This window comes from Ascaphus truei, chromosome 8 (assembly GCF_040206685.1).
Source record: "Ascaphus truei isolate aAscTru1 chromosome 8, aAscTru1.hap1, whole genome shotgun sequence".
In the NCBI taxonomy this organism is placed as follows: domain Eukaryota; kingdom Metazoa; phylum Chordata; class Amphibia; order Anura; family Ascaphidae; genus Ascaphus; species Ascaphus truei.
Window position 1 is genome coordinate 21803136 of NC_134490.1, and position 128125 is coordinate 21931260.

Genomic DNA, 128125 nt, shown 5'->3' on the forward strand with positions numbered 1-128125 from the left:
TGCCGTCCACAACTCCCTTTAGATAAGCATGTCTCCCAGCCCCCAAACATATATCATGAAATGAGCAGATATAAAAAGTCTTATAAAGGAAAGTCTTATCTGTTCCTTGTAGTTGGAGGGAAAAGTCTTCTCTGTTCATGGGTTGCTACCTTTTCCTCAGGTTTTGTCAGCATTCAGGTTTAGAAGTTTCCCCTGTGTCTTGCAAGCAGCTCTGCTACAGTATTTCTTCTGGCAGGCTCAAGACATCTGTCCCCATGGTCAGTCTCAAAAGTTGTGAGACTCAGGCACAATCTCTCTTTCTGTTTCAAGGGCAGGCTTTTCTAAGCAACCTAATCAGACAGGTGGTGTTTGTTAATTGACTACCAGCAGTTAACCACCACACTGCTGAATTAGAGGCATATTTCCTGAACAGGGATAACTCCCCTGTTACATACCTCCCCTGTTTGTGGGAAGCTCGAGCTTGCCACGGCCAAAGCCCATCCTTCCACTCTCATTCTAGATATCTCTGTGACTTGAATGAGAGTGGATGGAGGTAGAGAACCCTCAGTCCCGCTGGGATCAGAGCCCTTTCTCCAGTTCATTCGTGTCTCCTCCCGAAGGTGCTTGAGATCAGCACTCCTCAGTCGCTCGAGGAGGACTTTTTCTAAGTATAGTCTTTTTGCTACGTGCGCGGTCATGAGATTTCCCTCATGTCGGGTGCTCATTTTATTGCCAGTAGACTGTATGGCAGCAGTTGCAGAGCGTTTTAAAAACAGCCCTTTGAGTTTTCCGCGCTTGAAGCTGTCTCTCTGCACTTTTTCCACTTAATGGCGTTGCTAGTTCAGCCTCTTTGGGATTAAGTTGCAAATCCATATCCACTTCCAGAGAATGTCCCATCTTTTCAGCTTCATCAGCTAAGGATTCTTCTGGTTTTGATTCAGCACGTGAACCTTTTGTTGCCTGTTGAGTGGCAGAAGGTTTTGCTAGTGCTTGTTTAGGTGGTTCAAATTTTGCAACCTTGTTTTTCAGACGAGCGATATTCCCAACTCTCACTGCACCCTTGTCTTCATGGGATTTTGTGGCTGTGGGATACTGACGCTTAGTCAGGGTCAATACTTGTCCTTGTAGAACTGTAATCTCATCCGCGAGAGATCCCTGTTTTTTGAGTGCGTCTTGCAAGTCTCTTCTCAGGGAATTTATCTGTACACTTTGTTTTTTCTGAGCTTGCTTATACGTTTTCACTGCATTGTGAAGCACTATGAATTTCTTTGCTTGGGCCACAGTTACTTGTTTCAGTTTCTGGACCTTCTTGTGCTCCCTTTTGTGCCGAGTCACCTGGGTTCTAAGCTTGGCCTTTAGCGATGCTTTGGTGATGCTCAGGGTAGCCTTCAGTTTCTCATGCTGCTTTGCGGGGACATACTGGGTAATCAGACGTTCCTGCAGCACTTGTATTTCTTTAACAGCCTGCAGATTGTCTTCCTGCAGAGTTCGCTGCTTCTCCTCGGACATCTGGAGGTGCGTACGCAGACCTTGCAGTTGGTTCTGCAGTTGGTGCTCTGCTTCAAACTTCTCACCTTCCAACAGTCTATTTATTTCCTTAAGCTCATGCAGCTTTTCATTCTTTTCATTGACTTCGTCTGTCAAATAAAAATTTTCTTCTGCCAGTTTTAAGTTTTCTCTTTTTAATCTTAAATTTTCTCCTTTTTCAGTCTCTGTACTATTCAGGGCCTCCTTGCAGTCCTCCTTCCATTTACGCACATCTGCTTTGAGAATGACAGTCTCCTGGCGTGAGACTTCCTTCTCTAGGTTGAGGGTCTGAAGCTCCTTCTGAGAGACTTTGGGATCTGTATTAAGATTGACAATCGTTTCTTTAGAAATGTCCAGCTCCTCAGTGAGACTGTGTAGTTCCTTTCTGGAAACTTCCAAGTCTGTGCGGCAGCTGTTGGTCTCATGATGTGAGGCATCCAGTGCTCTGCGGAGTGTCTGAACCTCTTTCTGAGATACGTCCACCTCTTTCTGAGATACGTCCACCATTGTTGACCTCCTGTTGTGAGGCATTCAGCTCTACGCGAAGAGTTTGAACCTCTTGCTGAAAGACTGTCATCTGCTTTAGTGCCTCCTCATACTTCCGCTTCAGCTTAGTCATCATTTTATCAGATTGGCTTTGCTTTTCATCCATGGCGGAAATAGTAGCATTTGCAGTATCTAGCTCAGTCTTGAGATCATCCAATTCTGTTCCAGATTCAGAGTACATTGCGAGCACCGTCTTCTGTAACTCAGCATTATCTTCTCTCTCAAGTTTCAATTGTTCCCGAAGTAAATCACAGTCACGCCTGGCAATTTTCAGGACGTCTTCAGGGCTGGTCAAGGGATCGCCACTCACTGGTTCCGGCTCCGCTTCCCTGGGATGATTGGTTGAGGGTTCCTCACTGTAAGCACCGGACAGACACTTCTTTGGGGTACACGACTTCTGCCTTGGGCCCTCTGGATATTCGGTTATCCGCGGGACAAATTCTCCATTTTCTCTAGGCTGCAGGGCATCTCGGTTCCCCTTTTTCTCCACAGGATTTGCGGACGTGTCTGTTCCATCCACGGTAAGTGAAGAACCGCTTTTCTTTTTCTTTTTTCGCCTTTTTGTTTTGGATGACACCGTCCCCTCAGGGATACTGGGGTCTCCATCTTCATTTGAAATTTTAGCAGCGTCACTGGATCCACCCGGCTTTTCTTGCAACTGTAATAGCTGATGGAAATATTCGGTGATCCACTGCTCCCGGTCTTTCTCCTGCTGATCATATTTGTCATCATAGGAGCGGTCTTTTCGGTTCGTGCCGAGTTCAGGCACCCCCACCATTCTTGGGGTGTTTTGTGGGTGTGACTCGGTTCGGGTTCCCCGTAAGAGATGTCTTCCTCTTTATTGGACTGGAAGGGCCACTCTTCCGTGGGGTAGGGTTCATTACAGGAACGCTGCATCTTGTCCTCCATTTTGAGGCTATCAGGTGTAATTTTCTTCCTGACCTCAGGAAGCACTATTGCAGCTGTTGCCACTGTATTTGCTAGAACCCCCAATTGTGCTAGTCCTACAGGTGGGCATATTTTGCTTGTAGAGGTCTTAGCTCTCACAGGCATCTCTGTAGACTTTTTATTTCTCTTGGGTAAGTTTTACAATATCAGCAGTACTGTGCACGCATTTTCTCTCATTAGGTATACGGGATGTGCAGTTGCTAGGTAAAACTTATATTTGCTTTACACCATTTACTTGCTAGGTGCAATCTCTCCGCTTCAGCCAAATAATGTGGTTTTCTGCTTGAGTCCAGTCTCAACTTTGGGTATTATGGCATTCACTCTTCACACTTTGGGATACCTTTTACACAGCTCAACAATTCCTTTTCCCCAGTAGGGCAATTTTACACTGGCGACACACTTTATTCGAGCTCGGCTAGTCCCACGAATTCGGGTATACTCGGGTGTATTGAGGTTTGTGACTGTTTTCTGCCCGAGTGCATTGCGTTATTTTCCAGGCAGGGATTGAAGCATTTTATTCCCGCTGGCTGCAATACTGCACAGTATATATATATATATATATATACTGCATTACAATTCATGAATTTATGCCATCTGGTAGACACGCGAAGCATTGCAGCCTATTAAATCCTAATCATTATCATTTAACAGATCAGCCGCCCATCAGCCAGGCATGAACCATGGCTGGGAAGGCAAACGCAACGGGGCTTGTCTGAGGTGAGGAGCGGCGCATTCCAGGTATCTGCCAGGTACATACTGGGTATTTGCTCGAATAAAGTGTGTCGCAGCAGTACCCTCAGCACTAATTTACTGAACATTCCCCTGCTTCAGCACAGTCTTGCATCAATTTTCACACTTTTCTGCATATACTCCATTCACAACTGGTAGTCCTATGCGGTGTGGCAGCCTTTACTTGCAGAATCAGTACCGCTCATGTGTCACCATCTGTATTCACTGCTTCAGCGAAACATTTGAAAACAACAAATGCCTATCCCTTTTAAGGGCTAACTTACTTCTTGAACCCTGACTACAGCTGGAAGGAAAAAACCCTATTTCAATGACCATATTACACTTTATTTGTGATAGGCAAATAAGGGTTACCTGCTTCAGCACCGTCTCTCTCTCTCCTCTTGGAATCGGGGAAAAGAGTCCATCTGTGGTTTTGTAAGTTTCAGTGCAGTGTAGATTTCCTGCCTGGGCATGTATCACTTTCATTCTGGTCTCTGCTGCATGAGATCCTTTAATTATGTTGCTCAGGCTGTTTGTAGGCAAAAAGCACAAAAAAAATTCACAGGCAAACTCCGGGCCCATTTTAATTTCAAGGACCACCTCTCATCCCACTTCTGACGACCATATGTAGGCGGACGCTCACAGAGGTATGCAAGGGAGACTTGTTATGGTGAAATTAAATAAGGCTTTTATTGCGCCTGTTTCCTTAACATCAGGAAACCATCCAAACAAGGGGTAAACAAAGCTTCTATTCACTTGGGAGTATTTGTAGGGAAAACTATGCCGTCCACAACTCCCTTTAGATAAGCATGTCTCCCAGCCCCCAAACATATATCATGAAATGAGCAGATATAAAAAGTCTTATAAAGGAAAGTCTTATCTGTTCCTTGTAGTTGGAGGGAAAAGTCTTCTCTGTTCATGGGTTGGTACCTTTTCCTCAGGTTTTGTCAGCATTCAGGTTTAGAAGTTTCCCCTGTGTCTTGCAAGCAGCTCTGCTACAGTATTTCTTCTGGCAGGCTCAAGACATCTGTCCCCATGGTCAGTCTCACAAGTTGTGAGACTCAGGCGCAATCTCTCTTTCTGTTTCAAGGGCAGGCTTTTCTAAGCAACCTAATCAGGCAGGTGGTGTTTGTTAATTGACTACCAGCAGTTAACCACCACACTGCTGGATTAGAGGCATATGTCCTGAACAGGGATAACTCCCCTGTTACAGCGCCATTAATGTACATAGCGCTTCACAGCAGTAATACATGTGACATAATAATATAAATAACAAATAATACAAATAACACTATGGGATAAAGCGCCTCAGACATAAAAGTGACACTTCGGAAAAGGCTTCCCTGCCCCAAAGAGCTTACAATCTAATTGGTAAGTAAGAAAAATGTACAGAGACAGAAGGAAGGTGTTCTGGTAGTGCAAAGGGACGTATGAGATGTATGCTCTTGCTTTCTACCCATTTGTGATTCTCAATATATTATCCCCCGATAAGTGTGTGGGGGGGGGGGGGCGGAAGGGCAAGAATGTGTTTTTATTGGTCGTTTTCAAACACCAAAGATATTTACATTGTGGGTTAAAAAATATTACAAGAGGGAAAAAAAGAGACTAAAATGAAACAAACTAAATATAACCTGGCATATAATTTTTTTTTAATGCCAAAATGTATTTCTGACATCTTACAGCAGCATTAGAAAGATGATATGGAGGTAATTTTATTCTAATAAAACAAAATGCAACCTGTTTCATTTAAGGGTGGTCACTTTCACTCGTGTTATTGTTGTAAAAAAAAGATTACGCGAAAAATCTCAAAATTAGGAAAATTGTAACAAAAAAATAAAAAGCATGAAAAATTATATTTAAAAAATACGTATTAAAGCTATTTGGAAAATAAAATAGAACTGAAAAACTTAAAGCCATTTAAAAAAAATAAGATGCAAACTTGGTTCTGGTTTTAAATCCTTTTTTGGTTCTATAAATGTTATGGGTTTTGTAATTTATTTTGGAATATAAGGTGCTGGAAGTGTTTCATTTCACACCCCTGGTTTTGCACATGTAATTTATATTCTAAATTGTCTTGAATTTATCAAGGGCAGTGTTCTAATGTTATTACGTACTATCCTTTTTAATATGCAGTTTCATGCACTCCTTGACCCTGCACTGAAGGCTTTTTAAAAATAGGCAAATGAAACGAATGAAAATCTCGCTCTGAAATCCAGGTGAAAATGAGCAAACTGTCATTGACGTATTCATGGAAATATTTTGACCACGTTGCTCAAGGCAGCACTGTAAGAGGCATGATCTACTCAATTCCTCAGAAGTATCACGCAAATCAAGATTATGCAAGAAGTGGGAAATGAATGGGGGGTTATTTTACCAGGAGAATGAGTCCATTGTCCGCCAAGCGTAATAATTATCATCCAGCATTTATTGCAAGGAATTGGAAGGATATTCAAAGATGTGGGTTCTTTTTAGAAATAGTATTTGTGCAAGTACTGTACATCTTACTCACAATGGATGCTCCATGTCTCCGTTTCCATGAAAGTGCTGGGTGCTGTTATCGGCAGATGCTGCAGGCTGCTCGCGTAATCATAGAAACTTGAAGGATCACGCATTCCAGACTGATTTAGTCTTGATGAAGGTGTGGTTATAGCACCGAAACGTTGGCCTCAATAAATTAATTTTTTATTCTAAACCGTATTCAGCCTGGAGTGCACTATCATTCACGTTTCTTTTTAGAAATGCACTTCATGCCCAGTGGCGTAAAGGGCCCCCCGAGCATTTCACTTGCCTGCCGGTCCTCATCCTGTGATGTCATGACATCACTGCGTCACGTGACTGCGTATAGTCAACGGAGGAGGGCTGCTCTTATAGCAATCAGTTTAATTGCTGTGGAGAAGAGAGTGGAGCCTTTGTAACCCCTTGGGGAGCTCATCGCGACTCCCTTCGCCCCCCCCCCATGCTGGGGCCCCTCTGGATGTTCCCAGGGATACCGGGCGGATACACCACTGTTTGGTTTGTATTATTTTTAATTATGGAAAAAGCTAAAAAAAAAAATAAATGCTAAAACACCAGAGAAAGATCCTATAACTTGAACCAAATGCCTAAAAGAAGTATAAAAATATGTAAAAACAATTGGGAAACTAAAATAATATAACTGAAAAACTTAAATAAACAACTGTGTGAAACACCCCAAGTCCCAAATTTTCAACTCTACTAATCAGCAACAAGGAGGGAGTACTTTAAGATAAAAATATCTCCATCGTCATCACTTAAAAGACTAAGCTCACCTCCCTTGACTTGCTATACCCAATACACATACAGGTAACCGAACCGTGTTAACCAACCTTGACGCGACTTGACTGGTACACGGTTAGAGTGTTATGGGGTAGATCCACAGAGGGTCATTCATTCTTTAAACGTTACGTTAGCTCAATTTAACGTATCGATATCCATAACGTGTAACTCCAAAGGTGCTCAGCGCTAAGAAGTCCTGGCATTTTCCTTAAGAATAACGTATCGATTCATTTGAAAGGATGTTAGGCTTACTCATAGGCAAATCATATGGTAATGAGCAGTTTACCTAACAACGCAGATCATCAGACCTCCATTAATGTTAACACATAATAATAACCCGAGGATATTTAGCACCTTCCAAAAGCCGTCCTTACTCACATCCAGACCCTGATCTTTGAGTTATTTCTTGGAATAGCCAAAAAAACAATGTAATGAGTATAGTGCTTAACCCTTTTGTTACACGTTGCATAGAAAGATATATATATTATTAATCATATAAATGTCTGAAACACATCATAAAAATGTTATGGCTTATAGTGATTACAGTGATATGTTTGTGTGAACTAATATAGTATATACTGTAATGCAGACTGTATAAAGTATGGCTGAACTATAATGTATATCCATACCTCAACAATATTAAATACTATTTCATTTTTATTCATGTACAATTAAAGTAAATGAAGGGTGTCCTTTCATTTTAATTGTACATTAATACAAATTATATATTGTTGTGGTATGTATGGATATACATTATTGTACACCCATACTATATACAGTCATTATTACATTATATACCATAAAATTAAGTGAAAGAGTTAATAAGTGTAAAAATGATACATTTCTCAATATTATAACAAGATTTGCATTAGCTTTTGGTAACAAAAGGGAAAATATCCGTTAATAGCACCATCTTAATAACACACCTTAAAGTTTGACTAGGGGGCTAAAACTGTCAAAATCCGTTTCCCGTAATTTGCCGAGCTTTCCATTTAAAATCCGTCCCGTGGTGTAAAATCCATTGACGGATTGTGCCCGTTTCAATCTGTGCGGATGAATCCAAAACCGCCATTGGATACAATCCATATGGATTTTAAAGAATCAAATCCACAGATTGCGGGATCCACAGATTAGATTCTTAAAAATCCGCCGCCGGATTGTGGAACCCGCCATGTGGATAGTCAGTGATACAAGCAAATCTGGAAATGATGAATTTTGGGACTGGTTCGAGGAAATCCGCGGACCAAAGGAACTGGCCAATCCGAGGCGGATTCAAAGCCACAAAAAAAAATGTGCCCATCTCCAAGTTTGACGAATGGGCATGTGCAGTGTATTGGAGAAAGTGTCTCAGACATGACAATCACAGTTAATAGCGCTTCTACTTGGAAGAATAGACGTTATTTTTGCATCTCTTTGAGGATCCCTGTTGATAAGAAAAATAACACCCTTTCCCTATTTCGGGAGCGTAATCTTATTAGGTCAAAATTACTGAAGCTCTGAGGATCTACCCCAAAGACCATCCTGATGGTGGTATGCCAAGGGCTGATTTTACAGTTGAAACCCATGAAGCAGGAACACAAGCTCATGGGAGAAGGAGTGGCTCAGTGAGTAACAACACTGACTGGCACTGAAAGTTTGAAGCAGGGGAGCCTGGTTCGCCTGGTTCAATTCCCGGTGTCGGCTCCTTGTGACCTTGGGCAAGTCACTTTATCTCCCTGTGCCTCAGGCACCAAAAATGTAGATTGTAAGCTCCATGGGGCAGGGACCTGTGCCTGCAAAAATGTCTCTGTAAAGCGCTACGTACAACTAGCAGTGCTATACAAGAACATGCTATTATTATTATTATTATTGCATGGGCTTGTGGCTCGTAAAAAAATCCCAATTTACATAATAGGTCAACAATAGTTTCTCTCCTTTCTCTCTGTCCTCTGTGTGTCTCTCCCTGCCCCTCTGTGTGTGTTTGTCCATTTGTTTCTCTCCCCATGCCCCCTCACACCCCCCTGCCCTTCCCTTGCCGACGCACCATGGCTGTAAAGGGAGAAAATGCCGGCCAGGATGCTTGATCTCGAGGTGTTATCGAGCCGGACTGCAAGGAGAAAATGGTTTGAGCTCAGGCACTCAGGGCTGAGCAGTGTTCCGGACTAATCAGAACTGCGGGAGTTATGGGTGGTTCAGATTTTTCTCCCCCAAATTTGCCCATCACGTATAAAAAAAAGAGAAAAGTTAGAGAGTCTTTGTTCAATTGCTCTTTCATAAGAAAATAGAATTTACTATCTTCATTGTAGTTGGCAAAATGTCCCAGAAGAGTTCAAAGAAAACATTTTAAACTTTTTAAAGTTTAAATATTGTATTTATGGAGTAAAAAAAAGTAAAGGCTACAATGTTTGATATTGTTAAACAAAATATACGTCAAACAGAGTAATTCTTTAAAAATGTAGTATGTTATCAATGAAAAGCAAGTGTATAGAGTTGGGAGGATTTCCTATGTGAAAAGTGACAGATTGTAACCAAATCTCTGTAAATATAAATGTATAACTGAATAAGAGAAAAAGATCCTGTAAAAAAAGAAAGCAGAACTTTGTGTGTAAATAAAAAGCAGTGATACTCCATGTACTGTATGTAAATTAAATATAGCAGTGATACTCTTTGTCCCTCAGTACCATCACAGTTTGGCAGTGAATAACTTCAGTAATGTCCCTTGAAAGAAAGATTCCCATGAACGTACAGTACAAGGGCCGTGTCCTGTTCTAGAGCAGAGGTGGTCAACACCCATCCTCAAAGCCCACCAACAGGTCAGGTTTTAGAGATATCCTGCTTCAGCATAGGTGCCTCAGTGTTTGTCATTAACTGAGCCACTGATTGAGCCCCCTGTGCTGAAGCAGGAATATTCTTAAAACCTGTCCTGTTGTGGCCCTTGAAGACTGGAGTTGGCCACCCCTGTACTAGTGAGATCCCTGCTGTCACTCATTTTCAGACTACAGGTACCTATAATTATATGTATTATTTAAATAAATAAAAAAGTGAAAAGCTATGATTGAAAGGCATAGGACCTATAATCTCATTTCTCCATTTCATTAAATACCTTTTTATAAACCATGAAAGTAAAATTACATTATGCTGAAGGAATAGAGATTTGAGAAGGAACTTTTGCAGCTTTTGAAATAATTCATGCCAGAAATATACATTAAAATGAAAATACCAATGCCCCAGACACTCATCCTAAGGGGGGAGTGTGCAAGGAGAAGCCCCCTGTGAACATGCATTCCTTGAATAAAGGTAATACGGTATAAATGACTGTTAAATGTATACCCCAAAATTAACCCCTTGATGAAAGAACGTCCCTAACAAAGTAAAGAAATATGATGGGGTTAAAAAGCAATTAATTCCGTCCATAAACTTAATTCAAATAAAATTGTCTATGGACTGAATAAATTGATTTTTAACCCCACCATATTTCTTTACTATCCCCTAAGGATAAGTATCTAGGGCATTGGTATATTCATGTTCTTATATCCATCCCCTAGTGCATCCTGAGTTACTGTTACTTTTGGAGGCTGATCGGGTCTCTTCCCCTTTGTTGTTACAGAAAGAAACATCCAAGTAATTACATGCCGGAATGTTTTCATATTCCAGTTATCCAATGAAGGTGGCATCATCTACACTTCTCATTCACTTGTTTATTGATCGTTTTAAATGTGGATCTATCAGTTACATTTTTTTGTTTGAGTACCATTACCTAATCCATATTTTTCATTCATTGATTTGTATATACACATGTACACTGCCACCCACTAAGCATGCTAGGATTTAAAGCTGGTCATTATAGTTCAGAAATATTTAGATGGAATTAAGATTGATATATTTATACACACACACATATATATACACACACACACACACACACACACACACACACACACACACACACACAACAATCAAACAAGAAGGTTTCTTATCTGTTTCTGTTGCTGTAGGGCAGGGGTGGGGAACGTCCGACCCGCAGCCGTATAAGGCTGCGAAATGATTTGGTCCGGCCCCCGTGAGTCAGGGCACACTCGCGCTGTGCCTGCAAGAAAGGAGGGGGGGGGAAAACTCCCCCTTTCCTGATTGGCTGCTTCGTATGGCATACTGCCAAGATTTTTTATTTTTTAAACCACCCCCCCCCCCCTTCGCACGTCCACAGAAGAGCGAGTCTGCGGAGGGAGAAACACTTCAATACCGATTCTCCACACCGGACAGCAGTTGCGGAGGTGGGCACATGCTCCAATCCCCCCCTGCTACGATCCCGAGCTGCTCTGATTCCCCCCCCGCGCATGTCCACGGACCTCCCCCGATCCCACCCCTGCTCAGAATTACCCCCCTGCGCACTTACACAGTCCTCCCCACACCGGGCAGCAGTTGCGGAGGGCAACTGCTCCGATTGCCCCCCCCCCCCCCCCGTGCACTTACACGGTCCTCCTCCACACACCGTGCAGCAGTTGCAGAGGAGGGCACCTGCTCCGATCCCCTCTGCTCTGATTCCTACCCCCCGCACACTTACACGGTCCTCCTCCCCACACACCAAGCAGCAGTTGCGGAGGGCACCTGCTCCGATCCCCCCCCCCCCGATCAGATTCCCCCATGTGTGTTTGAGTGTGTGTGTGTCTGAGAGAGTGTGTGTGTGTGTGTGTCAGAGATTGTGTGTGTGTCAGAGAGAGAGAGTGTGTGTGTGTCAGAGAGAGAGAGAGAGAGTGTGTGTGTGTGTGTGTGTGTGTGTGTGTGTGTGTGTGTGTGTGTGTGTGTGTGTGTGTGTGTGTGTGTGTGTGTGTGTGTGTGTGTGTGTGTGTGTGTGTATCAGAGAGTGTGTGTGTCAGAGAGTGTGTGTGTCAGAGAGAGAGAGTGTGTGTGTGTCAGAGAGAGAGAGTATGTGTGTGTCTGAGAGAGTGTGTGTGCCTGAGAGAGAGAGAGAGAGAGAGAGAGAGTGTGTGTGCCTGAGAGAGAATGTGTGTGCCTGAGAGAGAGTGTGTGTGCCTGAGAGAGTGTGTGATCCTGAGAGAGTGTGTGCGCCTGAGAGAGAGAGTGTGTGTGCGCCTGAGAAAGAGAGTGTGTGTGATAAACAAAAAATAAACCGTGCGCAAATAGTTAACCTCTAAATAAGTGATATGGTGCAGTACCCGTAACCCTTTTATGATCGTATTAAAGCCCAGTATAAAGGCCACAACTAACCACAGTGGAATTATAATCAAACAAATTACATAACCGTGTAATGATGATGGCGTCTGCTGCTATAAAAATAGGGGGTGGCTCAGCACCCCCTAACACACTAAAGAAATGGAGACAAAAAACAGCGCACAACGCAAATAGTGAAGTAGGTATTAAAAGTGTATATTGAATAAAAAATGTGTATATTCTGCTTAGATCAAGTAAGAATATTACTGCATTGAGTGTGTAAACACACTGGTTACCACTAGATGACTGCTGGTGTGGAAGTTGTATACTTGTTCCTCTCAGTGGGCGCTTTCAGCAATAGCTGTAGTCCAGGACTTTCCTAGGAACTCCTTTTCATGTCGTCATCCTCTTCATAGGGAGTAACCCTTAGGATCAGATGGGCTCCGTTCACGATGGTAGCCCCCAGAGGGTACCCCAGGGATTCGGTAGATGTCCGGAGTAGCTGTTGGAGCCGTTGGAACTTCCTAATCGAAACTGCCACACCGGGCTGTATGAAGAGGATGACGGCATGAAAAGGAGTTCCTAGGAAAGTCCTGGACTACAGCTGTTGCTGAAAGCGCCCACTGAGAGGAACAGGTATACAACTTCCACACCAGCAGTCATCTAGTGGTAACCAGTGTGTTTACACACTCAATGCATTAATATTCTTACTTGATGTACGCAGAATATACACATTTTTTATTCAATATACACTTTTAATACCTACTTCACTATTTGCGTTGTGCGCTGTTTTTTGTCTTCATTTCTTTAGAGAGTGTGTGTGCCTGAGAAAAAGAGAGTGTGGGTCTGAGAGTCTGAGAGTGGGTCTGAGAGTCTGAGAGTGGGTCTGAGAGTGAGCCTGAGAGTGAGAGTGAGCCTGAGAGTGGGCCTGAGAGTGATTGGGTCTGAGAGTGAGAGTGGGTTTGAGAGTGAGAGTGGGTTTGAGAGTGAGAGTGGGTCTGAGAGTGAGAGTGGGTCTGAGAGTGAGAGTGGGTCTGAGCGTGTGAGTGGGTCCGAGAGTCTGAGAGTGGGTCTGAGAGTCTGAGAGTGGGTCTGAGAGTCTGAGTGTGGGTCTGAGAATCTGAGTGTGGGTCTGGGAATCTGAGTGTGGGTCTGAGAGTCTCAGTGTGGGTCTGAGAGTCTGAGAGTGGGTCTGAGAGTGGGTCTGAGAGTGGGTCTGAGAGTGGGTCTGAGAGTCTGAGAGTGGGTCTGAGAGTCTGATTTCCCTCCCCCCTGCCCGATTTCTCTGTGTGTGTGTGTATACAGACACCAACCCACAGTCAGTCATAGTCATCCACCACCCAAATGTCAGTCAGTCACCCAAAGAGAAGCAGTTCCAGCCATCACATTAGTGGTGAGTTAATGAAATGTTTGACAAATATAGCAGGCTAATTTTTAAGTTGATAATTTTGTATGGCCCTCGAATGATTTTATAAATATCAAAATGGCCCTTGGCAGAAAAAAGGTTACCCACTCCTGCTGTAGGGGAAGGCCTATCTGTTCTCCTGAGTCAGCATCCTTGTGTGCTGTGACACTCTCTGTGTCCAGGTATAGAGGTCTTTTGTCCCCTTGTCTTGCTGTCAGCATACAGTCCTTCTGTGTGCATCAAGACATCATATTTTCCTCAGGTCAGCCCAGTTGTGGGCTAAGGAAATCTCTGCAGTCCTCTTTCTCCATATGTCAGCCCAAATGTGAGCTAAGGAATCTCTCTCCTGTTTCTCACATCAGCCCTTTTCTAAGAGACCTAATCAGCTAGATGGAGTCTGGTTGATTGCCTGTGTGCAATTAACCAGCACACTGCTGGATTAGAGGCAGTTTCTCTCAAACAGTGATAAGTCCCTGTTACAGAAGTCTTTTAACTTGAGGACTTAACAGTAAACATGAATGGGTCAACTGCAGGATTGATCATACCATCCTCTCTATACTAGGTGCAGAATTACATGTCTGAAAAGCGGACACCACAAATGCATTTTTTTTTCTTCCTACAAAATTTGTATTAAGTTTTCTTGCAGAAATATACAGAAATAAAACATTCAAAGGTGGATGTTAGGGGAGGGGGGGGAGTTGGGTACATACAAAAAGGAGGGTTAGGGGGGGAAAAGCATCAAGAAAAATCACCAAATCTTACTACAATATACATTTTTAGGGCTGAGTGGTGAGCACAGGAGTCGCATAGTGCAGGGGAGTGCAAACTTTCACTGCTGCGCCACCCTGTCTGCCTGCTCCGGAGCTCGCACCCCACCCTCCTACCTGGTAGCTGCGTCAAATGATGCTCCGGGGTCACATGACCCACAGCGTCATTTGACGCCTATGACGTCACGTCACATGACCCTGCGGCATAGGTTTTATTGTTGCAGAGGTCTCACGCGATCTCCTGGCATTTGATTTAAATGCCTTGAGGAAGAGCGCGGGACCTCTGCAACCGCCCGCGCCCCCCCCAGACAAATCTCCCGCCCCCTGGGGGGCGCACCCCCAACTTTGCGCACCGCTAGCATAGTGAATCAACAGTTCTTGCCGCAATATGCAGAAATAAATAATTTTAGGGAAGGAGTTGGGGGTGGGAGTGATGGGGAAGGGGCGGGGACATGAGAGGGTGATAAGAAAGAAGAGGAACTACACAGTGGCGAAACCACAAAACATTCTGCTTAGCATAGTATTAACTTAGCTTGAGAGGTTACTGTGTCTACAATAACACAGATATTGTTGTGGGTAGTGTCCAGGACTCAGACAGTCCAACTATCCAAACTCCCTCCTCTGAGTTTCTCCAGACATTGGGCCTATTGCATAGGTAAGACTAACCAATACTTCTACCAAGGGCATAGACCACACTAGTGAACCGTTAGTAATCTGTTATTAATTTGAACCTGAAAACATTATTCAATATTTACTCTGTTCCGGAACATGAACCCGAAACTCAGCTTAGGGTTTGGACCCATCTTCGGAAATCTATTTCGCTGGAGAGCTCGAGTGGGAGGATCTTCTCGTGGGAATTGTGGACCAGGATGGCTCCAGGGTCGGAGGTTCCTTCCCTCCCAGTGCACGTCCAAGAAGAGGGGAGCTCAAGCCTAAATATTCAAGGAAGGCATCACCATCGTCCGGGTTCCTGAGTGTTAGGGGTCTCCCATTTTTAACAACTTGAAGACCAAAAGGGAATGTCCATCTATATTTGATATTGTGGTCTCTTAGCTTTGTCGTCACCTCTCGGAGATCTCTTCTTTTGGCAAGTGTGGAAGGCGCAAGCTCTGCATATACCTGAAGGGGTACATTTTGAAACTGAGGTCTCTGGAGCCTTTCATCACCATGTTGAAAGCTTCCTTTGTTTTGAAATAGTGGAATCTCAGCACCATATCCCTTGGTCTGTCTCTTGGTTGGGGTCTCGATCTTAAGGCTCGGTGGCATCTGTCCAGGGTAAGCAACTCCTTTGTAGAATCAGGAAGGGCTGATGTTAGCCAATTGCCAATGAATCCTTCAATACAGGATCCCCCGGATCCAAAGGTTATTACGACGGTCTATATTCTCTGCATCCTCCTGTCCATCTTTGATGTCTAGGAGTTGGGACATCATTTCTTTGAGCTCAGCATCCATCAGAGATTTGCGGATGATTGTGGCGTCGACTTTGGATTCCAAAGAGCTAGTGCGTTCTCCCAAGGAAGATATCTCCTCTTAAGATCCTTCACTGCTGCTTGCATTAGAGATTCGATTTTATTAAAGAAGATAAGTAAGTCATTCTTTGTGGAAAGGTTTTCGATCTCCACCCCTGGTTCAGAGTCTTGGTGTTCCACAGAGTGGGTCGCTTCCAACTCCACCTGTTGTGATGCTGGCCGACCCTGGTTTCTAAAATATTCACGGAACTCATTCTGGTTCTTTTCCTTTTTGATGGTTCTAACTGCTTTCGAAGCCATGGTAGATAAGACTTGCTGAAGATAAGAATTATATATTTTTTCTTTTGTTGGTTTTTCTAAGTGTCTCTTCTGCCCTCTTTCATTCTCATACCCAGGGAAACAGGGGAGGGTAGTCAATCCCCTGTGGGAGATAGATATTGGGCTGTAGGCTTAACCTTAGAGACGTTGTTTGGGTTCAGGTGTGCGTGGGCAAGATGACTGTCAGGATGAACATTCTTGGGGACAGGGGCTGACAATTACTTCAGTTTTTTTGCTGCTTTTTAGAGGCCTTCAGTTGTTGTCTTAGGCCTGGGTGGTACTGGGCCATTCTTTTTGGAAGGCTGCCGGTTGTTTACTTCGATGGGGGGGGAGGGGCAAGATGGCTACCCTTCCACTCTTCTAGGGCCTCCCAGCAACAGCACCGCCCAGCAGCCGACAAAAAGGAGCCCTTTGCTGTATCAGAGTGGGGATTCCCGACAGCCAGTCCCCCTCCGTTTCATGACCTGTCCCCAGCACAATATCCCACCTCCCTTCGGGTTCTTCTGGCTTTCCGCCAGCCGCGACTTTGGCACACAGCTCTCCTCCTCGCTCACCTGTTGGACACCAGAGTCGCGTTTGCACCAGAGCACGTCCGCTCCCTGCTGCCCTCTCAGGGTTGTCCGTCTCCGTTAGAGTTCTCCCACTGGTTGGTGGTTGTGCGGCAAAGCTCGTTTCAGGTGGTCCCCGCGCGGTCGGTGGCCATCTTGGGAGCCTAAGGGGATCTCATCCATAGCTCTCGTTGCCTGTCGATCAGCGGTCAGGGCGCGGGTGGACTCGAGTCGAGCTGCTAGTCTGCAGGTTGGTCTTGGTTTTTGGGGGTTTATTTTAGGGATATTTATGCCCAATTCACTCTCTGTGCAACAGAGCTGAGCCGACCTGCTTCTGCTCAGCTCAGAGTCCTAGCCACGCCTCCTGCTTTTTTTTTAAGTGGTCCGAGATATTCCAATCATTTTTGAGACATTTCTGTTTACTAAATTCTATTTTGAATTTATTCTGTGTGCTCATTTGCATGTAATTACCCAGAATCCCTGGCTACAGTGGAAGCATTGTATGCTAAGAGAAGATGAGGAAAGGCAGGGTTACAGCCCTCACTGAGACATGTGAATATGATCAACTGACATTTGTATTTGCGGGTTTGAATGATAAATGAATTCTAAATTCTATATTTGTCACTATTTTGCTTTGTTTCGTGTTACAATTAATGCAAATACATTGTCAGTACTGTAAGTATGATTCAGAAGGCCTGCCTCTGATGAGAAAAGTAAGCATATTAACTGTTCTTCGTACAGTAAATATAACCTTAGCATTGTTTGTTTTTAAACCTACAGTTCTGGAAAGGCATTCAATTGGCCAACAATACACTTCCGATGGTCTAATATCCTTATTCCCAATCCATCTGACATCACAACAGATTTGTTCATGTAAAACGCATTTTTCGCACATTATAATTATTCTCATCGCTAGTTTGAGAGGCAATAGAGATGTGTGAATGTCTTCAAAAGTTATGTCACACATTTCTTGAAAACTTCACGTTTTTTTTACCACATTGCTCAAAGGTTTTCTCCAATGTAACCAGACTCGAACCAGGATTTGGGGGAAATTGCACTACAAACAGTGTAGATGTACTGCAATTTTATTTTAACGTTTACGCAAATCTTTTAATAAAGCAATAAAAAAAATGGGTGCAAATATCACCTGGTTTGTAAACTTAAGCCTGATGAAGGGTTCGTATGGGACCTGAAACAATGTCATTCCACTGTTCTTGGTTGTCACATTAAATGACATCATGAACTTGTGAGTAGAGCTCTGCTTTGTACCTCTGTCTTACAGGAGACCTGCACTTTGAAGATATTTTTTTGTAAACTTAAGCAACATTTTTGCATGTTTCTGTAGCATCCAAGCTCTTTTCCCTTTGCAAAAATACAAAAGCAGTATGTGAAGGGCATAACTGTGTGGGTAACATTGTGGAGTATTACAAATAGGATGCTATCTAAACAATCCAAAGAATTCAGTGACATTTCCACATCCATTGTAATTCTAACACAGCTGATCTAATAGTTCATCCATGCAGCTGCTTTTTGCTTCAAATATACAATTATCATCAATTCCAGCTATTGAAAAGTACGATTGGAGTGATGCTCCCAGGAGGTTACATACAGTATGTTGTAAACTTAGCTACTGTATATATACTAGATGTTTGTGGGGTTCAGCTTGCTGGCAGTGTCAGTTGTCAGAGTATATTTCTCACACTCAGGGGTTTCAAATTAGTCACAATTATGCAATATTAAAAGTACCCATCTTTTGCTACGTGTTTATTTTCTTTGTTGTTACCTCAATCCAAAGTATTTTTGTGTTGTATATTTGGACTCTTTAAGTTTTTTCAACTGATCTTGATTAGAAAAAATGCTTTAATTTAGAACAGAATTGAACTTTTTTTTAAACCCAACTTTAACAATGCTTTTAGTGTATCTATTACAGCAGCAAAACATGTGAAATCTTATGGAGGTTTAAAACATTTTTTTTAAATAAATCAGTTCTGTAGTATTAGATAATACTTACTGGCATTTTTGTAGTACAACCTGCAGTGTACAACCGGTGTACATGTTTTTTAGTACAACCCGGAAGCGCCAGAGAGCCGGAGAAAAGCCGGTTAACATCTTCCTGCCTGAGGGATGGATCGGAGCGTCGCCACTACAGAGTGGTCAAACTGCTTTACCTTTTCTGGGAGCGTGCGCGTTGCCTGTAGCTCACTGCTCATGTTTTTTTAACTACAAAATCGATCTGCACCATGCACATTTCTCTTTTCTCTTTTATACCAATGGATAGTCCAGCCTAATTCTACCACCACCTTCAACCTTTGATCAGATTTATCTGAGACATGCTTGATTTGACCTACAGTACCCCGTGTGAGTAGGCATTTGGAAGGCTGGTGTATTTATGATCTTTGCTTTTAGCACGTCTGCACTATTGTATGTTTGTTCCTTTTTTCACGTACCACTGAGAGTCCCTTACACTGGATTAGCCCTGTGTAATCTATTACTTATGATGTTGGGAAACACCATCTGAACCAGCTACAGCTATCCTGTATGGTGTTTTTTTTTTTTATTTGATTTCTCACTTTTCACTATGTGTTCAATTCACATTTAAGTATTTAAGGTGTTATGTTAGTTTGTGCTGTATACATTTCTGTTGCACTAGGTAAGAATGTAGAATTATACATTGCCACATGCTTTACATATACAAAAAAAAAAGATGGGGAAAAAAGGGGAGAATGTAGTATTGCTGCTTTACCCCTTCAAAGGGGCCAACAACGCATTGCTTTGCAGGGAAAGGGTTAAACTTTCGCCTTTTATCTAAAACAATATGAAAATGAATGCGTTTTTAAAAAAATGTAAATTGACAAATTAGGCAGGCATTGTGTAAGACTGTGCAGACCACATCAGGGGATTTAAAACTGGAAAATAAGTGTATGTTGGCTTGCCAGGCATATAAAAAAAAGTGTGCCAAGTGAGGAGGAGGAATAAATGCAAGACTCAATAAAGGGCAAACTGCCAAAACGATATAAAGTACTGACCAACACTAGGCAGGTGATGGGCTTAACTAATGTACAGTAACTTTCTGCTTACAATGTGAAGCTTAAACTGCAGCAGTTTGCAGAGATGTGTCATCAACATGCATGCGAGGGATGCACTGTAGACAAGGACTTGGTTAGGATGAATCCTTTTCAATATTTTGCATTCTCAATGGGGTTATCATTAATAGGTTAATAACACTTGATACGTGTGGCTCTTGGCGGTGTATTGGTGGTGCCCATAGCAATGGGAGGTGTGTTGTTGGAATCAGCCTGCATACCCCAGTCTATTGCCTGAGATAGCAGGTTCCTCTGCACTGTGTTCCACAATAGGAGATGGATGTTGGTGAGTCAGAGACACTAATGTGAAAAGGGGAAACTCAAACCGACAAACTGACAATGAGAAGAGAAAGAGGTGCCTCTTGCCATCACCACCAGCTCACTCTTCCTAGGAATAGCATACAGAGATCGTACTTCTAGTTCTTTCAAGAGCAACTGATCACCACTGCTGAGGAGTTAGTGCAGGGAGAAAAAAAATCTAACACCTTAAGAATAAAAAAAAAATGGATTTGATATTGACATCGTGTTCAACCTACTATATTTGATGTCCTACTTCATACCAGTATTTTGAAGATTATTCCCCCACTGGAACTAGAAAAGAAAACAACCAATTGATGACTTAACTATATAGACTGACTTATTTCAACCAGATGAATGCAACAAGGAAGGATCTGCATGTTTTCTCTCGTGGAATAGTTGATCCCCAATGTTTTCACAAAGTTTAAAGGACTTGTTCTGATGCAGAAGAAATCAACGATGGTGTTTTGTTCCCCAGTAGGTCCTTTAGTTGTGTAAGAGGCAAAATAATCCAAGCCACATTTTGCTTCTGGGATCCTGACGTCCACTGCAGATACTGTAGAGAACATTGGACATATATAATTTTGCAGCCTGATCTCAATCCAGCGACATAGCACGTTTTTACTCTGGGTGCCAGCAGTAATTGAAGGAAGAGCCAGGGATCATTCAAAGGGGGAATATCTATTCTATTCCCAAAAGACCTGAGAGGAACTGTTCAGCTGCCCCCTGGTGGATTGCACAGCACAATGGAAGGTGAGCAAATAAAACTGATAATATTTATAAATCACATTATTTTTAGTGTGTCTAAACCCGACTGCTGTGTGTATATTCAAAAGCTGCATATGCCTTAAAAGAGCACGCTACACAGGAACCCGATCTGTAAGCAAGATACAGACATAAATATTAAAGGTCATGTAAGTAAAGCTACTTTTTTTGTACATGGTTATGTTGCACAGGCTCTGATGATATTAGATGTTGTTCCTAAATTCTGTCGACATCTGGGCTTCTGCTGACCTGGCATGTGCACAGTATGGTACATGGCAGCAAAGATGTATGTGCAGAATGTCCCAATCTCCTGTGCTCCTGATTTCATGCAGTGTCTTGAGAAGTTAAATGTATTATCTGTGCACGTTTTCCCTTTCACATATCAGACACCACACATCACTCTGTGCTTCATAAATGATGACAGCTTTAAACAATTTCACCAGAACACAGTGACATTTCTTAAATCAATAGCTCGTGTGAAAGAAATCCATGAGTTGAATTTATTAAAACTGGTATTCATGCATCTTGTAAATGTAGCAGGCATAACTGTGTGCATTGCTGGTTCCTCAAATCTGAATTACCGGTATGCATGAAAGCTAGAAAGACAGTTTAGAAAAAGATCGCAATGAATTAACCTTTTAATAAAAAGTTACTAATTCAGGTTCTCCACTAGTCTGTTTATAATACAATATTTCAGCAACATTAACATATATACTATTCAGCAATCAGCAAAGTCCAAAGGGGGTTGGAGTCACTCGGGGTTCTGCGGTCACTGCAGTCTACAATCAGTGCCAACATGACACAAATACCATGAATAAAATCATCATTAATAAATGTAAAAGAAGAGTCCATAAAAATAAGTTTGGGGATAATCCTTGTTAATGGGTACCTTACATTCTATGTATCTTTTTCATTACTATGCCACAATAACTTTATATTGTTATATATTGTATTGCTGTGGATGAAAACATGTCCATAACATGCTATTACAATGTTACCACACTGGCACCATATTTGTGTAATCAAAACGGTTCTATAGGAAGTGGAAAGTTAAAGTATTCTGTAATAGGGCAATACAATGAGTCCATTATTACATGGGATTGTCTGGCTATACATTTGAGTTATGTAGAGGAAGTATTTTTGTGTCTATTATAAATGTGTCCATCATATTTTACAGCTCTGTCGAATAAGGAGCAGTTGCTAAAATGAACACTTAATATAATAGTATTGTGATATTTATAAGTACAAATGACTTGTCTCCTGCACACTTAGACCTTATATTGCATAAAATATTTCATGTCATAGAAGGGGGAAAAAAATCTATTTTTATTTCAAATGTCATGTTTTGGTTTTGAGAACTGGGTACTGTTTGCCTCAATACAGCACAGGCATACCCCGCATTAACGTACGCAATGGGACCGAAGCATGTATGTAAAGCAAAAATGTACCTAAAATGAAGCACTGCCTTTTTCTACTTATCGATGCATGTACTGTACTGCAATCGTCATATACGTGAATAACTGATATAAATAACGCATTTGTAACAGGCTCTATAGTCTCCCCGCTTGCGCACAGCTTCGGTACAGGTAGGGAGCCGGTATTGCTGTTCAGGACGTGCTGACAGGCGCATGCGTGAGCTGCCGTTTGCCTATTGGGCGATATGTCCTTACTCGCAAGTGTACTTAAAGTGAGTGTCCTTAAACCGGGGTATGCCTGTATATATTTTAATTATTTTTTTTGCATCTTAAAGAGACTCACTAAAATGTTGGACATGATGGAAGCAATTTGTCAAAGTTTCCTGACTGCAAACTGCATGTAAAAACTAATGTTTAGAGGAAAACATCCACAGTATTGCCAGAATTTTGCAGCTGACTGAATTGTTTAAACCTCATACTGTGTTGTGAAGCTAAGGTACCATATGTAATTGCTAATTAGCCACAGCTTTGGAGGACTTCATAAGGCTCGGTCCCCACTGCCTGCTGCATCGCGCGCTATGACGTGCGCTGCAGGGGACAAGAACCGCCCCTCAATGGGGCCGGGGCCGGGGCCGCTACCTACCTTCGGCCAGATTTTTCTGAAGATAGAAAAACTGTGTTCAAGACTTGCGATGGAGCACTGGCCACGCCCCCATGCGGTTCAGCCAATGAGGGCGAACCTGCCGGGTGACATCGTAGCCGCGCCCCCCGTCAAAGTTGAACTGCTGCAAAACTGGGACAAAAAACGGAACTCAAATTCCTAAGTAAAAGCCTTTCGATTAAAACCAATAGCAGCTTATCTGGTTAGAAACGTTAACATTAAAATAGAAGAAAAGATCATTTAATAACTTTAAAATGACTCTGTATATTGCTAAAAGAACTGTATAAATGTCTGGATTACAATGTGATTGTGGGTAATATACATTGCTGGTAACGTATATTTCACGTGTTTCGTGTATATATTTTCCTTATTAAAAATATATATTTAAAAAAACGAAGAAAAAAAAAACGAAGAAAAAAAAACCAATAGAGGCTTTGTACAAAAGGGGGGAAAAGGGTAACATCCAAGAAAACGATCCTACGAATCCTAACGTACCCTGTGCAGACGCTGATCTGTATTTGTGACGCTGCTTTTACTGCACTAACTTCTGCGTTTGCGTGCAGTGCGTCAGATAGCGCTCCTACCAAAATCATAGTATATATATTGTGAAAAAGGGGCGTGTTTAGGGGATACCGTTTTGCCCTGCTCCAGCACTTCAGAAAATACGGTAAATGGAAACTTAATTAAAGTTCACACCTATTATTAGCCCGTATTATTGTCCGTCACCTCAGAGATAGCAGTAGAGGTTCAATATTCTCCAATGCATTAGATCAGGGGTGTGCAAACTTTCCCCCCTGCACCCCCCTGCCTGCTCTCCCCCCCTGCCCCCCTCCTTACCTGGTCTTCGGTGTCAAATGACGCCGCGGGGTCACGTGACGTCACATTGCTTTGCAGAAGACAAGGTCGGGGAAGTTGCAGAGGCGTTACGCGTTCCCCCAGCAATTAATTGAAATGCCTTGGGGAAGAGCATGTGGCCTCTGCAACCGCCGACACCCCCCTCCCCTGGAAAATCTTGCGCCCCCCAGTTTGTGCACCCCTGCATTAGATTAACCAAATGCAATCATGGCAACTATTAAAGGTAATTATTGCATTTAAAACGTAAATTAGAGACAAGCGCACTGCTTATGTTATGGAACAAAGAAGCATGCCTCCGCATGTAGGTGGGAACAATAAAGCTGCCTCTAAGTAAATAGCTCCCGATGGGTTTTGATCCCTTTTAAAGTGTTATTTAATTAAGCACTTGCTTAAAAGCTTATTTTGTTCTTGTGCATGAATTGAAGGAAATGTAGTTCACAGTTATATCCGATATAAATACACAATCATAGCAAGCTCAAAGCCCAGTCGCACAGTATTGTATATTTATTATAAATAAATATTATTTATCGCCTCTATGCTGATGACATGTTTACCTTTCAAACCCTGACCTTACACCTGCTGTACAGACCATGTCTGAATGTCTCTCCGCTATATCATCCTAGATAGCTCTCCGCCATCTCAAACTTAACATGTCAAAGCCGGAGCTCCCCATACTTCCTCCCAAGCCTGCCCTACTGCCCCCTTCTCCATTTCTGTTGGCAGCACTATCATACACAAGTATCACAAGCACGCTGTGTAGGTGTCACATATCAATCCTCCCTCACATTCTCCTCTCACATTAACAATGTAGCAAAAGCCTGTTTTTCCTCTGTAACATTGCAAAGATTCGCCCTTTCCTCTGTCGCCCTACTACTAAAACTCTAATGCCAGCCCTCATTCTCTCCCGTCTCGACTATTGTAACCTTCTACTGCCCGGCCTTCTTGCCTCTCACCTGTCTCCCCTACAATTTATCTTAAACGCTGCTGCTTGAATCACTTTACTCTCACTTAAATCTGTCTAAGCATCTCTCCTGCTGAAATCCCTCTCTTGGCTTCTTATTAAACTCTGTATTACGTCCAAAATTCTCCTCTGTTTTAAGGAAATACACTCTTCTGCCCCTCATTACATCTCAGCCCTAATTTCTCACAACACAAAGTCCAAACTCTTGTGTTCTGCTCAAGGATGTTTTCTGTCTACCCGTTTTGTTTCCTCTCCCTCTCCCACCTAAAATCTCTCACTCAGTGCCCCACACCCCTGGAATGCCCTTTTCCATCATATATTTTATTAGCGCCCTCTCTACCCGACCATTCTTAAAACACACCTCTTTAACAAAGCCTATGGGTAGCTCTGTTGGCTGACATTATACGTCCCAGAAGCACTGACCTCGGCCCCTTGCCGATGCACTTACCAGAACACCCTCCTACTGTCTCTGTAAGTTCTCCCCACTTACCACTTTTTACCACCACAGATTGCAAGCTCTTCGGGGCAGGGACTCATTTTCCTATTGTATGTCTGAAGCGCTTATTCCCATTATGTTATAATATTGTGTCATGTATACAGTATTACTGCTGTAAAGCGCTATGTACAGGTGCGCCACCAGTATTAGATCACTTGCCTTGGAAAATCTGGGGCAATCTCACAGTAAATGCCTCAACATTTCTGTGAGATTCCTAATGGCCCATCGGATTAACACAGCGGGGGATCCCTGCAGTCACATTCAAACTGAATGGGATTGGGAATGCATGGAACTGCAGGGACCCCTGCTGTATTTATCCGCTGGGCCATTAGGAATCTCACAGAAATGTTGAGGCATTTACTGTGAGATGCCTTAGCTTTTACCCAGGCAAGTGATCGGATACTGGTGGCTGCATCTGTACCTGGATGGCGCTTTATGAATAGAGATATACATGCATATATTTCATTTCTCCAACTGGTTTGCTACCAGTACCAAGAAGCCCAATGCATTTCCAATATGACAAGTTATTTGATTCATTTTTATATGTTTATTTCTTCTCATCAATATGGGACATTTAGTTCAATCTTTTCACCAAAACATGTTAAACCTGAATCCACATCAAGATGTAGACCCTTCCAAGAGGTTCCTACACTACCAATGTTATACAGTTTCCTTTGAATTTCCTCCACTGCATAGAGAAATGTGGAAGCAAAACAATAATGTAGTCAATAGTATGGGATATGTGACATGGAGGCGGTCCTTATGGGGTTAAAATCTAGCAACACTATATGTGCTATGTGTGAGCTACAGTGCAGTTAAAGTTGGTTAGAAAAAGCAGAGGCGCTCAATGAAATAGTCAAAAGAATCTAATAAAGTGCAAGGAAAAAAATGTATAAATACACTTCCCAAACTTATTGCTGCAGAAAAGGTTATCACCACCTTCCTCCTGGGAAATCTCTCAATGATTACTGCAATCACCTGTGTATGCTTGGACCAGCTGATAAAATAGGGAAGGGATGTGTGAGCCTAAACTTGGAGGGGCCACCTACCGCCCAACAATTTACAATTAGACATACACAATCTTTGCAAGCTCAAAACCCTGACCCCCACAGTATTATCAGTATTATATATTTCATTGTGCCAACTAGTGCTACTGGGAAAGCGATCTCAAATACAGAACAGTAAACAAAGAAGCCCCACACAATTAAATATATTAAATCATAATACTGTTGGACTGGAGTTTGAGCATTAGTGTATATGCTTATATATGTAATTGCTTGCCTCCCTGCCACTTCACCCCCATGACCAATAGCTATCTCCCTATTCCTGTCAATTCATTCTAGCCTCTTGCTTGCCCCCCCCCCTAGTTTACAATCTCTTCCAACCTTTATAAAAATCCTTCCCCCGCCACCGCTTTTTCAGCTATACATTAACCTCTATAAGCTCCAATTGTCTACCTGGGGTAGCGCATGTCACTGGTAGGGTTAGCAGGTGGCTTCACCAAAAATACTGGACACCATGGTGAAAGGTGCGACGTGCTTGAGACACGCGAACCTACCTCTCACCGCTCCATGCTTTTTCCTCCTCTCTTTGGCCCCACCCCCAGGCTCCTGACACCTGCTCTTGATTGGCTGGTGCTGGGTAATGCAGCCAATCAGGATGGAGGAAGCTGCCCAGCGCCCTAGCAACAGACCTGTTCTCTCCCTGCTCGGGGAAAAATACTTGGTATTTTTTAGGTTTCTTAGTAATTCTGGAGTTTCTTCCTTAAGCTTGTGGCCTAGATCCCTGCCTTCTCTCTTCTGCCAGGATTAAGTGTATCTCTTACAGAATATATATATATATATATATATATATATATATATATATATATATATATATATATATATATATATATATATATATATATATATATATATATACACACACACACACCAAAGGATTAGTAGCGCCAAAATGACAAGTGATAACTTTGAAATAAAAACAAATTATATCAAAAATAAAACAGGAAAAGCAGTGAATCATAAAAAATAAAAAGATGATACTAATTCACTCATCAGAATGTCCAGTCAGTTGTTGTCGCTTGAATGGGTGTGGGGCAGCTTTCAGCAGAAGAACCATTTCCACAAAAATCTATTAGACAGAAAGAGTAAGCGCACAACCCATAGCGTAAAAACGTATAAAAAGTTTAATAAAAATATATAGAGAGGGAAACAAGCTCACTCACAAACATAAAATATAATTAGGCATGTATGATAATAATATCACCACCACAGGAACAGCACGGCAAGATCTCCTGCAGCGTCAGATGTAGCAAACGCCGCCCGCTTGTGTCCCACGGTCTCAGACCTCATGGATGGTGTTGAAACCTGTAATCTTAAGAGTCCTGAGTTGTCAGTCTCTCCACACCAGACCGGCTATCAACCGCACCAATTCTGGGGCTGTGTGCAGCACGGCTGGAAGCTTGCCACTGCTTCCGACCCTTGTTGATGACGTAGTGTCGGCGCTGCTTCCTAACGCGTTTCGTCAGACACACTGACTTTTTCAAAGGATGTTGGAATAACAACAGAGACAGAAATATATATACCCAGAAAAGTGGGTGGTGGAAAACAATTAATCAATCACAAAGCTCCCCCAATTAAAACTAAAAGGGCAATAACTTGAATAAACACATATCAGCTGTTAGAGCTACAAGAAAAGAAAACAAATATTAGTATTGCGACATAATAAAACTAAAGGGAAAGAGTATTACCTTCAGTTTAAATAGCCATAACAAGATAATATAACAAATGCAGGAATTACAAACTGAATAGTATAAACAAATGTAACATTGTTTAGTACATATTATTAGTGACAAATGTGGCCAAGCAATAGCCCCAGAGGGAGAGGTATCAATACTAGCACATCAAAAATAATAATGTATATTTCTAATACTTGCACAGGCAATAACATCCATGCCTACTTCTCCAGGTCAGCCTTATTTGTCACTGTAAAATATCAATATAGCAAAAGAGGAGAGAAGCTCCACCAGGGAGCAACAGAGCCAAAAACAAAAAGATATTAACCCATAAGCAGATTGGAAAAGAAACCAATATTAAACAATAGTGCTTGTGTCAATGGACTCATTAAATCCACCAGGCGCTAGTGTCGCGAGCTGGTAGATCCAATAAGTCTCACGTTTACACAACTTTTTGAACCGATCACCCCCTAAAGTTAGAGGAGATATATATTCCAATCCTATAATTTTTAACGTTTTTGGGTCTTTATTGTGAACCATTTCAAAGTGTCTATAGATCCCATGGCTGCTAACTCCGTTAACTATACTTCTTCGATGCTCTAAAAAACGAGCACTCAACGGACGCGTGGTGCGGCCCACATATTGTTTGCCGCACCCACACGTCAGCATGTATATAATGTACATGCTTATACAAGTAATGTATCCTATAACACTATGTGTATTGCCCTTGACAAAGGAGATAAACTGATCAGATGTTGACAGATGACTACAGGTGATGCAGCGTGTTCTGCCACACCTATGGTTACCAGCAGGCCTCAAGTGAGACAAAGCAGACGGATGATTATTGTTGATTTTAGTATGTGCCAGAATATTTTTCATATTTCTGGCTTTCCTAAACACTATTGACACTTTATCGGGTAGATGTGGCCCCAAATGGGGGTCACATTTTAAGATATCCCAATGCTTATTTAAAATTCTGCCAATAGTATTTACGGATTGATTATAACCTGTTATAAATCTCAGGGACATAGATGTATCCGGGGAATGTCTTTTTTTATTGCTTCATATTATCTATCCTCTTATTTCTGGATTGTTCCAGAAGAGAGGATCTGTCTATAGCAGCAACTCTGTCAAAAGATTGTTTGACGAGTTGAGTATCAAATCCCTTGTCCCTGAATTTCAACTCAAGTAGCTGTGATTGGGTCACGAAGTCGCCGTCCTTCGTGCAGTTTCTCTTCATTCGATGAAATTGGCCCAGTGGGATGTTATTTAGCCAACGTGAGGCATGATTGCTCTCCGCATGAACGTAGTTATTAACACTTACAGCCTTGAAGTGTGTTTTTGTTAGTATATTAGCATCTTCATCCACATCCAATACAAGCGGGCGGCGTTTGCTACATCTGACGCTGCAGGAGATCTTGCCGTGCTGTTCCCGTGGTGGTGATATTATTATCATACATGCCTAATTATATTTTATGTTTGTGAGTGAGCTTGTTTCCCTCTCTATATATTTTTATTAAACTTTTTATACGTTTTTACGCTATGGGTTGTGTGCTTTCTCCTTCTGTCTAATATATATATATATATATATATATATATATACAATAAAGAATATCACTTGTGACCACATTCACATGTCTTAGCGCAGGTCTATACTGCCGCAGACCGCGCAAGCAGGAGCGGGGCGTGCGTTGCGCAAGAAATCAGTTGAAACTGATTTCTTGGTGCAACAGGCAGGTCACGTGAGCGGTTCGCCCAATGAGGGTGAACCAGCTCCGTGACGCCCTTAGGCACGCCCCCCACGGCACGTCCAACATGGACACAAAACACACCCGCTTCACGCAGGTGACATCACAGCCTTCACACAACTCCATGGGGGCAAAGGCTGTATGGCCTTAGGCTTACACAGGTCTGAAACCCTGCCTTTCACCATTATCACCTAGCATACATTATGTATGTTAATCCTACCCAGATTGAAAATTACAAAACCAGTACAACTAACCTCACACTGATGAGACCCACAAGGTCGAAACAGCTGTCTGTGAGTGGTTTGACTGGCTTCGTATCTAATCCCATGCTGTGCTTAAAAGCTGTGGAAGTACTGTATCCTAGGTGATAATGGTGAAAGGCAGGGGTGCAGACCCGTCTAAGACATGGGAATGTGCTCACAAGTGATATTCTTTATTGGCTATATGCTAACGGTGGAGGTTTTTTGTCGCCTTTTTCACCCACCATAACTTCAATTATGTATGTATGTATATATATACACACATACAGTATATTTATTTATATATATCATTATATAACCGAAATCTCTTGCATATATTCATCACTTCACACTAAGGATAACAGACACATACCTGATGAAGACTAGAATAACACTTAAATATGGATTTGACAACTTCTGTTCCAGAGTCGTTTTTCCTACAATGGGTGGTGCAATATAATAGATCCCATACATTTTATACCATTCTTTGGTCAGAGAGAATACAAAAAACTAAATTTTAGGGTCTGGTGATAGGTTAGCGCAAATAGCGCTAATGTGACAATACAAAATATATATAGATGTAACGGTATTTCTGGCCCGGCCTGACCCACCCAATCTCACATTGGCCCCTGTGGTTTAACCGGTCCCCATTACATGGTAGTAGTGTCTGGTGGTGCACCTGTTGGCTACAGGACTCCTGAGTCTCCCGCATGATGGTGTGTGGGGAGGACCCGTCCAGACAGGCAGCTGAGGTAGTGTGCTGAGTCTCACCTAGTTCCAGTGCAGCGCCTCCACCTCACCAGGGTCCCTGCGTCCACATGGGGATGATCTTGACGAGGAACTCCTCGGTGGTGCAACCTCCTGTGAAATCATTGGACTCTCACACACAGGGGTTTCTCTGATCAGCTCCATCTTTATTGTCACGGTGGGCATAGCTGCCTTCCACAATGGGGTATATCAGCCGACCATCTCGCCCGTGCTCCCTTTAGATAGGTATATCACCTAGATCAGGGATTCACTATTCCCGCAGGAATCACTGTCCTGTGCCAGGTCCCTGGACACAGTCTCCCATGGAGTTACTATAACATAACTGACAGAACTCCTCCCAGACTCAGACTAGAACTTTCCAGCAACTAGACTAGACTAGACTAGACTTTAGAACACAGTGCTGTGCCTTATGTAATCTTCTGAGGCTGACACACCTCTGACATCACTAACCATGGAGTCAGAGCATGTGACCAGTCCCAGCCATACACAGGGCACCCCACCAGGGTGTGAGGGAAAACCTCCATGATTAATACTGGCATGCCCACACTTACCAGGCCTTTCTGCCAGCAGGAGAGATGACTGTAGGCATTTTACATGACGCTACATTCTCCCCCTGGTGAATCCCATCGTCCTCGCTGGGACCTAAATTTAGATACCTCTTTCCAGGAAGCACTGCAACAGAAACATAATCAACATCACACAAATTTCCACATAATGCAGTACAAATGAATACAGTCATCCGCCAAGCCCGCCCCGACCAGCAGCCGCGGACCCGCGTGATGCCCAGTACCACCTAAAAATAGTGAAACGGGTCAGGTTTTCTCACTTCCCTACCCCCCATATCCAGAACTGTAACCGAATAATGCCTAGGTAATCCCCTCTCAGGTCTATAAGTTACTTTATGCTTATAGATGTTTCTCCCAATGGCCCATATACGGATTAAATGTTCTATCCGTTCCTCGGCCTTCTTTCCCACTACGGCATTCCCTTTGCTGACTAGGTGCATTTCTATATTTTCCTTCAGCCACCTATCCCGGTTGTCCTCTATTTCGTCCATGAGAGGCTCAGGGACGTACGGGTACTCCAACCCGTGGGATGATTTGTACCGAGCCATTATTGCCCGTTCGGCCCTACTAATTCTGGTCAGGTCAGCCTTACCTGCCCTCCCAGGTAGCACCCATGATAGGGGTTCGTCAGGGTCCACGGGGTCTGACAATATACTAGGACCCATAGGCTCTATTTCCAGGTGTTCTATCTGATACCAGCGCTCCTGCAGTTCCCTATCTCTCTGTTCTGGGGTGAATTCTCCCGCAGCCCACCAATAGTCCACCACGTCCCCCCGCCGGATGAGAAACCGAGTACGGTCCATCCAAGCGGAGTACCCTTCGAATAATGGGGCCCACCACCGGGTCTCCTTAAATGGATTTGGCCCTGACTCCCTGTCGTCATCTAGGGAGAATACCCCTGAAGACCGCGCAGATCGCGGTGAAAACCACCTCGAGGACCCCGGGGCCTTTACCACTGGCTGGGGTGCGGTTGTGGCCACACTCAACTCTCCCCCTCCCCGTGAATCGCCCTCTGTAGCGCCACTGCACTGCCTTTCCCCAGTCCGTCTTCCCTCTCCCCCCGGTGAATTGTCCACATACTCCAGGCTAGGCGGTGAACCCGGTGACCGTGTGATGGGGGTAGGGGTATTAGCTAGGGCATGGGGTTGGGCATAGGGGCACGGAACGGGACCCCACGGGGTTACGACCTGCTCCTGGCTGTCCGTAGACTGGTCCAAGGACGATGTCTCACCCTCCTCAGTCCTGAGATCGTCTCTCCAATTTCTGGGCCTTGTAAGTGATCGGGGACCTTCCCCCGATCGCCGAAGCGTCGCTGCTTTTTCTTCATGGGTTCCGCCATCGCCACCGGAAGTGACGTCCTCTCCGGAACCGGAAGCGTCGCCATCTCGCATGGGACCCCCATGCGGGATCTCTTCCTCTATGACGACATCCGGTTGCTCCGCCGTCGCCACCGGAAGTGATGCCGTTCCTCCACGTGCGCTTTGGGCCTGGCACGGCCCTTCCAGCGCTTCGCCGTCTGTTGTGACCAGGTAAGATATAGGGCTGTTTGGCTTACCCGTCCGCAGGGGTGTAGGCGTCTCTCTCCCGTCTCCGCCAGGTCCTGGGATGGCGGGACTCCGTCGGTCGGATCGCCGATCTGCGGGGGACGTCCTGCCACTCACCCCACGGGGTGTCGTTCTCCCGGTCTGCCTTTTCAGCTCCGTTTTTACTACCGCCAGCTCACGGAGGTCCTCGTCGGAGTAATCCCCTCTCCCAGACTTAGGGGTCTCCGGGCGGGGTGATAGTCTCTTTTCCCCGAACGCGGGGGTTGGTTCAGCCGCCTCAATCGCCATTGACCCAGCCGACTTGACCGGCTCCAGTCCCTTGTCTCCGGGACTCGCACGGTTGATCCATAGCGCGCCCGGGGACTCGGCGGAGCGCCTTGTCATGTCCACCGGGGGGTCAGCAGGCTGTATAGGGATAAATGTGGGCATAGGCCACAGGTACAATGTCCCGCAATGAGGGCAACGTGCCGCCGTATTGACAGTGCCTCCGGGCAGCCCGCATTGTAGGCAGAGCCCGACCACCGTCTCAGTATTGGCCACCCTCACTACTAGCACCCCGCCGGGCACTGAGTAGGGCTGGGTGGAGACCATAGTTCCCACAGCGGAGGGGCAGGTCATTCTCTTGGTAGGGACCACTTTCAGTGTAGGTCTCTCCAAGTCAGTGGTTCCTCGCAACTGACTGGTGGAAGTTGCTGGATCCGCCACTCCCTGCTTCGGCTCCTCCCTTCTCTGACAGAGTTGGAACCCGCCCCCAGGGGTTGCAATAATGGGCGGGTCCCACAGGGGAATATCATGCCCCTTAATTAAGGCCGCGCCTTTCTCAGTCCTGGTGGGCGCGGTCTGCGTTTTCGCGCCAGTTTCCTCCTCAGAGCTGGATTCCTTTCCCGCGGCTAGTTCCCGCCTTCTCCTTGCAGCAGCTTTTTGCACAAGGTACCCTTTCTTGCAAATCACCTCCACGGCCGGAACTACTTTTTGTAGTGGCGCCGTCTGAATATCAGTCCCTGGGCCCTGTGGGTGCATCCCCACAGGCCATAGTTGAAAGTCACTCCCCCTGGTAGAAATCAGAGGAGGGTCCCATAGACTTAGCGGTTGACTCAGCACAGGGGCTGAGTTAGTCACTGTCCATCCCGGCGCGGCCATAGCTTTCGCGCCATGCCCCCCATCAGGGCGGGGCTCTGCTGTTCGCGCCATTCCCGGCCAGCTCTTTGCAAGTCCTGCATCAGCCATTTTTTCTGCGCCTGGCCCATGCGGTTTCCCTAGCAAGCATTTTGATTGACTTTTAAGTCCAAAAAGTCCATTTGTTCGCTCTCCTCGCGGGGTTCTCCCCCAATTATTACAATGTCCTCACACTCTTCAAGGGTGGCCCCTCGCTGTCCCATACAGGATAAAAACGGGGCAGCCACGGCCTTCGCTCCGCTCCAGAGCAGATTCGTTAACGATAACTTGGCGACAGTTTGCTCTTCAGTGGGTTGCACGCCACGGGTGCCTCCCCATCAGCCTCTGTCCGCCATTTCATGTTCTCCGCACCACGCGGATCCTCCACTCTCTCGTAACAGTTATCGTACATGGGGCTCCACTCTGCGGGGCAGCCACCACACCGGTACAATAAAGATTAGCTTCAGATACACCACCACATGTGTACCTTATCTAGGTGTGACCCAGTGTTGCACTACCTCAGGCTAGGCTCACTCTCTCAGTGTCTGCTGTGTCTCCTTCCTCCCAGTCTGTGCTCCCTACGGTGAGTGTCTGGAATGGGCTAGGTACTCTGGCTCTGCCATGCAGTACTTGGGGCGTCTACCTGTCTTGGTCAGCCTAGCGCAGACCCTTTCCAGGACTCCTGACCATGTTAACAGGCTATCCCTTTAGGCATCCTACCAACTAGCACTGCCTCAAGGTGACTCGGTCAGCTATAGCCCGGCTCCAAACCCCTCACTCCCTTCAGGCCCCTAGGTTGTCCCTGAGAACTGACAATATCCCGTCAGCCCCCTGACTACCCCTAGGTCCGTCCCTACGCAGCACAGAGTGGCAGCAGACACTCTCCCTGTTTCCCAGTGTGCCTAGTTAGAGCCTGTCCTGATGACAGATCTGATCTCAGCAGCTCGCCTCCAAATGTAACGGTATTTCTGGCCCGGCCTGACCCACCCAATCTCACATTGGCCCCTGTGGTCTAACCGGTCCCCATTACATGGTAGTAGTGTCTGGTGGTGCACCTGTTGGCTACAGGACTCCTGAGTCTCCCGCATGATGGTGTGTGGGGAGGACCCGTCCAGACAGGCAGCTGAGGTAGTCTGCTGAGTCTCACCTAGTTCCAGTGCAGCGCCTCCACCTCACCAGGGTCCCTGCGTCCGCATGGGGATGATCCTGACGAGGAACTCCTCGGTGGTGCAACCTCCTGTGAAATCATTGGACTCTCACACACAGGGGTTTCTCTGATCAGCTCCATCTTTATTGTCACGGTGGGCATAGCTGCCTTCCACAATGGGGTATATCAGCCGACCATCTCGCCCGTGCTCCCTTTAGATAGGTATATCACCTAGATCAGGGATTCACTATTCCCGCAGGAATCACTGTCCTGTGCCAGGTCCCTGGACACAGTCTCCCATGGAGTTACTATAACATAACTGACAGAACTCCTCCCAGACTCAGACTAGAACTTTCCAGCAACTAGACTAGACTAGACTAGACTTTAGAACACAGTGCTGTGCCTTATGTAACCTTCTGAGGCTGACACACCTCTGACATCACTAACCATGGAGTCAGAGCATGTGACCAGTCCCAGCCATACACAGGGCACCCCACCAGGGTGTGAGGGAAAACCTCCATGATTAATACTGGCATGCCCACACTTACCAGGCCTTACTGCCAGCAGGAGAGATGACTGTAGGCATTTTACATGACCGCTACATAGATAAATACAATACTTAAGTAAATGAAGTCCCGTAACTTCAGGTCCAGATGCAGCCTAAAATGTTCTGCTGGCTTTCTACCAACCAGTTAGAATATGTTCTGAAAAGCAGACCTTTATGGCACCTGGAAAATGAGGAGTGGAGATCTTCTTTAGCAACTGGATCTTTTCCGATATAAGCACTTTCAGATGCCGTCTGTATACCTCAGAAAATAGGGGACAAGAAACCAATACATGCCACCATAGTGTATTACCCTTAAAAAGGATATAACTGCAAAGTGATCAGAGTATATAGGAGAGGATGTATGAAGATATAAATATATTAATCCATATGGAAACAATATAAAAAAGAGTGTTACAACAATCTAGACATAACAAATGTGTCCACTTGCACACTAGCACAAAATCTTCTTTCCTCCGCCGAGTAAAAATTGGAATTCTACTAACGGAAAAATACAAGGACTTGAGCCTTAGTACTGTATGTGGATTCCAGTAGCGTTCTGGTCCCGACTTAGTAGCTGGAACTGGATCTCCATCCCTCCGATCAGCTGTGTGGTCCCAACTCCTCCGACTCAGTGCCGCCAGGCCTCTCCTGCTGATGTTGTTTCCAGATGCTTCCAGCTACGGGGTCCTCGCTGTGCCACAAAACCCAACGCGTTTCAAGACACTGGTAATGGGGTACAAACCCCATTGCAAACTACAGGGGTACAAACTAAAGACAGTTGCTCGGCTATTTAAGCCTCACTCATCGCCGATTGATCGTTGTTGGTAAATCATTAGTAAGTTCTGTTATTTTGTTCTATTCAGAGCAGTCCACGGAATGTGTGTCAAACATATAGCTCTTACCATAGACTGCTCGACTTTACATTACATTTTCACATCATAGAAATGGCCTCAATATATACTATTATTAATCATATCTCAATTACCTCTTATCTCAAATTGCATCAAACTAACAGACTTTAACTATACTTCCCAAAGAATCAAAAAGATCATAGATCACATCTTCACAGATGCCATCAGAAGCATGGAAATTAATTAATTACTGGTAATAATACATCACAGATACATAAATCAAAAAAATAAAAAATAAACCAAATGACAGAATGGAATACATATGTAAATATCATATACTATCAACTATATGTGTTACTACTATAAAGAACCCAAAACTACCCTTGGATGTGTGTTGTAATATTTCTACTCTCTATGTGTTGTGTACTAAAGTGTTAATCTCTGCATTTGCCTCTATACTTGTCTGTGCCAGGAGCTAGATCTATATTAGCTCACCTCACCAATACCAAAATATTTGCCTAATAATGTGCATAAAATCTCTGAAGAAATTTAATTTGAGAATTTAAATATTAATCAACCTTTAATCAAGAAGGTAGAAAAAAAAAAACAGGATATTCAGCGCTCGTGCTGTGTGATGGTGTGGATAATCCCTTTGCAGCATGTACATAAAGCGTCTCCCCAGAAACTCTCAAATCAAGGTGAACCCCCCTGCGAAAGGGGGGAAGGCACCCTGAAAAACAAGAAAATAAAAATGCACAAATGCGCACCAGGGATTAGTGAAAGGTAATTTATTAAAAAGTACACAATAACTGAGGGGATCCATCCCCACCTCAGAACAGCTGTGCAGCTGAACGGCTAAGTACCACCAAGGAATACACCTAATAGTGACTAAACCCTAAGCTGCACAGTATACAAATGCAGTAAAATTTATATAAAAAACATGAAAGAAAAACAAACAAACATGAAAACAACCTATCAACAGATTTGTGTAGAAACCGCCATAGTGCTGGTGAATGATGAGACTGTGCACAGTGTTTTGGAGGAGCTCAGAGTCTGTTGCACAGATGTATCTGTGCAACTTGCACACACAGCTATATTTACGGGCACTGGCAAGGGGAAACGGACACTCACACTGAGACAGTCAGCAGACTCGTGGTGTCTGCATAGGATCCGGATCTCGGCACCGCGGAGATGGATAAAACCGCTGCTGTCTCCTGCAGGCTCCGTTTCAGCTTACCAGCAAACACGCGCAGGATGACCTGTCGTGACCTCTACGCGTTTCGCACCACGTGCTTCGTCAGGAGGTCACGTACAGCGTCATCCGCGCGTATTTATGGGCGACAACTGATTGAATAAACCAGCCCCCTCAGAGAAACACCCATACTTTGCCTAATTACTACAATGATTAAAACACCTTGAAATAAGGTTACTGGGCAACAGGGTGTATAGCAACTAATGTGGGGGATGTGTGCAGGTATAAATTAATCATTGCACGCACCCCTATGAAAATAAACAGGAATATGACCTCTAACAACATGAATAATATAATATGTAAACAAATCATGCTGAAACCTGTATATGAATAAAAGAAAAAAGAACAAATGACTAAATAAAAACAAATAAATATAAAAACATACATAAATGTTAATGTAAATAAATGTTAATAAATTCATTATATTAAAAACGGAATACATTATCTTAAGAAAGGAGTCCATTCAATTAATTCATTGAAACCATAGGGATGTCTGGTATGCATTTCATAGATCCAAAATTGCTCCCGTTTCAATAAATGATTATCTCTATTTCCCTGTCTGCTACCTAGTGATACACTTTCAAGTCCCTTAAATTTAATACAACCAGGTTCACTGTTATGCTCTTCTTTAAAGTGTTTCAAAAGCGGAGTTAATGGCATACCTTTTGCTATTATTTTTGGTATGTTTTTAACATTTCTCAGGTGCTCTAACATGCGCATTTTAAACGGTCTTTTTGTCTTACCAATGTACTGTAAATTACAGCTACACTGTAAGGCATAGACCACATGCGTTGTCTGACAATTAATGAAACTTGTAATATTGTAGACTTTGTTAGTAACTCCTGATGTAACTGTTTTCCCTTGACAGATATGGTTACACGCTTTACACTTTCCGCATTTGTACGTACCTTTAATTCCTAGGCGAGTTTTAATATCTCCAGATACGATGGCTTCTCTGGAGACTTGACTTGGAGCCAGAATGTGTTTAAGGTTAGGTGCTCGTTTGAACACTATCCCTGGTTTGGACTTTAGTTGGGGACCCAAAATGGGATCAGCTTTTAATATCCCCCAATGTTTTTCCAGAATTTTTCTAACATTGTAATGGGTATCACTAAATTGAGTAATAAATGCTGGGATTTGATTTTGTCTCTTCTCACTCTTTTTATGATGATATTTCATCAAAGATTTCCTAGGAATCCTTTCTAGTTTTTTGAGCGAAGAGTTTACTAAATCGCTATCATATTCTTTGTCTAGGAATCTTTTCTTTAAAAAGAAAGATTGTTCTTCATAATCCACAGCCTTAGAATCATTTCTCTTCAACCTGAGAAATTGATTAAAGGGAATATTTTGGACCCATCTCTTATCGTGACAACTAAATGGGTGTAAATATGAATTTACATTTGTAGCCTTAAAGTGCGTTTTAGTATGTACAGTATTGGCCTCAATGTAAATCTCTAAATCGAGATAATAAATGCTTACTGAGCTATTTTCACCACTAAATTTTAAATTAAAATTATTATTGTTCAGAAGTGTGACAAACTCAAGGTAGGAATCTTCTGTCCCCTCCCACACAATAATAATATCATCGATGTATCTCCTCCACAGCTTAAGCTGCGGAGGAGTACATCTAAAGATCACCAAAGACTCCCACTGTCCCATATACAAATTGGCCAATGACAATCTATTGGACTTTGGACTCTGGTTCTCTCTCCCTTGGATTTTCAGCTGCATAGATAAGACTGTTTATTCCATACTAGACTTTTATGTATATGTTTATGTGTGTTTTTATTAAGGAGGCTGTTACACCATAGTAGAATCCTTATTCATTCTAATTGGGGTTTTCTTTACATTTACCAATATGACTGAGCTATTAGATTTCACCACTAATTTTTTATCCAGTTTGGACAATAGAAATAACAGAGGTGCTTTATTGGGACAAATGTTTTGTGAGAATATCAATCTAGAAGATATCACGGTAGATTTACCGTCAAAGATTTTTGCTTTGACTAAATTATTAGAGCAGGAAACTAAAGCTTTTTGGGAGCTTGTATCATTTGAGGAATACCTGAAACAAAAAAGGGTTCCTAGAGGCCTAAGATTGCTACTCAAACCCACCTATGGCAATGACAATCCAGCCTTTCTAGCTATTTGGGAGGAGATCCTTGAGATAAGTTCAATTAACCTCATTAAACTCCTTATGGGAGAGAGGAAAAAAGAACTACAGGAACTCTCTGTTAAAATTGACAAAGTCAAATTGGACATTATCGGTTTACCAACACTAGAAGGGTTGCCCAAATTAGTTGAAGATATGGTGGGAAAATTGAGAAAGCATGATAAAGGCATAATGATAAGGAAAAATAAAAAGTTCCTTAGAGATAAGGTTGACTATTTGGAAAATAGGCAAAAGGACTGGAAAGACAAAAAGTCAGATCAAGCTGTCAGAACAGAAAGAACTGTCTGTGAGCAGATTTCACAGAAATCTGCAAGTTCAGAACAATCTAAAAAAGAGGTCCAAAAAAACACTAAAAAGCCTATGTCAGCGGGTGCAATACCTAAAAACCCAAAAAATTTGAAGAAATCTCATTATGTAGAGAATATTCAAAGATCAAACAAAGATCTACATAGACCATTAAATGAAAATATTAAAAGAGATCACTCTAATAATAGACCCTCTAATCAACATAAATATAGAGAGAGGAGTCAAAGTGACAACTGGTCTATGGTGGGCAAAAATGGTAAATCCAAGGATGTAAAACATAAATATAAACATCAAAGGAAAAACCAATATGCCAGTAGAGGGGATAAAAGTATTGCATTTGAATTACCATTTACAAATAAGTTTCATCAACTAAAAGATAGAGCTGACGTGAATGAAAGTGATATAAATGAAGATAATAACGATTGTTTTTTTCAGAAATCGATCAAAAACAAGCCAAACAGACCAAGTTGGGACCTAGACTATCCCCCCTCAAAACCCCTGCAAAAAATGAATCGAAAAAGGGGCTATTCAGACGAGGTAAGAGAGGAGGGAGAAAGCCCGCCCACAAAGAGGGGATCCCTGAGCCATTGACAATAACCAGTAATGGGATCTTTAACTTATCTTCATTGATTATAGATAAAGATCTCTTTCAAGTGCTTAAGAAGGGCTTTACGTTTGCCCCTTCTAGAGAATCAAATGAATTTGATCTCTATATTGATCTTCAAAAATATTTAAGAAAAATGACTTTACAGCGTCATTACAGACACAATATAGAATTATTTGGAAAACTGGTTGAACAGGATTTCAGAGATATCTGTAAGAAAAAACAACTAGGATCATATTCCAATTTAACTTGGGATGAACAAAAAAGTATCAAACAACTAAAGTCCAATCCTGACATTGTATTAAGGTCAGCTGATAAGGGAGGCGGAATAGTACTCTTGAATACAGAGGACTATTTTAAGGAAGCTCATCGCCTTTTACAGGACCCCATCTCATATGTCACATTAAAGAGGGACCCCACAAAGGAATTTTTGAGTCTCATTAAAACGCATTTGTATGGAGCTCTGGAACTTGGTATTATTTCTAAGTTAGAGTATCAATATTTGTTCACGGAGACTCCCACTGTTCCAATATTTTATTACATCCCCAAGATACACAAATCTCTCACTTCCCCACCCGGACGTCCCATTATTTCCGGGATTAATTCCCTCACTTCTAATTTATCCACCTATATTGATTTTTTCTTACAACCAATGGTCACTTCACTACCATCTCACCTTAAAGATACCACTATGGTTTTACAATTGTTTGATGGTTTTGTTTGGAAAGATAATTATAGATTAGCCACATTAGATGTTCAATCACTATACACTAGCATCCCTCACAAAAAAGGGGTAGAAGCAATTAGACACTTTTTATTGACCCCAAAAACACTCCCCATTACACAGGTTGAATTCATTTTATCTTCAATTGAGTTCATCCTCAGTCATAATTACTTTTTGTTTGATTCCCTCTATTTTTTGCAAATCTTGGGGACGGCGATGGGCACAACATTTGCCCCGTCATTCGCCAATTTGTATATGGGACAGTGGGAGTCTTTGGTGATCTTTAGATGTACTCCTCCGCAGCTTAAGCTGTGCAGGAGATACATCGATGATATTATTATTGTGTGGGAGGGGACAGAAGATTCCTACCTTGAGTTTGTCACACTTCTGAACAATAATGATTTTAATTTAAAATTTAGTGGTGAAAATAGCTCAGTAAGCATTCATTATCTCGATTTAGAGATTTACATTGAGGCCAATACTGTACAAACTAAAACGCACTTTAAGGCTACAAATGTAAATTCATATTTAGACCCATTTAGTTGTCACGATAAGAGATGGGTCCAAAATATTCCCTTTAATCAATTTCTCAGGTTGAAGAGAAATGATTCTAAGGCTGTGGATTATGAAGAACAATCTTTCTTTTTAAAGAAAAGATTCCTAGACAAAGAATATGATAGCGATTTAGTAAACTCTTCGCTCAAAAAACTAGAAAGGATTCCTAGGAAATCTTTGATGAAATATCATCATAAAAAGAGTGAGAAGAGACAAAATCAAATCCCAGCATTTATTACTCAATTTAGTGATACCCATTACAATGTTAGAAAAATTCTGGAAAAACATTGGGGGATATTAAAAGCTGATCCCATTTTGGGTCCCCAACTAAAGTCCAAACCAGGGATAGTGTTCAAACGAGCACCTAACCTTAAACACATTCTGGCTCCAAGTCAAGTCTCCAGAGAAGCCATCGTATCTGGAGATATTAAAACTCGCCTAGGAATTAAAGGTACGTACAAATGCGGAAAGTGTAAAGCGTGTAACCATATCTGTCAAGGGAAAACAGTTACATCAGGAGTTACTAACAAAGTCTACAATATTACAAGTTTCATTAATTGTCAGACAACGCATGTGGTCTATGCCTTACAGTGTAGCTGTAATTTACAGTACATTGGTAAGACAAAAAGACCGTTTAAAATGCGCATGTTAGAGCACCTGAGAAATGTTAAAAACATACCAAAAATAATAGCAAAAGGTATGCCATTAACTCCGCTTTTGAAACACTTTAAAGAAGAGCATAACAGTGAACCTGGTTGTATTAAATTTAAGGGACTTGAAAGTGTATCACTAGGTAGTAGACAGGGAAATAGAGATAATCATTTATTGAAACGGGAGCAATTTTGGATCTATGAAATGCATACCAGACATCCCTATGGTTTCAATGAATTAATTGAATGGACTCCTTTCTTAAGATAATGTATTCCGTTTTTAATATAATGAATTTATTAACATTTATTTGCATTAACATTTATGTATGTTTTTATATTTATTTGTTTTTATTTAGTCATTTGTTCTTTTTTCTTTTATTCATATACAGGTTTCAGCATGATTTGTTTACATATGATATTATTCATGTTGTTAGAGGTCATATTCCTGTTTATTTTCATAGGGGTGCGTGCAATGATTAATTTATACCTGCACACATCCCCCACATTAGTTGCTATACACCCTGTTGCCCAGTAACCTTATTTCAAGGTGTTTTAATCATTGTAGTAATTAGGCAAAGTATGGGTGTTTCTCTGAGGGGGCTGGTTTATTCAATCAGTTGCCGCCCATAAATACGCGCGGATGACGCTGTACGTGACCTCCTGACGAAGCACGTGGTGCGAAACGCGTAGAGGTCACGACAGGTCATCCTGCGCGTGTTTGCTGGTAAGCTGAAACGGAGCCTGCAGGAGACAGCAGCGGTTTTATCCATCTCCGCGGTGCCGAGATCCGGATCCTATGCAGACACCGCGAGTCTGCTGACTGTCTCAGTGTGAGTGTCCGTTTCCCCTTGCCAGTGCCCAACACTATGGCGGTTTCTACACAAATCTGTTGATAGGTTGTTTTCATGTTTGTTTTTTTTCTTTCATGTTTTTTATATAAATTTTACTGCATTTGTATACTGTGCAGCTTAGGGTTTAGTCACTATTAGGTGTATTCCTTGGTGGTACTTAGCCGTTCAGCTGCACAGCTGTTCTGAGGTGGGGTTGGATCCCCTCAGTTATTGTGTACTTTTTAATAAATTACCTTCCACTAATCCCTGGTGCGCATTTGTGCATTTTTATTTTCAACCTTTAATCAATTTAGTCACCCTAAGAATTAAATTGTATAACCTGTTTGCCAAATAGCTATACCTGGATGACCTGCTTTATAGTTGTCAGCCTGATAGTTATTTTCAATATAAATATGTTGATGTTTCAACTAGCTATAATTAGTTTATATGGATACCAGAATATCTTATCATTCTTGATCAACGTGTATTTATTAGATCACCTCATGTTAAATTAAATTTAACGATGAAGCACGTAGTGCGAAACGCGTAGAGGTCACGACAGGTCACTCTGCGCATATTCTGACAGGCTGAGACGGCGTTTGCTGGAAGCTCGGGCGGTGTTACGCTGTGCTCACCACGGACAAGGAGGGACCCCGAAACTGAGGTGAGATGGGTAACAACTGCACCCACAGCTACGGGGACACGCCTGGAAAGTGGAAAATAGGCATCTGGAACAGTCTGGGAGTATAAGATAGAGTAAGATACTCGCCAGACGAGAAGGGAGGTTCCAGAAGATAGTTGGTACCGAGAGCCTGGGGGCCAGAGCCGGGAGGTAGGTCGGAATCTGCAAGCCGAGGTAAACGGGTTCGGGGAGTCCAGGAGGTCAGGGTGCAAGCCAAGGGTCGAAGTCCAGAGCGGGTCCACAGCCAAGCCGGTACGGTACACAAGGGATCACTAGAGAAGACAAAGAGACAGGAACTGAGGCAGGCACGACCATGGGTAACACAGGTCACACAAAGCTATGCTCAGCCAAAGAAGGAATGGCTGAGCAAGGTATAAATAGGAGGAGGAACTAATAGGAAGAGGGGGAGTGACGAGGGAGCGGCCCCAGGGAAGATAGGGATTAGTGGGAAGGATATTGCCACAGCTGCGCTAGATGTGAAGCTTGTGGGCGGTGCATGTGCATCAGGCGTGTGCGCAGCGCAGGAGAGACGCGCGCGGCCTGAGCTAGGGGCGGGAACTGCTCCTGAGGGAGGACGTAAAGGTCCTCGGCCGTGCGCGCGCATGCGCGCGTTCAGTAGCCGCCATGGGAAGCGGAGAAGGAAGATCCCGCCCGCGGCGGCGAGGAGGCAGAGCCGGAGCGGAGGCAGGTAAAGTCACGGGAGGAACCCCCTTAGAGAGAGGTGTTCCCCCGGACCTTACAGGCGGTGATAACATCTCTGGCGGTGGCGTGGTCCGGACCCCTAAACGCTCGCCGCGGAACCCGCTCTGGGCTTTAGTGTAAGTCTCCGTCTCCCCCTGTCAGCCTCAGGCAGCTGTTCAGCGATATTTTTAGCCAAATCAGGATTCATTTATCCCGTTTTATTGAACATTGTCTTCCTTTTTATTATTTTATTTACCATTTGTCATGTTTTTATAGATTTAGTTTTATTAGCTATATTTGATTATTTACGTGGTTTTTGTTCATTGTAACCGAACCCGAATCTATGACACATTTGTACTGAGGTGGGGTTGGACCCCCTCGGTTATTTTTTGTTTTGTTTTATTAATAAATAATTTACTATATTTTAATCTCCGGTGCGCATTGTGTGCATTTTTCTTTCTTTCTTTTCAAGGTGTCCCCCTTTTTGGGGGTCACCTTGCTTTAGGAGCTTACTGGGGAGACGCTCCGCACACATGCTGCAAGGGGATTTACGTTTCCAACAAATGATACACCTGCAGCACGAGCGCTGAATCTCCTACATTATCAAAATTAAATTTAGATTTACATTTAAATTTATCATTTTTATCCATTCACCCAAGAAATGGATGAATATCAAGAAATGAAACTTCCTCACATACTTTATCTCAAACAAACCACTCAGATTGTCTCATTCAACTAACTACAGTAACATGGAATTGATTTACAAAAGCTGCTAGGTCGAATTCAACATTGAGCCCCTGGGGAGTCAACGTTTTAAGTTCAAAAATCCAGTAGGACTCCCTCCTGGAGATTTGGTTTAACCTATCACATCCCCTCCAGCTTACTATGGGACATTTAATAGCATGACACTTAAGCGCTTCTGGGCTTTGATCATGCACCAAACTGAAGTGATATAGTGATCACGCTGATGCAAGATTTTAACCTTATCACCTCCCCGGGAGGGTAAGGGAATATGTTCAAGCGCTATACATTTTATGGATCTCACTGTACCCAATGGACAAGTGTTAAAATGTTTTGATACTGGGTGCAGCATATCTTTATTTCGTATTGGCCTCATGTGCTCTAAGATACGAATCTTGAGGACTCTACTAGTGAGGCCGACATATTGTTTGCTGCACCGGCATATCAATAAATATATTACAAACTCAGTCTGACAGGACAAGAATGATTTTATCTTAAATTTACATGTCCCATCGCGGTTGGAGAAATGTGTCGATTTAGTCATCATGGGACATATCTTACATCGTCCACATTTATTGGAACCTTGTAATTTAGGACAAAATGATGACATATATCCATGGGACTTGTTGGGCCGTAACATGCTCGGTGATAAAGAATTCCCTAACATAGCCGCTTTGCAGAATACAATGCGAGGGTCGGTGCTAACCATTTTACAAATATGGGGTCCAGAGATAATGTGCCCCAATGTTTCTTGATAATGGATTTAATTGCAGCTGTCTGCTCACTGTATCCCGTAATAAAATAGGGCGCATCGGCACTCTCAGCAGAGCTACTCTGCCTGGAATGGCTCCTATTCATGGTTATCAAAGAATCCCTATCTGTATTAAGGGCTAATTGAAAGGCCTTATAAAGATCCTCTTGGGCATAGCCCCTAGATAGAAACCATTCCCTCATTTCATCCGCCCTATGAACAAAGTCCTCCAGGGAGGAACAATTCCTGCGTAACCACAGGAATTGGCCCCGTGGGATACCTCTGATCAGAGGGTGGGAATGACAGCTTTTCGCATGTAACAATGAGTTTCTGGCATTATCTTTCCTAAAGATGTCAGACTGTATTTTTTTCTCATTATCCACATACAAGTAAAGATCCAAAAATTGTATGTTGTGCATATGATGATTATGTGTAAATCTGAGATTGAGTTGGTTATCTGCCAGATAATCAAAGAACCTGAAAAGCTCGTCCTCCTCACCACTCCAGACCATCAGGAGGTCATCAATATAGCGCTTATAAAATGCTATATTGTGCCTAAAAGGATTAGAATCTCCAAACACGTGGAACATCTCCCACCAACCCATGAAGAGGTTGGCGTAGGATGGGGCAAAAGAAGTCCCCATCGCGGTCCCACGTGTTTGGAGATAAAACTGCTGATCAAAAAGAAAATAATTGTGAGTGAGTGAAAATCGAATGCTATCCAGTAAAAAAGCAATGTGTGCTGGGGAGAGGGAGGAGTGAGGTTGAGGAAAAACTAAACTGCTGTGATGCCGTGATCGTGATTAATAATATTGTATAGGGAAGCTACATCTAGGGTTACCCAAATGTAGGATGTGTGCCAACTAAAAGTTGCAAGGAGTGATAAAACGTGTTTGGTGTCAATTACATGTGAAGGTAACATGTGTACTAGAGATGGAAGAAAGTGATCAATGTATTGTGAAAGATGTTCGCCCAGGGAACCAATGCTGGAAATAATGGGTCTACCTGGGGGTGCAGTGAGTATTTTGTGAATTTTGGGAAGGTGATGAAAAATGGGTATGATGGGGTCTGGAGTGATGAGGAAATCTCACTCTGAGGGTGTGAGAACTTGTAAAATCTCACTTTCCTCTTGTATCTTTTGACACAGTTCATATAAGATCAAGATATATATATATATATTCACCAAAGTATGATGGTTTAACTTTATTTAAACAGTTAAAAAATTACATTATATGTCAAGGTAGCAGTATTTTTGTCTAATAGCCTTTGGATCTTGCAGCTATGGTTTTTAATTTGTCCCAGTCAAACACTGCACCTTTAGATAGTCTAGGCAACATAGCTACTCATATATATCTTTATACTTTACATAATACAAGTATGATGAATTCAAATATATTTCTTTTGGGTTTTATGAGCACTCTTGTGGACTATTTAACTATGTTTATTTAGTCATATGTGTGCATGTGTATGACGTTGGGTTAATTAGTCCACTTTCGCGGGCTTTTTTATTTAAATGTTTGGGTTCAGACCTCACCTCCCCACTCCAAGACGAGCGCTGTTCCATAGTGTGAAACGCGTTGAGGGGGAGGCTGTGGTGTAGCCCGAGTTCTTATGTGTGTGTTATGAAATAAACCCAGTTCTCTTACACACCGGAAATTGCCTGGATTTTTGCCGCTCACAGTAGCGCCGGATTCTCCTTCACTCCTGGCTGGGACCTCTTACCTTGTCCAGTGCAGCATCTCCTCTTCCAATGACATAACGTCACCATGTGACGTCGCAGAACCATGTGGTGCTGCATTCTCATGGCAACAGAGAGACATGTGATGTCATGTTGTCATGGCAACACGGCCCCATGTGTCGTCCGAGCACCATATGACATCACGCCATGGCAACATGGCGCCATAGGACTTTGCGGCGCATAACAATGTGATGCCGCCGGACAAGGCAAGAGATAATTACAGAGGCCCCGTGCTCAACCCCGGCAATCAGTTTCATTGATGTGGGGAAGAGCGCGGGGCCTCTGTAACCGTGGGGCTCGGGGCGATATCAAGCTGGCCTGGAACTTCTTAACACTAAACCTTATGCATATAAATATATATCCAATCAGATTACAATTGGATTCTTTCAATGAGAATGAATGAATTTGAAGTACGGTAGGTGGCTGTTTTAGTTCATTGCTCTTAGTAGGCCAGTCACAGCACATCTTATTGGCACAACTTCAGCACCATGGACAGCACTGTAGCTCCAGTCTGGTTCTCTCTTTTCAGGAGTCTGCCTTTTGTTTTAAAAGCACCTGCGAAGGATGAATCAAAATGAGTAGTGCACTAGTACTCACTGCCAACTCATGCCTACAGAGTTATGATGACAAATACATAGTTATATTAAGTGAGCAGGGTTATACATTATATACAAGACATTGCATGCACAGTAAGAGATAATATATGTTATAGGCGTATGTAACTTAAGGATCATTTATCAAAGTCTCCCATTTGCAAAACTGGAGCAATAAAACAGCACCACTGAAACCAATTGGATTTTCTCCTTTCGATAATTCAAGTGCACTGTGTTTCCATCAGTGTTGCCCCGTTTTGGTAGGTGGGTGACTTTGATAAATAGTCTCCATTGTTTCTGACATATACTGCAGGCTAATAACTATTTTTTCATCTCAAATTATTCAGACTATCCATTGAAACATTTACACTCTTTCTTGACCTACCTCCTAGCCAAGCTTGTGTTGAATGTAATCACCAACCCTCTTAACAATGCAGTTCTACCTCAAAGATGAAGTACTAGACTTCTTTTTAGTTCCCACAGATACAAATAAAAAGAAGCAGCATCATTCTGTAAGAATAGTAACCATGGAACACATAGAATTTTATGCATTGAAAACTCAGTTAAAAGTTGGGTCAAGATCTAACCATGAAGAGCAGATTTGGATTTTCCTTAACCATTTTTACCAACAATATTATATCTTGGAAACAAGTATTGTCAGAGTAATAAATAAAAAATAGCCCTTTAACATGTGGTCCCTTTGTATGTTCTCAGACTCGGAAAATAATTAGAAATGCCAAGTGTTCCTAGCGACACTTGTAGTGGTTTGGAGTGATATACTAATATGAAACTCTTTACTGCCCTAGCATAAATCGGCAATGCGGTGAGGAGCTCTCTCGCACCTTAATGGTTAACAAGTGATGTCAATTTTCATTGTCGTTCAAAGTTTTTGAACCTTTGCTTGCATGTCAAACATAATTCGCAATGCTGTTCCCTCGTTTTCCAGCGGAATTAATGGGCTCAGCAGGCTCCTGCCCCAGGAGCTGTTGAAATATATGCAAATAACCAGAAGGATGTGATTTATGCAAATTCTCCTGCAGAGCAGAATTTAAATGGAGGTACTTTAGAGGCACATTTTTTATGACTGGGATAGCAGTTTGCCATCATTTTTACTTTTGAATAGGAAATAACAGCAAACAAAGAAGCCCCAATGCACATCCAATATGACAAATAAGTTGAGTCATTTCTAGATGTTTTTTCTTCTCATAAGTATGGGTCTTTAAGTCAATCTTTTGGCCAGACCCTGTAAAGCCTGCAAGCACATGAAGGTATAGACCAGGCCTGCACAACACGCGGCCCGCCTGCACTCATTGTGCGGCCCGTGGCGGCTTGCACCCTCCTCTCCCACCCGCGAGCTGCTCTCTCCCCCTCCTCTCCTGTCCGCGAGCCGCTCTCCCCCTCCTCTTCTGCCCATGAGCCACTATCCCCCTCCTCTGCCACCTGCAAGCCGCTCTCCCCCTCCTCTGCCGCCCGCAAGCCACTCTCCCCCTCCTCTGCCGCCTGCGAGCCGCTCTCCCCCTCCTCTCCCACCCGCGAGCCGCAAGCCTGCCGCAAGCCCGCTCTCCCCCTCCTACTCCTCCTCGAGCCTGCTCTCAGGATTGCACAAGTGTGCTAGTCCTGCCTGCTCTGCTGCTGTGAGGTGCAGGGGGCGGGGGGGGCAGGTGAGGTGCAGGGGAGTGAGTGAGGTGAGGTGCAGGGGTGGAGGTGAGATGCAGGGGGGGAGGTGAGGTGCAGGGGGGGAGGTGAAGTGCAGGGGAGTGAGTGAGGTGCAGGGGAGGAGGTGAGGTGCAGGGGGGGAGGTGAGGTTCAGGGGGGAGGTGAGGTGCAGGGGGGGAGGTGAGGTGCAGGGGAGTGAGGTGAGGTGCAGGGGTGGAAGTGAGGTGCAGGGGGGGAGGTGAGGTGCAGGGGGGGGAGGTGACGTGCAGGGGAGTGATGTGAGGTGAGGTGCAGGGTGGAGGTGAGGTGCAGGGGAGTGAGGTGAGGTGCAGGGGTGGAGGTGAGGTGCAGGGGTGGAGGTGAGGTGCAGGGGAGTGAGTGAGGTGCAGGGGTGGAGGTGAGGTGCAGGGGGGGGAGGTGAGGTGCAGGGGGGGAGGTGAGGTGCAGGGGGGAGATGAGGTGCAGGGGGGGAGGTGAGGTGCAGGAGACTGAGTGAGGTGAGGTGCAGGGGGGGAGGTGAGGTGCAGGGAGGGAGGTGAGGTACAGGGGAGTGATGTGAGGTGCAGGGGGGGAGTGAGGTGCAGGGGAGTGATTGAGGTGAGGTGCGGGGGGGAGGTGCGGGGGGAGGTGAGGTGCAGGGGAGTGAGTGAGGTGCAGGGGTGGAGGTGAGGTGCAGGGGTGGGAGGTGAGGTGCAGGGAGGGAGATGAGGTGCAGGGGGGGAGGTGAGGTGCAGGGGAGTGAGGTGAGGTGCAGTGGGGGGGAGGTGAGGTGTAGGGGGGGAGGTGCGGGGGAGAGGTGAGGTGCAGGGGAGTGAGTGAGGTGAGGTGCAGGGGGGGAGGTGAGGTGCAGGGGGGAGATGAGGTGCAGGGGGAGGTGTAGTGGGGTGATGTGAGGTGCAGGGGAGTGATGTGATATGCAGGGGGAAAGTGATGTGAGGTGCAGGGGGTGGAATGTGTGTGGTCTGCAGGGGGGTATTGTGTGTTATGTGGAGGGGGAGTATTGTGTATGGGTGAGGGGGAGAGATGGGGGTGTGAGATAGAGGGTGAGTCTCGCAAAGGTTGATGATGAGGGGTGCAGGGGGAGATACGAGGATGAGGGGTGCTGGGGAGATATATGAAGATGAGTGCTGGGGGAGATTTGAGGATGATGAGGGGTGCTGGAGGAGATATGAGGATGATGGGGTGCTGGGGCAGATATATGAGGATGATGAGGGGTGCTGGGACAGATTGATGAGGGGTGCTGGAGGAGATATGAGTAGGATGATGATGGTGATGAGAGGTGCTGGGGGAGATATGATGATGATGATGATGATGACGATGACGATGATTTTACCCGTGCTGGCCCAAATCTGTTTTCCTTGGAGCAGTTTGGCCCTTCTCGCTTTACAAGTTGTGCAGGCCTGGTATAGACCCTTTTCGCAGGTACCCACAATAGTAATTTTATACTGTAATATCAGCAGTAACACATGCTGCATCTGTAAGTTCAATAATAGCTAAACCGTTATATTTAATATTCAAGGACTCCATTTCCACAGGCTCAGGTACCACAGAGTGGGGTAAAGGAGACGTGATGCTAACATTTAAAAAGTGAGTTAGATCACACCCAGGGAATTACAGACCTGTAAGCCTGACATCAACAGTGGGTAAGGTACTTAAAAGGTTTATTAAGGGCTAACATTCAGGAATATGATAACAACATTGTTAGTAATAATCAGCATGGATATATGAGGGACAGGTCATGCCAAAGTAACCTTATTGGCTTCTTTGAGGGGGTTGGAATACAGGAAAGAAAGGGGAGCACAGGTTAAGGGATAGTGGAGGATGTTGATATTCTCTATCAGGTGTTCAATTTGGGTGTGTTAATGCCCAAACTGATTATCTGGACTGTGATGAAAGGGAGAGTGATGTGTCAAATAATGTAAAATGACACTTTCATGGCCCTGTGCAAGTTCTATTGCATCAGGGTATCTTTTGTTCTTCCTTTTTCCTGCTGTTGTGGATCTCAATCAGTCTTTCTTGCGTTGTTCCTTCCCTGGTCTCCACAATGTCCTCCCTGCTCTTGCCTCTGTCTCCTCCCGCTCAGAGTTGCAGTGTTCCCCTCAGAACAGGGAACAAAGTTAGATCAAAACAAAGTGTAAATACTTTATAATGGTGGCCGACAAAAGGGAGGGAGAGAAATCGAACAGTTATCATCAAATGAAGCAGAATATACTGCAAACACTCACACGGACCAGTGTGAGTGTGATCCTAAAAAAGGTATCTTCTCTTCCCTCTCAGTGTTGGTAGTTCTGATTTCCTGAGTAAAAGTCTAGATGCCTAATACTCTCTCATATGACATCCACAGAAGTGGGGATGGTGGGTGATAAGACAAATATAGATAATAAATAGATGCTCACACGGGCTAGTGTGAGTGCACACTTATAAAGGTATCTTTGTCTCCTCTTGAAGAACCTTCATGCACTTCAGTGATAGTTCTGTGACGCAGTGCTAAAACACTGCTGGATTGTCTCCTCCGTGTGGTGGTGTGAATAAAAATGGTGATTCACACCGGAGCTACGGTCAGACAGTTCACTTTATTAAAAGACTAAAAACATAAAAATAAAAATGACTTTTACATCAAAATGAAGTAAGGATATAAGAATAACAGCCAGTCTATGAGGTGGTAGTTCGAGACTCATGAGTGTGTAACTCTCTGCTTCCGCGTCCGGGTGCAGTGCTACACCTCCGTTGTCTTGTGTCTGAAATGGTCCAAAATGCTTACACAGTTGAGCAACGTGTTTCGCCCTTTCTTGGGCTTCCTCAGGCTCCGTAGATCAAACAGAGCCTGAGGAAGCCCAAGAAAGGGTGAAACGCGTTGCTCAACTGTGTAAGCATTTTGGACCATTTTAGATAACGTCTAGGAAGAAGACAATGGGTTAAGCACCGGGTGCACCGAGTGTGTCGTGGATCATGGATCCTGACAGTACCCCCCCCCCCCCCCCCCCCACACACACACACACAGGAGCAACCTCCGGGCATCTCATGAAGGGCTTGCGTGGATATTTGACATGGAAGAGCTGGACAAGCCTGGGGGCATGAAGACGGTGGCGAGGAACCCAGGACCATTCCTCAGGTCCAAAGCCCCTCTAGGGTACTAGATACTGGATAGATGGACTGAACATCGTACTCCTGTTGGCCCTGTACGAGGAGAGGAGCCGGAGACGAGGATGAGTCGGGGGAGCAAGGATCCCGGATTGCCAGTTTCAGCAGGGAAACGTGGAACATAGACGGATCCTCAGACGAAGGAAGGCATAGGCTGTAGGCCACTGGGTTGACCTTCTGTAAGGAATCGGGGGCCACGTCCCTTGTTGTGTGACCCCTCCTTACCCACTACCAGTACTGCAGCGGCTGCTGCCCCTGTCCCCCGTCGCCACCCATGCCGCCGCCCAGTGCATACCTTGAACTCTGCCGTCGCCATCTTGGATTCTGGCACTGGTGTTACAGACTCTCAGCTGTGCTCCACTACTTCCTGGTCTCTCAGCCACTCACGAGCAGCTCCTCAACACGCCTCTACCATGCCCCTCGTCCGGATTGGTCACTGTTGCTTTAAATATTCTGCTTTGGCTTCACTTCCTTGCCGAGCATAGATCCTTATGGGATGTTACCTGTGTTTCTGCCACAAGCCTTGTTCTTTCGTTACGTATCTCGGTTTTTGTTCCAGTTCGTTGTACTCGTCCAGTTTCCTCCAGGCCTGCTGCTGCTACGCTGAGTTCCTGAGTTCCTGGTTCTTACAGACCTGCTTCGTTTGCACTGTAACACGGGGTTACTAGTGCTGCCTGGTGGTGTGCCTATTGCGGTCAGTCTTCCCTCTCCTAGACCGGAGCCATGGGTCGTGGACGCCACTCGCGTAAACCTCGTTCCCGACCTGCAGCGATTGCGCTGACGCAAAAGGACCAGCTTGATTTCCTGTTGCCGACTCCCTGCTTGAACTACGACTACCCGGATATCTCCTACCCCGACTCTGGCTTGCCCAACAACTATGCTGTTATCTCCAGTCCTGAACCCGGCCTGTTTGACTATGAACTGCGAACTCCGGACCAGTCTGCGCGGTATAAGGTCGGTGATTTCATAACCCAGCCTCAGCCCCGCGGTCCGGTCCCGGTTTGTGGCGAGCACAATCGTGACAGTATGCTCGGCCCCACAAAACCGGACCGCGCCGTGGCGGGGGTTGGTAAATGTGTAACTGCACCTATGTTCCAGGCTGCGGACCAGTCCCTGTTTGAAGAACAGTATTTGTTTGAAAAACTGCCTCCGCCTAATCTTGCTTGTATGTACGAAGGGTTAACCCCTGCAGAAAGACTGACTCGTAAAGAAATATTGACTAAATCTCAGGAATGTAGAGAGTTAAAGAAGATGTTTCAAGCCCAGTACTCCCAACTGCTCCTTCTTAAGTCCACTCCGGGACTGGAAACTGGGGATTTTGGGGTACTGGTTCAGGCCATAGACACCACCCTTAAATTATTCCTGGAACGTGAACCTCTACTTGCTGCCTACGCACAGACTATTCACAAACCCTTTTCTGTCAGTCCTGTTGTTAAACCTGTGGGGGTACCTCCCTCTCCAAAAAATGTCCAAACCACTCTACTATCACTGCCCCCTAAGGTAGAAGCTGCCATGATTTCTAGCCCTGATTACACCTCCCATTGCTTAAATCCCAAAGATATGTCTGCCTTAACCCATGCCAGTCAGGTCTGTGAGGTTCCCGTGGAGTATACTTGTATTTCCAAAGCTACAGCCCTAGTATCTGAGAATCTACCCTCACTTTCTAACTCAGAATCCCTAACTCCTGCCCTTGAGGTTTTTTCTGCTTTAACCCCTGATAGGCAGCTCTGCGTGCTCCCCATGTCAGAGAAAGAACCCCTTCTGCTTCAACCTTCTAAGTTAGAATCCCTCAGCTCTGTTCCCGAGCTCATTCCTATATTAACCCCTGCAGGTCAGCCCTATGAGCCTCCTTTTGTAATCCCCTGTTCGCCAGCTAAGGCCACATCCTTGGCTTCAGAGGAGGAACTTCTTGTATCCTCAATTTCAGAGGCAAATCTCCCTCTTTTTGACTCTCAGGTACTATCTGCATTGATCCCTGTAAATCCTTGCTGCCCCCAGGCTAATGCATCATTTCTAGCATCAGAGAATGAATCCCCAAGTCTGACAGCAGAGGTTGCACTGAATGACTCCCCTAAGCTTGCTGAGTCCTTGAATTTTGTTTACTACAATCCCCCTGCTTCAGCTCAAGTTTCCGTTGCCGTGTCCCTTGAAACTTCTGCTAAAATCCTGGTTCCAGTTAAAGGTATTCAGGAACCGGGTTTTTATCTAAGCCTGTTCGCAGAATCCCCACTCCCAGGTATTTCGCTGACCCAGTCTGTCACTCAGAATGCTGAGATCCCTGCTTCAGCACATAGTTCCCTTGTCATGGAATCTGTAGTCTTTTCTGATTTCCCAGACACTCCTTCCCAAGCAACCCCTCCAGAGATCCGCGTATCTGCTGTCACCCCCTTAGTACAGTCAGAAACCACCCTGCCTACATTACAAATTCAGGTGTATAAATCTGAGCTATTTTGTCTTCCTTCACTTGCTAAACCTCAGCCCTTTAGCACTGCATCTAAATGTGCTCCAGCAACCATTGGGTTATTTAGGACTAAGATTAAAACCCCTGTGTTAAAGGGTACCTTCTCACACATATCCTGCAAACCTAGAACTTCCGTGATTAGTCCTAAGTCACTTTCCACAGTATCTGATTTTCTTATTAGTGTAACCCAGACACCCACATCACTGGCTAGCAGTTCCGTTATCAGAGTTTTTGCACTAGTAAACATACCTATTTCTGATTTTGTCATGACAAGTACCCCAGTTTGGGCCCTTGCAGTTTTTGATAAAACTCTTTTTCCTACTAAGGTTTCTGCTGTTAAGAGTTTCCCCGGTTCCAACTTACCGCTTATTGACCCTCTAACTTCCCCAGTACCTGTCACTGAATCCCAGGTGTCAGCTTCAGACACTAGTTCTCCTTCTACCAGTGTCCCTGTTACTGATTCTGAACCTCCAGCTCCAGACACTAGCTCCCCTCCCTCCGCTGCCCCTGCACTGCCTGATTGTCAAGTTCCAGATATTAAAGCTCCAGTGCCTATTCCTACTCACACTCCTATGACAAGTACGATGCCCTTGGAGTTCGTTGCAGCACGTAATCCGCCTTATGCGGTTGTTCAAATCTCTGCAAGGCCCTGTATACCTTCCCCGCACTCTGGTGCCATATCCGAAGTAACCCTTGCTGCGCTCCAAATCCCCAGTGCGGGAAGGCAGTTTCTTTTCACGGACCATTCGGTGGCCCCTGAAGTACCTCAGTATGACTTTAACTATGGGGTTTCTCTCCCTGTTGTCTCTGGCTTGGACTCTGGGAAGTGGAGATCACAGACTATATTGTCTCTCTCTGAGCGTTCTACAATATTTGGTAGCTCCACTAATGATTGCTTCTCTGCCTCAGCGAACCCATGGTTATCCCTCACGGAACCTTCTGTTGTGCCTGCGTCCTCTGTGTTGGAAATACTCAGTTCACACCTCAAGATTTCGGTCCCTAAGCCTGGTTTACTGTTCACCTTGTCATCTACTATACCCATACCTGGCAATGCACCCACCCACCCTATACCCTCGCTGACCACTACCCGGAAAACCTCTGGAGGAGAAGACCCTCTCAAATTCCCACGTGATGATGTCAGCAAAGACTTTGTCTGTCCGGAAGGTCGCCCTGATAAGCTCTTTCAACTATTGGTGCCTCTTGTCCTGAATTTTGGTACCATTACTAGGGACTGGGCTCCCAACGGGGGTCCTTCTGCTGTTTCTGCTCCAGAACCCCCTGGTTCTTCACAGCCTTGGATTTCCAAGCCATTTCGCGTGGCGAGCCACGTACCAATAATTTCTCTACCACCACTTTCCTATCCTAAGTTTGTACTCGCCAATGAACTGCTGGTTTACGGATGCCCTGCTCGCCTAAAACAATTTAGGAATAACTCCATGTCTCCAAGACCAATGAGTGCCCACGAGTCTCTGGACCACAACTTTACTCTCCATCCTTGACAATTCCGGAACAATTCCAGGTCCCCCAACTCTAGGAGTGGTTATGATCGCCCTGAGGTCGATCCTGAAGGGGGGGGTACTGTAAGGAATCGGGGGCCACGTCCCTTGTGGTGTGACCCCTCCTTACCCACTACCAGTACTGCAGCGGCTGCTGCCCCTGTCCCCCGTCGCCACCCATGCCGCCGCCCAGTGCATACCTTGAACTCTGCCGTCGCCATCTTGGATTCTGGCACTGGTGTTACAGACTCTCAGCTGTGCTCCACTACTTCCTGGTCTCTCAGCCACTCACGAGCAGCTCCTCGACACACCTCTACCATGCCCCTCGTCCGGATTGGTCACTGTCGCTTTAAATATTCTGCTTTGGCTTCACTTCCTTGCCAAGCATAGATCCTTATGGGATGTTACCTGTGTTTCTGCCACAAGCCTTGTTCTTTCGTTACGTATCTCGGTTTTTGTTCCAGTTCATTGTACTCGTCCAGTTTCCTCCAGGCCTGCTGCTGCTACGCTGAGTTCCTGAGTTCCTGGTTCTTACAGACCTGCTTCGTTTGCGCTGTAACACGGGGTTACTAGTGCTGCCTGGTGGTGTGCCTATTGCGGTCAGTCTTCCCTCTCCTAGACCGGAGCCATGGGTCGTGGACGCCACTCACGTAAACCTCGTTCCCGACCTGCAGCGATTGCGCTGACGCAAAAGGACCAGCTTGATTTCCTGTTGCCGACTCCCTGCTTGAACTACGACTACCCGGATATCTCCTACCCCGACTCTGGCTTGCCCAACAACTATGCTGTTATCTCCAGTCCTGAACCCGGCCTGTTTGACTATGAACTGCGAACTCCGGACCAGTCTGCGCGGTATAAGGTCGGTGATTTCATAACCCAGCCTCAGCCCCGCGGTCCGGTCCCGGTTTGTGGCGAGCACAATCGTGACACCTTCTCTATCATGGTATAAGGTCCAATGAACCTAGGTGCTTAGCGTAGTGACCTTGAGGCGGATATTTTTAGATGACAACCACACCCTGTCTCCCGGGCTGAATTCTTGAACCCTGCGACGGTGACTATCTCCCTGAGTCTTCTGTCTCGAAGTTGCCGTCCTAAGATTCTCTTAGATTCTTTTCTATGTTTTGCTTGAGCATTATGTAACCTTGCTCATCTCTGAATAGGAAGCGGACCCGCAGGGCTGATGTAGGGGTATAAGATCACCGACCAGAGCCAGGGGACAGAGTCCTATTAGAGTAGTCGTGATCCAGGCAGAGGTCAAGGCAGGCGGCAAAGGTGCAAGTCCGGGTACAGGCTGGGGTAAAGGCAGGTGGCACAGGAGCAGTGGTCAGGTAAAAGGCTGAGGTCGGCAACAGGGAATCTAAAAGAACAGGGAGGGCTCAGGAACAGGGCAGGCTCAAGAATCAGAATACAAGGGACCCAGGTACACAGGGAAATGCATACAATGCTCAGGCAGGGGATGGAAATCACTGGCAGCTATTTAAGCCCTGAAACAGGTGCAGCCAATATAGCAGGCTGCCAGTGATCAAAATGTCCACATCAGCCAGGTAAAGGTGGGTTCCAGCCAAAGCCTGGACTGGAACCCTTACACCTCTACAATCTGGCTTCTGCACTGCTTACTCCACTGAAATAGCCCTCACTAAAATAAATAATGACCTCCATGCTGCCAGAGACTGAAGTCATTATACTCTGCTCATATTACTCAACCTCTCTGCAGCATTTGATACTGTCGACCACCCTCTTCTCCTTCACATTCTCCATACTCTTGGTATTCATAACAAAGCTCTATCCTGGATCTCCTCTTACCTCTACCACCGTACTTTCAGTGTCTCTTTTGCCAACACCTCCTCCTCTATCGATCTCTCTGTGGGGGTATCGCAGAGCTCTGTCCTGGGACTTCTTATCTTTTCTCTTTACACACTCTCTCTAGGTGATCTAATCACATCTCTTGGGTTCAAATATCACCTCTTTGCTGATGGCAGACAAATTTACTTTTCAACCCCTGACCAGACTTTTCAACCTGCTGTACAAACTAAAGTTTCTACATGTCTCTCTGCTATATCATCCTGGATGGCCCTCCGCCAACTTAAACTTAACATGGCAAAAACAGAGCTCCTCATAGTTCCTCCTGGCCCTACTACCTCCTTCCACATTACTGTTGAAATTACTATCATTCACCCAGTAGCTCAAGCACGCTGCCTAGGGGTCACATTCAACTCCTCTCTCACATTCTCTTCACAGAAAAACAAACAGGGAGAAAGGGTTTTTGGCACATAAATGTAATTACACCCTTGAAAATATTACCATTACCAAGGATCTACACATTTCAGATAAACTGTAAGATTAAGGCACATCATCGGTTTTGGATCAACACTCAACATATTACAGAAACTGTTAGACAGATAACAGTCATTTTGAATTTAAAGTTATATTTAAGAGCTTTACAAGTATCTTTGAATATAAAATCGGAATTTGTTATGAGCGGTTAGGGGCTTATACATAACTAACAACATAATGTATTTGAGATTCCACAGTGTGCATAACCAGGACTCATTTATTCATCATTTTTACAAATTATCATCTTTTGTCTTTTCTTAAGAGTCCCTGCAGATGTTGTTACATACAGCAAATACTTCTCTAAATTAGAAATGTTGGAAGATGTCACAATGAAGCATGGAATAAGTTAAAGCAATGTGTCTTGCCTCTCTGTCTAGATTGCGGCTCCTCCATGCCTGCCGCCTTCATTACATTGGCTGGACTACAGACCTCCCCTGTGCTAAAGCCCTCTTCTTCCCACCTTTCCTAGATTGTAGGCTATCTTGCACCTGTAGTGCTCCAGATTCTCCCATCCTGAACAATACACAGTAGGGCCCTGTCCCAATTTTCAAACTGTTACAACCTCTAGCACTTAACTTTTCAATCCTTATCCACGCCTTCTTAACTCCATATTCTATTCATGAATATATTCCTCCTCTTCCCTTAACTCATTCCCCAATTCTTTACCAAGTTCCCCATCCCCTTAATCCCTTGCTCTTTTCTCCTTGGTGCTTACCTCATTCCTTGCCCCAACTCCTGCACCCATTACATTTCCCTCTTAATCCCCATATACTTGCCCTATACCTACAACTTCCAACACCATTTCCCTTCCCTCCTCTCCCCCTTATTCACCTTTTTCTTAACATCTCCCCATGTCTTATGCAGCCTTGAACTTGAATTTGCAATGCAAGTGAGACTACCACCATCTAGCCAGCGAATTAACCACATAGTATTCATCTTTTGGGGAAGCCGATCTTCATAGCTGTCCCTGCCCCTACCAGTTATGTTTATGGACTGCTTAAGAAAGCCCCAGTAAGGTTCTTAAAGAGGAGTGTAATATAATTGCACTAAAGCCCATATTTCAAATACTGTAGGTACTCTTCCATAAGACCCATTACAGCCCACTTAAAGCTGCAGTTCAAGCTATATCCTACATGTGTTTTTTTTTAATAAATCAGTTCTGTACTATGAGAAAATGTGTAGCATTTCAAAAAATAGAAACAAAACAATTGTAAAGAGATTTTTAATGCATTCTAATGTAACAAGCATTTTTGTTCCTATAGCAACCATTTACAAAGTCACATCCCCTTCCCCTTCTGAAACAGCATCACCTTTTTGAGCCCTTCCCTCTCTAGCAGTGAACCAATTGAATCTAGTGCCTGCCTGGTCACATGATCTTCCTCACAGAACTTTGGCTATCAGTGCAGTAGAACAGGATCTAGGATGCATTTAGTGAACCAGAGTAGAATCTTCAGCGATTGATTACAGGAGAACGGATCGATCAGTAACTTAGCTAATCGCTTGTCAGTGTGTACAGTAGATTGTATTGGTGCACATATTGAATGAAAACCTTTTTTTTTTTTTTTAAACGACAGATTGAACTACAGCTTTAAGCGTAAAATATCTTCTGATGCTGAATGTTATCTTATATTGTAACAAAGTGAAAAATAGGCGCAAAAAACTTAGTTTGTGATTCTTACTTAATAGTAAAAAATGTATAGATTAATAATCAGTGTATGTCACAATTATGCATACATATAAGTGAATATAAATAAACTAGTGTAGTGCAAATAAAGAAAAATGTGCAATACAAGAAATTAATTCATTTGAACCCCCTGCTCAAAACCCTCTGGTGGGGTTCGTCTTCACTTGTCCCCAAGATGTAGAAATTGGTTCTCAGATTCCAGGAGGAGCATGAAGGGGAAACAAAACACACAGAGATACTCTAACTGTAGAGGTTTTTATATTCAGTAAATGTTATGATGAAGTCTTGGCTCTTTTAAAAGGCCTACTTACAAAACGTAAGATATAATCAATTATATTATACTACTGTGAAGCGCTATGTACATTTATGGCGCTATATAAATAAAGACATACAATACATAAAGACATACAATACAATCAAGCAGTGTGTAGGGGGATTAACCTCTCTCCCCGACAGGTGTGGTATGAGGTAGCAGGTAGTCAGTGGCTATCACTCAAAAGACAGGTGTGGTAGAACTCAGCAGGGTTCACAGTGTTCAACAGGATAAGACCCCCGAGAGAGAGAGAGAGAGAGAGAGAGAGAGAGAGAGAGAGAGAGAGAGAGAGAGAGAGAGAGAGAGAGAGAGAGAGAGAAACTCCATAGCACAGATCAGATAGTACAAAAATGCTTTATGTTTAAAATATAAAGTGTGCACTAACAATAATGCAATTAAAATGGGCTGTTCACACTTATATAGTGTATGGGAGAAATCATCTGCCGCACTGGCTCACCGTCCTGCCCCCTCCTACGTCTGTTAGTCCTGGGTCTGACCGTAGCTCACAGTGTGGCGATCAGATGCCGCAGCTCTGGCACGTCCCAGTGAATGTAACGTCTGACGTCACCTCCGGATAGGGTCTGGCAGTATCTGGGCAGCTGGCGGCTTCTCTCACCTCAGCTCCAAGGTACTTAGGAACTCGCACTCTACGCGTTTCGCCAGAGGAATAGGCTTCATCAGGAGTATCACCTCTACACTTAGAGTATCTCTGTGTTTTTTGTTTCCCCTTTATGCTCCTCCTGGAATCTGAGAACCGAATGTTGTCTTATGGCAGAGTACTGCTTCGTAAATATGTGCCTAAAGGTTACAGGGTTGAACAACTAGCAAATGTTTTAAGAGGAATGACAAACAATGACCCTGCGAAAAAAGTATTTACTTTCCTCCACAAAAAAAAAATCTGTTTACTTTCTCTCTGTACAACAATTACAACTGGGGATAAACGCATTCTTTGATAGTTCTTTCATCAGTTTGAATGTAAAACCAAGGTCCCCCATCTTATATTGGTTTCCTTTAATTTATTTTTTTGCTTAGGTCCCTCTGCCTCGACTTTCAACATCAGCTCCCAAGGCCACGGCAACAAGACTGAAGTCTCCAGAGATAACTTAACTTTCTCATTCTACTATCAGCACTCCACACCCATCGCAGCCATGTTTATCCTGGCTTACACTTTCATCTTTCTCATGTGCATGATTGGCAACATGTTGGTGTGCTTCATCGTGCTGAAGAACAGGCAGATGCGAACGGTGACCAACATGTTCATCCTGAACCTGGCAATCAGCGACTTGCTGGTGGGGATCTTCTGCATGCCGACCACATTGGTGGACAACCTCATCACAGGTGAGCGACCTCAGGTCACAGAACTAAAACACGCTGTAATGAAATGTGTGATTTTTCTCTTTGCCAAGATGACCCGCAATTTTTTCCCAGGTGACATTTGTTCAATGTTCCACAAACTTGTCTAGTAGTAATGTCAGAAGGGACTCAAAACAATCACATATGTTGGAATTAGATTATTTCCATTGGAATCATATTTTCTTCAGTGTCACTTTTTTTTCTCTCTTAAACAACCCTGTGTTAAACAAAGACTCCCTGTAATCCCTCTGCAGAAGTACTACAAGGCAATGTGCTCCCTAAATAAGAATCATTGTAATCTGAATATTTTCATGTACATTAATCACTGTTTAGAAAATCAAAAAACGACTAAAATATTAATAAGGTAATCAAATCTGAAGCATAGCAAGTGGTACGGTTGAAGGATATTCTCAGCATTCATCCATGTTCTGTACAGTATCTCTGCTGTTCAACTGTCAGCTCCTGTGATATCTTTTACAGCACTGCCTGTGAGACAGGCTATACAGTAAATATCAGGTGTGGCCAACTCCAGTCTTCAAGAACCACCAACAGGTCAGGTTTTCAGGATAGCCTTGCTTCAGCCCAGGTGGCTTAATCAGTGGCTGAGCCACTGATTGAGCCACTTGTGCTGAAGCAGGTGTAACGGGTATTCCCTCTATCCCAATCACAGATACCGTGTGTGTGTGGGTGGAAACCTATGTGTTACCAGGTGTGGTGCGTTATACATGTCAGGCTCACAGGAGGCCTGAGCCTCCGCCAGTGAGAGCCTGGGGTGAATCTTCTGGAACGTTCTCAGTTTCAGCGCCTCCACCTGTGTAGGGTTCTAGGGATGTAGAAGGTTGCCTACACAGGACCCGCATATACAATAACCACATACACAGGAATGTATATAACCACTTTACTGTAACGCAGAATAATCACACACTTATAATACTAATACTTCCCTTAGAGGGTAACTCCACAATATAACTCAGTCCCAAGTGTCTTTCACTCCACTAGGAGTGTACCTACCCACCACCGTGTACCCCTACACCGTGTCCACAGCCTAACCCCTTTGTCCCGTGGTCAGCGCTGCCACTATGTGTAATGATAATATGTATATGATACGTTGGTGCACTTAGGAAGGTACCTGCCGAGCGCTCCTGCACTCGGGCCTGCAAGCAACTTCGAAAAGGATCTGGCGCTTGGTGATCCCGTCTGATCCGGTGTTTCCTCGCACTAGGGTCCGCCAGGGGCGATCCCACCCTGGAGATAATCTCTGTCTCTTTGGGACACAGACTTGAGCCCAAGTCTCTTCTCGGAGAACGCAGCGTCCGCTGTGTCCCTATCTAACACTAGTACTACAGTGACAGGGTCCCTAACCTAGGGCCTTTCCCTGTAGCACCACAAGCTGGGGAGTTCAAGACCTATCTGGGGCCTAGGGGGTTACTGGCCTAATGCAGTGGGTCACTGACCCCTGCACTCACCTCCTTCCCCTAGCTCTTCCCGGTCTTGACTGACTAGCGTGGGCTCAGCGCGCGAAATGTATCAAAAGCCCTGCTGCAGGGCAATCCTAAGCCCTATTGGCTCCCTGGCGTCACATGGAGCGCTGCTGAGGCTCATGGGATTTTTAGTCCCTTCCAAGAGCCTTCCCTGGTAGGCTAGCGTTCGCGCGCTGCTGCGCATGCGCCACTATTCAGGGCCGCCCGGGACTCACTGCGCATGCGCGAACTTGCGCAACATAGCGGCGCCCTGCACGGGAGCCGCCGGGGACCGCTGGAGCGCTGCCTGCTCAGCCCCCACCCTCCAGATTGGCCGTCGGGTCTGCCGCTTGGCTCCGGCAGCACCCACCAACGATCCAGGGGGGATTGAGTGTGTGTGTGGGGGGGGGATTGAGTGTGTGTGTGTGTGTGTGGTGATTGATGGAGTGTATTTGGTGAGTGTGAGTGTGTGTGTGTGGGGGGGGGGGTGAGTGTGTGTGTGTGGGGATTGAGTGTGTGGGGATTGAGTGTGTGTGGATTGAGTGTGTGTGGGGAGTGTATGTGTGTGTGTGTGTGGGGAGTGTGTGTGTGGGGAGTGTGTGTGTGTGTGTGTGTGTGTGTGTGTGTGTGTGTGTGTGTGTGTGTGTGTGTGTGTGTGTGTGTGTGTGTGTGTGTGTGTGTGTGTGTGTGTGTGTGTGTGTGTGTGTAGTGTGTGTGTGTGTGGGGAGTGTGTGTGTGTGGGGAGTGTGTGTGTGTGGGGAGTGTGTGTGTGTGTGTGTGTGTGTGTGTGTGTGTGTGTGTGTGTGTGTGTGTGTGTGTGTGTGTGTGTGTGTGTGTGTGTGTGTGTGTGTGTGTGTGTAGTGTGTGTGTGTGTGTGTGGAGTGTGTGGGGGGGATTGAGTGTGTGTGTGGGGGGGGGGATTGAGTGTGTGTGTGTGTGTGTGTGGAGGGGTGTTGAGTGTGTGTGTGTGGGGATTGTGTGTGTGTGGGGGGGATTGAGTGTGTGTGTGGTGATTAATGGAGTGTATGTGGTGAGTGTGAGTGTGTGTGTATGTGGTGATTGATTGATTGAGAGAGAGTGTGTTGTAATGCAGTGGTGCGCAAACTGGGGGGGCAATGAGGCGCAAGATTATTTAGGGGGGCGCAGGCGGCGTGCAGTGAAAACTGGGTGCGCGGGCCGGCAGACGCTGTGCGCGCAAGGACGAAAAAGCTGTGCACAAGGGGCGCCCAAGAAGATGTGCGCGGGCGGGCAGCCGAAGATGTGTGCGGGTGGCTGAACAGGTTAGTGCAGGTGGCGGCCACGTTATAGTGTGTGAGCACACGCGCAGGGGCTTCAGAGATACGGGGAGGAGCACGCCCGAGCTCGGTGAAGTCAAACGCCCTTCCTTCCGGTGTCTGCCCTGCAATAGCGCTGTGTTCCTGCTCTCCTCCGCTGGCAACCTGCTTCACTGCGATAATCTGCAAGTGAAAGGGTCGGCTGCCACTATATCAATCATACTATGAATGCACAGAAATAATGTAAAAAATAAGTGAAAACACAACATTGAAAACGGAAAAAAATAAATAATACTGTAGGTAGGAGTTTGGATGACAATGGGGATAGCAAGACAAAGAGCAGGGAGGGGAAGGAAAAAAAAGGGGGGGGGAGAGGGAAGGGAGGTAGCAAAGAGGTGGATGAATGCCCCCCAAAAGTATTGCTTGGAGCTTAGGGAGACAAACAAAATTGACTTTGAAGTGCGCTCAGCAGCAGTCAATTCACACACACAGCCACACACAAACACACACAGACACACACACAAATAGCCCCGATCCACGCTTGCAAAATTATGCAGGACAGCCTGCGCTCATGCTTGGAGAGTTGGTGATGTCACCGCTCTAAGCGGCAGCGTGGACACAGCCTAATTTTGCAAGCGCGAGATGTTGAAATATGTAAGTATTTAGACATATTTGGATTTATATTGTATACCGTTTAATAAAGGGTTTTTTTGTTTTTTTTTCAATGGGATTTTGATTACATCAAGCAGGGGGGGCCCGAGAAATTTTATGGATGAAAAGGGGGGCTCGGCATAAAAAGTTTGCTCACCCCTGCCCTAGAGGACTGGAGTTTCCCACCCCTGGGCAATATGGTTACAGCAGGATGGTTGTTTGAAAGGAGCAATATGTTAAAGCAGCGATCCCGTCTATTTTACCTAAAGATTTGTTTTTTTACAGAATTAGAACTGGAGTACATTGGGAGCGGAACCCTGCTATATTTCACTCCGGGAGTGTTGCAGCATCCTATTGGCTCACATGATCCTCAGTATATGGTGGCCATTTTGTTTTTCCGGCTTGGTGGGTGCAAAAACACCAACTAAACCGGTATGTCAGAAATGGAGGGATCCACAGGACTAAAAATAGCACAGTTCAGCTCTGAATGAGGAACGATGTAAAAAATATAAAATAAACACTTTAGTTACATTTGTTTCTTCCTGTCACCTACAAAAAGTTGAAGGTTGCAGTATTTTAAATTCAATGGATATCTATCATACCTGGATATTCTGTGCGATAAATAACCAACGTGACAACAAGGCAGCTCAAAAAAATATATATATATATATATATAAAACCGCCGTATAAAACCATTTCTTAATAAAAATATATATTATAATTTATAGCATCAATGAGCATTAAAAAAATAAAAAGAAAAAAATATTTAAAAGAAGAACAAGTAAAGTACTTTATTTTTTAGGACGTAGTCTGCCTTTTATACAGAAAATACTGTATCTGGGAACTTTGATAACAAACAGAATTTTTTATTAAGAAATGGTTTTATGCGGCGGTTATTTTAATGATAAACTAATTTCCATTTTATTAAATGTGCAATTCTTTGTTCTCATTCAACAACTCGTCATCTTCCAATAACCTGCTGTTAGTCGTCGTTATCGTCTGACAGCTATAAATACTAAATCTGCATTTACAATAAGATATTATTCCTGCAGTAAATCGCCTCAATACTGTACTTCACTGGGTCCTTCAGCACTAAAAGAAGTAATGTAGATGCGGTCTGTGAGCAGGGTTACTGGCTATGCATTATACCAACGCTGTGCTGAAAAGCTGTGTAATGCGGCAGGCATAAGTTTATAGGGGTCTGTGTCAAAATGGATATGCAGTAAAAGTTGACATTGTGTGCTCATTTCTCTCTACACACTCTCTCTAGGTGACCTAATCACATCTCTTGGGTTTAAATATCACCTCTATGCTGACTACACACAAATTTACTTTTCAACCCCTGACCTTACACCTGCTGTACAGACCAAAGTTTCTGAATGTCCCTCTGGGATATCATCCTGGTTGGCACTCCGCCGACTGAAACTTAACATGGCAAAAACAGAGCTCTTCATACTTCCTCCCAAACCTGGCCCTCCTACCTCCTTCCACATTACTGTTGGAAGTACTATCATTCACCCAGTAGCCCAAGCACGCTGCCTAGGGGTCACACTCGACTCCTCTCTCATATTTTCATCTAACATTCAAAACGTATCCAAAACCTGTCGCTTTTTCCTCCGCAATATTACAAAGATACGCCCTTTCCTCTGTTACTCGACTGCTAAACCTCTGACTCATGCCCTCATTCTTTCCTGTCTTGATTACTGTAACCTCCTGCTGTCCGGCCTTCCTGCCTCCCTTACAATCTATCCTAAATGCTGCTGCCAGAACCACTCTACTCTTTCCTAAATCTGTCTGTGTATCCCCTGCTGAAATCCCTCTCCTGGATCCTGCATCTCACACTCAATTCTCCTCCTCACTTTTAAATCTTTACACTCTTCTGCCCCTCCTTACATTTTAGCCCTAATTTATCGCTGTACACCATCTCGACTCTTGCGTTCGGCTCAAGGATGTCTTCTCTCTACTCCCTTTGTATCTAAAGCCCTCTCCCGCCTTAAACCTCTCACTGACTGCCCCACACCTCTGAAATACCCTTTCCCTCAATACCCAACTATCACCGTCTCTATCCACCTTTATGACCCACCATAAGACACACATGCTTATAGAAGCATATGAGTAGCACGTGGCTAATACTATACACATGATACATAAAGCTTAGCCCCCTGCTGACGCACTTACCAGAATGTCCTCCTACTGTCCTTGTACATTCTCCCCACCAATTAGATTGTAAGCTCTTCGGAGCAGGGACTCCTCTTCTACAATGTTACTTTTATGTCTGAAGCACTTATTCCCATGATCTGTTATTTGTATTATTTGTTATTTATAGGATTGTCACGTGTATTACTACTGTGAAGCGCTATGTACATTAATGGCGCTATATAAATAAAGACATACATACATGCCATTACCCAGAATCCCTTGCTGCAGTGGAAGCACTGTATGCTAGGAGGTAACGGTGAAAAGCAGGGTTGCAGACCAGTCTGAGACATGTGAATGTGCTCACAAGTAATTCTTTAATTTGCTGTATGCTATACGGTGGAAGGCTTTTGTCACTTTTTTTAACCCGCCATAACTTATTTAAGGTGTGGTAGATGCTGTAGGAATTGGTTAAATATTAGTAGCGTATAGCTGCATAAATATTTCCACATTTTTAGTGTGCTTTGATTCTGCTTAGAAGTACAATAATATAATAAATAATGTGGGGGCAATTACCAGTTATGTTAATTAACCTTCGAAACAACAGCAAGCACTGAGGCCACTTACCATATGTTCACTGAATCCGTGTTGCACTTTACAGGCAAGATTAGGAATGTTAGGGATTGAAAATGATTTGTCAATTGCAAAGTAGAATAATGTCTGCATATATTTAAAAAAACATGTGAATCATAGAGGAAGCTACCCAAAGCTCCAAATATCCATCACCAAAATCACAAAGAGAATCAAATAAGAACCCATCAGATAGAAACTAAACCACCATGTACATCATTAACTGAAATGCCAAGTGTTGCTCTCCATTCTCTGCTACAACATCGGGGAATGTATTTTGCTTCTTACTATTCATTTCATGCATGACTAACCTTTGTAGTTCATTTACTATTTATGGACAGCAAAATTGTTCCAGTATAAGTCAGGTACCCAGGATAATTCTGTCATCTTTAGTAATAGTCTAACCCAGGGGTGCGCAAACTTTTCCCCGTGCGCACCCCTGCCTGCTCTCCTCGGCGCCTCGTGCCCCCCTCCCCACCACTCGACCCCGTCGTGAAATGACGCGTGGGGTCCTGTGACGTCATGTCGCCATGGTAACGTAAAGTGTCATCACATGACCACGCGGCTTCATTTGACGCCGGGTTACTATGCCGTCGCGTCACGGGAAGGTAAGTGAAGGGAAAGTAAGGCCACGCGAGGTCCCCCGGCATTTAATTTAAATGCCTGGGGAGAGCGTGGAACCTCTATAACTGCCGGGCCCCCAGAAAATCTAGCACCCCCCAGTTTGCGTACCGCTGGTCTCACCCCTTCAGAAAATCATTGCAAAGCTCAAGGGTTTAAACTTATCACCATCTGTGCAGAACAGTCTTTAATTACCATATCATTTTTATTGGAAAGTTACATGTTGTAACATATTTTAAAAAATTATTTACGCCTCATTGCTCTTCGCCCCTCTGGAAGCAAAGGGTTTACCCGCAAAACACACAAAATCCACGGGGAGCATGGGGAGGAAACAAAAATAAATTTAAGTGCATCAAAAATGACAATGTGAAAAAAGCCTTCAATTGACTTGGCTCTAATGAATTGACTACTTACAAGATGTAAGAGTCAAAAAGGCAGGCAGGGAAGAAAGCAGTCGCTTTCGAAACGCGTAGAGTGGGAGTCTTATTCAGAGAGGAGCATACAGCAGAGGAGTTGCAGGAGGATCCAGCCCTCACCGAGCGGCGAAACCGGAAGTGACGTCACACGCCAGTCGGAGCAGTCTAAACAGCTGACCGGAGGCTGAGGCGGAGGAGTGGGGGAACGTTGTGGGACGGTGAGCCAGCTGGCTAAAATCTTCCTACACTAATGCAGTGTGATATGCCCGTTTTTTATTGTTAGAATGTGAGTATAATATTTTATTGTTATAAAGCTATTTTTATCTTGAGTGATCTGCGCTATGCCAGTTTTTCTCTCTACATTGGGGTACGTGATCCTGGGGACCTGATCCACCTTGATGACAACTGCATCATCCACTTACCTCTGACCGTTTGAGTCAACCCTGCCTTTTTGACTCTTACATCTTGTAAGTAGTCAATTCATTAGAGCCAAGTCAATTGAAGGCTTTTTTCACATTGTCATTTTTGCTGCACTTAAATTTATTTTTGTTTCCTCCCCATGCTCCCCGTGGATTTTGTGTGTTTTGCTGTTACTGTGGGGGAAGAGTGAAGACTACCCCTTCCAGTGGGTTCCAGAGCAGGGGGTGAAACTGTATTTACTTAAATTTGATCACATTTTTCACTTATTTAAGTTTTTGATTAGTCACTTATTATTAGTGTCCACTTTTTATTTGTTTGCGCCTGTGTTCACTTTACCACTATACAAAAGCAAAGGGTTTACCCAACATATGACTCTGTAAGAATAATTAACTACAGTACTGTATCCTAATTGCCCTTTCAAGATTAAAATAAACTTATGTTTAAAAAAAGAATACTGATTAACTCTATTAAATTGAATATCATGGAATTCAACTACACATCTTTCCAATTCATCTCCGCTCTTATCTTTCATATAACCAACTGAGATCACTAAATTGTTTGCACACTCAAAAAGGCTTATCCCATATAATAATTGGGAATAAGCTCCACAGTTATTTTAGTTTTTTGCTACAGATGATAGAAAAGGGGAAAACCGTAAAATAAATATGTGGGAGCAGAAAATGCATCAATCTTAAATTGTTTGTACCAATATGGTCGTTGGGAGACTTTGGTAATTGAGTATTTGATACATAAGTTCACCCTTACAAATTCACACGTGTCCGTCGGTGCATCAATCTCTGCCAACCTTTGTTATCCAGTCATGTCTTACATCGACGAAAAGTTACTTGTTAAGTAAAAGTTACTCTCCAGGAAAATGGTCATCTACTATTTCAGTTTGAACTCTGCCCCGCCATTCCTGTGGCAAGCAGCAGACACACATGATGCAGGAGAGCAAAACAGGTGGACTGGGGCTACTCAAAACAGGTACCCGGGGCTACTCAAAGTACCGACCGATCGCCCACTGGTAGAGCTATGTTGCACAGACCACCATCTTGCTGTGGGGAGGCATGTGGCATGCGTCATATAGATGTAACCGTCTAAATGTTTCTTTATTTGAGTTATGCCCCGGCATTTGAAATCTGGGGTATGTTGAGGTATCTGGAGAAAATAAAAAAGGAGTCTGGATACATATGTATGTACGAGAGGTGGTGAAGCACCGTATATGCCGGGTCTTCTGTTCTGCCGATTTTCAAGGAGAGATGACAAGAGGATGCCGGGACGAAGAGCCACTCCTGTTGGCTTTGTAGGTGGAGAGCTTCTTGCTTCTCTCCAGAAAATGCACTCAACAATGCTAGCCCGCCAGGAATGTAAAACAAAACCTCCTCGTTTTCTAATTTGATGATATATAGATTTGTACCACAATTATCTCCAGTATTGAAAAATAAGAAATGACATATAAACCTCATAAAAATGTGACAGTCACAAATAATTTGGACTCGCAAACGAGAACAAGCCTTTAAAAATAAAAATAAATAAGATTTACATTTTAGGTGAAAGCCCAACTACAAAGCAGGCACAATACTGGTACAACAATATAGCCAACATGAATAGAATAATTTTTTGGTTTACTTGATCCTTCTGGTGTTTTGTTTTTTTAACTAGTTTGTTGCTGGGAGACTGATGAGCAATGCAGTATTGACCCCTCTGGCAGAAAAGGGGTTACTTTATTTTTTAGTCCTGGATTGGATGACACTTTATTCCCTATAATGATGGTAAATGGTAGCCATGGTAAAAATAAGTGCAAACGTTACACTTGGGCGCTCATTTCTTCAAGTCTCCCAGCTGCAAGAAACCTGGTGCAAAAAAACAGCACCAGATCTACTAAAAGGAAAGGAATCCAATAGAAAGCCAGTGCAATTCCTTTTCAGCAGAGCAACATTAGTAAATAACCCTCCAGATCAGTAGTTCCCAATCTTTTTAAACTGAGCCCCCAATAAGCAATGGTGTTGGCTTTGGCCTTCATGTTCTGTATACAGGGCATAAAGAAAAAATGGCCAAGATCTGGGGGTTGGGATTCCAATCCCTTTCCCAATGATATGGCGAAAGACATAGCAGACAAAGTTTGTGGGTCTCCTAAAGTACTTCTGTGTTACATTTGCTCAGTTAAATTAAGATTTCATGGAGATAAAACAATAACTTCTTCGCTAACCGTCAAGCATGACAGAAATATAGCAAAGGCTTTCGGACTTTAAAGAAACCTTGAACTTCCACTCTCCGAAAATTGAAATCCTTATAAAAAAGAGAATTACAACATGTAAGAATTTCCTTAATTCACCTCCTAAAAAAATAGTCTATGTTTGAATAGATTGTGACAGCTGGTGTGCTAGCGCTCAATGATAGATCTTTGGAGGATAGATCTTTGGAGGATAGATCTTTGGAGTCGAAAGTTGAATTCCTTGTATGTGTAGCCATGTCTTCTTTTTGGCTACTAATCTGCCGTGCCTAACACGTAAGCCCTGGTATCAGAGCAGGCAGTGTTGGGATCAATCCAGGTTTTCCCCTGCAGTAAACAACTCCATTGAGTGACATGGGGGGGTGCTAAGGCCTGTGTACTGCCCCTCAGACCTCAGTACCCACGGGGTACATAAGGGGCTGCACAGCCAAATTCTGAGAGTTCTCTCCCATGAGAGAGAGTGATTGCTGGGAGTGGGAAGTCAGGGTTCTGATTACATTCCATTCCCTCCCTTAGGGGAGTGGGACAGCTACCCCTCATCCCACCAGGTGGTGAGGGAAGAGCAGAGGATAGACTCTGGAGGCCTCAAGCCTCCTAGGTTGATTCCAGGGACCATCCGGAGGAAGGAATAGAGTTGAATCAGTTAATGGCTGTATTTGTTGAGTTGAAATATAAAGAGATCCAGTTCTTTTATATACCCTGCATGAGAGTGCAATTAATCAGGGGGAGTAGCAGAAGAGAGTTCTCCTGCAGGGATTGCCTCCAGCACTCCTGGAGTCTGCAAGAGATGGAGGCGCCGCACCAGTGAAAGAGAACCAACCATGACCCCAAAAGCCTGATCCCTGTCTTCCCCACTAATAACGGCGGAACCTCAGAGCTTCTGTGAACCAGCAGGTAACCAGCACATGACATCCTGTAATAGCGTAACCTCCCAGAGGGTGGGGGAAAACCTGTTACATATGTAGAAAGATATTGCTAGAATGTCAGATAGACAAAAAGATCTTGTTGGGCGCTTGACAAGAAATTCACTTAGAAAATAATATGTTTACTTATGTGATAATTTGTGTATAGTAAATTGGTCAAAGTTACTTTGAATAATAAAAAGCTTCTCTATCTGCGAAAACGTTGAGTGCTGCAATTTATGAATCTCGAAGAGAGATTTAACAAAACCTCAAGACCAGATGAACTCAAAAATGGATCGAGAAGGAATAACGTTTGAATGATCAGAATCCCAGAGTCAATTCAACCCAAAGACCTCCAGCATGGTCACCCTGTGATTTCAGCTGACGAAGGTACTGTAATAGAGGTGGTCGGATACCCTTTCTGGGACAGCGTAGGTACTGTGCAAATCCAGTACTCCCAGTGGATCGATCAGGACATCTGTGGGCTGGAGTCTGGCTGGCTAGATATGCGGACTGTACCTTCTTTCATCACTGACAGGTGTGCCTGCAGCTGTTTGTACAAGTGTAACTTGATCTCACATTCAGGACAGAGAAACTTCTGTCCAGACACACTAATTCTACCTGTGTGTCAGGGATTACAGATACGGACGACCAGCTGGCGGTCCCACTGGCACATTAGCAAGTCATATTACCACTTTTAGGACTCCAGAGGACCTGTAGTGACCAGTGATTTGTCATCTGCTGGCATATGAGAACATCCTACACCCGTCCAGTCAGCGTTACACATCTATGTATTCTGTCATCTCTACCTTGGATTTCAAAGGTCTGTAGGACCTCTAAGAGATCTACCATCAGTCACTAATTAGTGGAAATTCTTGCATCTGTCTTATCTGCCTGTTCACTTCGGACCTGTACCAGTAAGGTATTTCTACCTGTATGCTCCATTTACTATTGTGGCAGTAAGTGTGTACCATAGGCGCACACACACACGGTTTTACTTTCAATATCAGTACAATCTTTGAACTTTACATGTGAATTTTGTGCGCTTTGTTTCTTCTTTTTTTTTTACAAAAATTTATTTTCACACTCACACTGTTCTGCCTGCTAAAAAGAGCGGCATAAGATTCCAGAGGACTGCTTAGAACTTTCACTTGAATTTGACTACATCCCTTTTATATACAGTAGCACTATTTGTTATATATATATATATATTTTGTATTGATACTTTGTATTTTTTACTTTGGCTTTATCTTGTATGTTATTGATTTATTATTGAACACATTCAAGAGTTGCATTTAATAACATTAATATGGTATTAATACATGATATACACTCAGTACTGGATTAAGAGGCAGGCTAGCGGGGCACTTGTCCGGGGTGCCAACCGAAAAGGGGTGCCGTGGGCTCTGACCCCAGTATCGTCTTTAAATGTCCAAGTCCTGAGCAGCCTCGTCAATATACAAGGACATTTAAAGATGGCTTTGGAGTGGCAGGCGGGCGCGGGACTTGGAGCGGTGGCAGCAACAGCAATGGGGGCCATTGACGGAGTGGTGCGGGACAGGGCGGGCAAGGCATGTCCCGCGCCTCCGCTCCATTTATATCCCTTGCTGCTGCTCTGAGTCACATACTTATCACTCCGATGCGTCATCTTTAAATGTCCTTTGACATCCTCCCTAATACACAGATGCCAAAAACTCTGTAGGTAAGAATTGGAACTATTTACGGTGGTGGTAGCGACTCAAGGTATATTGTGACAATGTAGACAGACAGAGAAAATATTCCTCCCTGAATGCACTCAGAAAGGCCTTTCTGAGTGCATTCAGGGAGGAATCTTTTCTCTGTCTGTCTACATATACCCTATCCTCTTTTGCACCAGTATTTGGCATGATTTAATAGTTATTACTATTTCCATTCTTGCTGACGCGGGAGCATCCCCCATCCCCTCCCTTCCCCTTCTCCCATTCCTGGACTTATTAGTATATTGTGACAACTTAGGCGGAGATATTACTCATTTTAGGCAGATAAATAAGTCAGCTGCATAGTTGTATGTGTAACAGTGTTTCCCCCACCCTCTGGGAGATTGCCCTGTTACCAAGTGTATGGTGCATGCTACTTGTTAGCTCACAGGATACTGAGTGGTCCACCGATGGTCGTGGGGACTGCAGGACAGGCTTCTGGGGTATATACCCGACATTTACTCCATGGTACACAGCGCCTCCATCTGCTGTAGGCTCCAGATGTATGGAGGCAATCTCCCACAGTAGAAACGGTTTCCTCTCCCCCCAGAAAGATTACACACCAGGCAGGAGGTATAGATAACTGGAACCGGTTTTATTCTTCTGCAACCACAGTATCAAGGCTGCCCTGCCCAATACAGTCACTGATCTGGTTTCCAAATTTAGGATGGTCCCTGGACCTTCACTATGGGTCAAGGGCCCCCACAGCAGTCCCTAGCCCTCTAGCAGGACCAGGGGAAAAGGTAATCACTCTCTCTCCCCCTTAGGGAAGAGGACCAGGGCCTGCCAGTGCATAGCAGCCCTGCGTGATACCTTGTCTCTCTCAACGGTAGATACACTAATGAATTTGGGGTTGCATCTCCCATAAGTACAGTAGAGGGAAGGCACTACGTCTGAACCCAGGATTGGGCAGAACACAGACCTAGCCCCACCTCCTCCCCTGTCACTAAAGGAAGCTGCCTGTGTGGAAAACCCATGATTGGTACTGGCACTGCCTGCTCTTACCCCGGCTTGCATTCCAGGGAGGCAGACCGGTAGCCAAACCAGGCATGGCTACATATGTATTAACCCTTGTTACATACACAAGTCATGTGCTAGTTCACAAGGACAGGGAACAAAATACCACTCAGCATTCCAAGTTATATTGTTCACAACCTCTTTATTCCTGTGGAATGCCTATGTTGTGTTTTGTTCAATGTTAACTGCTTTGTTTTCGAAGTTTTGTTCACACTTCCAGAATATGTAACATGCGGTAAACCTAATGCAAGTCCTACCTACATGTGGTGAGGCCATCTGCAAAAACATGAGAGAAGAGGTCGGAGGCATTCCAATGCAGTATAAACCGCTCATATTTTATCCTCCATGACGAATGATACTATCAAATGTACCTCCTGGAATGTTGGAGGAATCAATTCCCTTTTCAAGAGGAGGAAAATCTTTACACGTTTAAAGAGATTAAGTGAAGAAATAACATTCATGCAGGAGCCTCATTTAACCAACAACAAAAAGAAGGAAAAAAAACAGAGAATGGGTCCAATCTTGCTATTTCGCCTCTTACAATAGTAAGAAACAGGGGGTTGTAATTTTATTCAATTTATGTAGGCAACCGGAAGACCCAGATGGCATAATATAGAAAAGAATTTGTTTAATATACCGGTAATGTTATAAACGCAATGTTTTTTGCAGTGTGTTTTTCTCTAGTTTAGTTAGTAAAATTGTTTCTTGAAATAATTCCTATCTGATTAATTGGGGGTGATTTTAATGCAGTAGATAATATCTACCTAGACAAAATGATCACTTGTATGTCTGATAAGGAAAAGGTAATACAGTATCAGTCAATGGGCAATCAAAAACATAAGAATAAATAAATACAATGAAAAAATCTGAAAAAAAGACAATTGCATACATTCAATATTTATCTTACCTTTAGAATTCTTCACCCTCCGAATCCCGGCTTATCTGGAAGCTCTCGACCCGCGACGTTATTACCGGCAATCCATCTCCATCCACCTTGAAGATCAGGAACAGAGAACAAAATTCTTCTTTCTTTAATCTTTCTTCACCTTCTAACTTCATCTGTCATTATGATACAATCGGATTGGAGCTGTACCATCTGACCCTAAAATGTGACGTCACAGGCCCTATAAAAGGGCTGTTCCATCTCATTTTAGCTCAAGAAGACGCAGAGGCAACTTCCATTGCTGGATTTACAATGGGGTTCTTTGAATTGACAGATGAAGATAGAAGAAAATAAGAAAATAATGACAGATGAAGATAGAAGGTGAACGAAGATTAAAGAGAGAAGATTTTTGTTACCTGTTCCTGATCTTCAAGGTGGATGAGATGGATTGCTGGTGATGACGTCGCGGGTCGAGAGCTTTCCTGATACGACGGGATTCGGAGGGTGAAGACTTCTAAAGGTAAGATAAATATTGAATGTATGTAATTGTCTTTTTTCATTGTATTTATTTATTTTTATGTTTTTGATTGCTGATTAATACTGTATTAATACTGTATTCATCTGTGCCCCTTTGGGGTTCAGATAAATACAGTGAGCCAATAATTTTTTTGCCAAATGCTTGTTTTCTATTGATTATTTTTTCGATTTCTGTTTAGTGTTTGGATTAAAATGTTTTGAATTTGGATGGCTTAATTTTAGGACATTTCAGGATTGGTTAGCATTTCAAATTAATTAATTGTTTTGTTGGCTAGTGTTTTAAATGAATTAATTGTTTTGTTGGTTAGTGCTTTTATTTCTTTAATTGATTGTTGGCTAGAGCTTTTATTTCATGAATTGCGGTGTTTAGGTGCTTGTTTATTTCTTTTTTTTATTGTGTATTTTTGGCCTTCATGCTTTATTAAGATGACAATTGACTGTTATAGTGGCTTATCATGCCCATATTACATGGGTATGATGTGCCACTATGCCAATCAATGGGTAGAGGGTGGGTATAGTGGTCCCAGGGTGGGTGGTTAGACCTCCTGGGTGGATAGCGGGGGAGGGTGGATTAACCCCTTACCTACTATAACTGTTATTAACCGCTAAGGTGATTAAGGGGTTAGGGGTCATTAGATTGTATTTTTTCTTGTATTCTTGCTGGCATCAGAGGACATGGACCTGGAGTATGCTGCCGAGGACGCCCTTCATGATGTCAGGGGTAAGTTGAACGTTTTTTTACTTTATTTATGCTGGCTGGCTAATGTTTTATTTTATAATGGGCAAATGCACTATTATCCATATGTGGATAATAGTAATTTTGCACATTACTGTATGTGTTGGGGGGGGAGGGGTGGGGGTGGTTATTGGGGGTAGAGGTGGGTATAGTAGGGTTGTTGTGTATATTTTTGTTTATTGTGGGTAGAGGGATTGGATAAAGGGGTTAGTAGCCACAAAGATGGATGTTTAAGCCTACCGGGTGGTAGCAGGAGGGGTTAACCCCTTCAATACCTTAGCGGTATTAACCGCTATGTTAATGAAGGGCTAAACTACACCCGCAACCCCCCGCAAGGCCTAAACACCCATCAAGGGCTAAATACCACCTTCGCCCATCCTCACTACCCACAATAAACATGGCACTGGTTGTTAACCCCTTCATTGCCTTATCGGTTAGCCGCTAAGGTAATGAAGTTGCCTGTAAATGCATTTTTATTGCATGGGATCATGCCGGGGCCTCCGGTGCTGATATTAATGGGTATCAGCTCCGGAGACACCCGGCATCAATCCGATGCAGGAAAAAAAGCATTTTTTCCCTAAGTCCTCTCTCGTCGGCTTCTCTGCAGGTTCTCCCCAGCTTCACGCCAACTTTTCCTGGCGTAAGGATTTTGGGAGAAACTCGCCATTCTAGAGCCGCAATTAGCCTCGATAAGCTAATCGAGGCTACTAAAATTGCACTAGTTTCAGAACCTGCTGATAAGTGGCTTATCGCTGGTCACCCAGCAATTTCTTTTTTGACAGCTGAAAAAATTGGCAATTCATGCCTTTATCGCCCACTTATCGAGGCTTACTGAATAGCAGGAGGCATTTTGATCGATAAGTGCTCGATAAGTGGTTTATCGAGGCTTATAGAATAGGCCTCTTAGTGTGCTTATCTTACAGACACGTGCAGTCCGGTAAGATTCACACAGCAAGAGTCCCATTCAAACCCATAGACCCCCTGCTGTGTTAATCCGATGGGCCATTAAGTCTGCTAGGTGGGACTCTGCGTCTCGGGAGAGGATGACGTGTAGAACCCGCAAAGAGAGAGGGCCTGAACCCAAAGTTACAGCTGTACTTAATATTGCTTAAGGGAGCTGGTACCAATAGGACTAAACTGACATACAAATGAATAGTGTATAAATTTGATTGCTTATTTACATGTCTTTATGATCGTTTCTTTCCATCCCGTGGTTTCCCCGGTTGTGAGTGTACATTCAAAACTGCTTTGGTCTAATTTCTGTGCAAATTAAGATCCTTGAGTGATGTAACACAGCGCACTATGGATGTTAATTGTTTCTAGATGGCCATTCCCAATATAGATGGTGCGGAGGCTATTTCCAAGGCCATAGCTGCTAATGTAGATGTACAAGTTTTTTTTAATCAGATTTCTACAGATGTAGCAGCCGTTACTGCTTCCACTGGTGTGTTGCAGTGAGACACACATCGCACAGGAGCAGCAGCCATTCTAAATGCATTAACCATGTGCAAAAAAGGGCCAAGGCTAACACCTTATTGCACTTCCTGGCGTGCGCCAGCATGTACAGCACCATCTGCAACATGTGTCTTCAGTGCTTACAATGAACTGCTTTCAATTTGGTAGATACTATTTACTAAACTTGCAAATGTTGTGGATGTTACATGGATGTGTTAATCTCACTAACGGACGGCGCTCTGACCACAGATTTAAGAAAGAAAGAAAAAAATCTTTCCATCCTAATTCCCTCAATTTAACTCATGCGGGTACAGAGGATTGTGGATTAGGGTATAGCCCATAAAAAGGAAGCAGCAAAAATGATGACTACATTTTCTAAAAGAGGTTACAAAAGCAGGACCTGTCTTGTATCATTCAATAAATTGATCAAGAGAAAGGACAATCAGCAAACCATCCCGGTTGCTACAACATACACTTTACAATCAGCTACTGCCAAACACATCATTATTCCCAATTGCCATGAATGGCAGGCAGATGACAGATTTATTGGGATCTTGTTATACCGCATTTTAGATGGTAATCTGTCTGCCAGAGCATGCCCGCTGTAGTTTAAGAGGATCAATCTGATCTCTGGCAAATTCCAAGGGATCACACTGGGAGTGTGCAGGGGTCTATTGAATTTACAATTTCATTGCTTTTTAACATTGGCTCAGCTGGCTCAATCTCACATAAAAATGAAACAGTAAATCTTTATTTGTTATCCTGCCATTTTAACAAAATAATCCCTCCATGTATTGTGCTTTACACCAGTGCGTTTCACTTGATCTCTTAAAGCACAAAATCTATTTCAAACTTATGCATTGCAGTCAGGGTTTGTGCGGTATCAGTGTATAGTGCAGTCAGGTTATACACAGTGTTAACGTATAGTGGGGTCAGGTTATATACTCAGTGTCACGATTATGCTTTAAACCTATTCAGTTGTTTTAACAATACAGCAACCAAGTGGTTAACTTTAATTTTTAAAATACCTATTTTTCTATGTCTTCTGTGAGGGTAACCTGGGTCATCACTGTGCCTGCATTTATGTGCCAATGAAACAATGACAAAGAAATAGGTTAATAAGTGAAGTGATTGGTGACGGTATACAGATGTACCAGAGATTTCACCTGATCTGACCATGATATCTTCAAAGGGGGCATCATAAAAATTCCTGGATCCTCAATGGCCAGCAAAAGGGTCACGATATTCCTTTTTAAAGATTCCTCATAATGTACAATAATTACAATCTGGTGCGTTTCACCATTAAAAAAAAAATGTGTATGTGTAAATAGAACAGGGTGTCTGGGTTGTATTTCTCAAATATTTGTTTTCTCCTTCAAAACTAGACGTTGCCTTAGCAAAAATGGTATCTACGCCCGTGGCAAAAAATCATATGAATGCAATGAGGGTAGCATTATTCTAAGGGTTACAGGGAGAGAGTTATGGGGTATTTTATACTCTCTTTAGGTTTTTAAATCATCCTCTCTCCCAGCCTTAAAAGGTCAAGGAAAGATTGAGTAGGAGATTACCATGCCCACGAAAAGGTGAGCCCTTTAATCTGGGTTTTGTCAAAGGACAAGTTATTTCTGTAAACGTTAGGGCCCGATAGTACCAAAATCTGAATTCTATTAAGCGGGGTGTTATAGCAATAACACGCGAGTTCTCATATCTTCAACACCTCTTTCAAGATATCGAATATTGCTCGTTGGTAACATAGGTTCTCAGTTTTATACTTTTATTTTATTAAACTGTCTGCATTTATCTGTTGCATGTTTTTGTAACATTCATTTTCTGTAAACAAGCACTGCACACTTTTCGTATATTCAATCTATTAAATGTAACAAGTACTGTCTTTGGGCTCTGATTGAACCTAGTACCTTATGGAAGAGATTAACTGCATTTTCGGACACATTTTGCTGCATTGAATTTGTGTGTTAATTACATATTTTTTCTAGTATAGTGAACCAAGGACTCCAGAGGGTAAGACCTTAGTCTTGGTGGTGGAAGTGTAATTGAGGTATAGTGTGATGTTTCTGGAAAGATAATGCACATTTTTAGTGCTGCAGGGATGCGCGCCAGCTGGATAGCTGGAGGTTTTAACCCCTTTCACATAATCACACACAGGTGTGGTGTTCGGTACACATATTGTTGGTATCATGCAGTCAGGTTATACTCCTTGCCTCTGTGCAGTCTTGTTATACTTTGTGTCCGTGTATAGTGCAGTCAGGTTATGCTCCGTGTCTGTGTCTAATGCAGTCAAGTTATGCTCTGTGTCAGTGTATAGGGCAATCAGGTTCTATTCTGAGACTGCACTATACACTGAGACTGTACAGACAGAATCGTTTATTTTGTAATTCACTGTTGCTACTGTATCCAGCTCTATTAATCTAAGAAACAATTTTTTAGGTGAATACACCAAGGATTTATTCTGCAGTCATGTCCCTGTATATTTTGTAAGATGATAAATCATGCAGTCATTTTATACATTCCAAATTCAATTGTATTTTTTATAAAGCTAAAATATTACAGAGTTTTTTTTCCCATCTGGCTTTGCAAGTTCTTGCTTTCTTTCTACTCTGTTGTAAAATAAATTAGATTAGATGTGAAAAGATATACTTTATGCATCATAGATTTTTGGCCTTGGGCTTCTTAACAATGATGTTAGCAAATAAAGGAAGAGTGCACGTGTTAGTGAGCAAAACAAATGTCGTTTGTTCACAAAATCAGATCATTTATTGGAAAAAGATTCCACGTTTATTGGTTATCTTTGGTCTTCTCTTTAAGGAAGATATCTGCTCTGAATAGCAGCACTTTCTTAGACTTTCTACCTAAGTATGTACTGTAACTTACCCCAAAATTAGGTCTGGAGGATTAGCTCAGTGTGTAAAGGATTGCAAGTTCAATGGAATCTGGGGATCCAAAATATTCCTAGCAACAAGAGACTGTTGAGGTCTCATTAAACTTAAACATTTCTTATAAAATATATGGCTATAATCCGGCCCATACATATGTACAGTGGTTGACAAATCACCAAAAAATCTACTCGCCACCTAGTACCAAACGTGTGCTGCTTGGGCCAATATTTACTCGCCCGGGGGTTAAATCCACTCGCCCGGGGCGAGCAAATGTATAGGTTTCTCGAACACTGCATATGTATATGGAGTATACGTTCGAGGGTATCCAATAATGGGGAATAAGATAACGCCTACCTCGCCCCACTCATACCAGAGCGTGCAGCATCCAGGGAGATAAATGGCATAGAATATTCTTATATGTCCTTGTCATACTGAGTAAACACTCCCCTAGACACCCATACTGTATGCCTTCTCCAGTAAGGTAAATGACTATAACTGCACAAAGTCAGACGTACTTTATAACTGCTTGAGTTCCGGGCCTGATCGTGTGTCGTCTGTGGAGGTTAATAGACATAAAACGAAGAGACTGCGAAGCACCAACAAAAATGAAGGAGGGTTACTTGGATACAAAAATAACTTTAATGGATCCTTGGCAAATGGACCTTTGACATGTTTCTCGCTTACAGCGCTTTCTCAAGGTCCCTTCTGAGCTAGCCTCCGTCGGGACTTTCAAATACCCTGCTTTCCCGGCAAAAAAAGCCGGTCTCCGTGTCATCACGCATCAGCTGACATGCTGGTACGTCATCACACATGGTATGTAACACATAAAAAAATCTATACCAACTTTATTGACAACGTACATGTAAACAAGGAACCGGAGGTGCCAAATCCTCCACATAACTCCTATTATCTAAAATTCTAAATATTTAAATAAAGTGGGTAGAAAATGGCAACACACTATCCCATGACAATTAAGAACAAAGTATCAAAAAAAAGGCAGAGCTTCTTTAGAAAGATTGCCTTTCAACACACGATACCACAAAAATATAGAAGTCATTAAATATTAATTAACTATTATAAATGAATATATTTCTAGAGAATAATGAATAATTAAATCAATCTATAAATAACACAAAATAATGCTGATATAGGAAGAATTACACATAAGTCATAAATGCAAATATAAAAATCAAATTTTGATATATCACAAACATATTTTAAGTATATTTGCATCCATTTTAAGTCATATCACAAACATCACAAATGTTGAGTGACGTCCATTTCCCAAGGATCCATTAAAGCTATTTTTGTATCCAAGTTACCCTCCTTCATTTTTGGTGGTGCGTCGCAGTCTCTTTGCTTTTGTCAGTGTGTAAAAGCATTGACTGACCATGGCAACACTGACCTTGTAGCAGTGCTTCAAGGTCAGTGTTGTCACGTGCAGTTAGTGCCATTCGCAGCCTATTTCAAAACCCGGTGTCAGCTCCTTGTGATCATGAGCAAGTTAGTTTATCTCTCTCTGCCAAAGACACCAATCATGCATTATAAACTCCTCAGGGCAGGGACTGTGAAAGTCATTTGGTATTTTCAGTCCCTTGGGAAAAGGGCCATTATAAAATAGACCAAAAGTAATACCCGATCCTTTTAAATTTGTATTTGATTAGTTACACTCACTATTGCAGATTAGGGCTATATCGCACAGAAACCCCTAGTGCCTTCCCAATGACTCCACTATGATCGAGTACCTGTTTCAACACCATGGTCAGGGAACGTCACCTTAGAATCTTTGGTGGACTTTGCTTCTGAAACTTGGCAGGTTCCTAGGTATGTAAAATCAGCACCAACAAAAGTTGTCCTGAGAACGTCCTACAGTTTGCCTCCTCCAGTTATCCTAAAATTCCTTCCTTTTCTAATGGTGCAGTTTAACTTTGTCTTTGCATCAAATAAGTCCACTATAGGCAGCACTATGCTCTGCTCCTGGGGGACCGCGCCTGTAGAATTCTATATACTGCGTGTTATTTTGTCATTTTGTATTTTGAGTCCCTTGGGAAAAAAGGCCTATATGAAATAAAGTTCTTAATAAAATAGTCAAAATTGAATACCTGGGTATGTTACAGACTAATAGAATAGAATGGTTTGTAATTGATTCTTTTTAAATGAATGTATTTCAGCAATTACATTTGTTCTGCTATTGCTGTCCAGATGATAATTTGTTACAGCTCACTCTGAAATATTTCATTTTATGTTATATAGCAGCAAAAGAGTAAATCATATTAATACTGCACAGGGGTAAAAATGTATAACACACAGCTGTGCATCGTACATTATGTGGGGCACAAAGACCACATGCAAACCCATTGAGTGATACCTCTGTCCTACGATAAACAGATTTCCCATCCCATGGGAATGACTATATACCCAGGATATATTCTTGATGCAGCAAACACATGAAAACAGACAAGGTCTGCAAAACAGAAGAAAATGCCTGCACCCAACCTTACACAAACAAATTGCACTAAAGCAAATACAGTGCAAGGCAGTGATCGTTACCCTTGGGGGCTACTCATACTAAGTCACTGAATTCTCAATTTAACCCGTCAGTGCCACAAGACATAGCTACTCTATCATGGGATCTGGCACTCCAAGGGCCCATGACAGTAGCAATGTCAAAAAATGGCGGCTCGTTTTGCTAGGAAAGATCGCATTCTGTGCTGTTATGGAGCACAAGACTCGTTCCACTGTTGAGGAATGGAAGGGGGCTGACTGGGTGATCGCAGTGCTGGGGGGGCCGTGCCACTCTCCTGCCAGATTAATGAATGTTAGAAATTCTTTCACAAATATTACATTGTACCAAATTCTGCAAAATAAATCTCATTTGTTGGTGTGGCCCTGTTGAGCATTCAAGGGCCTTATGTTGTCCACAGCACACTTAGGCCGCGTTTATGGTGGGCACGTGCGTGACGGAATGCATGGTGCCTGTTGCTCGAGTGATTTGTGCTCATAGGGTTTGCGCGACGAGGAGCCATGGCCGTGACGTCACATGAGCGGTTCGCCCTCATTGGCTGAACTTGCATGTGACCCAGGCGTCGCGCAAAAAGACAAAATTATTTGTCTTTTCAAAAATCGGTCACACGCACTATGGACGGCCTTAAAGAGAAGAGGACTGTTCACGCCGCGCACACGCGCACCGTCATACCCACTATAAACGCGGACTTAGACTCTTCATTGTTTTTGTCTTACGGCATGTTCAGTATCCTGCTTTTTCCTTTCCCCTTTCCTAGCTGGCTCTGTGGCAGAACGGGGACATGTGTAAATGTCCTTATTTTCTTATAGCGCTGGAAGAAATAAAACAATGACCCCGCATCCCTGCTGTAAATTAAATTCTGGAAGTTTTAAAAATAATTTTAAATGAAAAAAAAAAAAAACGCCTTAATGCACTTGATTTATTTAATGAAAACATCAAATCACCAGGATTTAACTTTAATGCAAATTTAAAGCACTGTTTTTTTTTTATTTGAATGTTTGTGACGTTAATCCTGTTAAATATAAAAGCAGCAGATGTTCCGCAGAAAACATCATTTTACGTCATGCACTTTATCAACTGTATATCAATTTACGCCTTTTTTTTAGTACAAGTCAAGATGTAATGAATTCATGAAATACCCTTTCATTCCCACACTTAGGAAATGTATCAACATCAATCAGGCAATAATAGCTGATATGTTATTACTATACACTCAAGACTGTTAGCTATGATAATACAGGTCTCTTAATTGCTCATTATTCCTCCTTTTCTGGACCCTAAGCAATCATTATAGAAAATGACATGCAGAATAAATATTCCAGGCAAAGCACTTATCTGATGTCTTCATGCCAAATCAGTTTATTAGGAAGAGAGATGAGCAAACTCTCGGCTAAAGTTCGCACACCTGGCAATTTGTGTCGGACTTGGAGAACTCATATTTTCTTTTGTTTTTTTACAATGTTCGCAGGGAGTTCGCCATGTATAATTTCCACAGCCTAAAATAAGAGTGATGGGAAATAACAAATCTGAGGGGTGTGTAATCGGGGGGCTCTAAACAGTTTAAGTGGATACTATTAAGTTGTGACTTATTTAAACGCAAAAAATTACAATGTACGTGCACACAGTGTGAAAAATGATTAAAGAGTGAACAATTGGTAAATAAATCTTAATTGTATTGTATGTCTTTATTTATATAGCACCATTAATGTACATAGCGCTTCATCAGCAATATGTGAAACAAATATATAACACCACCAATGTGAAAAAAATATAATATTGAAGAGCAGCTTAAAAACCCTTGGTAGACTGTTCGAGTCTATTTTCCCTTGTAGATAACCGAAGTCAGGGGAGCGCCAAACGTTCACAGCAATTGCATGTAAAAGATAAGAAAACACGACATAGAGCAACCCATTGTGAAATGATAGAGTGGGGAGCTGTGGATGAATTCAACTCACACTTTATCCATAATGTTAACGCATAACGGAGACTCTGTCTCTCTCTGATGGGAGCAAACGGTGATTGCAGACCTTCAGTATCGATCCCTCAGGTACGGTGAACTCTTCCCCAGGATATAACCATAAAAAGGAGAAGGACTCTTGTGGCGTAGTATTTTCCAAAGGTAAATTCATGAACAGCGGCAAACAAATAAAAATGCACTCACATTTTACACTTAAAAACGGTGAATAGTACAAAATCCCGGGCTTTTCAGCGTTCTCGCTGCCGGTGTGTGTGTATTCGGATCTCCCGCGCGGGTCCCTTCCGGTCGTCACGAAGGGCGAAGTTTTTTCCTACTCCTAAATTTTGCTATTTTGGAAGGAATCGTTGTGAAATCCTTGGACTTAGAGCAGTATCTTTTTAGGGATAGTACATGTCATTTACTTAGATCCTATTTTTTTATATTAGTTTGGTGTGCTCTTCAGTATCTCAGAGCTAGAGGGGAGCAGAAACACAACAGAAAGCCATTTCTGCACTTATTTTAGAAGCAGGAAGTTCTGCACCCACTCTGCCTCCTTCCCCAGGTCCTGCCTGTGGAATATGGGTGCATACTGTAGCTGGTCCCATACCCGCAGGCCCGCCAAGGGGGGGGGGGGACAAAGGGTACTGGCGTCCCGGGCCCCGTGTGTCAGGGGGGCTTGGCCGCTCGGGCCCCCTGCACAGCCGTGCGTCAATTAATAAAAAAAATTAAAAACAACACTCTGTGCCTCGTCTCCCTATTGGCAGCGCTGGAAGTCAGCAGCTGGGCTAAGCTTCCGGCGCACCAGCGTGAGAGGGAAGCATGGCGCATGCGGGCGCAGCCTCGTGGAACAGGTGCCTGCCACCAGGCCCCCGCAGCACCGTCACCACCCCCTCCCTGTGGCCACACCCTCCCTCCCCCCGCAGCGCCGTTTGGCCCCCGCAGTGCCGCCAGGCTGCTCACGCCCTTGCAGCACTGTCACCACCGTGGCGCCCCCCCATCAGGTGCCGCCGGGCCCCCGCAGTGCTGCCAGGCTGCTACTGGGCTCCCCCCCCCCAGCACCGCCATCCCCCGCAGCATCGCGCTCTCCCCCCCGCAGCGCCGCTTGGCCCCCACAGTGCCGCCAGGCTGCTCACGCCCTCGCAGCACTGTCACCACCGTGGCGCTCCCTCCAGCACCGCCAGGCGCCGCCGGGCCCCTGCAGTGCCGCTAGGCTGCTCCCGCCCCCGCAGCACTGTCACCACCGTGGCGCCCCCCCCACCAGGCACCGCCGGGCCCCCGCAGTGCCGCTAGGCTGCTACCGCTGCTACCCCCCCAGCCCCGCCATACATCACCCCACCCCATGTGACAGGATGAGCTCCTTCTAGAATAGCAGGCTAACGTACTCTGGTACATCATTGGCAACAAACATATAAAGGTCACCACTTTGCAACAACTCATCAGACATTAATTAACCCTTTATATTACAACTAGTAACCCAACAGGGGGGGGTTACATACATAAACCGTTACATACAAGTGAGGACAAACATGGTAATGAGGACCCTGCTCATGAGAGTTTACAATCTAGAGGGAATGAGGGACCGTGTTGAAACAAGAAAGTAAGATGGCTGCTCATTGTAGGATAAGGTTAGAATATGGCCAAGTCTGACAGTTGAAGGCATTAAGGTTTGGGAGAGGGGGGGGGGGGAGAAATATTACATAGAGTGGAAATTGGTGCAGCCAGTGAGCTGGCCCCAATGGGGTTGGAGGGGGAGAGGAGTTGGATGTTAGGCTGTGGCCAGGCTGGGAGTGCGCACGCTGGCGCTCGGGCACCATGATGTCATGCGCCCTGCTCGGCGATTTATGTCCAGCTAGTTGCGTGCGCAGGGGCATGTCAGTGGCGAGGCCATGACATCACGGAGCTGGTTCGCCCTCATTGGGCGAACCACTCACGTGACACATCAGCGAGGAGCCAAATCAAATGTGGCGGTCTCGCCAAGCAGCAAGCGCATGGCAAGCACCCTCACCCTGGACGAGTGCATTCAGAGCAATCACTCTGATCACGCCGAGCGTGAGCGCACGCACTCCGTTTCACCCTGGCCGCAGCCTTAGAGGTATGGCGAGAAGGCTTCATTGAAAAAGGGGAGTTTTCAAATGTCTGAAAGCTGGAGAGTTTGATGGTACACGGTACGGAATTGTAGAGAGAGGGGCTGCACGAAGTCTTGCTGTCGGGAGTCAGAGAAGGTAATAAAGTAGGAGGCGAGACGGATGTCATTTGCAGAAGATAGGGGGTGTTTAGGTATGTATTGGAGGATGAGGGCTGAGATGTAAGGGTGGGGGGGCAGTGTCGACGGCTTTGTAAGTCGGATCTAGGGATTTAAATTAGAATCTGGAGGCTATGGGAAGCCAGTGTAGGCATACAGTATGCATGGTGGAGCAGCAGAAGTAAAGCAGTGAGTGAGGTAGACTAGTCTGCCAGCAGCATTTTGGATGGATTAGAGTTGGAATAGCTAGACATGCAAATGAGCACTCAGTGTGTGTGTCACAATTTGCTCCTTGTCCATTTGAATATGCTTATGCCTGCCAGCTTATGACACCAACAATGATATCTACTTTTCCAGTTCATACGGAGACAGAACCACCACAAGACCCATGTACTGTATTTGCAAAGGTTAGGATTGTGAAAATCATGGTCTATAGCCCCCTTATATTTAAAACATATTTGAATTGTTGTAATACATGTTTTACCAATTTGTTATTCCTGATTTGCTTCCTTTTAATTTGCAAATTATGGAGAGGAAAAAAAAAAGGGACAAATGTGTGAATGTTCAATGCTGACCATTGATTTAGGGAGTGACCCCACTTACTGTAGATAGGAAGGATCCCCCCGCCCCCCTGAGACATGGGGAGTTATTCATTAGAGTGATTAGACTGTGATAGTGCCCCAATTGACAGTATTGCACGTTACATATCTCCGAACATCTCACCCAGTTAGAATGTAGACTGCACCAAAAAAGTCTATACACGGTTTTTTTTTTTCCAATCTAAGTCTCCATGTTAATATGGTATCACAGAGGAAGATGCTGGACCCTCCAGCACATGATTAGAAGTAAATAGTAGGAAGATACAGTTTGTCATAGATCGGATCCTAATTTCCCCAAGCCAGTAAAATGCATGAAGATCTGCCTGTAGAGAACATCTTCTGCTAAGAAAAGTAGAATGATCGATGCCACTGCCTCTCCAAAGAACACAGGGACTCACCAGGTAAAAATAAAACTGAAGTTTATTCTAATACATAGTAGACAGACAGAACCCCTGTAAATAGCACTCTGTTTCTGTATGAATTGGTGATTTGTTTAAAATAACTTTATTAGTTGACAATATCATTAAAATATTGGGGTTTAAAACAATGATTAAATAATGCCAAGTGTGGCTAACTCTATGGATAGGTGTATCCAGAGGAGTATACAATGCTGTATTAATGCCCAGTGTTAGGGTAATTCACTGGCCCTAGTGTTCCTCATATGGAGAGAATGGGCTAGAGTTCTTATGGTGGAAGTAGTGGCTGTGTGGACCACATATGTAGTGCCCCAGTATTGAAATACTAGTAGGTGCACTAGTTGATTGGACCTGTACTTAGCTGCTTTTGTACTGCAGCTATTAGTACATTATAGACTTGTGCATACAGATCTAGGTCTATGTGCACCTATTATGAGTGTTTAACACCAGCATGTGTCTATTCTAGCCCTGACATTACACACTTGGGATGTACACGTGTTAAGTATCACACACTTGTATTTAAATACCACCACCCACACATGCTGGTGTTAAACACTCATAATAGGTGCACATAGACCTAGATCTGTATACACAAGTCTATAATGTACTAATAGCTGCAGTACAAAAGCAGCTAAGTACAGGTCCAATCAACTAGTGCACCTACTAGTATTTCAATACTGGGGCACTACATATGTGGTCCACACAGCCACTACTTCCACCATAAGAACTCTAGCCCATTCTCTCCATATGAGGAACACTAGGGCCAGTGAATTACCCTAACACTGGGCATTAATACAGCATTGTATACTCCTCTGGATACACCTATCCATAGAGTTAGCCACACTTGGCATTATTTAATCATTGTTTTAAACCCCAATATTTTAACGATATTGTCAACTAATAAAGTTATTTTAAACAAATCACCAATTCATACAGAAACAGAGTGCTATTTACAGGGGTTCTGTCTGTCTACTATGTATTAAGTTATACGCCCTTTGCAGCACCAGTTTCATTGTTCTATAGCAAAGCTGAAGCGGGGGTAAACATACGTATAAAACTGAAGTTTATTCTAGTAAAATTAAAAAGTGAACACTCAGGACGAACAAAAATAGAGCAACCTCCTCCCACGCGTTTCGGGCATGCACTGCCCTTTCTCAAGGAGTATAAGGTAAGTCATGGGAAGGTAAGTATACTCCTTGAGAAAGGGCAGTGCATGCCCGAAACGCGTGGGAGGAGGTTGCTCTATTTTTGTTCGTCCTGAGTGTTCACTTTTTAATGTTACTAGAATAAACTTCAGTTTTATTTTTACCTGGTGAGTCCCCGTGTTCTTTGGAGAGGCAGCGGCATCGATCAGTCTACTTTTCTCTGATGTTCCGGATCGGGCCAGCGCCGGGGAGTGACGTCATCCGTGTGTGCACACACTGACACCAGGAGAGAGAGAGTGAGAGCTACGGACATACAGAGGACGGCTGTATCGTGAGTAAAGTGTAACTCCAGGCTGATCCTGTCTTTCTGCATTATACTATATGGACACAATTGTCACACAGCAGCAGTTATGCTCTCCATTAATCTCTCCCTTAGAGACTCCTTATCTCCTATTGTTAGCACTGGCAGACGCCTTTGAGCTTCTCAGTCGGTTTTTCCCTTCAACATCTTCTGCTAGTCTGATGCCAGCATTTTAAAAAGTAGAATTGTAATCATTAGAATACAAACTAACACCACATCCATATGTAGCGCTGGTTCCCCGTTCCCCCTCCCCCCCCCCCCCCCCTCTGGGAGATTGGTTGGCTACCAGGTGTGGGTTGGTGCAGGGTACCTGTAAGCTGCAGGAGATTTGAGGGTCCGCGATGTTGTGAGGATAAGAGGACAAGCTTTTGGATGTCTCAGGCTTCATTCCTCTCTTGGTGCAAGCGCCTCCATCCACTGCAGGCTCCAGCCTGGCTGGAGACTCATCAGTCATACTCTACCCCTAATACTGTAGACTGTAGACTTAGGCAGGGAGTATATGTAAAACAGGGCCTTCTTTATTCACATCCACTGCAGATGGTAATACAGCGAATGCATTCTTCAGTCACAGGCCCCCTGCTTCTGGATGTACCTAGGCCAGATATCAACCTTGAGGCCTGGTGTTTCTCTTAAGCCCCCTGAGGCTGACGGCACGTCTCAATCCCAAGAGGGAGAGACTCAGACTCACTATATTTTAGAACTGCCTTTTCCTTAGTGCAGAAGGGGAGGGCACAAGGTCTGCACCCGGATTGGGCAACACACAGACCCTGTCACACCTCCACTCCTGCCACTCAAGGAAGCTGCAAGAGGAGGGGTAAACCGAAGATGGGGGGGGGGGCCTGACACAGCCTGCATCTATCAGGACTTACATGACAGGGAGGGCAGACTGGTAGCCACCAGGCATGGCTACACATACTACAGTATAACAATGAATAATTCCACCACAGTGATTCAGGACCCTGATGCTCCACCCATCAAATAGAATCATAAATGCACTTTTTCCCCCTGCCTTTTCATTAGGAAATAGGGTTAACACGGTTTAAGTACTTTTAGTATCAAATGGAAGCAGTCAGAAAGACAGAATGGAACATTTAGGTACAAAAGAGCTAACAGCAGAAATTGGCTGCGTGGAGATTGCCCCAAGAAAATAACAACAAGGAAATATCTTGTTAGCCCCTGTCTGTGTGAGCACAGATCAGCAACCTGCGGGTTGCCTGGGATTTCACTCCACTTCCCAGCAGAACAAATTGCTTGTGTCAAACGGCTTCTTACAATGGCAATTCTTTCAGCATGCAAGAAAATGTATTTGTAGGAATTTGTTTTAATTTACCAGCAGTATGTAATCGTGCAGTATTATTTGTGTGATACATATTGTCAATGTAAATAAGGTGTGTGTGTGTGTGTGTGTGGCCACCGACAGATTGTCCAGGACTAGAGCCCCCCCCAATAAATACATACACCCCCAAAAAAAAAAAAAAAAAAAAAAAAAACAAACACACCCCACCCTCCCAAATACATAATGCAAACCCGGCCCCCAAATACTTGCTACAAACTATACCCTCCTTCAACTCCCCAAAATACATACTAAAAACCCTGCTCGCCCAAATACATACAACCCCCACCCCAAATACATACAAAAACACACACTTACCTTGGGGATGCCCCGGCTCTGCACCAGCTGCTACGGACCTCCTGTTGAGCCTTCCTCTCTCCCGCCGGGCCTCTCCTGCCACGCGACGATGTCAGAGAGGCCCGGCATGGGACAGTGAGGGAGGACCACAGCTGGGGAGAGCCGGTGCCCAGTGCCCAGACAAATCAGTTGTACCCAACCTCTGGCCGGTTCCAATTTCTATGCCCGGCTGCCGGTCCTCTCGTTGCCGCCGGGCCCGGCTCTCCCCATTTGCCCCCCCCCTGCAAATTCTATTGTGTTTATCATATAATGCAGTCATGCTTAAATCCATCATTGAGCAATTTTTGGCTTGTTTGTAAATTAAATACCCCACCCTGTCTCTGTTATTGGGCCAATAAAAATAAGAAGAAACTTTGCAAACTCTTCTTTTGCCCACAGTGATCACACACAAATAGATTAGCCAAAAGAACTCAAACCCCTCAATGTTTTCAGCTTATCATGTTTGCAAATGACAGATATATCACCCATTAGGCTTAGAACAAGCATATTTTAACATACTTCAGGCAATTTTAATCTAATTTCTAATGCATACAGTAACTGTGATTTCATTTGATTAAAGGAAGCCATGATGCATTCCTCGTTAAAACTTGCATTAGTGATAACCAACGGTACGCGAGTTTAGAATAATGGGTGCTATATCTGGAACTTTTTTGTTGTGGGTTTTTTTAACGAATTGGTTGAACTCTGTAAAAACTAATTAGTAATCAGTTATCATAAAAACATGAAGTTCCTTGAACCTTGTTATATAGTAATATCAACTTTTGTATATAACTGGACGTGGCTTGCTGCCAGCTACTGTACCCATCTTCTAAACACGCAGCATAAGCATAATTACATTGTTTACATCTTGCGGCCACATTAGGATTACATCTGCATTCATCTAAACACTGTTAATTAAGCGCATTGCGCAATTAGCACCACTGACTGCCATGAATAATTTAAACTCTCTGTTTTGTTGAACGGATTAAACGTCAACATTGGAAGAGACACATTTAAGAGCCCTATTTTCTTTAAAATAAACAAGATGTTGCTAAGTAGCTAGCAGAGTATTTTAATACCGGTATATAGTGTATGTGCAAAATGGATCAATGGTGTTCCTTCATCAGAAGAGGCGTGTAGAGAAAATGATTGGACAGAAGCCAAATAGATGCAAACAAATTACTCCTAATTTTTAATAGGATCTATTCTTCTTCGAGCTTGTGTATGAAAGAAATTTGCATTAATTTTACCTGGCTGGTGTTGGCCAACACAATGCTGAGTAAGGGAAAAAGTTATCAAGCATACATACATAATGACAGAGGTGCACGGCTTAAAACAAAAAAATGATAGAATACATTGTGACAAAGTCCTTTGGGGCAGTCAGATGTATTCTTCACACTGACCACAGGAGGCGCTACAGCATTAATTATTCCCAAGTATATAAACGTCTGGCTAAACACAGCCAATTATAATTGACGCGTGCGTGCACTATATTACACGCCTTAGATAGTGAAAATAGTTAGTAATATATCACTGCAGGGAAACCTATAGTTGATGCTTCATTCACAAAAAGGCAGTGCAATGTATTAGCTAAAACTCCCCTCTCAGAGGATATCAGAGGATATCAGGCAGTAAGCCAGCTGACCAGTCCCTGTGGGAAGGGGGCTACCAGATACTGGCAGGCAGAATAGTAAATGGAAAACCTCCTTCACAGACCTTTTAGCTGGCACACCAGTCGATGTATAACCACAGTCAGGGTCCTTGCAGGCCAATCGTTGGTGGTTATACCGTGGGCACCTCTGCTCTTAGTGCCTGTGAAACAGAGGGGTCCGCCGTTATTTGTATGGAACATTTCCTTGGCGCTATCACAATGTATAAAGGGCCAGTGCATTCTACATAAGTGAAAATCAAGAAAGCTTTACTGTGCTATAGGTATGATCAATGTTTTTGGTCCCCAACTCATCTTGAGAAAATAAAACCTTTTTGTTTTTCACGTATATAAAGTGTGCGAGATGATGATAGAGATACACATACTTACAAAGATGAACAATTGGAACATCTACATCAGAACAGGCAGAATACTGGTATGTGCACCATTTTGATCAATAACTGTAAAGAACTTGTACATCACCCAAACCAAAGGTATGGAGAAAGATTGCAGCACAACTGGATACTGGTAAAGCAAACATGGAGGGGTCCTGCCAGAGCAGGCCCACAGAGGGGCCTGTAAGAGGGGTCCTGCCAGTGGCCTGTAAGGGGGGGGGGCGCAGATGTACCTGTAAGAAGGGACCTGCCAGAGGGGGCCCGCAGAGGTGCCTGAAGAAGGGACCTGCCAGAGGGGGCCTGCAGAGGTGCCTGTAAAAAGGGGCCTGCCAGAGGGGGCCCGCAGAGGTGCCTGCAAGAAGGGGCCTGTGGAGGTGTAATGGGGCATTTGGTCACGGCCGTTTCACCATGACCAAATGGCCGCCGGCGTTCAGCCCTCCACCGCAGCCAATCTGCCTGTGGCCGCTTCTAAGGTATGTTTTAGTACTGTTTAGGGTAGGGGTTAATTTAAGGGTCTGAGTACTCAGGATAGGTTAATTTAAGGGGTTTTAGTAGCTGGGGTAGAGAGTAATTTAAGGCATTTTAGTTGTTAGGGTCGGGGGTTTTAGGGTAAGGGCTTGGGGTATGGGGTTTAGGCACTTATTTTTGCAGGGAATTGGCCAGCGGCGGCAGGTTCCGGCGGTGGGGTGTCGCGGCGTAGTGCCTGCTGCAATTTAGTCACAGTGAAACGGCCGTGACTTATTGTCCTTGACTGCCCACAGAAGTGCCTGTCAGAGGGGCCTCCCTCTGACAGGCACCTCTGCCAATCTCACACATTAGGCTCTGCAGCCCGGGCCCCCTGACATTAGTCCTGTCTGTTCGCCCCTGATTACACGTATACTTGAGTATGCAACTAGTAATATGGGTGTATTTTAGCAAAACCTCAGGGTCACAGTTTTTTCTCAAGGTTTTAACACCAAATTAATAATAATTAAAAAAAAAAAAAAAGTATTTCACACTAAAGCAAAAAAAATTAAGTTGATAACAGTAATAATCAATAAAAGGTTTTACTTCTCAGTGAGTGCATTGGAGCAAGGGAGCCAATACTTCCAGCCATAACAAGCCACTAAGAATAATGCAGTATGAAGAATCTGATGATCTTACAGTGAAACCGGACATGGACTCACACTTAGCACTACCTGGATCTGTTGAGACTTGACATCTTGAACATGATAGTAATCAGTGGGTTTTTTTTATATCTCTTCTCCTCTTGATTAAAATGCATGCTGCTTATTTCACAATAATATTGGAGTGCGCAGCAGCTTTGACTTCTGCACTTTAAATTACTTGGGAATATTATATTTGATTAAAATCCCCATAAATCCTTCTACCGCTTTGAATTTTCGATATCATTCTTGCTGGGACTGTTGAGCAGAGTACCTGCCTTGTTAAATATACGTGTTGCCATGACTCATGTTGCAATGTCTTCCAGAGCACAAAATGATGCAGCTGCTGTTTTTAAAGATGCTTTGCAGGTTGTTATATGATGCAGTAATGATCCATCTTGGGAGTTCTTTATAAATGTCGTCGTATTCAAGCTTTTAGTTGACAGCATTCTATTGCGGTTGAAGAGATAATGTTGACGCTGATGTGCACCTAGACAAGGAAATAACAGCTGCAGCAAATCTACTCTTGGTACAACAATTCAGCACTATAACAGTACTGCAACAATTTAATGATGTTTGTTATATACAATGTACCTTTAGCAATAGATGTAACTCCCCATCTATCAGCAAACCATAAGCAAACACATCTCAGCATATTACTTAATGTGATATTGTATGAAAACCTATCCTATTCTGTGTTATTTCTAGGATGGCCGTTTGACAACATCATGTGCAAAATGAGTGGTCTGGTACAAGGGATGTCTGTTTCTGCTTCGGTTTTTACCCTGGTGGCCATTGCAGTGGAAAGGTATGTTATAAATGTATTGTACATTCCTAATTGGTTGGTTTACAATTCCCAATTTACAGCACACCATCTATTATTAAACTTAGAGTGAGATGTTTTCTAAGATTTATGTATGCATAAAGGGTGTGTGTGTATATATATATATATATTTTGGTTGGCCCATCCTTTAGCTTCTTTGCATACCCAGTTAATCAACCCCACACTGATGAGACCCATTAAGGTCGAAACAGCTGTCTGTGGGTGGTTTTCTGGGTATGCACCTTAACCCTGGCTGTGCTCAAAGCTGTGACCATGCAGCAAGCTTAAGCCTATAGGGAACCATGTTAAAAATGGTTTTTGAAGCAAAAAGTGGCATTGTGTGCTCATTTGCATGTCATTTCCCAGAATCCCTTGCTGCAGTGGAAGTGCTGTGTGCTGGGTGATAATGGGGAAAGGCGGGGTTGCAGACCTGCCTAACACATGCAGATGAGCATGCAGTTGTATTTACATTTGTATATATATATATACTGAGCCACATTGCAGGATCTTTGCTCTCACATTAAAGGAAGAATACAGTATGGATCTGTTAGCAGGTAAATTCTTAAAGGCATAAAACATGGCAACAATCAAACACAATGCCTAACTCCTCTCTGAGAGCGCTAACTTACTCTGTTGTTCGTCCCTAACTAGCGGTTGGAGAGCAAAGCCCCTTACCAACTATATCAAACACAGTCATATGCAGGTCAGGTTTGCGGGATATCTTCGACTGAACCACTGATTGAGTCACCTGTGCTTAAGCTGGGATACCCTGAAAACCTGACCTGTTGGGGGGGGCTTGAGGACTGGAGTTGAGCACCACTGGAATAGCAAACGAATAACACCAAATTTTGCATGATTTTTTTTCATTTGCATGAAAGATTTGCACACCACGGATTCACACTGTCGAAACCAAATCCTGACCTAAAAGCTGTTTCCGACATATTTTTGACATGTGAGCTCTCTTTAAAGCAGGCGTCTGTGCCGATTGCCAATGTTTTTTTTTTTTTAACATATTTTTTTTACAAACATTAACGCATCTCCTCTAGCCCTTTCCAACGCTGCGTCTTTTTATTTATTTATTTTTTAATATGATGCTTTGCTCAGGATATATATAATTTTTTTAAATATTGTGTCCGGGAGGTAAAAGCTATGTTTTCCCTAAAGCCCACTGCAGTCTAAGGCTGTGTTTATAGTGGCGTCGTGCTTGCTGATCCGCGCTGAGGCGTGATTAGTATATTATCTGAGACCCATTATTTATTATTGTGCCATTCTGAGTGAAAGCTTCCGCTTGCGTGCTCACGCATGCGGAACCTCGCTCAGCTTTTCGCTACAGGCAAATCTATCTTTCAGCGCTTGCTGGAGAGGAGGTGCACATCCGTCCAATCAGAGCGCAGCTCAGAAATGCGGTCACTATTCCCTCCGCTCCCCGTTCCCTCCGCTCCCTGTTCCCTCCGCGGTCGCGCTAATTAAAAAAATAAAAAAAACAAAAAAAGACCGCCACGCACCCGATCGGGAGGAGGGGGGAGGAGGGAGGTGTCCCCCTTCTGCCCCGATCCCCGTGGCTGCCTGCCCGGGGCGGGATATAGAAGGGGGGGGGAAGTGGGTGAACAGTGTGTCCCCCCTCTGCCCCGTTTCCCATGGCTGCCTGCCTGCCCGGGGTGATGGAGGGGGGGTGGGGGAGTGGGTGATGCGAGCGGTGCCGTGGTGGGAGCCGGGTGGTGTGCGGTTGGCCCCTGGGGCGGGCGATGGAGGCGACAAGCCGGACGCTCTTCTCTCCCCCCCCCCCACTTTGTGTGTGTGTGTGAATGTGTGTGTGTGTGTGTGCTGTGAGGCTGTGCTGTGTGTGCTGTGAGTGTGTGTGCAGTGTGTGTGCATTGTGCAAAAAAATTTTTTTTTTAAATTCAGGGTCTATATATATATCTGATACAGGCTCCTGTCCCCCTGCTCTAGCTCGGACACAGATCCCTGTCCCCCTGCCCTAGCTCGGACACAGATCCCTGTCCCGCCTCCCGACCCGCCTCCACCCCACAAGCCCCGCCTACCAGAGCACACGCTCTGTCTGAGGGGCAAGAACATGAAAAGCAGCCGCTTGGTAAGCGAGAGGTGAGCATCAGCGCTGGAGAGCACGGCCACTCTCCACTATAAACACAGCCTAAAGGTTATCATGGTAACCTCAGAAGTAAGAGATTCTGAAAAACGTTTCTGTGCACATGCTCAGGGGGAATAGTACTGACATTTTATTAGTAAAACTCATATTAGCTTCTGGTGGGAATTACTGCTATAAAGAATACAGCGTGGTCTATTCCCGTGCAAAATTGCCTGTTTTAGCATGGAAAATGCCATTATTGCCGTTTTTATTTATATCTCCCTAAATATATGTAACACCCTTTCCCTCCTCGAGGAGATTTGGCTGATACGGGTGTTATGGTGCTAACCTGTTAGGCTTACAAGAGGCCTAAGCCTCTGCGCTTGGGGAGCCTGGGGTGGCTGGTGCAGCGCCTCCACCATTGAGGATCCCTGCGTTGGAGGGATAGCCACCCACAGGAACTGGTATACCTATATGGTATACCTCCAATAACCACAATCCACACAAAGTACAGTACTGTATATGCAACACTATTTACTATGGTCCCATATCCTCTTCCGCAATAGAGTATACACAAACTATAACAACCAGCAGGTAGCAATGACAGTAATTGTCCCCCAAAGTACTGTGGGTGCCCTGGGCACTTAGAACCCGATGTCCAGCAGTACAATCCCTCCTAGAGATATATGTGAGGGTAGCGATACCTCCCTGTGTCGTGTTGGTGCATGTGGGTACCTTCCTGGGTACTCGAGTACACCAGGGTATATTCAGACAGGCCACATCCGTGATGCCACGATGCAGGGCCTCCGGCTCAATCCCCTTCTCGCCTTAGTCTGGTAGACCTCGCAGCCGTTCCACCAGGCCAGGGGAATCCTCCACCACGGTTCCATCTGCTTCGCTGTATTGTCCGCACACTAAGGGGCAAGTCCTGTACTATTGGCCAGCCGTACAATACTCCACTACGGTGTAGGGGAACTAGCTGGGGCCTACAGGGAATGGGTCTAGTCTGGTCCAGGGGCTTGACAAGCTCCCTTGACACTACCTCTCCCTTCGCCGGCTCCGTCGAGACTGAACACGGCATCTCCAGCTCGCGGAGGAAATCCTGAATGACAGGACCTCCTCTTCCTGCAGCGCCAGCCTCAAGATGGCTGCCGCCTTACACACAGTCCATAAACATGTGGCTGCGCCAACAACAACATGGCCAACACAGCTCACTAAACCCTCCGACGCGACGGAACCACTGTCCGGGAGGAGGCAAGGGAGGGTACCCTGCTACATATATTATGTAAAATACATCATTACTAATTTAACTTCATATCTGCCTTCCAGCCACACACTACATTTAAAGAAATTCACAAAGTGTGTTTATCCCATTAGTGCAGGATAAGTCTGCAACACATTACTCTCCAGTGCATGTCAGGTTCTTCCAACACTGGTGGGAGGAAAGCACTGTATTAACCACCAATTAAAGAAAGGGGAACAGTTACTGATCACTGCTGGTTGACCAATACACTTGACAACATGTTGTTTGCATCTTCTGGTGAGAAACCTTGGAACTAGGGTTGCCAGCTGGCTTCTCCAAAAATACTGGATGCAATAGTGTAAGTTGTGGCATGGTCGAGCCACATACACACCCCTCTCACCTCTCCATGCTGTTTCCTCCTCTCCTTTGCCCCAACCCCAGGTTCCTGACATCTTTTCTTGATTGGCTGCATTACCCTGCCTCGTAGCAACAGCCCTTCTCTCTCCCTGCATGGGGAAATCCCACCGCCCGCCAAGCCGGTCAGGGCACTACAGTATGTCCAGAGAGGTAATACCAGGCACATACATGTCCAATATTACTTCTCATTTTTTACTGGACAGTGTCCAAATACAGGACAGTCGGTTCAATACTAGACACCTGGCAACCCTACCTGGCACCTGCAAGAGGTAGAACATGAAAAGATAAAGACATATTTCTTAACATGTGTATAGCTGGGCCCCGCTTTTCGGCGCTTCGCTTTTCGGCGATCCGCCGATACAGCGGCACTGAGAAGGGGGCCGCCATCTTTGATTCCCATTCGCGCATGGGTAGAATGGGCGGTTGCGCCCGGCGCATGCGCGCATACCGTAGTTTGCGCGCGCAGACCATAGCCGTGCATGCGCAGAACGGCGAAAACGCCATTCTGTGCATGCAAAATCACTGAAAATCGCCGGATCCACTTTCCGGCGATTTTCACAATACGGCGGGCCCCTGGAACGGAACCCGCCGTATACCCGGGGCCCTGCTGTATCAACAACACATTATATAAGTTGTGGTGGGTAAAAAAGAGACAAAAATCTTCCACACGTACAGTAAATAAAAATATCACTTGTGAGCACATGTACATGTCTCAGACAGGTCGGCAACCCTGCTTTTCACCATCATCTCTTTGCATACAGTGCTTCCACTGCAGCCAGGGATTCTGGGAAATTGCATGCAAATGGCATGCAAATGAGCACACAGTGTCAACTTTGGCTGCAATATACATACATACATACATAGCATGTTCTTGTATAGCGCTGCTAATTGTACGCAGCGCTTTACAGAAACATTTTGCAGGCACTGCCCCGTAGAGCTTACAATCTATGTTTTTGGTGCCTGAGGCACAGGGAGATAAAGTGACTTGCCCAAGGAGCAGATACCGGGAATTGAACCAGGCTCCCCTGCAGTAATCTCAGTGTCAGTCAGTGTCTTTACTCACTGAGCCACTCCTTACAACCCAATGCAATGGAAGCATTATCACAAACGATATTAAAATGTGTAGTAATCATATTATATGTTTCTTCTTTTTGAACCTATATTTATGTTACTTAGCCTTTATTCTATTTTTTTAACTACCACAAAATCCTGGTATTGTTTTTAGAGGCACATTACTGTGATGATGATAATAATGAATAGCTAACAACTAGTAACTACTAGTTTGTGTTGGTACCACCCCTATCCCACCCCATTCATGAGGGATAGTGTGCACAGTGAAAAGGGAGTGTTGTTACATAGTCTCTGTGCTCTAAACAGATTGGAACCTGAATAAAGTGATGTCAGTGCTCAGCAGCTAACCTGATGTTGTCAACAGGACAGGTTTTAGGATCCTGTCAGGGCAGCTGGATCCATGCTGGCTTTGTATGAGGAGTAGGAATAATTTGCACAGGCACCAGGAACTCTTCAACTGAATTTATTATAACAGAACATCTTCATATGCATGCATTCATGAAGAAGCACAACTTGAATAGGACAGATTTAGCATAGCAGAAATAGTTAATCCAGCTCCTCGCCCTACAAGTTACGTAGTGGCTCATCCCATTTAAGAGCCTTTTGCCCAGCCTGACACGGACCTAAATCCTTTAGTCTAGGAATTGTCAGCAGCACACCCAGGTCTCTTCCTAGTCCTGCAGATGGAGACTAATGGAGACTACTCCCTCCAGTAGTGTATTCACTTTAGTTCCTATTTATTGGGAGCCCCTAATAATAGGATACTGTCCCTATGCTAAAATATAAGGTGTCCTTTACAGGCTAGAACCTAACCTGGAGACCTCCCTGGAGTCCCTCTGGATGGAAAAGGAACTCCTGATGGTAAATGAGGTCTAAATATAAAATTCTGGATCGCCACCTTTTATACCCAGGGGGTGTGAACAATATTCTACCCTTGTATCTGGGCAGAATATAGCTTGCCAAGAAAGTATTTGTAGGCAAGACAGGAAAGATTAACTTTGCGCCTAGACTCAAGTGATGACCAATTTAGTTCTTTGAGCATTTCGCAGTGATGTGTGTTGTAGTTGCATTGGAGAACAAAACGGCATAGAGAATTGTAGAGGGTGTCAAGTTTGCTAAGGTGGGTTTGGGGTGCCGAGCCGTATACTATGTCTCCATAGTTGATAATTGGCATTAGCATCTGCTGTGCCATACGCTTTCTGACCAGCAGACTTAGGGAGGATTTGTTCCTATAAAGTACACATAGTTTGGCATAGGTTTTGTATGTCAGGGTATCAATGTGCATCCCAAATGTTAAATGGGACTCAAACCATATGCCCAGGTAATTAAAACTAGTGACAGGGGTTAGGGTGGTATTAGCGTTGGTTCTGATCTGGAGCTCAGTCATTGGAAGCTTTAAAAATGTAGCCTTAGTCCCAAATACCAGTTACAGTCTTGTCAGTGTTTAAAACCGTTTGTTTTGGGAAATCCAATTTTCAAGTCTCAAAAAGTCAGATTGAAGTATGTTATTCAAGGTCGGAGAGGCTAGGGCTGTGTGCATATAAGATTGTGTCATCTGCATACATGTGTATTGAAGCTCCCTTACAAGCTGTAGAAAGATCATTGATGAAGACTGAGAAGAGTAGGGGCCCCAGAACAGAGCCTTGCGGGACACCACAGGTGATATCCAAGGGGTTGGAGTTACAGCCTGAGATGGACACATGTTGGGATCTACCTGATAGGTAGGAATGAAACCAGTTTAAAGCATGTGTACCTATTCCAGAGCACTGGAGTTTGTTAAGCAAGATAACATGATCAACAGTATCAAAAGCCTTTGAAAAATCTAGGAATATTACACCAGTGAGTTGTCTCAGTTCCATTCCACACTGGATATCATTGCAAACTTTTAGGAGGGTAGTTACCGTGGAGTGTTTGGGGCGAAAGCTAGATTGGAATTGGCTAGGGAAATTTGTCTTGATATAGTAATCGCTTAATTGGGAGTGAACACATTTTTCCATGACTTTGGATAGAATTGGGAGAAGTGAGATTGGCCTGTAGTTTGAGACAGTGTTTTTGTCCCCACTTTTGAAGATTGGGCCAACTCTGGCAGTTTTCCAGGTCTTAGGGATATGGCCTGCAGCCATGATAGAGTTGACTATGGAAGCAATTGTTTTGGCAATGGCTGGGGCACCAAGTCCTAGGAACTTAGATTGCAGTAAATCAGGTCCACATTGGCTGCTTAGTTTTAATTTGAGGAGCGCTTATGTAATCTCCTCTTCAGATACTGGGACAAATTGAAAATTGTGAGCAGTGTTGGGAGAGGGTGGGGCTATAGGGGTACTCTCAAAATGAGGTTCATATTTGTAGTTTGGGTTGCGTTTCGCTAATAAGTTAGTAGCACACCCCACAAAGTAATCATTGATACATTTGCAATATCAGTGGGATTTGTCAGAGTAATATCCTCCTTAGTGATATTACTTGGTTGTTGATGGCTAGAAGGCTGGAATATATTGTTGATAACCTTCCAGAAGTTAGCTGGGTTTGATGTATTCTGGTGGAGATTGTCAGAGTAATATTGCTTTTGCGTGCCTTGTTTGCCTTGTGCACATGTTCCGCAGGCATCTGTAGTTATTAAGATCCTTGGTAGTGCCAGTTACTTTGTAGCTTTTCCACAAGGCATCCCTGAACTGGTAGAGTGCTATAAGGTCAGTTGTAACCCACAGAAGGTGGGCCCCATTACTCTTATTCTGCATAGTGGGGCATGGGTATTACAGAGTTTTAAGAAGTCGGATTGGAAATAGTCGAGAGCAGAATCGGGGTCGGGAATTAAGTTGATTCTGTACCAAGGGCAATTGGTAAGGTCAGCCAGAAACTGTTGTGGGTTAAAGTTTCTAAATGTTCTAGTGGGAGAACTTTAGGGCTTGATTGGGGTGATTTAATTTTCCTTACACAGTACATTATTACATGGTCACTGAAAATGTCAGGAAGAATGCCAGAGGATTGGATTCTGCTGGGATTTGAGGGGAGAATCCAGTCGTGGTCGTGAGATTTCACGTTTGTCCGTGTGATTTGGGAAATTAGTTGCTTTAGGTTAAGTGACTTGAGTTGTATCTGGATTTTGTAATTGTTCGGGTTGAGCCAATTGTAGTTGAAATCCTCAAGAACTAGCAGCTCACTCTTCTCATTCAGAGAGGAAATGGAGCCAAGAAACTGGGTGATATCAGTCAGGGACTGTAGAGGGGCTTTAGGGGGGGTAGATGTCAGTTATCAGAACGGGCTTAGAAAAGGGGAGGCAGATTTTGCCAACTAGGATTTCAAAAGAGGGTGGGCTTGGGGGGCAATTTAACAGTGTAAATTGTAAGGTGTCTGCAATATAAAATATCACCGCTCCTCCTCTCTTTGATCTATCTTTCCTAGAAATGGAGTATTTGCATCAAGGGGTTTAGGGGTTAGCCATGTTTCTGTGAGAACAATGGCTTTGGGTTTATGCATAAGGTACCATGCTCTTAGTTCATCCAGTTTGGGCAGGAGGCTCAAGATATTTATATTGACCTTTTTGGCATTTGAAGAGGGTATTCTCAGATGTATGGGGCAGAGTTGAAAAGGGAGGGCCTGGGTTAAGTTCAATATCACCTGCTAAAGAGAGTAACAGTATGAGTAGAAATGAGTAGTTGTTTGCAAGTTGTAAATTTGTGATGTTTGCCATTAGAGTGAGCGGTGGTTGGTGTGCTGGTTTTCACAGTTCTCCACCAACATTCAGTAGAAATAGTAGATATATGAAGACAATGCTTTCAATTCAATCCTATCGGTGCAGTCAAAATTCGGGTATGGTCCCGCAGCTCCAGCTCCATTCTTTTTTAGGGCTAGTTCATTTGGCAGATACTTTGTTACACACTCCTTACACCTACATTCCATAAGGGTTCGTGTAGTAAGGCTTCAAACTGCACCTCAGGGTGGGTGCTATAGCTGTCAATTATCACAGGAACTTCCAAAGTCACACCCCACAATGCATTGTGCTTGCCCCTGCATGGCATTATGGGACACAACATATGAGGCTCCTGCAGTGATTGACAGATACACCACCCACATTGCATGCATACACTGAGGTGTGGTTTGAGGCATTACTAAGCACATTGCCTGCCCTCCCCCCTTGCTAACAGCTAGCATTTGGTGACTGATGACCTATCTCTGTATGTATGTTGTTTTCTACCCATTACATAGAATGTCATTTTCTTCATATTAAAGATGAGGCTGGAAGAAGGATGGATTGTGAACTTCTAGAACCAAATCAAGCACTTCCAGAATTAAGGAAGGGAATGTGATATGAAGTCATGGATTTGGTCTTATGTATAGTCTACATTAAGAAAGATTAAATAGTACCATTAAGTGCATTGATGGAATAAATATCATTTTTCCATGTTGATTAAAAATAGTGCGTCCTACCAGAATTGCACAATTCATAAATGGAAATAGTTTCTGAGGGTATTAAAACCTCCCACAAACCAATTATTGACATTGAGTTATTGCACAGTTGTGCTGGACTTTCTACCTTTGTTCACATTTCTACAACAATATGTAACAGTTCAGAAATTGTATCTCTGCCCCTCGATGGTCATTCATCACCTTCACCCCTGAGCACTCCAGGGAGGCGATGGCCATATCACTTTGCAGTAATGGAATTTTATTATACCAGTATCCGGGGACACAAAATGCATTTGCTTCCAGATAGTCCTGCTTGGGAAGAAGCCTTATCTACAATGAAAAGAGTAAAAAAAAAAAATGCATGTACAATATTACACATACGTATGAAAGGCACTTGAAAACGTAATAGCATCAGTAAGTACTATATTACACGTGCAATTATTTAATGTAGATTGTAAGCTCTTCGGGGCAGGGATTTCCTTTCCTATTGTCTGATTTTGCTGCACTTATTGGATTATTATAATTCTCTGTACTGTATTCTTTGTGAAGCGCTGAGTACACTTTTGGCGCTATATAAATAAAGACATACAATACAACGTAATTTGTGTAAAATGGAGGAAATTGTTTCTTACACTTGACGCCATGAGACGTTTACGTTACTTCAGATTTCACAGATGTTTTTGATGCAAATACAAGATAAACAGATGGCGTTCTGAGACGCCCAGTTTGCTACATCTCATTATAACTGTGTGTCATGTAACTACTCCCTAACACTTCCTACTGATATTCCCTAAATCAGCGGTGCGCAAACTCCCTGCGCTGCCCTCCCCCCCTTCTCTCCTCCTCGGTCGCACCCCCCCCCCCCTCGCCTCTAATGTTGCGTCAAATTACGCTGCGGGGTCATGTGACGTCACATGACCCACGGCGTCATTTGACGTCACGTCTCTATGGCAACGGGGCGTAATTTGACGCCGCATGACTTCGCGTGACTGGAGCCGGGTAAGTAAGTTTTCACAGCCCTCACGCTTTCAGTGCGGGGCCTCCGTAAATGCCACGCCCCCCCCTGAAAAATCAGGGGGGCACGCCCCCCAGTTTGCACACCACTGGCCTAAATCACAGGCACACAGCACAAAACATTGGAGCAAAGGCCTTGATACGTTGATGGAAAGGGATGCAATTTGACCCAAATTTGTCTTGATAGATCTCTCCCCATGTTTATATTTATTTTCCAATGTGCAATATTAGTGAATATGGAGGCGCTAACACCCTTAAGTGCTTACTAATGCAATTAACTGTGATAAAAATATTAGAGTAACAAGTGCAAAATCAAGTGATAAAAATAATATAAGGTGTCACCCCCCTGCTTCTACCCTCCGGTGGGGTTGTCTTCACTCTTCCCCAGAAATGTAGATAGTTTTCTCACGATCCAGGGGGAGCATGGGGAATATAAACACACAAAAACAACAATCTAAGTGTAGATGTAACCAATAAAATGGTCCCTAGTGAATCTGGGCCCCTATGAGCAGCCTACTCACTAGAAGGTAGTAGTTTTCAAGCAGAAGTGACTAAGGGTAGGCTGTGGACTTCAGGAAATGCAGAGTTGCCCCTTCACTGGGGAATTGCGACCTCAGCAAGAGAGAAATGAACGCACATAGCACAGATCATATGATTCAAACACTGGAGACACTACGCGTTTCGCCAACCAATGATTCGGCTTCCTCCTGGAAGCCGAATGATTGGTTGGCGAAACGTGTAAAGTGGTACCGCCCATTGTGTGACGCGACTGTGGAGAGAGGAATCCCAGCCTACACCGCAGCAGCGAAACTGAAAGTGACGTCAACATCCGGGAATCGGCGACGGAGCAGTGTCTCCAGTGTCTCCAGCTTACCAACGAGGGGTCCAGCCGGAGTTCCCGTCCGGTTCGGTGAGAGGCGGCGCTTATCTCACAGTGGTCACTTTAAAGCTGAATATAGCTTACATGCTGTTTTAAATTTGCAACACTGTAAGTGTGCACTTTTTAGAGTTTTACAAATTGTTTGAATTATATGATCTGTGCTATGTGCGTTCATTTCTCTCTTGCTGAGGTCGCAATTCCCCAGTGAAGGGGCAACGCTGCATTTCCTGAAGTCCACAGCCTGCCCTTAGTCACCTCTGCTTGAAAACTACTACCTTCTTGTGAGTAGCCTGCTCATAGGGGCCAAGATTCACTAGGGACCATTTTATTGGTTACATCTACACTTAGATTGTTGTTTTTGTGTGTTTATATTCCCCATGCTCCCCCTGGATCGTGAGAAAACTATATTTATTTTCCAACACTTGTTTTTCTGATTTGAAGAAGCAGTTTTCATAGAGTGTCATTAGTCATGTCACTATTTTGCCTCCCTGTGGTAAAAGGCTGTTTAAAATCAGCAGAAGGGTATTTGCAGTGCTACAGGAATATTGGAGGCCAAACGTTTAGCTTTTATGGAGATTGATGAGCAGATCTAAATAGCATAGCTATAATCGCTGCTTCCCAGGTAATTGCCATGCTTTGATTGGACGAAGGGCTGAAAACGTGTCTTAAAACAATCTTAAGTTCATGAATAAAAGGTCCCCAATGTGCATTTTTCAAGATACTGATGAAGTGCAACGATAAGAGAAACACTACAGAAATCAAGTGTGTGTTTAAGTTAATTCTTTATTGTTATCGTCTAAATAGAAATAGCCGTGTTAGTCCAGTAGTGGTAGTGCAGAATAAATGAGTACTTCAGTATTAGGCGATACCTTTTTTGTTTGGACTAACCATTGATATTTTAGGAAAAGCTTTCGAGAGGTTTCCCTTCCTCATGTCAAACAATACTGATTTACAGAGATTCCATGAGTTGAATACGGATGTAAAGAAAAAAAACAGATAATGTAAGACAGGGGATGTTGAGAAATAATTGAGAAGGGGGTGATAAATAAACAGACAGGGCAATAAATGGATGAAAGGGCTGGTGAGAAATGTGTATGTACAGTAGGACCATATATCCATCAGCAGTGGAAAGGGGGTGGGCAGCGAGGGAGAAGGGTTTGAAATTAAAATAAACCAATTGGTAAGGAGAAACATTACAGAAAATTATGATAGTGTGTAAGAAACCCCATATCAGCAGAAAGGCCTCTTGTTTCAATGTCAAATAGCATTGTCATTTTGAGTTGAAATATTTTCCGTTCTTGGGGGGCATATAAACATTCCTTTAAGGATTTTCATTTTTAAATCATTTATGGACTGACCTGGCTGTGAGAAGGGCTGTCCCACTGGAGTGCAAGGTCTCCCTTCTTCATGGTTTGCTATTGTTTGTTCTGATTTACATTTTTGGGCTGGTTTCACCAATGTAGCATCTCATTTGCGGTATTGAATCCTACTGGATGTGCAGCAGGATGATTCTTTAACATTGACTGTTCCATGTTTGTGACTGGTGGTGGGATCTTGGCATATGTTTACAAAGTTGGTTATTGCTCAAAAAATAATATAAAAGTATATTGGTTCTGTGCTTAATTGTAAGGGTGCACAATCTTTTTCCCCTGCGTCCCCCTGCTGGCTGTCCCCCCTCCTCGCGCCCCTCCTCCTTACCTTGGCTCTGGCGTTCTGATGTCACGACGCTGTGGCAACGCAGCGTCACCTGACCCTGCGCTGTTATTTGACACCGCGTTGTCTCCAGAAGCCGCCTGACCCAAGGTAAGTGAAGTTACAGAGGCCTTTGCCGCTCCCCCCGCATTTAATTTTAATGCGCGCGGGGGCCTCTGTAAACCCCACACCCCCCCACACCCCCGATTGCACACCCCTGCTTTATTGCATAAGAGCATCATCCTATTAAACATGGTGACACAACTCTTTAGAAAACTATTTGAAATAGGTGTATTCAACATTTATGTTAAAGGATCTGAAGGGGAAAGTGAATATGTACTGTATTCAATATTCTATTTTAAACAAATAAAGCATATTTACAATATTATAATTATAAAACATATGGAAGTTTAGGTTTGTAAATAAGAAAATGATATAGTACTCACCCAATATCTTTATACTTTGGCCAGTGACTCAAACAGATCTGTTTATGTAAATAAATTAAACTTGATCATCTGTTGAACTATGATGTGCAGCTCGTAGCTCTGTAATAATAATAATATAATTTAACAACATGTTCTTTGCACAAGTACAATTGTTACCTTGCGCCTAAGACCATTTAATACTACCTGCTGTCTAACTTGCATTTCCCTTTAATCTCTCCTGTCTCTTGTAGGTTCCGATGCATTGTATATCCATTTAGGCAAAAGCTCACACTAAAAAAAGCTATTATCACTATCATTGTAATTTGGGTGCTGGCGTTGATCATCATGTGTCCATCCGCTGTTACTCTGACAGTGACCAGGGATGAATATCACTTTATGGTGGACGACTACAATAATTATTACCCACTGTATTCCTGTTGGGAAGCCTGGCCTGACAAGGAAATGCGTAAGATTTATACCACTGTTCTGTTTTCCCACATCTATCTCGCTCCTCTCACTTTGATTGTCATCATGTATGCTCGTATAGCTTTCAAGCTCTTTAAGTCTTCTGCCCCCATTCGAAGATCTGTGTCGGAGGAAAATGAGGGACGCCGGGTTTCCAAGAGAAAAGTCAGAGTAATCAACATGCTAATTATTGTAGCACTGTTCTTTACACTGTCGTGGCTGCCCCTTTGGACATTAATGCTTCTCACGGACTATGGAAAACTCGGTGATCATCAGCTTAACCTGATTGCTGTGTATGTATTTCCCTTTGCGCACTGGTTGGCTTTCTTCAACAGTAGCGTCAACCCAATCATTTATGGGTACTTCAACGAGAACTTTCGTCGTGGTTTCCAGGAGGCTTTCAAAGTCCAGTTCTGCTCAATGAAAAGAGAGCACAATAAAACGTATTCGGAGAGGAAAAACAGTGGCTTCCTGTTTGGGGTTCGCAACAGGATTTTCGTTGAAGTGCAGCCCAGCGACTCACCCCAAGCCTCTGACTCCTGCAATAGCACCACTGCAAAAGATGGTATGTTTTCACTGAGGCGCGGGAGGATTGCTCACCATGGGCTGGTGGTTGAGGACCTAGACAATAAAGGCTCCAGCAACACAGTCAGCATCCCAGCATGGGATATATAAAATAAATGCGCTCTTGGCTTTTGATGTTTGGATGAGTCATGCAAAAGATCAGCAAAGAATACTAAATGGGAAGCATTGCCTGAGTCTGCATACATACTGTCCCATCGCTCTAGCATGTCACCTGGATGCACGGAAGGTTTAAGGAGATGGAGTGACAGCGCTGGATTCATTTCCTTGACATATTGGCGTTAACTGCTATCTGCTGATGACTTTTGACATGATTTTCACGCACAATTTTTTTTTTATTAAATTGAAAGGACGAAGCTATTAAGAAACAATCACCGTTATTGTTCTATGCTGGGGGTCTGTCACAAGGAAATGATAATGTGAATACAATCCTGCCACTAATTCATACAACAGAACTAGCATAACAATATATTTTAATAGAGAAACCGATCGAAAAGATATGGCAGTTTGGTTAGTCCGGGATTTCTTTTGGGGAAGGGGCTATAGAAAATTAACTGAAAGAGTGCATTGCGTCAAAATATCAGTTTCTCACCTAAAATCATTAGTGGCATATGTTGGTATATACAGTACTGTATTATTATTCATGTTCTTGCATGAATACGCACGTTTTCTTATTCTGTGTATGGTGTGTGTCATGTACCTACATATAAATGCATTAAGAATGGTTTGCATTTGCCTTGTACGCCACAACGACGCATTCATTCGCCCCTATTCTTTGTCTCCACAAAATTACTTTTAGCGACTCTTTAAACAAAGGCCCCATTGTCTTTCCACTAAAATGTTTTACCACCAATGTTTTTCCATCTACTGCACCAAATTGAGAGTTCTTCACAGATGTGCTGTTTCAGGAATAGTGGAAATCAGAAAGTTCAATAATGAATTTCCCTGCACTTCAACCTCACGATTAGAGATAATTACATCCGACTCCAGCAAAGAAATAAAGAATACTCCAATCTTTTTTTTTTTAATGTTCCAATTTACATATATTACACATGCACATTTTGGTGACATTTGAAGGTTTAATACGGACTTGGTATCCTACTAATGTATTGCTCCATCCAGCCTGTTCCTGGTGAGTACTGAATGTAAGCCTACTTGGTATCGAATCTGATAACAATAATTGAAAAGCAAAATTACTTTTTGGGTCATTTCATCTGCCTTCTATTTCTTCTCTTCGACCTGTGAACAGTATTAAGAAGTCATCATGTACCGGTACCTCTTGGTCAGTGATAATGCGACTTTGTAATCTCAGGAACAGAGTGCAAATTGCCTGAAAATTATTATGACAGCGTTGACTGATGAGAGCTTTTACTGTGTGGTACATGGAGCAGAAGGGAACATACAAATTGTAGCATTATCCTCGCTGCAAGCTAAGTCATTCTAGACTACACTTTACTATATAGGTCAATAAATCATGAGAAATATAGATAGTGTGTTATTTTTGTACGTTAGCTTTAAATATCTGATATGAAAATGTATAAAGGTTGATATTCTGTAATCAAAGCAAAAAAAACCACAATGTTTTCTATCTATGTTTTATGATGTTTGTGTTTAATGCTTTGTACAATAGCAACAAGTTATTCTGTACATATAGAAATCAATCCAGTTCATCACTAGAGATGTGCGAGCTTTAGCTTTTAACTAGTTTACCAGGGTAAAAAAATTGTTAAGTTTCACCAAAAGAAAAAAAAATTGTATAAAAATGTCAAATACAAATTTGAATGAAAATTTTTAGAAAAAAAGAATCCTACTGAAGATTTATGATTTTTTTTTTAATGTGCACACAAAAAATGACAACATTAAAACATTTCTCAGGAATGTGCGCAAAAATACCTGGACACGCTACATGTTCACACATCTCTGTTCATCACTACTTTTAACGGCATAGAGGCTAATTCTATCTAAAATCGCTACCGTGGTTAGAACCCCTTAAAGAGAAAAGTTCTTCTACATGTAACCTCCTGTGTCTGCTATCAGCACAGGACATGGTCCCTTATACATGTTCTTGTATAGCGCTGCTAGTTTTACTTAGCGCTTTACAGAGACATTTTGCAGGCACAGGTCCCTGCCCCGTGGAGCTTACAATCTATGTTTTTGGTGCCTGAGGCACAAGGAGATAAAGTGACTTGCCCAAGGTCACAAGGAGCCGACACCTTCTCCAGAATCCTCCTTTAAGAATTACATTCCACTGGACCATGTGACTGTGCTTAGCCAGTGGAATGACAGTTGGTGACAGTTGGAAAGGGATTGCTGAGGGGACTGGGGTGGCAGTTTGTTTTGATATGGTGAGGCTGCTGCAGAACACTCTGCAAGGGCCTGACTGATCCATGGAGTTAGGGGACTGGTGCAATTTGCTGGCCAGTACAAAGCACAGTGACACCTCAGGGAGCACTGCAACAGCTAAGAGGAGAAATGTCAGGATTTAACAGCTAGAGGAAAGAAAGAGATCTCCCTGCATTGTAACAGCTAGAGGAAGGAAAGAGATCCCCCTGCATTGGAATACAAGTTATGTGTTCACATGAACTGTAAGAAGCAGCAGCCTGCATCTGTTTGAGTCCAGAGCTCCAACGAAAGGTTATTAAACAAATACCTTGTCTGATCAACATGGTATGTGAACTAATATGCAGTGACCAAGATATACAAACGTGCAGCGCTAGTGATTTTGTTTTAGTAGGATGCCAGAAATACTGTGTGGTTATGTGGTAGCCCTGTGTATGTATTCCTGTACAAAATAATATATTTCTTTATTTAACGTTTGTTATAATTCCTTACAGTTTTGTTGTGTCTAATCACTCCTGCTTCCCACTCTGTGTACCACCCACTGTAAGAGTTAAACCCCAAGTTACAGGACTCAGGCCCCCACATCAGTGACAGGTTCTATAGTCTGAGGTAAAGTAAAGAGGGGGTTACATACATATTATTGGTTCCAACTAACTTTTCTATTTATGTATTTGTTTAAGGTAAGTTCTCAAATGAAAAGCATCTTGCTTTCTGTTACATCCTACATTCTGTATATTTTCTTTGTGATTTGTAACTTTACTTACATGCAAAAATACTTATTTTACACAACATTTTGGTAGAGAAAGGTGATCAAATGGTAGTGGAGTTGTTGTATGGCATCTAGAAGATTCCTGGAACACCAACTGTTATTACAGATTTTAATTGTATTATAGTAAATTAAAATACTCCTTGAGGTGCGTTTGCATGTCTCAGAAAGGTCTGCAACCCTGCCTTTCCCCACTATCACTTCGCAAACAGTGCTTCCACTGCAGCCAAGGATTCTGGGTAATGACATGCAAATGAGCACAGTGTGTCACTCTGTACTTCTCATCCATTTAAAAATGGACCCGTATGAGCTTATGCCTGCGTATTACACATCACTTCAGCACAGCCTGAGTTAAAGAATGATTGCAATATATATATATACTTAGTGACAAAAGGAGTGGTCTGCCATAAGATACATTACAGCCAATTGACGTCAATGTGCCGTAATATATCTTCAAGAACCAGAAGGGGCCCTGTGGCTTAATAAATAAGGAGACCTACATAACTGAAAACTCCTTGCTCAGCGAGTACATATGAGTTAATGAAATAAAAGGTGCATAAACAGGATAAATAGAAGCGATAGTCACTAGAATGGAAAGTCTCTGTATACTGTACTCAATTATGATGTGGGATTAATTAAGCTATATTAAAAAATAACTTTTAATACACAAATTAAAATAATGTCAAATAATAGAGCATAGACTTGACAGTGAATTAATATTTACAGTGAAGCAAACTAAGATAAAAACTGTGTGCCAGAACCAAGGTAAAAGGGTAAACAATAGTGATTAATTAGTGTTCAGAATAGTATAAATACCAAATTAAAGTGGACAGTAAAGGGTCAATAAAGAGACCACTTTATCCGACTTTGGCCCTCTTATGGTAAAGTGAAAAGGGCCTATATATAAATCAGAGTATATAGTTAGCATTGTACCCTATATGTAAATATGAACCTACGCTCTAAAAGTAATAATATAGCTTAAATCCAGTCAAGACGTTGACATGTATATATATAGATATACACATACGTACAGTAGGAAATCCCCCTATTGGAGGGATCAAGTAATATAATAAGTGTATATTAATATAATATAGTAAGCAGTGTAGGAGATACTGCTATAGTAGAATTAACTCAGGATAGAGTATAGCTGTGGAATGACTCTTTTACAGAAAGCAATTGGTGGTCAGCTACACATCTGCAGTCAAATAATTAGATGATATATAGTTGACCCCTATGATATAGCTGAGGGCATAAAAGAGCTGAATCAACAACCAATTTGTAGGTGTAACGAGTGCTCACAACAAACAAGGCAAGAGGTGGAATGTTGGTAGCCACAGAACTTCAACCGAGCAGCCACGTCCGCAGTGCAGAGTGGTAGTCGTGTAGCTGGTCAGAGTAGGAGAAGTCAGATACAACCAGGTAAACAACCATTGAACCGTCGGTCTAACCGCCAGACGGAGCGGTTGTTGCTATGTATCAACCCCTAGGATCAGGCACGCTGACGCATGGACGTCAGAACGGCGACCTGACGTGCGTTTCGCGTCATATGGCGCTTAATCTGAGGTAACCGAAGCCGCACCATTGAACTTCCTTAAATACCCTCCCTGTAGTCATGGAAACCCCAGTCAACAAATAGCATTAACCATTTGTTATACCGAAACGGAGGAAACTCACAGTAATATAGCTATTAAGAATGTGAAATGATAGCAACAGTCGCTTCTATCTAGCACTGCCATTGTATGAAAAATGCCAACAAATATAAACTGTTAATTCTTTCAACACACATGTAATTAATGTAGTTAGCATTAAATCTACTGTGACAAAGTTCACTGGATATGTTCTATTGTTAGAATGCTGACCAAAGTAAGTCCAACTCTAAAATCTTAATGACGTAACATTAGCTGTAGCAATAGTAGTTAATATTAATATTGATAATAATGTTTTACACGCTGAAGTTATTAAGTGTATCATTTTACAAATGTGTATAGTATCACGCACAATACTGCTACTAAGTTAAGCAGTTATTCCTAAAACTAAAAAAAAACTTTGACAATGAATGGATGATGAATTTGAAACACGGATTGGTTGTTGATTCAGCTCTTTTATGCCCCAAATTATACCATAGGGGCTACAAGAGGTCAACTATGTACCATCTAATTATTTGACTGCAGATGTGTAGCTTACTTCTTACTGTAGCTTACTGTAACGAAGATTCGTTCCACAACTATACTCTATCCTGAGTTAATTCTACTATAGCAGTATCTACTACACTGCTTACTATATTATATTAATATACACTTATTATATTACTTGATCCCTTCAATAGGGGGATTTCCTATGTATGTGTATATCTATATATATATTAATGTCAACTTCTTGACTGGATTTAAGCTATATTATTACTATTAGAGCGCAGGTTCATATTTACATATGAACAACATTTACAAAATTCTTATTTACCTCTATAATTAGAGGAAGAATGATCAACATTGGATTTGTCACAACCCAGCTAAATTAACCAGACCTGCTAACATGGAAAGTGGGGAGGGGCGAGCTTAACCCCTGGGGGGAGGAGCCACTAACTTCCAAAAACAGCTGAAACCAGCTCGACAAGGTTAATAAACACACAGATAACCAGCAAGCTCTGAAAAACCCCAACAATTACCACACAATATACAATATGTATTTATGTGTCAAAAGGAGTGCTTCTGAGTGTGGCTAAATGTATACAACAAGAAGCAAAGAAGCCTAAAGCTACACCCAATATGACAAAAATACACAGTGCAATTCAGTAGGGTCTTTTCGATCCTTTGGGGTCAAACTGTTATACAATGTTATTCACCTATACTGCACCATGGTTATAAATTACTAAAAAGTGTATTAGGAGAGCAGAATAGAACATATTTCTGTTTTATATTTAATACACTCTTAATATTCATATTCAGTATACTCAGAATATTCAATGTATTCTATTTTGATCACATGATTACATAGTAGATACATAGCTTGCCTTTAAATTATAACTGGTTTCGTTATTTTGTTAATTTATTACTAGAACTTTTTGAGTACTATAAATCTTAAAGATTTGTGCGGTCAAAACTCATTTACAACATCTGTAAATAAGTGTAATTATGGTCCAAAAAGGGCTCACTACCAGCTACAAAAACTGAAATATTCAAAATGTGTACCATGTTGTATATATTGTGACGGGAGCGGGTAAACGGGCTCTCTAATAAAGGTCAAGCCCGTTTTGGTTACCCCTGATCCGTGTATAAGGGACCCGGAGAGTCCGCTCTTGGACCCAGTAACATTGTATCATTCTAATGTACTGTCTGTAATAAAATTATTTTTTGTGTTTTTTTCCTTTTCCAGGCATGCAATCAGCAGGGATTGCTAGGGTCTGAGTTTCAAGGGGGATTTTGCGGAAGAACAGTTGACAGAATGTGCCTAGGAGGTTGGGGTCTGGAGTTGTCGGTTCCCCCATAAATGTACCCGAGGATCATGCCTGATTCTCGGATACATGTAGGACCATTGTCCCGGCAATACCTCCCCTTGAAAACGCAAGCGCGACTCACCACTAGGGCGCCCTGCTTCAGCACAGCCCAGAAAGAAGAATGAGGCACAGGGATAAAACATGTATTCCTGTAGCTGAGGGAATCCCTAGGGTAAGGGGCGTACCCCAGCTAGTGCCAAGGTGACCCACAACCAGTATAGTGTTTGTAGGTGCCCCAACCATATATAATGTTGAGGGGGGCTCTTAGAGTCCAAATTCAGTCCAAGGGAAAGTGTGTGGGGAATAAGACAGATAGAAATAAAGCAACAATATTTTTCCTTTTCTGTCCCCTGTACCCAGAGACTCAGAAGTGTATTAAAATATACTTTACTATAATCGAATGTGCATTTTACATTCGGAACGGATGTCTAAACAGGCTACCCGAGCTAACCCATAGGTGCCGGTGTCTGCTGGACATCGGAGTTCAAAGCAACCAGAGGATGCCCAGAGGTGTGAATAGCATTTGGTCAGTGGGGAAAGGTGGAGGACCAGTTCCGGAGATCAGTGGGTGTCCTCCGGGATGCCACTTGTTCTGCCAGACCTGGTGGAGCCTGTCCAGTGGGTGGCATTGAGATTGCCAGGGAGAGAGGTGGCAGGCTTGCGCATGTCTTTTGGCTATTTCCACTTTCCCGCTGACCCGGCTTGGCTCTGATTGGTTGCTTGGGAAAGTTCCCACGCGTTGAATTGCTGTTCAGTTTTGTAAATGAAACTGAAAATACTATAAGAATTGATGAGCCAATCAGATTTGAGTCCTCCCTGTAGTAAGAACGCGGGCGGGCTTTTCAAAGTTGCTTCTGTGTGAATAGCAGAGCAACCGGCTTTGATTTTGAGCCTGAAAAGCCTGCCCCTCAGAGTCCAAGTCCCTACTTTTGCGCCCAAGTTCTCAGAAACTATCGTAGCGGACACGGCTGGGATTTTATGCCGATTTGAGTTCCAGGATATTTGGACTAACTCGCGGTCAGGAGGGACCAAGTTCTCAGAAGAGAACGTAGTGGTGGCATTTGGAACTTTATGACGATTTGTGTTCCAGGAGATTCCGGGCTAAGTCCCCTCAGTGTAAAATTCCCCCATAGAGTTCCCTGCACCTAGGAAAGTCTCGTTTTCGACCCCAGTCCCAAAGTAAGTGTGTCTTTTTGTCTGTATTTTGTGTATCATTGTGTGTCAGCAAATTTATGTCGAATAAACTACAATTCATTTCATTACCTTGCTTTGCTCAATGATCCTGGTAAAAAGGTGTAAATAACCCGGTCTCCCGTGACATATATAATAGAGTTATTTGTATTTATTTGGTAAATGTGCTTTTGTATCTCTTATTTGAGCATTCTGTAATTGTTGTTTAGTGCATATTTATTGTATTTTATGAACTCACGTGCTAATGAACTTTTCTTTGTATAAATCTTTAGTGCACAAACAAATGTTCTAACTGTGACTACACCCAATTTTAGTATAAATCCTTCACTGCCACGGGGCGCTGCAAAACATTGCTTTGGCAGCGAAGGGGTTAAGCTAAAAATTATTTTAAAAAAATTAGCATTTTTTTTGTTGAGAATGAAATGATTTGACGTGTATAAGTATTGTCATTATCTTTTTGCAAATTGTTTTTTGTACATATGCTCATTAAAAAAAATGTCAGTCTTGTTCCATCATTGATATACTGACAATATTTCTCAACTATAGATGAGCCAGATTTTCAGGGAGGTGTATATAAATTAGTACAAGGGTGACTTATTCTCAAACATCAAGGTTTTACAAGGGATAAGGTAAACTGCCTGAATGGAACATCATAAAAAAGACATACTAGTCCATATTTACTAATCAGTGCTATTCCATAAACAGGGCTGCTGATGGGGAAAGAGCCGGGACAAGTGTCTCAGGCCTGGGGGTGGAGTGGTGCCGGAAATGGGACATTTGGCCACGACCAAAGCGCCTCCGTCGGTCCGCCGCCACAACCACTCACCGCCAGGCAGGTCGCCACTTGAAAATTCGCCGCGCTCCGATCCCATCATTAAATCTCAATGCGGCCACCATCTGATGTCCCTAATGGCTGCCATCTTTAAAAAGTCCTGCACACCCTCATCAATGTCCCATGCTCCCGCCACGTGGGACAACTAGAGATGGCACGTCGGAGCGGCAGGCACAAGGGACATTGACGAGGGAGGCCATGTGGGACAATAGATGGTGGCCACGCAGGACATTGAGATTTAAAAATGGCGTTGGGGTCAGAGAGCATGCAGCAAAATGTTAAAGCGGCGACCTGCCCGGTTGTGAGTTGTAGTGGCAGAGGACCACCAGCGGCTCTTTGGTCGTGATCAAATGGCTGGCTGATACCGGAAGTGTGGTCCGACATCCATTCAGCCGTCTGGGCTCCTTCCCCTAAAAAGCTCTCTTCTGCCCCGCACAACAATCAGGACGCATGGGGTATAAGATGGGTATAAGATGCTTTATGGCGTATCTCTAAAGTCATCAGAATCCTAGGTATTTTGATAGATCAAGGACTAAAGTCCTGGATTAAGAGGGCTCTTCTTCTTCCCTCCATCTATACATTGTCCTAAATATTCCTGTCATGACAAGTCAGTTGTTACCACTACCTTCCCTTCACCTCCTCCCAACCCTTCGCCCCAAGGGTGACTTTTCTTTCAGGCCCACTACTTGGTCATACAATCCAAAGTTTACATTAATTAATCATTTCTGTCCCACCTCATGTCCATCAATTGTCCGGCAGAGACGCACACACAATGAGTTATGTCCCCATTTGTTAATCATGTACCGTATGAATAAGTTGCAGAAAATCCAAAGAACTAAAAGGTAGACTTCAGGAACAGCAAATGAGCAATTGTAGGCTTCCTGACCAAAGAGGTTGGGACAATTTGTGGTGGGTGTGGAGAATAGGAATGGGGAAGTATGTATCTTTAGGGTTTCACCTCACTAACCAATTTTTTTTTGAAGAACAAACCTTGAAGTACATGGTTTCTAGAGCATGAATTGTTTGGGTCAACTATGCATTTGGCAAAAAATACTGTAGCAAGCATTGTACAAAGAGACACCAACCATTAGTGAACACGGTCATAGCTTCCAGGATCCAGAACATGCCCATCTATCATTAACTTTATCCTCCCTTTTCCCTTTGAATCTGGATTCTTTCCTTTATAGGACTTGTGCCTTGTTACCTAGGAAATGCAGTGAAGACTGAGCCAAGGTTAGACTACCACAAGGGGTGTCCATGCATCAAGACCAATTGCTTCCTAAAATTAAAGTGAAGAGGCACATTTCACCCATTTGCTAGGTTTGTCCCTCTGGCAGACAAGAGTTTATGCATGTGTGTATTAGTTGCCATTTCCCCCCTTACTTTCATTGTGCCTGTCTGTGTTACACTAACGCTTTACTTAGAGTAGTAGGATAGGTTTAGTGAGGATCTAGAGAACACACATACAATATTAGCATCGGTATCAATAAAAAAAATCTCATTGTTAAAAGACCTGCATCAAATCTCGTAAGCTTCATTAACAGCTTTTTTAGATGATGCTGTTCCATGGTAAGAAAGGAAGTCTATTATGTTTCTTAATGACCTTGAGGTTGGCATCGATAGCAAAGACTCCATCTTTGCTGATGATACTAAATTGTGTAAGGTAGTAGAATCAGAGCAGGATGTAATTTATCTCCAGAAGGACTTGGGAGAGACTGGAAACTTGGGCAGGTAAATGGCAGATGAGGTTTAATACAGATAAATGTAAGGTTATGCATTTGGGAAGCAAGAATAAAAAGGCGACTTACAAATTAAATGGGGATACATTGGGAGAATCCTTGATGGAGAAGGATTTAGGAGTGCTCGTAGACAGTAGGCTTAGCAATAGTGCCCAAAGTCATGCAGTAGCTACAAATGCAAACAAGATCTTATCTTGCATTAAACAGGCAATGGATGGAAGGGAAATAAACATAATTCTGCCCCTTTACAAAGCATTAGTAAGACCACACCTTGAGTATGGAGCACAATTTTGGGCATCACTCCTTAGAAAAGACATTATGGAACTAGAGAGAGTGCAGAGAAGAGCCACCAAATTAATAAAGGGGATGAACAATCTAACTTATTATTACTAATATTGAGAAGCATTGGATAGCCTATTCTTTAAATATGGATTTAATTACATGTCAAGGACAGCCCAGTCATATGCTGGGAAGAAAATGAAGGTGCTTTGCAATGTGATAAAATCTACTTTTTATTAGGTTTTAGCACGAAAAAAACATCTCAATTTCTTTTCATCTTGATAAGATTACTGAGGGTGTTAATGTATTTTGTATAGATTGAAGGCTTCAGTCCATACCCTTCTTAGGTCCGGATACACAAAGCTCCATTAAGTCAGGGCTCATAACATCATGTTATCAGCACTGAAAACAGCACTTAATACTGCGTTAGTGAGCTTTGAAGATACATCATAAGTTAATAACAGAGTTTTATGTATGTGGGCCTCTATGTCTCCAATCTTTCTTGATAAATAAGGTACTGATCCTTTATCCATTTGCAGGGCTCAAGAAGTGTTTCCCCAAGTAAAAAGCATTAAAAGCTCAATACTTGGCCTTCGTCAATCTTGATATCCCCTTTGATAGCGATATAAAGTGTCTACTGGATTTAGAATAGCAGGCATTGGCATGAGCTCATTTGACTGTTATACAATAGATGAAACATACTGTAAAACTACACAAATTCTCTCATATGGGAAATAATTGTAGTTATATGGCATTTTGAGTTACCACTGATTGTTCAGAAAACAGGGTAACTGTGATGCTCAACAATTGTAAACAGTTCCATATGACAAGGATAAAGACATTATAGTTCCATATTAAATGGTCCAATGAATGATGGAGTGCCCCCAATAAATATGAACAAAGCTGAAAGGGAATAGTGACTAGTGGAGTCTGCTTGACATCCACAGCAATGAACACTATAATATATACCCAAACAGCTATACTAAATATAAAGGACAATGTCCGTGGTATACAGGAAATGAGAAAGCACTGCGGCTCTTTACCTGTGTAACCCCAGGGGCACTCTGAACATCATAGGTGTGCAGTCCATCCAAAGTAAATGCAGCAAGGTAGAGATGTAGATGAAGCACAGCAAAAGGAAATCCCTCGTCCGGTGTCCAGAGAAGAAAAAAGGCCAGGCCACTCCAAAATTGACAAAAAGGGGATAATTTATTGCAAGTTTACATACAGAGGAAAAATGGGACTAGATGAACGCACCTACGCGTTTCATACACATAGTACTTTATCAATTTTGGAGTGGCTTGGCCTTTTTTCCTCTCTGGACACCGGAAGAAGGATTTCCTTTTGCTGTGCTTCATCTACATCTCTACCTTACCACTGATTGTTGCCTATTTTTGTGCAGTCTGATGAAAATGAGATTTGTGGTGACTCGCTTATGATCTCAGCAGATTGCTTAAATCATGATACCTGCCAGCATGAACAATGCACAGCATACAGAGCATATTTACTAAGCATACGAATACATTGTCAGTTATCATTAATAGGAAATAGAAAAAACGCAGAATAACAAATAAACGTATTCTGAGAACATTGGAAATGTAAGACCAACACATTTAAAATTAAATACCTTTCCCATAAAGATAGGCACTACTAGAGGATTGGGGGGACACATTTGAACATAGAACATTTAGCTATACTTCCACCCAAATGAAGGAAAACTTATAAAATGGTCTCTCTCTCTAGGTACTTCTAGGCTATCCTGGTTCCACCCCAAACTGCCCTAGAGGATGTGGCCAATGGGTTTCATTCTTACACATGTGGCGGTATTGTCCTAGGGTAACTAAACTGTAGATTCAGAATGTTATTGAACTTATTTTGCATATATCATTATACCATTGGCCCCATGGTCAGTTTTATTGTTTGAGTCAACTGAGGGCCTCAATACATAAGCGTATTGCCCATATCTGTACAGCTGCGCGACGTTCCATCACAGCTGCGTGGAAAGAACGAAGCATCCTCACACTGCAGCAAGATGAAGTTAAAATATGCAATGTCTTACAAATGGAAAAATGAACGAGATCGCAGAATGATATTTGCTCAAAGTTTCAGAGAGCTTGGGATCCTTTGGAGGGCATATATTAACGATCCTGCCTTGCCACTCAACCTGTTTAGGATTTGACAGGCCTATATAAAGACAACTAGGAAATAAAAGTGGACAAAGATCCCCACTTCAGAGCAAAACTTGATACAAAGTCCAATGATGCTTTAAAAAGGATAATGGATAGGAAGAAAATATAATGTAAAGGATATGTGCATCCTATGCGTCCCTTGATTGAAGTGGGATGCAATATGTAGTGAATGCTTCACATGGCCAGAAACCTCATGAAAATAAGCCATATCGAGCCAATGTGCACAGCATGAACATCAATCACACAGCCTACTGAGCCTCTTTTTGGTGCTGTGCTCTGCATTTTTACTATATAAAGACAACGTATCCGCTCGGACTTTTGCTTGCATTGCGATGTGAGAGAGTCTGTGAGGACACGAATAGCACCGCAAAGCTTTATTTATTTGCTGTAGATGTTGCCAGTAATTTCACTGTCTTTCTACTTAACAAAAAAGGATTTTCCCTACTTGTTTTGAAAAGGTACTGTGTGTGTGTGTGTGTGTATGTGTGTATATATATATATATATATATATATATCTACAGTGCTCGACAAACCCAGTCGCCCACTCGCCAGGGGCAAACGGAAATTGGCCGGTGGCCAGCTACTTTTTTCCCCTGCTCTGCGGAAATTTTTTTCAAAAAAATAAAAATAAATAACAAAAAAAAATATCCTGCTGGCTGATTGGCCAACTGGTCGTGACGCGGAATGGAGCCCTTCTCTGCAGGGGTAAGTAATGGCTGCTCCTCATCCCTGTCTCCTGCCCATGCTTCCCCCCTCATCCCCTCCAGTCTCCGCTCCTGTCCCCGTGGCTGCTCGCGCGGGGCAGGCGATGACAGCTGGCGATGTTCCCCCTCCCGTCCCGCTTGCCCTACGGTCCCCGCTTTCCCCTCGGTCCCCGTGGCTGTCTCTGCTTCCACCCCTCTCCGCGCCCCCCCCCCCCCCCACACACAAATTTAAAAATAAATAACAACAAAAAAATATCCTGCTGGCTGATTGGCCAATTGGTCGTGACGCGAAATGGAGCCCTTCTCTGCAGGGGTAAGTAATGGCTGCTCCTGCTCCTCGCGCGCTCAGTCCCTGTCTCCTGCCCACGCTTCCCCCCTCATCCCCTCAGTCTAAGCTCCTGTCCCCATGGCTGCTCGCGCAGGGCAGGAGATGTCTGTCCCCCCCCCTCCCCCAGTCCCGCTTTCCCCCGGTGCTGCTCGCGTGGGGCGGGAGATGCCAGCAGGTGTGTTCCCCTCGGTCCCCGTGGCTGTCTCCGCTTCCCCCCCCCCACAGTGTGTGTGTGTGTGTGTGTGTGTATGAGTGTGTGTATGAGAGTGTGTGTGTGTGTATGAGAGAGAGAGAGTGTGTGTTTGTGTATGAGAGAGAGAGAACGTATATGACACCAGAGGTACCCCCCCACCCCACCCAGTCAGTCATCCCCCCCACCCAGTCAGTCTTACCCCCCCACCCAGTCAGTCAAAAGTCAGTCATAGTCAGTCATCCCACCCCCCGCCCCCTGCCCAGTCACCCAGTCACCCAGTCACCCCACCCAGTCACCCCACCCAGTCAGACAGTCAGTAATCCCCACCCAGTCAGACAGTCAGTAATCCCCACCCAGTCAGACACCCCGTCACCCCACCCCACCGATCACCCCGTCAGTCACCCCACGCCCCCGATCACCCCGTCAGTCACCCCACGCCCCCAATCACCCCGTCAGTCACCCCACGCCCCCAATCACCCCGTCAGTCACCCCACGCCCCCAATCACCCCGTCAGTCACCCCACGCCCCCAGTCACCCCGTCAGTCACCCCACGCCCCCAATCACCCCGTCAGTCACCCCACGCCCCCAATCACCCCGTCAGTCACCCCACCCCCCCAATCACCCCGTCAGTCACCCCACCCCCCCAATCACCCCACCCAGTCATCCCACCCCCCCAATCACCCCACCCAGTCAACCCATCCCCTCACAGTCACCCTCTCTCCCTCTCTCTCCGTCTGTCTCACCCACTCTCTCCGTCTGTCTCACCCACTCTCTCCGTCTGTCTCACCCTCTCTCTCCGTCTGTCTCACCCTCTCTCTCCGTCTGTCTCACCCTCTCTCTCCGTCTGTCTCACCCTCTCTCTCCGTCTGTCTCACCCTCTCTCTCCGTCTGTCTCACCCTCTCTCTCCGTCTGTCTCACCCTCTCTCTCCGTCTGTCTCACCCTCTCTCTCCGTCTGTCTCACCCTCTCTCTCCGTCTGTCTCACCCTCTCTCTCCGTCTGTCTCACCCTCTCTCTCCGTCTGTCTCACCCTCTCTCTCCGTCTGTCTCACCCTCTCTCTCCGTCTGTCTCACCCTCTCTCTCCGTCTGTCTCACCCTCTCTCTCCGTCTGTCTCACCCTCTCTCTCCGTCTGTCTCACCCTCTCTCTCCGTCTGTCTCACCCTCTCTCTCCGTCTGTCTCACCCTCTCTCTCCGTCTGTCTCACCCTCTCTCTCCGTCTGTCTCACCCTCTCTCTCCGTCTGTCTCACCCTCTCTCTCCGTCTGTCTCACCCTCTCTCTCCGTCTGTCTCACCCTCTCTCTCCGTCTGTCTCACCCTCTCTCTCCGTCTGTCTCACCCTCTCTCTCCGTCTGTCTCACCCTCTCTCTCCGTCTGTCTCACCCTCTCTCTCCGTCTGTCTCACCCTCTCTCTCCGTCTGTCTCACCCTCTCTCTCCGTCTGTCTCACCCTCTCTCTCCGTCTGTCTCACCCTCTCTCTCCGTCTGTCTCACCCTCTCTCTCCGTCTGTCTCACCCTCTCTCTCCGTCTGTCTCACCCTCTCTCTCCGTCTGTCTCACCCTCTCTCTCCGTCTGTCTCACCCTCTCTCTCCGTCTGTCTCACCCTCTCTCTCCGTCTGTCTCACCCTCTCTCTCCGTCTGTCT

The 128125-nt window shown here is 43.7% G+C and overlaps 1 protein-coding gene across 1 annotated transcript; it reads left to right on the forward strand.

Annotated features, from left to right (window-relative positions):
* The first annotated feature begins 19884 nt into the window (after positions 1–19884).
* Positions 19885–115063, forward strand: NPFFR1 (neuropeptide FF receptor 1). Its single transcript, XM_075610765.1, has 4 exons — positions 19885–20811; positions 62908–63213; positions 98039–98138; positions 111634–115063. Exons 1-4 carry the CDS (start codon positions 20805–20807, stop codon positions 112520–112522), a joined length of 1302 nt encoding a protein of 433 aa, XP_075466880.1. The 5' UTR covers positions 19885–20804; the 3' UTR covers positions 112523–115063.
* Positions 115064–128125: the final 13062 nt, after the last annotated feature.

Excerpts from the sequence above, each read along its gene's own strand:
- NPFFR1 (XM_075610765.1), top strand. Across the intron at positions 63,214-98,038 it reads GGTGGACAACCTCATCACAG|GATGGCCGTTTGACAACATC; the intron begins GTGAGCGACCTC and ends TGTTATTTCTAG. Across the intron at positions 98,139-111,633 it reads GTGGCCATTGCAGTGGAAAG|GTTCCGATGCATTGTATATC; the intron begins GTATGTTATAAA and ends TGTCTCTTGTAG.